The sequence below is a fragment of the Oncorhynchus mykiss genome, chromosome 14 (assembly GCF_013265735.2).
Source record: "Oncorhynchus mykiss isolate Arlee chromosome 14, USDA_OmykA_1.1, whole genome shotgun sequence".
Classification (NCBI taxonomy): domain Eukaryota; kingdom Metazoa; phylum Chordata; class Actinopteri; order Salmoniformes; family Salmonidae; genus Oncorhynchus; species Oncorhynchus mykiss.
In genome coordinates, this window is record NC_048578.1 from 19,129,821 (window position 1) to 19,260,594 (window position 130,774).

Here is a 130,774-nt window from a genome sequence, read left to right on the forward strand (position 1 = left end):
ATTAAGTAATTACTATATTTATTAATGATTAATCAAAATAAACACAGTTACGTACCATTTGTCACCAGATAAATACCAATTTTGTTGAAAAGCAGAAGGTGGGTGCCACATGATTTCAAACAGCAGGCTCTCATCAGCTGCTCAGAGGATGGAAAAATGCTTAATATGCGTTAAAGGTTTTGGATCATTTCAGCCGGTAGTTTTGAAAGTATGAGCCAAAACAGGTCATTGAAAATGTTGCACAATTGTACAACGTCATCCATTTTGTATGATATGTTACGTCCTGCCCAAAAATGTAGTTTTCCTGCAATTCGGATGATATGTTATGAATTTGTAAGTGCTTGAGATCCCATTCAATCTCTTTAAAGGAGATTCCTCAAGTGTGATTTCTTTATCACCGTGCTATTTGCAATATGATTCATCCATCTTGATAGTCAATTAAATCAATGTTAGTCTTTGCTTTGAAACCACCTTACCTCATTTGCACTCTACTGTATTATTGACTGTATGTTTTGCTATGCTTTATCTTGGCCAGGTCGCAGTTGCAAATGAGAACTTGTTCTCAACTAGTCTACCTGGTTAAATAATGGTGAAATAAAAAAATAAAACCTTTAGGTTAGTGATTAACCAAACAAATAACGTTGTTTTACGATGAGACATAGTTTCCTTTTCAGGATTGCAGAAAAAAAATGTCACCGTGACATAGCGGAAATCAGATAAAAAAAATATATATGTGTGCCACAGTAATGTGGTAGAATATCACCAGTGCACCCAAGTGCCTTTGAATGTTGTCTGGTCTTGTAAAGTTTGTTTGACCTGTCAATGCTTTATAGAAAGAAAGACTGAGGAGGATGTTCCAGTGAATTCGATTTGATACGCACGATTGCATTGTGGCGTGACACAACACAGGAAGCACATTCCCTCAGTAGTTGAAACACAGCTGGCACACCTAACTGTAAGGCAGATCCGTGAGGATTATCCCTCGCTATGGATACAGATCAAATTGAATAGATTTGGATAGAAATCCTTCCCTGTGATCTCTCAGAGTCCCAAGCCGGTTCATTTACCGGGAGTCAACGTTAACTTTTTGTCATTGTTATGCCTCACAGGGCACCATAATGCATCTAGAAACTCAATAGCAGCCAGTGAACAATGTTTTCTGAGGAACAGAATGTTGTGAGACATGATGTGACCGCAATGCCATGCCTCCCATAGAGTCCATATCCCACCTGTTTCACAGTACACAAGTTAAGTAGACATTTACTTCATCCATGGCTTCACCTAACATTAACATCCCTTTCTCCTCTCCTCAGATCTATAGAGCTATACATGAATCCTTCCTCATGCCTTTGATCTACCGTAAGAACCTCACATGCCTGCTCTAACCACCAGAGCCATAGGCTATATACAAAATATATACATATGGATGCGGTACTACGACTGTCCCACCCAACTCTTTTATCCTGGCACATCTGTTTATTTACAGTGTCTGCTGCCTCAGTCATGCAGTGCTTTGATTCTGTACATTGTACAGTACATGTAGTTAGTCATCAAAACAATGTCTTGACAGGCTGTTCTAAAGCACGGATTAGAGATTCATGCATGTAGAGAAATCTCTACAGGTGGGTTCACATTCCTGGCTGTATGGTATATCACAGTGTATTCACATTTCTCTCATAACTGATAACATGAAAAGGTGACATTATTCACTGTCAATGCATGCTGCCATTGCTCAACAAATCATTTCACAGCCACTTCATTCAACAAGTGTTTGTGCAGGACTACTCGTTCTCTTTAAAATAAAGGAGATTAGTCCTATACCCAAACGGCATTGGCATATATTCACAGAATTATATATTTCTATATCGTTTATTTCATACTGAACTACCATGGACACATTTAAATACTTCCACATAATACAATTTACCAGAATGAGATTAAGAAACACTTTCCTTCCCTCCCTTTTAGTGTCGGTCCCACATCTTGAAATTATGGGAACATTACCCACCGCCTGCCAAATCTCACGTGCTGCCCACCAACCCAGGACATGTCCACTTCCTGCTGTGCTTGTTGGTGTGCTGGAGCATATTGTATTGTTCCTGTGTGGGATTATATACATAATTGGTTTGGACCGAGGTGGCCTGATTCCCCCTGGTCCCTGATTGGCTGAAAAATGAGGCCTCGAACAACCCCAAACATAAAGAACACACCCTAAGCAGGAGATTTGAAGCATGGTGTGTGTGCGTGCGTTTGCCAGCCAGGGGGTTGGTTGGTTAATAAATAGGTTTAGGGCTGGGGCCGCTGTACTCATGACTACCAGGAATTATTACAGCCTACAAACAATTCATTGTTGGTGTGTGAGGTGTACAATGCAATGTGTTCATACCAGAGTAGGGTAGTACAATACAATGTGGATTAGAGAGGGTATCTGTTGAAGGGCATTAGGCATGTGGTGACGTCTTGAATGATTGAATCAGTTGAACAAGTAAACAAATAATGAAACGTAAACTAATCATGCAATCCTAAATTGATCATTTCAATAATGACGATAGGCCTATCAATTACTCATAATACAATTCAAATGGCAACTACAAAATGCTAGCTCAAGGATGGTCTAAATGGAATACTTATTATTTTTCTAATCCGATGTGTTAGTGCAGGGCTGAAACAAAAGCCTGTACACAAGGCGGTCCTCCAGGACTAGGATTGACCACCACTGTGCTAAACCTATGAATCCCACATTGGTCATAAAGTCAGGCCAACCTTTCTCCAGTTGGACCTTTCTCCAGTTGGACCTTTCTCCAGTTGGACCTTTCTCCGGTTGGACCTTTCTCCAGTTGGACCTTTCTCCAGTTGGACCTTTCTCCAGTTGGACCTTTCTCCAGTTGGACCTTTCTCCAGTTGGACCTTTCTCCGGTTGGACTCCTGATCCGTTATCCAAGTCCCCTTCCCCAAGCCACTGCTAGGACCACTGACCCTAGTCTCTCCTACGTAATAATGGTGTCAGAAAAGGGGACAACTATCATCCGATCTCAAATGGCATTTGGTATATGGTTATAGATAGTGCTAATTTGTTGACAGAGCCGTATTCGTACATACAGAGCTATATGTAATACTGCAGATGTCGCTGGCCTCCCTCTCCCACTTGCTCAACCCATGACAAGAAACGACTGTATCAGACCCATTTTTGTTAAAACTACCACAAATAAATGCATGTAACAAAACTAAAACAAATCTGTGAAGGCTAACTTCGAAACGACAACAAATGGACAAACAGTACTTAAACACAGAACTATTGTATACTTATCTTTCAGAATAGCATGTATCAGAATGAGGGGTGAAAGAATGTTACCAGCCAGTTGCAGAAGCTACAAGAATTGCAAAAAATGACCAGTGAGATGGGAGCCTTGCAGCAAAACCCTGCCAAAACATGGAAGAATGTTCACAGCTTAAACCTTGCAGCAATAAGTGAATGATTGAGTGTGCTGGTGTCATACTATGAAAGTGTCTAGCAACCTGTAAAACACTTAAGTAATTTGACATGGTATAGGTATCTAGTAGCCTGGGAATGTTTTTTTATTCACCACAATGCATTTACCCCCAGGCTATAGACAACCAAACACTAGGAAACTGAGAATATTTTTGCTACCTGTGATGTGTATCTGTATTAGTACAATTAGTAGTTTTGTTATTAGCCATTTTTTTAAATGTATTTCTATTTATTTTATTTTAACTAGGCAAGTCAGTTTTTCTCCCCAATTTCATGGTATCCAATTGGTAGTTACAGTCTTGTGTCATCACTGCAACTTCCGTACGGACTCGAGAGAGGATGAGAGCCGTTCGTCCTCCGAAACACAACCCAACCAAGCCACACTGCTTCTTGACACAATGCCCACTTAACCCGGAAGCCAGCAGCACCAATGTGTCAGAGGAAACATCATACACCTGGTGACCGTGTCAGCGTGCACTGCGCCAGGAGCCACAGGAGTCTCTAGTGCGCGATGGGACAAGGCCATCCCTGCCTAACCCGGACAGTTCTGGGACAATTGTGCGCTGCCCATGGGTCTCCCGGTCAAGGCCGGCTGCGACAGAGCCTGGACTCGAACCCAGAATCTCTAGTGGCACAGCTAGCACTGCGATGCAGTGCCTTAGACCACTGCACCAGGCCAGAACAAATTCTTATTTACATTGACGGCCAAACCATAACAAGGACGATGCTGATGATAAAGGACCTAACTGCAGTAGGTTACAGCATAACTACAGTAAAGGTTACAACCTAACTACACGGTACAACCTAACCACAGTACATCTTAAAACCTAAGCACATGTTACAACCTATCTACATGTTACAACCTAACTATAGTACATGCAACAACCTAACTACAGTAAATTCTACAACCTTTTGTTTATTTATTTTTATTTATTTTTTATTTCACCTTTATTTAACCAGGTTGGCTAGTTGAGAACAAGTTCTCATTTGCAACTACGACCTGGCCAAGATAAAGCAAAGCAGTGTGACACAGAGAACACAGAGTTACACATGGAATAAACAATAAACAAGCCAATAACACAAACCAATCAATGACACAGTAGAGAAAAGAAAGTCTATATACAGTGTGTGCAAAAGGCATGAGGAGGTAGGCAATAAATAGGCCGTAGGAGCGAATAGTTACAATTTAGCAGACTAACAGTGGAGTGATAAATGAGCAGATGATGATGTGCAAGTAGAGATACTGGTGTTCAAAAGAGCAGAAAAGTAAATAAATAAAAACAGTATGGGGCTGAGGTAGATAGATTGGGTGGGCTATTTACAGATGGGCTATGTACAGCTGCAGCAATCCGTTAGATGCTCAGATAGATGTTTAAAGTTGGTGAGGGAAATAAAAGTCTCCAACTTCAGCGATTTTTGCAATTCGTTCCAGTCACTGGCAGCAGAGAACTGGAAGGAAAGGCGGCCAAATTAAGTGTTGGCTTTGGGGATGATCAGTGAGATATACCTGCTGGAACGTGTGCTACGGGTGGGTGTTGTTATCGTGACCAGTGAACTGAGATAAGGCAGAGCTTTACCTAGCATAGACTTATAGATGACCTGGAGCCAGTGGGTCTGGCGACGAATATGTAGCGAGGGCCAGCCAACTAGAGCATACAGGTCACAGTGGTGGGTGGTATAAGGTGATTTGGTAACAAAACGGATGGCACTGTGATAGACTGCATCCAGTTTGCTGAGTAGAGTGTTGGAAGCTATTTTGTAGATGACATCGATGAAGTCGAGGATCGGTAGGATAGTCAGTTTTACTAGGGTAAGTTTGGCGGCGTGAGTGAAGGTGGCTTCGTTGCGAAATAGAAAGCCGATTCTAGATTTGATTTTTGATTGGAGATGTTTAATATGAGTCTGGAAGGAGAGTTTACAGTCTAGCCAGACACCTAGGCATTTATAGTTGTCCACATATTCTTGGTCGGAACCGTCCAGGGTGGTGATGCTAGTCTGGCGGGCGGGTGTGGGCAGCGAACGGTTGAAAAGCATGCATTTGGTTTTACTAGCGTTTAAGAGCAGTTGGAGGCCACAGAAGGAGTGTTGTATGGCATTGAAGCTCGTTTGGAGGTTAGCACAGTGTCCAAGGAAGGGCTAGAAGTATACAGAATGGTGTCGTCTGCGTAGAGGTGGATCAGGGAATCGCCCGCAGCAAGAGCGATATCGTTGATATACAGTGCCTTGCGAAAGTATTCGCCCCCCTTGAACTTTGCGACCTTTTGCCACATTTCAGGCTTCAAACATAAAGATATAAAACTGTATTTTTTTGTGAAGAATCAACAACAAGTGGGACACAATCATGAAGTGGAACGACATTTATTGGATATTTCAAACTTTTTTAACAAATCAGAAACTGAAAAATTGGGCGTGCAAAATTATTCAGCCCCCTTAAGTTAATACTTTGTAGCGCCACCTTTTGCTGCGATTACAGCTGTAAGTCGCTTGGGGTATGTCTCTATCAGTTTTGCACATCGAGAGACTGACATTTTTTCCCATTCCTCCTTGCAAAACAGCTCGAGCTCAGTGAGGTTGGATGGAGAGCATTTGTGAACAGCAGTTTTCAGTTCTTTCCACAGATTCTCGATTGGATTCAGGTCTGGACTTTGACTTGGCCATTCTAACACCTGGATATGTTTATTTTTGAACCATTCCATTGTAGATTTTGCTTTATGTTTTGGATCATTGTCTTGTTGGAAGACAAATCTCCGTCCCAGTCTCAGGTCTTTTGCAGACTCCATCAGGTTTTCTTCCAGAATGGTCCTGTATTTGGCTCCATCCATCTTCCCATCAATTTTAACCATCTTCCCTGTCCCTGCTGAAGAAAAGCAGGCCCAAACCATGATGCTGCCACCACCATGTTTGACAGTGGGGATGGTGTGTTCAGAGTGATGAGCTGTGTTGCTTTTACGCCAAACATAACGTTTTGCATTGTTGCCAAAAAGTTCAATTTTGGTTTCATCTGACCAGAGCACCTTCTTCCACATGTGTGTCTCCCAGGTGGCTTGTGGCAAACTTTAAACAACACTTTTTATGGATATCTTTAAGAAATGGCTTTCTTCTTGCCACTCTTCCATAAAGGCCAGATTTGTGCAATATACGACTGATTGTTGTCCTATGGACAGAGTCTCCCACCTCAGCTGTAGATCTCTGCAGTTCATCCAGAGTGATCATGGGCCTCTTGGCTGCATCTCTGATCAGTCTTCTCCTTGTATGAGCTGAAAGTTTAGAGGGACGGCCAGGTCTTGATAGATTTGCAGAGGTCTGATACTCCTTCCATTTCAATATTATCGCTTGCACAGTGCTCCTTGGGATGTTTAAAGCTTGGGAAATCTTTTTGTATCCAAATCCGGCTTTAAACTTCTTCACAACAGTATCTCGGACCTGCCTGGTGTGTTCCTTGGTCTTCATGATGCTCTCTGCGCTTTTAACGGACCTCTGAGACTATCACAGTGCAGGTGCATTTATACGGAGACTTGATTACACACAGGTGGATTGTATTTATCATCATTAGTCATTTAGGTCAACATTGGATCATTCAGAGATCCTCACTGAACTTCTGGAGAGAGTTTGCTGCACTGAAAGTAAAGGGGCTGAATAATTTTGCACGCCCAATTTTTCAGTTTTTGATTTGTTAAAAAAGTTTGAAATATCCAATAAATGTCGTTCCACTTCATGATTGTGTCCCACTTGTTGTTGATTCTTCACAAAAAAATACAGTTTTATATCTTTATGTTTGAAGCCTGAAATGTGGCAAAAGGTCGCAAAGTTCAAGGGGGCCGAATACTTTCGCAAGGCACTGTATGTTGTAACATGTACTGTAGTTAGTTTATCGCCATCGTCATCGTCGTCCGGGTTACGGTTTGGCCAGGGTGAGGCTGTCATTGTAAATAAGAGGGGTGGGCCTGGAAACAGGATCTATCCGTCCCTCTTCCTCGCCCACTGGCGCAGGTTTCTTCTTCGTGGAGAAAAAGGACATGACCCTGCGCCCATGCATTGACTACCGTGGACTCAATGACATTACTGTGAAGAACTGTTACCCACTACCACTCATTTCCTCGGCCTTCGAGCTGCTCCAAGGGGCCACTGTTTTCTCCAAGCTAGATCTACTGAACGCCTACAACCTGGTGCGTATACAAGAGGCAGACAAGTGGAAGACCACCTTCAACACGGCCAGCAGCCACCACGAATATCTGGTCATGGCCTTTGTTCTCACCAACGCCCCAACCGTGTTCCAGGCATTGGTGAATGATGTTCTCCGCAACATGCTGAACCGGTTTGTCTTCGTCTACCTTGATGACATCCTCGTCTTCTCCCGCTCCCCCAAAGAACACGTGATCCACATCCAACAGCGCCTTCTGGATAACCAGGTGTTTGTTAAGCGGAAAAGTGCGAGTTCCATCGTACCACCATTCCCTTTCTGGGCAACATCATTTTTACTGGGAGTTTCCAGATGGATCCAGAGAAGGTGAGAGCGGTGGTGGATTGGCCTCAGCCTACGTCCAAGGTGCAGCTGCAACGCTTCCTGGGGTTCGCCAACTTTTATCACCGCTTTATCCTGGGTTACAGCACCCTGGCCTCCCCCCTGTCTGAACTCACCTCTACCAAGGTTCCGTTCACGTGGTCCTCTGCCGCTGAGTGGGCGTTCCAGGACCTTAAACACAGCTTCACCACTGCTCCTATCCTGGTTCATCCTGACCCTTCCCGTCAGTTCGTGGTGGAGGCTGATGCTTCGGATGTCGGAGTGGGGGCTGTCCTGTCCCAATGTTCTGCCCTGGATATTAAGCTGCATCCCTGCGCCACCTTCTCCCATCGCCTCAACACCATGGAGAAGAACTACGATGTGGGGAATCAGGAGCTTCTCGCAGTTAAGACTTTAGCCCGGCACGTGCGGGGAGACCGCACTGGGTTCTCCTGGCGAACTGGGGAAACCGTGCGTAGAGCCGGGCTGTTGAGGTGCACTGGAGGTCTGGAGCGCAGATCCGCCACAAGGCGTGCAGGGCTGGGGAGGCGCACAGGAGGACTGGTGCTTGGGGCTGGCACAGTCTTCGCCAGACGGCTAGCACGCACCTCAGGACGAGTATGGAGAACTAACTCAGGTGACATCAAACCGAGGACACGCTCCGTAGGGCGAATGTCGTGCCTCATGCACCAACACAGCAGCTCTCTCATACAGTGCATTGCGAAAGTATTCGGCCCCCTTGAACTTTGCAACCTTTTGCCACATTTCAGGCTTCAAACAAAAAGATATAAAACTGTATTTTTTTGTGAAGAATCGACAACAAGTGGGACACAATCATGAAGTGGAACGACATTTATTGGATATTTCAAACTTTTTTAACAAATCAAAAACTGAAAAATTGGGCGTGCAAAATTATTCAGCCCCCTTAAGTTAATACTTTGTAGCGCCACCTTTTGCTGCGATTACAGCTGTAAGTCGCTTGGGGTATGTCTCTATCAGTTTTGCACATCGAGAGACTTACATTTTTTCCCATTCCTCCTTGCAAAACAGCTCGAGCTCAGTGAGGTTGGATGGAGAGCAGTTGTGAACAGCAGTTTTCAGTTCTTTCCACAGATTCTCGATTGGATTCAGGTCTTGACTTTGACTTGGCCATTCTAACACCTGGATATGTTTATTTTTGAACCATTCCATTGTAGATTTTGCTTTATGTTTTGGATCATTGTCTTGTTGGAAGACAAATCTCCGTCCCAGTCTCAGGTCTTTTGCAGACTCCATCAGGTTTTCTTCCAGAATGGTCCTGTATTTGGCTCCATCCATCTTCCCATCAATTTTAACCATCTTCCCTGTCCCTGCTGAAGAAAAGCAGTCCCAAACCATGATGCTGCCACCACCATGTTTGACAGTGGGGATGGTGTGTTCAGGGTGATGAGCTGTGTTGCTTTTACGCCAAACATAACGTCTTGCATTGTTGCCAAAAAGTTCAATTTTCGTTTCATCTGACCAGAGCACCTTCTTCCACATGTTTGGTGTGTCTCCCAGGTGGCTTGTGGCAAACTTTAAACAACACTTTTTATGGATATCTTTAAGAAATGGCTTTCTTCTTGCCACTCTTCCATAAAGGCCAGATTTGTGCAATATACGACTGATTGTTGTCCTATGGACAGAGTCTCCCACCTCAGCTGTAGATCTCTGCAGTTCATCCAGAGTGATCATGGGCCTCTTGGCTGCATCTCTGATCAGTCTTCTTCTTGTATGAGCTGAAAGTTTAGAGGGACGGCCAGGTCTTGGTAGATTTGCAGTGGTCTGATACTCCTTCCATTTCAATATTATCGCTTGCACAGTGCTCCTTGGGATGTTTAAAGCTTGGGAAATCTTTTTGTATCCAAATCCGGCTTTAAACTTCTTCACAACAGTATCTCGGACCTGCCTGGTGTGTTCCTTATTCTTCATGATGCTCTCTGCACTTTTAACGGACCTCTGAGACTATCACAGTGCAGGTGCATTTATACAGAGACTTGATTACACACAGGTGGATTGTATTTATCATCATTAGTAATTTAGGTCAACATTGAATCATTCAGAGATCCTCACTGAACTTCTGGAGAGAGTTTGCTGCACTGAAAGTAAAGGGGCTGAATAATTTTGCACGCCCAATTTTTCAGTTTTTGATTTGTTAAAAAAGTTTGAAATATCCAATAAATGTCGTTCCACTTCATGATTGTGTCCCACTTGTTGTTGATTCTTCACAAAAAAATACAGTTTTATATCTTTATGTTTGAAGCCTGAAATGTGGCAAAAGGTCGCAAAGTTCAAGGGGGCCGAATACTTTCGCAATGCACTGTAGCTCTCTCCTCCAATCTCCCCATCAACTCCTTCACTGTCTCTGCTTCAATCCCTTCGCTCCCCTCCAAGTTCACACCGACTGGCTCTGTTTCCATCCTCTGCTCTGCCGACCGTCCCGTGTGCTCCCTCCCCAAAAATTATTTTGGGGCTGCCTCTCCTGGCCACGCTGCTTGGTCCTTTGGTGGTGGGAAGTTCTGTCATGGCCGTCGTTGGAAGGAGACCAAGGTGCAACGTGGTGAGCGTACATTTTCTTTTATTATTGTAAATGTCGCCAACAAAACAAGAAACGAAGAAACAACCGTGAAGCTTAACAGGGCTATAGTGCCACTAAAAAAGATAACTACCCACACGGAGGGAAAAAGGGCTACCTAAGTATATTTCCCAATCAGAGACAACGATAGACAGCTGTCCCTGATTGAGAACCATACCCGGCCAAAACAAAATAATTATAAAAAAATATAAAGAAACATAGACGACAAAACATAAAATGCCCACCCCACATCTCACCCTGACCTAACCAAATAGAGAAATAAAACGGCTCTCTAAGGTCAGGCCATGACACTCACAGCCCTTTGTCTTCTGTTTCCAGGCCCACCCCTCCGCCCCATGTCATTGATGGCCATCCGGCGTACACACCTCCTGAGTGTTCGACCATAGGGCAGGGGTTTCCAGTACCTGATTGACTGGGATCCAGCCCTCGTTGCCGACTTCCACCGCCAACACCCCAGTCAACCAGGTATGCGCCCAGGTAGGACGCCAGGTGGGGGTGGGGTGGGGGTGGGGGGTACTGTCACACCCTGATCTGTTTCACCTGTCTTTGTTATTGTCTCCACCCCCCTCCAGGTGTTGTCCATCTCCCCCATTATCCCCTGTGCATTTATACCCGTGTTCTCTGTTTGTCTGTTGCCAGTTCGTCTTGTTTTTCAAGTCAACCAGTGTTTTTGTGTCTCAGCTCCTGCTTTTCCCAGTCTCTCTTTTTCTCGCTCTCCTGGTTTTGACTGTTGCCTGTCCTGACTCTGAGCCCGCCTGTCCTGACTCTGAGCCCGCCTGCCTGACCACTCTGCCTACACCTGACCCTGAGCCTGCTTTCCGTCCGGTACCGTTGCCCCACCTCTGGTTTACTGACCCCTGCCTGCCTTGACCTGTCTATTCCCTGCCCCTGTTAGATTATTAAACCATTGTTAAATCGACGTTGTCTGCATCTGGGTCTTACCTTCATACATGATATAACTACACAGTACAACCTAACTACAGTACACTCTACAACCTAACTACAGTACACGCTACAACCTAACTACATGTTACAACCTAACTACAGTACATGTTAAAACCTAACCTCAGTACATGTTACAACCAAACTACAGAACAGGGCAGCACGGCTTGCCATTGGGTGTACATAGAGAGCTAACATTAATAATATGCATTTAGAGCTGTCATGGCTTAAAGTGGAGGAGAGATTGACTTCATCACTACTTGTTTTTGTAAGAAGTGTTGACATGCTGAATGCACCAAGCTGTCTGTTTAATTTACTAGCACATAGCTCGGACACCCATGCATACCCCACAAGACATACCAACAAAGGTCTCTTCACAATCCCCAAGTCAAGAACAGACTATGGAAGGCCACATGGAACTCTACTCCACATCAGGTAACTGATGCAAGCAATTGAATCAGATTTAAAAACAGATACAAATACACCTTATGGAACAGCAGGGACCATGAAAAAAAACACACACACACACACACAGATTTTGTATTGTAAATGTCATAGTAGAGTAGTGGCCTGAGAGCACACACTTAATGTGTTGTGAAAAGTGTCATTAAATATAATGGCATGTAATATTTTAAATTGTATATAACTGCCTTAATGTTGCTGGACCCCAGGAAGAGTAGCTGGCAAATTGGACCCTTAATAAATACAAATACCACACGACATGTTGCAACCTAACTACATTACATGTTACAACCTAACAATTAGATATTACAACCTAACTATAGTATACGTTGCAACCTAAGTACAGTATGTGTTGCAACCTGTCTACATGACATGTTACAACCTAACAATTAGATGTTACAACCTAACTACAGTATGTGTTGCAACCTAACTACATTACGTTACAACCTAACAATTAGATGTTACAACCTAACTATAGTATGTGTTGCAACCTAACTACATTACGTTACAACCTAACAATTAGATGTTACAACCTAACTACAGTATGTGTTGCAACCTAACTACATTACGTTACAACCTAACAATTAGATGTTACAACCTAACTATAGTATGTGTTGCAACCTAACTGCATTACATGTTACAACCTAACAATTAGATGTTACAACCTAACTATAGTATGTATTGCAACCTGACTACAGAATGTGTTGCAACCTAACTACAGCATGTGTTGCAACCTAACTACATTACATGTTACAACCTAACAATTAGATGTTCCAACCTAACTATAGTATGTATTGCAACCTGACTACAGAATGTGTTGCAACCTAACTACAGCATGTGTTGCAACCTAACTACAGTATTTGCTACAACCTAACTACAGTATGTGTTACAACCTAACTACATGTTACAGCCCCAGTACATGTTACAATCTAACTAAATGTTACAACATAACTAAATTACATGTTACAACGTAACTACAGTGCATGTTACAATGTAACTACATTTTAAAACCTAACTACAGAATATGTTACAACCTCAGTACATGTTACAACCATAACAACATGTTACAATGTAACTACAGTAATGCTACAACGTAACTACATGGTACTAACTACAGTACATGCTACAATGTTACAACCTAACAACATGATACAACCTAACTACAGTACATGTTAGAACCTAACTACAGTATACATTACAACCTAACTTCATGTTACAACCTAACTACAGTATACATTACAACCTAACTTCATGTTACAAGCTAACTACAGTATACATTACAACCTAACTTCATGTTACAACCTAACTACAGTATACATTACAACCTAACTTCATGTTACAACCTAACTACAGTATACATTACAACCTAACTTCATGTTACAACCTAACTACAGTATACATTACAACCTAACTTCATGTTACAACCTAACTACAGTATACATTACAACCTAACTTCATGTTACAACCTAACTACAGTATACATTACAACCTAACTTCATGTTACAACCTAACTACAGTATACATTACAACCTAACTTCATGTTACAACCTAACTACAGTATACATTACAACCTAACTTCATGTTACAACCTAACTACAGTATACATTACAACCTCAGTACATGTTACAACCTAACTACAGTATACATTACAACCTAACTTCATGTTACAACCTAACTACAGTATTCATTACAACCTCAGTACATGTTACAACCTAGCTACATGTTATAATATAAGTACAGTACACTTTACAACAGACCTACGCGTTACAACCTGACTACAGTACATGTTACAACCTAACTACAGTACATGTTACAACAACATAACTACAATAGATGTTACAACCTAACTGCATGTTACAAACTAACTACAGTAAATGTTACAACCTAACTACATGTTACAATATAAGTACAGTACATTTTACAACAGACCTAAATGTTACAACCTACCTACAGTACATGTTACAACCTAACTTCAGTACATGTTACAACCTAACAACAGTTCATGCTACAACTACTGTGGTGTCAATAGGGAAGTCCACTAGATATGAACTCCCTGCTTGTTTTGGCTGTTTCTCCCATCTAGTGGTAGAATATCAACATCACTAAAGACTCCACGGCCATTCGATTGGATGACCTGTAAACTACAGACTAAACTTGGCCTATTAGATATGACATGAGTTACTATGTCATGTAGATCTACTCATATTAGAGGTGACTGATACCTTTATCAGCCCACTCCTATTGCAATTCACAACTTCATATGTTATTAATGAGTGAAACATAATAGTAGACATGAACCTTTTAATAAATGAACAGTAACTTTATACTTCGAACTCACAGACACATAAAGGCATTAATCAAGATAGAATAAGATAGCGTGTTGATTTAGGTAACAAAGGAAATAACAAAAACAAATGGATATAGCAATATTACTCACATTATTCCTTGAAATTAGACATGTTTACCAAAACAAAACATAGTTTGCTTCACATGACCATAAGAGTCAAATAAAGGAATATTTGAACAATATGGGAGAAAAGAGGGCACACAGTGTTGAGTTCAGTATGTGTTGAATGTGGACAATCAAGATACATAGCCAGTACAATGAAGTGGTAACTTAAGCCAATCGTCGAACAGAAGATCAAATCTAACATTAATTAATTATAATTGACGGACAGAGTATCAGGTGTAGCTCATTGTGGCGCCATCACGCATCATCATACAGTACCACATCATCAAAAAGTCCTCAGTCATTTCCTCCACAAAGATAGAGCAAGGCCTTTCCGTAGTCCCCAGTGGTGTCCTCCTGGGAATAAGTAAAAAAATAAACACAAACTGGCATTAAAGGTGTTGTCAGCACTACCAAGCAGATAATCAGCCTATGAATTACGTAGGTCTTGTATACTCAGGTTGTACAGCTGATGTACAACACATCTGACAGATATTTGTGTGATACAACAGAGAGTTAGTCTGCAAAAAAAAAGGGTTACAAAACCATTGCGCAGTGTCTTCACAATGGCGGTGTAAACAAATATCTACATCAGTTGTAGAAATGGACCGTCATACCGCACAATGTCAACCTGACGCAAGTCAGAGAGGAAGGCTGCTCATTACTACCAAGTCAGAGAGGAAGGCTGCTCATTACTACCAAGTCAGAGAGGAAGGCTGCTCATTACTACCAAGTCAGAGAGGAAGGCTGCTCATTACTACCAAGTCAGAGAGGAAGGCTGCTCATTACTACCAAGTCAGAGAGGAAGGCTGCTCATTACTACCAAGTCAGAGAGGAAGGCTGCTCATTACTACCAAGTCAGAGAGGAAGGCTGCTCATTACTACCAAGTCAGAGAGGAAGGCTGCTCATTACTACCAAGTCAGAGAGAAAGGCTGCTCATTACTTCCAAGTCAGACAGCATGTTATGCTGAGTCATGAATAATACAGTGTTAGTAATGGATGATGTATGCTGTAGATGGCGGGGTTGGAAATAAGGATGCATGACAGGAGGTTGCATGTTTGTACTGGTCCTATCCATTTGGCACTACACCAGTCTCTAGTACGCCCTCATCATTCTGCCTATAGTGCGGTATCGTCATCTCCCATGTTAACAGGGCTGAAACCAGGTATTTTATTCTTCCTATCCAGATACTGATGAGCTAAAAACCTAGTAGGAGACTCAGGAGAGTAACAGCTTGTCACAATGGCCCACTTGCTAGAATATGTAGGGAGCAGCTGGAATAATTGAGGAATATTGGAATATTGAGGCAGCTGGAATAATAGACTTGTCACTCAGGTGATTTCCCAGTGTATTGGCTGCAACACAAATCTATCTAATGACTCTCTATCAGTGGAGGCTGCTGAGGGGAGGACGGCTCATGTGGTTGATCCCACTCCATTGACTCCACTTCAGCAATTATTATGAGCGTAGTCCCTTCAGAAGCCTCCACTACTCTCTAGTGTCATTTGATAGGTGGTAGCTGAGTATAGAAGTAGATTATTAGGGTTAGTTGTTAGGTGGTGAAGATGAGACTAGTGCACTGTACCTGGTTAGAGGAAAGACTAGTCCACTGTACCTGAAAACTAATCTATATGCAAACAGTTAGGGGAGAGACTAGACCATTGTGCCTGAATAGTTAAAAGGGAGACTAGCCTATTGTACCAGACTGGATAGAGGAGAGACTAGCCCACTGTACCTGGATGGTAGTGTAAAGAGAGGCCCCATACATCTTCTTAAAGCAGGCTCTGATGTCCAGCATGTCTGTCTCACCCCTGGACACCATGATTCTCATTAGAGTCTGGTCATCAGTGCCAGCACGCTAACAAAGAAACAATGGACATCACAATTACAAATACCTAAACCAAACCTCTGAAAGCCTTTTTGGAGACATGCGTTGGTAATTGAAACTTTCTGGTAAATCCTCCATGGAATGATAGATGACAACACAAAGACCATACCCTCATAGACCTGTAGAGGGACTCTGCAAAGTAGGCTGGGACACTCTTAGCACACTTCACTATGGAAAGGAAAGATGACATTCCCAAATGATTAATTCATGTTTCAAAATAAAGCATTTATGGAATACGTACAAGATGTATTGACTGATAGGTGGTTTAGGTTTGATTTGTCAAAATGCAATACAGAAATGTCATTCTTTAATTGTGTTACATTTTAGTTTTGTACATTTTTTTCTAATCTTTTTTTTTACTTTACTGCTGTTACTTGTCATCATTGTAGAGTCTTACCAACTGCCAGCATTAAGTTCTCCAGGTTTCCAGTAGTCGCGCCCTCAATGCTGTCCTCAATATCATTGCCAGACACCTTCTTGTAGGCGTCAAACACTTGCAATGAAAAACAAGATACATATGAGAATTTGATGTTATTTGATGTTATAATAAAAGTGCAGAATGCAATTCTGTTTTAATGATTGAACGAAATGGCACACACACACCTAGTCGAAGGTGTTCATGGCTCCTATTGCCCAGGATGTTGATGAATTTCTCTTCGTCTGTGCCAACCTTCCCCTTGCCAGCAGCAATCAGTTCCTGAAACACACACTCAAATACAAGTACCCCACTGATAACAGTTTATTATAGCACACTGAGCAATGTTATTACAATTGTGGCATGCAGGTGTTTGCCTCAAATCCTGTCTTTGGTGTTCAGAATGTCTTATACTATCAACTGTTTAACACAACCTTCACTAGTTGCAGTATAACATAGCTTGATCAATGATCTATGAAGAAATGCAAATATTCTAGTTTAGTCACTGGTTTCACTGAATATGATAAGGCCATGCTCAATGAAGTGGATGTCAAAGGCAAGGGACCCTTCAGTGGACCTGTATTATATATGCATGTGTATAATCATTAAATGTACTATAGCCTACAATGTTGATCCAAGTATGAAAAGAAAAAAAAACAACAACATTTTTTTAGCTTTAAAATCCATGGGATTTTCCATTCCAGGAAGAAAATGTACTAAATCCATTTTTAATATCGATCATTTATCAGCGAGCACTATGATACACTTGAAGCTTGCTTTGTCCTTTAGGCCTACTGTATGGTAATGGTTTGGAGCCATATCCTGAGCATGTTAACATTTGAGCACTGAAGACAAAATGTAATTTCTTGCCCTATAGCACTTAGCGATCATCCCCCCACTCATTGGGTTCTGTTACCATTGCATCTTTCTCAATCCTGTTGTCATCCACCCCTTCATCATTACTCCTCTACACAAAAGAACAGAGGAGCAAAGGGGAAGAAAAAATAACAGAGGGGAAAAGGTTAGTGCATCATGGGAGTAGAGTGATGTCTACCCTTCATGACCTAATCTTTGCTGAGTCCCTCTCAACCTGGCAACCTGGTGGGTTAGGTTACCAAGACCCAGAGGACAATGATATTCTTACTGTACGTACCCTTCCCTCCTCATTCCTTCTCACTCCATCCTCACCTTTCGTGAACCACCCATGACTTTATAAGGATATCACCAAAGCACTCCCATTATCAGACAGGGAATACTGTATCTCTCTTATCCCTCCTTCTCTCTTCGTTTACCTGCAGAAGCATTATTAGAAGCTTTTGGAAGTTGCCCGAGGTGTCACCGGTGATATCTTTCTCCAGCTTCCCACCGCACTCTGAGAAAGACGAGAAGAGGGAGAAGGGAAAGACAGAAAATTGTTTACACTTATATCTGACAATGGTTGCTAATGGCAGCAATCGACCCAGATTGGACGTGCTCTGTTTAGCTGAAGGTCTCCGCCAGGGAGATTTGATTAGCAGGGTAACGGATGGATCCGCCTTCTCCGGTGTCCATCTCAGATGGCCAGGGTGGCTCTAATCCTTGGCCTATTGTGCCATTAGCCTGGTTCAAATCTGTTTGTGCTGTGACAATGGCGTGACAATGACCATAGGAGGCAGCACAAACAGATCTGGGACCAGGCTGTTGTGCTAGACCGTTGCTGTGTCTATTGGCTGAAGATGCAGGACTAGGAACGTACTCTTGAAAATAGACTGGATACTTGATGCAGTTGATATAGTGTTTATTTTAAGTTCTAGGGGTTGATCAGCAGTGAGGTGAACACATTTTGACGGGATGCCCTGCAGGAAGATTGTTTGATTGTACAGCTCTAAATTAAGAGGCATAGTTCAGAGTGAACAAATGTATGAAACTAGTCAGGGGTGAGCACAGACCTACCATTGGTTTACATTGGTGGTCAACAATGCATGGTAATCCTGTCTATCCTAGACCAAGGCCATATAACTTTCCTTCATCCTTCAATGCTATTGGTTTGAAGCAAGGTGTCAGACTGCTCTCATAGCCCAGCGAGAGAAACATCTAGAATACGAATGAGTGCAACAAACAGACATTCAGATTCAAAGCAAGGTTCCGCAATATGTGGAACCGGTGGCCATATTGCATTCAAATCAAAATCACATTTTATTGGTCACATACACATGGTTAGCAGATGCCATTGCGAGTGTAGCGAAATGCTTATGCTTCTAGATCCGACAGTGTCTAACAGGTAATATCTAACAATTCCACAACAAAACCTATTATCTAACGAATTCCACAACTACACTGTTTGTATTCGACCATGTTTCCAGTCGCCTTGCCATGATTAAATGCGGTGGTATGTGCATTCAGTTTTGCGTGCATGCTGGCATCAGTCCTCGGTTTTCTGGTTAGGGAAAGTTTTAATTGTCACAGTGGGTACAACATATCCGATACTCTTCCTTATAAACTCGCTCACCGAGTCAGTGTATACGTCAATTGTTATTGTCTGAGGCTACCCGGAACATATCCCAGTCCACGTGATCGAAGCAATCGTGACGCGTGGAATCCGATTGGTCAGACCAGTGTTGGATAGACCTAAGCACGGGCACTTCCTGTTTTAGTTTCTGCCTATAGAAGGGGAGCAACAAGATGGAGTCACGGTCAGATTTTCCAAAAGGAAGGCGGGGGAGGGCCTTGTATCCATTGCGGATGTTAGAGTAGCAGTGATTGAGCCTATTACTCGCTCGTGTACTACAAACAGTATGCTGATAGAATTTAGGTAGCCTTGTTCTCAAATTAGCTTTGTTAAAATCCCCAGCTACAATAAATGCAGCCTCGGGATATATGGTTTCCAATTTGAATAAAGTCCAGTGAAGTTCCTTGATGGCTGTCTTGGTATCCGCTTGCGGAGGAATATACAAGGCTGTGACGATATCTGAAGAGAGTTCTCTTGGAAGATAATACGGTTGGCATTTGATTGTACGGAATTCTAGGTCAGGTGAACAAAAGGATTTGAGTTATTGTATGTTGTTACAATTACACTTTGAGTTGTTAATCATGAAACATACACCCCCGCCTCTGGAATCAGTTCAAATGCCCTGGGAGGTGTAGACAAAGGATCCGCTTTGGGAAAGTCGTATTCCTGGTCATAGTGCTGTTTGTGCTCGTAAGTTGACGTCTCTCTGATATCCAATAGTTCTTCCCGGCTGTATGTAATAACACTTAAGGTTTTCTGGGATAACAATATAAGAAATAATACATAAAAAAACAAATACTGCACAGTTTCCTAAGGACTAGAAGCAAAGCTGCCATCTCCATCTGCGTAATCTTGCTATTCACCGAGCCAATCTGCATTCTGAGAGTCTACCTGTCACCGCTTTAGCTCTAGGGAAGGCACCGATCCAGCATTTGAAAGTAGAAGCAGGAGGGTATCCAGGTTATGGAGATTGGATGTAACATGTGGAATGTGGAATTTTATTTGATGGACTGTGAAAAAAAGGGAATGCAGGAGTGAGAGGTCTGGTCTCGGGCACACTCGTTCATCCGCTCTGGCTCGCTCATCTTCAAAAGAATCCGTAAGTTCCCGAAGGCAGTTTTTCCGAGCGGATCCGAAGCCACCCGTGCTCCATCGTGAATCATCAACGACAGGTGAGTTGGATAATCCTGAGCCTATGCAATTGGGAAGAGCTAGGTTATCGGTAGGGGAAAGCTCACGGAGGCTGAGTTCAAACTGTTGTCTGTACTGTGGAGGGGTAGGACATTATATAGCTATCTGCCCTGTTAGGAAACCCTTGTCTCTAGTGGGTACAAGTACTCTGGTGAGCCAGACTGGGAGTTGCTTAATTCCCATCACCCACACACCTTTTTTTTTTGTGCTTTTGCTGTGGGGAGACCAATCTAAGTCTTTCCGAGTGCTCATTGACTCTGGGCCTGATGAACGTTTTATGGATGCTACTATTGTTTCTGAGCTTGGTATTCCCACTCAGCCTCTCACGGTTCCCATGGATGCTAGGGTACTGGACGGCTGCTCAATAGGTAGAGTCACCCATAGTACTGTGCCCGTTCATATACGGGTTTCAGGTAACCACAGTGAGACCACACAGTTCCTCCTCATTGCATCTCCCCATGTTCTGGTTGTCTTGGGATTTTCATGGCTCCAAAAACACAACCCTCTTATTGACTGGACCACAAGCTCCATCCTGGGTTGGAGCCCATTTTGCCATTCCCACTGTCTTCAACTGCACAGCCTTGCCCGAGATGTCTTCCTCAGGACGTTAGCAAGGCTTTGGATGTTTCTGCCATTACTACTGAATACCATGACCTCCTTGAAATGTTCAGTAAGGCACGTGCTACTTCCCTTCCCCCGCCCCGTCATTATGATTGTGCCATTGATCTCCCAGGCACCACACCACACCACACCACAACCCACCTTGGGGTCAGCTATGTTCTCTATCTGGGCCAGAGACCAAGGCTATGGAGGAGTACATAGAGTACATGTTCTTCATGTCAGTCTCTGGCTACTGGGGCCGTCCGTCCGTATGCAACTCCTGCCGGCGCAGGGTTTTTCTTGGTGCATTGACTACTGGGGACTGAATGACATTACGGTTAAAAATTGGTACCCCCTACCACTCCTCTCCTCTCTTTTCAACCTCTCCACGGGGCCACCATTTTTTCCAGGCTGGACCTTCAGAATGCCAACCACCTGGTTCGGATACGCGAAGGGGATGAGTGGAAAACAGCCTTCAACACAGGCAGCGGACATTATGAGTACCAGGTCATGCTGTTTGGTCTCACCTGTCTCAAGCTGTCTTCCAGGCTTTGGTAAATGATGTGCTCCGGGACATGCTCAACCGTTTTGTGTTCGTCTACCTTGACGACATCCTGTTTTTTTCCCAGTCGGCCCAAGAACATGTTCTTCATGTCAGGCAGATCCTTCAGCGCCTCCTGGAGGACCAATTGTTCCAGAAAGCCGAGAAGTGTGAGTTCCACCGCTCTACAATCCCCTTTCTGGGATATGTCATCACTGAGGGTAATGTCCAGATGGATCCTGGAAAGGTGAAAGCAGTGGTGGGGGGTGGGGGGGTACTGTCACACCCTGATCAGTTTCACCTGTCCTTGTTATTGTCTCCATCCATTTCAGGTGTCGCTTGTTAATCCTGGTGTATTTATCCCTGTGTTTCCTGTCTCTCTGTGCCAGTTCGTCTTGTATGTTTCAAGTCAACCAGCGTGTTTTCCCGTGCTCCTGCCTTTTCTATTCTCTTTACCCTCCCGCATGACCATTCTGCCTGCCCTGACCTTGACCCTGCCTGCCACACTGTACCTCCTGGACTCTGAACTGGTTTTGACCTTTTGCCTGTCCACGACCATTCTCTTGCCTACTCCTTTTGGATGTAATAAATATCAAAGACTCAAACCATCTGCCTTCCATGTCAGTATCTGGGTCTCACCTTGTGCTCTTATATGAGGAAACTAAGCTCTTTCCTGTAGAGGTTGAATGAATCCCACTGGACACATACTTCAGTTGAACGTTTAGTTTTGATTTAAATTCAACGTGAAATCAACAAAAAATATTGCCCAGGTTAAAAATACGAAATTCCCTTGACTTTTAAAACCCAGTTTTCCACGTAGATTTTTCTGTTGAAATTACATGGAAACAATGTTGATTCAACCAGTTTTTGCCCAGTGGGATATGTTATGAATGTGTCATGACACACTTAACCTCTTACCTTTCTTGTAGACTTTGACAATGTCTTTAATCTGAGCGCAGGTCCTAGACGCCAGGATCTCAATCAGCACGTCGTCATCCGTCCCCACCCCCTAGGGAACAACAATCAGAGACTCTCAGACAAGCCCACTCAATACCTGGCTGGCCATTCTGTAACAACCAGTGAGTATACGTGGACATGAAACAGTCTGAATGATTCAAAAAGACAAGCCTGTACATGATATATGCTGCTTCACCTTCTCAATTAGTGCACTATTCACACTATATACACTACCTTTCAAAAGTTTGGGGTCACTTACACATTTCCTTGTTTTTGAAAGAAAATAAAACATTCTGTCCATTAATAAAAGAACATCAAATTGATCAGAAATACAGTTTAGATGTTGTTAATGTTGTAAATGACTATTGTAGCTGGAAACTGACAATTTTTTTAAATGGAATATCTACACGCAGGGTACAGAGGTCCATTACCAGCAACCATCACTCCTGTGTTCTAATGGCACGTTGTGTTAGCTAATCCAAGTTTCTCATTTTAAAAAGCTGAAAACCATTGTACTGATTAAAGAAGCTGTAAAACTGGCCTTCTTTAGACTAGTTGTGTATCTGGAGCATCAGCAGTTGTGGGTTCGATTACAGGCTCAAAATGGCCAGAAACAAAGTACTTTCTTCTGAAACTCGTCAGTCTATTCTTGTTCCGAGAAGTGAAGGCTATTACATGTGAGAAATTGACAAGAAATCATTCAATCTCGTACAATGCTGTGCACTGCTCACTTCACAGAACAGCGCAAACTGGCAAACCGGGATGCTGGCCATCTAGGCAGAGGGTCAAAGAAAAACCATATCTCAGACTGGCCAATAAAAAGAAAAGATTAAGATGGGCAAAATAACACCGACTGAACAGAAGAACTCTGCCTAGAAGGCCAGCATCCCGGAGACATCTCTTCACTGTTGACGTTGAGACTGGTGTTTTGCGGGTACTATTTAAAGAAGCTGCCAGTTGAGGACTTGTGTCTGTTTCTCAAACTAGACACTCTTATGTACTTGTCCTCTTGCTCAGTTGTGCACCTTGGTCTCCCACTCCTCTTTCTATTCTGGTTAGAGCCAGTATGCGCTGTTCTGTGAAGGGAGTAGTACACAGTGTTGTACAAGATCTTCAGTTTCTTGGCAATTTCTCGCATGGAATAGCCTTCATTTCTCAGAACAAGAATAATCTGACGAGTTTCAGAAGAAAGTTATTTGTTTCTGACCATTTTGAGCCCATAATCGAACCCACAAATGTTTATGCTTCAGATACTCAACTAGTCAAAAGAAGGCCAGTTTTATTTCTTCATTAATCAGCACAACAGTTTTCACCTGTGCTAATATAATTGCAAAAAGGGTTTTCTAATGATCAATTAGCCTTTTAAAATTATAAACTTTGATTAGCTAACACAACATGCCATTGGAACACAGGGTTGATGGTTGCTGATAATGGGCCTCTATATGCTTATGTAAATATTCCATTAAAAATCAGCCGTTTCCAGCTATAATAGTCATTTACAACCTTAAGAATGTCTACACTGTATTTCTGATCAATTTGATGTTATTTTAATGGACAAAAAATTTGATTTTCTTTTAAAAACAAGGACATTTCTAAGTGACCTCAAACTTTTGAGTGGTAGTGAATGTATGTGTGTGGGTTTTTAAAACGATCAGTCTTTTCTGGCCCAGCACCAGTGGAGAAATGTTGTGAATTCCATATCACCTACACACTCTCCATGCAGGATCCAAATCCACGTTTCTGGTGTAGCAAGGGCCGTGCTCCTATCAACTGAGCCATCAGAGCCACCGCTAATGTGAGAAACACTGAGCTGATGCAGGACAGTGTAACCAGAATGAACAAAGAAGGATAGTGACCTTACAAAAACAGCCCTTATGTAGCTGTGAGAAAGCCACTAACATGCACATACATGCTTTTGCCCTACACTGAAACAAATGAAGGTTCTTAAATGGTTCTCCCTCAGCTCTTAAGGTTCCTTGGAGAACTCTTGCCCGATAAAGAACCTTTGAGTTCTTGTGGGGTTCTTGATGTGGCATCTACGGTTCTTAAGAATTCTAAAAGGTTCTTGAAACATATGGAAGCCTGCAGATGTGTCCTTTTCATAGCACACAGCAAATTGGTCAGTGTTAAATAGTGTTGATTGTTAAGTGTAACATTTCTAGTGTTGATTCAATAGTTAACCCTCCTGCTGTGTCCCGGTCGAATTGGAACGATTTACAAGTTTTCTCTCTGAAAAATGTAGTTAATTTAATCTGATTGTCATAAGGTTCCATGACTTTGTCCACAGAGGGCATCTGAACACACAAAATACATTTTGATGATTTTCATGACATTTTGGGTGTTTTATTTAACTTTTGTACACCTGTGGTGTTCCCGGTCAAAAATGACCGGTCATTAGAAATGAATGGGTGAGACAACAATTAGTGTATACAATTGTGTTCAGGCACATGCCCATTCATCAGATGGACACACATCCTCTCCCAGACCCCACATGAATGTGTGTTTGAGCACACACACACACACCTCACTCCCCTTCTTGGCATCCATGGAAACGCCCATGGGAACCTTTCCCCAATAGAATCTTTCCCCCACGGGAACCACACCTGTTGGCATTCTCACAGACAATCGCAACATTGTTTCAATAATATATAGATCTTTTCTCGCAGCTCTAGTATATAAAACCTTTTTAAGGCCTTGCTCACAATTCATTCTGTGGCAGCACCATGACCAAACGATATACTGTTTGTGAGGCTCTTGATCATATCTTTGATCATGACACTGGTGAGGAGGAGAGAGTTAAGCTTTAACGCAAAGTAGTCTGTGATAAATAGCACAACATGTTTCATCTGAGCTTTTGTTTTTTGATTCAATATAATCCATACATCATGCTTCTTTTTTTAAACCCAAAAACGAGTTGTATGAGCTCAGGTCAATGAGGCCTACGGACCATAAATAGCAATTGTAATGTTCACAAGAACTTAAGTTGATTAAAACATCTTACACAACATTAGGTGATAATATATGTATTATTATGGATTTAAAATCAGCTATAACTGGGCGGTCATTTTGCAGCTCCTCTCACGGCCCTAACCCGCTTGTCCCAGACCTGTTTTGGCTGGACCCCTGAGGCTGACAGGGCATTCATGGAGCTCAAGGGACATTTCACCTCCAGACTCATCCTCGTTCCTCCTGATCCTACTCGTCCCTTCGTTGTAGAGGTGGACACCTCGTACACCGGAGCAGGGGCGGTCCTTTCATAGCGGAACGAGGGGGACAAGATAACGCACCCATGTGCCTTTCTTTCCAAGCGGTTCTCGCCAGCAGAACGCAACTACGATGTAGGCAACTGGGAGCTCTTGGCAGTCAAGTGGGTCGTTGAGGGGTGGAGACGCTGGTTAGATAGGGCATATCATCCTTTCGTGATATGGATGGACCATAAGAACTTGGTCTCCATTCAAGAAACCAGGAGGTTGAACACTTGCCAGGCTAGGTGGACTCTGTTTTTTAACTCTAGCCTATCACCCAAGATCCAAGAATCAGAAAGCAGATGCCCTGTCCGGCCAACACGATGTATCTAATGAGGAGAGGGACTCCAAGCCCATCATCCCCAGCTCCCGCATTGTGGCTCCCATGTTATGGAGTATAGAGACCACGGTATGACAAGCCCAGACCCGAGAACCTGAGCCCGGCGGGGGTCCCACCAACAGACTTTATGTTCTGTGATCAGCCCGTTCTCAAGCGCTACAATGGGGACACTCCTCTAAATTAACTGGGCATCCAGGGGTTAATCGGACACTAGAGTTCCTGAGGCAGAGATTCTGGTGGCTCAACATGATTGAGGATGTGAGATCCTTTGTTGCGGCCTGTTCCACCTGTGCCCAATGCAAGTCCTCACGACAGCGACCTGCTGGGCTGCTCCAACCTCTGCCCATACACAGTCAGCCCTGATCCCACCTGTCCGTAGACTTTATCACAGGGTTACCTCCATCCCAAGGGCTTACCACTATCCTGGTGGTCATGATCGGTTCACCAAGGCAGCCCATTTCATTGTCTACCCAAGTTGCCTGAAGGAGACAGCTGATCTCATGATTACACGTCTTTCGACTACACAGACTTCCCCAGGACATTGTCTTGGATTGTGGGCCCAGTTCGTTGCACAGTAGTGGAAAGCCTTTTGCTCCCTGTTGGGGGTGTCGGTGAATCTCTCCTTGAGGTTCCACCCACAGTCAAATGGGCAAATGTAGAGGGCCAACCAGGAGCTGTTTCGTCCACCAAGGCTAGCAACTGGAGCAAGTTTCTCGCCTGGGCAGAGTATGCTCACAACACAGTGCCAAACTCATCCACTTGACTGTCAATTTTTATGTAAAATGCATCACACCAGCTTTATTTCTGTATTTTGAATGTTATATATCTTGAAAACTTGACCACTGATATGCAAAACATTTTGGGACTATATCAACAATGGACTAATGAAAGAAATACCAAAAGATTGTTTTGGGGTGGAGTTTTCCTTTAACCCCTGACCCTGCCAAAGCCTAGCAGTACCATAGTACTCAATCAGTTTTGGACAAACCTAACAGGGCTCAATGGAAGATGAAAAACATGGCCACACATATTACACTTCATTAGTGTAGCCTATAATGGACTGGCTTTCTGCAGGGAAAGAAGAACATATTTCAGGAGAGCTAGGTTTAAGACCATTATCTGATGGAGCATGTTAATGTTCACCTGAAATAATCTAGACACATGACCAATATCCTGCACATACTGTACCTCATGGTAAAAATACCATACGATTCCTAATTCCACATACCTTAAACTGTACTTTACCTTCATTCTATGTAGACTCACGTTTGGCTGCACAATACATGGCTTATTATTGGAGCCATAACCAAACATAGACTATACATTGCTGTACTTTACCTTGAGTGCTTTATGGAGTTGAGAGGCGTCATAGGAAATGGGAGGCGTCATCAACGCCACAACGAGCGTCTCGAACAAGCCTCCCAGCTCCGACTTTAAAGCACTCACAAGATCCTGTGGAAAAATAAAGTCAATATTAAGATAACTTAGACAATGGAAGAAGTGCTTGCTTTAGACAAATAGAGCCAAAATCTCTTACTCAATTAATACATTTGAATTATTCACAAGACCCTGAGGATATAATAGTCTATAATTCTTTAACTTTGAAAAATGGAATAAGTGTTTGATTTGGATCTTTAAAAAAACAAACCAAAAAATATTTAAGGTGAATTCCTTACCTCAATCAATTTATAAAAATTCTTACAATTTTGCATGATTAATATTCTGATAACTTTGACAATGGAAGAAGTGTTTGTTTAAAGTAAAATTAAAACACAAAGAATAACAGAGCATAAATCCTTACCTCAATCAATGCATTTGAATGATTAACGGGTGTTTTGATAACATGCACATAGAAGTGTAAAACGCTTGGTTTATGAGCGAGAGTTCATTTATTAGTATTGACAATAAAAAACATGAGTTTAGTCGTTCCTAATACATACAGTATACTGGAGAGAGAGCGAGAGTTATCAGACACCCTGAAAACTACATTTATTGTTGGCTTTTCTCTTATGCTAAACCACCAGACAATTATACACATTACTCACAGAAGTGTACATCGGAATGGATTTTTATCGGCCATTTATCATAGATTTGGGTATTTTTGAAGTGCCGATCTGAACAGGCAGAGGCCAGAGAAAGAGAGTGCGAGAGACACGGTTGGATGAATAAAGAACCATTTGAAAGTGAGACTGACAAGGAGAAAGAGGGGGAGGAGGGATATGTGTGGATGGAGAGATTGTGGTTGGGTAGGTAGGTGGGTTGCAGGTAAAGCAACTTATGGCATGTGTGGGTGGATAATATTTCAGAACTCTCATGAGGGCCTATACTGTAGGTATTGGACAGATGCTATTCATTACGGATAAGTCACAAACCTCTCCCAGTCCCAGTGCTGCTAGCTACGTGACATCTGCGCAATGGCAATACCGTCATGCCAGTCTGCCCCTACGAATAAACCCCATATCTGAGAATAACAGTAAAGCATTTTGGCAGTATGTGGATGGATTCTTCTCATTGAAATTCATACTTGGATACCCTGCACAAGGCAATTGGGTGTGCATATGCTCTACTCTTATTCAGTAACAGTAGAAAAAATGGCATACTGTTTTCCCTTAGGTGACCCTTGTTTTGGCTGATGAGTGATGGGGTTGGTGACATGACCTATAGGCTTCAATCAGACCTGTAAGCTTCCTGTCTCACCTTTCCGTGGGCCTTCTTGTACTCCACCTTAATTTCCTGCCGTTGATTGTTGCTGCGCGATGCCAAGAGCATGAGAATGGTGTCCTCATAAGTGCCTGTCAAACATGATGACAAACTTACAGTAATTAATCTTAAATCAGTGACTTGAGAACATGTCTTGATCATGAATTGCAGAACTCATTAAAACAAAGCCACCCCTACCAGTTTGGAATAACTAGTTAGTTTACACATTGTTTATGTAGTGAACCAAGTAAAGAAATTCCGTTTGTGTTTACAACAATAAAGGGATGAATCACCCCAAAATCTACATTTATCAGTGATTTCCATGCCCTATGTTGAGCTGAGTCTATATTCCATAAAGATAGTTTGGTCATTGTGGTTTGAAAGGCAACAACAAACATGGACAAACTATGTTGGCCTGGACCACGCTATATGTATTCAAGGAAATCTACAGGCCTCAATTAGATTAGCACCATGTAATTTCATCTGGAGGATGAACCGTCCCTTTAATAAGCACTAGATCAACATTTAGACCTATTCTCACCAGGGAAATGATGAGACAAATGGACCAACACACAAACAATCAATACCAATACTTTTAAAAGGCATCAATACCTCTGGGATACAGCAAAATAATATCAGGGCTGAGACAATTCACGGCAGATCCTGGGCAACGTTGAAATAGATTTGTTATCCAGACTTAATTATGCCATAAAGCAAGTCACCGCTTATAATGTTATCTGGTTAAAAGATCAGAGTTCAGATTGATTTTGCGCTCCAACTATAAGTCAAGCTATAATTCACAGACATGCCTCCATTTTACGATCATCTTCCAGTTTACTTCCTCTGTACAACATTGTGTCTTTTGGGTTCAAGGCCATCGAATGAATCACAACACTGGGACAATTGGTTTAAACCAATGACATATGGAGGAAATTGTCGTTATGGTGGTCATTACAGATGTAAGATCTTAATTTGATTACTATTTTGTTGAGATTTGTCCTGCAAGGCAGAACATTAAAACTTGTAGTGTATTTTTTTATTTTTAATGTTCTAAAGTCTAATGTCCAGACTTGATTTGCCCTAAATAAAAATATATTGACCCCTAAAAAAAGGGCCATTAATTATAATCCACATAATAATTCAAATTTCCTGTTGCTGCAGGATTATTAACCTGCTGTAGCAAACGGGCTCAAATTAAGATCCTACAATATATCTATATGTACTGCTGTGATGAATTCCAGGTCATTTGAGAGGGAAACAAAGTTGAAAGGGAGAGTAAGAAGTTCCATAAAAACATACCATTACAGTGGCATTATGCCTGGGGAAATAAAGTATTGTACAATATATTTAAGTACAGGTCGTTATAGTAGCAGCCTGACACTTTGCACAGCTAATTACATTTTTCTAAGCAAAAAAGGTGTAATTAAGGAATAAATACTCTGTAAATACAGCTTAATACAAAAAATGTTTACAGTATAAATACATATTCCACTGCAGTTTCTCTGGTAGAGTTTATATCTGTGGCTCAGTTGGAAAGAGCGTGGAGATAGAAACCCCAGGTTTATGAGTTCAATTCCCTTTGGGGCCACATACTAATATGTTTACTCTCACTGTACTGTAAAAGGCTTTAAAAAGTGTCTGCTTTTTAGGCTTATGCTGTATTTTTATATTTATAACTTTAAGTGCATCTAACTTACCTATGCCTTTCATGGCCTTGTGTAAGAGCTCAGCATCCTGCTTGGCATTGCAGTTGACAAAGTCTTTCACACTGCCTCTGTAGGAAGCCTGTGGGAAATGAAAAACAAATGATGGACAGTGGGAACAGAATAGATTGCCTGCATTTCCTAAAAATGTGTCATTATGGGACAGACATGGGAGAAAATGTTTTGCACAATCAAATTATAATCTAGCTAGCAAGTTTGGTTGCAGAGGTGAAATCTTGGCATCAGAAGGGCGATTCTATTGGGATGTTATGCAGCTCTGTCTCCATGCTATCCTCTTCTGTGAAACTGAAACTTTTTCAGAAGGTTCTTCTCAAGATGAGAAGTTCTTCATAGACACTCTGTACTTTAATCAGTCCCTCCCAGATGGTTAGGCTACTGTAATGCAATCTGTGTTCATACATGTTAGCAATCAATGCTTCGCAGAAGTAAACACATACAAACTCACTTTGATAGCACTAGCCTGTGTCATGGCGAGTCATAGTTCTCTAAATTCTCCTTGGTTTCATCTTTGAGGAAAATATAATTTGAGGAGAAAAGCAATATAACATCTCTTTCAACCTTTGACTCAGTCGGATGTCAGCACAGGTGTGAGATTTGAGAAAATTATTCTTCCCCTCTCTTCAGCAAAGCTCTGTCCTCACAATTTGCTTTGTTGTGCATTCCTTTGTCTAAGTACCAAGAGTATACTGGTATGTGCTGATCAAAAAAAAGACACCATTTGAATCAACTGAACGTTCAATTCTGATACATAGACCCTGGTTCGATTCCAGGCTGCATCACAACCTGTCGTGATTGGGAGTCCCATAGGGTGGTGTACAATTGGCCCAGCATCGTCCGGATTAGGGTTTGGCCGGAGTAGGCCATCATTATAAATAATAATTTGTTCTTAACAGACTTGCCTAGTTAAAGAAAACATTTTGAGAATGCAATTGTCCTTTGCTGTAGCATTACAGGTCAAATGAAAGGCTATTAGCACAAGGTGTTCAATTCTTCTACTATGTTTAATCATTAAAGATGTTGATATAAGGGAGCAACTGGATTTACAAGTCCGTGGGTGAATAGATAGAGGGGGGTGAAGACTACTTTAGTGGCAGTTGGTGACTTCAAATTTGAGGAGGATGATGGATTCATATTATTTTGAAGAAATGAAAGCTAATGGGAAGACAATCTTCATTTGATTATGATCTGAGACAATGTCCCATAGATGCGGTAAAGAGGTCAATGGAACTCGACCAAAACAATGGAAATGCCATGGAAACACGTGAGGGAAAGATTCCGTGGGGGAAAGATCCCGAATATCCTCATTGCCTCCCAGCAACATTAGCCTAGATTTAGGCTATTGTTTATTTGTATATTTCACACGATGTTGAGGTAAAAATTGGAGTGTAACGCTTGTATGGATGTCAACCAATACATGTTAATTTCGTCATCACCAATCAACTGCATTACAGTTAAAAACAACTTTTACTACCACCACCGATTTCTCTATGCTAGCTATGCTACCATCTTATATGAATGGGAGTTAGCATTTAGAAGTCACTTCTTCTAAACCTGAAAAGGGACTACTTCTAAATGTTATGAGCCAAATGTATCCAAATCGGACTTTAGTAACCACACTGGGCCTGTTATAATACATCAATCATGACGGATTTGACGAATATCCACTTTGTTAGATCAGATTTGTTGAATGTGCACCAATCCTGCATCCTTCTTCTATTCCCCACGGTCTGCATTCTAGTGACCTCTTTACTGCATCTATGCATCTACACTCAAGTTCACATGGGTCATAATGACCTCAAAGGTTTGAGAAAGGATGCATTAAATTACATTTGTAGAATTGCCAGAAGAAGAGAAACGTTGACTGACTACTGTCCTAAGTATTAAAAAAAGATCTCCCTTAACATCATTCTGGTGAATAATACAAATAATCAGTGATTCATGTATAACTCAATGCATCTGCTATTTGTATTTACAGCTGACCCCTCCTGTTCCTTGATTAAGAGGTGATGACTACTCCACTCTACTACCAGTGTCAACTGTCTTCTGACTTGAGAGGCAATCTGCACAAACAGTAATCAACCAATGCAAATAGGCCTATGGGACAATCCACTGCTTGATTGATTGCATTTGGCTGTATTTACTCAACGGCTGAAACCCATTACGAGTCACACCAACCAAAAGAGACCATGTCTGTCTGTCTGATTTATTTCAAGTTTCCGACACAATGTTTACATTTACATTTATGTATAGGGATTGGACTGAGGGTGGACATTAATATTCTGAGCTAGAGCCCCATCAGTTACATAGTCTACCTGACTACTTAGGGGTTTTCAAGTTAGGTCTCCCCTGATGAAACCCTGTTCTAGGTGGGTGGTGTTAGACCCACCCTATCCATGTTACCATGCTTATGGTATTACAACACTATGCAAATTAACCACTATTATATGTAAGTGGACCTCTGTCTTTTTAATCATCTAATCAAATAGTTAGAAATATTCATAACGAGCTGAAGAAGACCTCTACAAACAAATCAAAGAAGTGAACTGGATGAACAAGTTAATACTTGATGCCACAGCAGGGAAGCTGTTTGCTGTCATATTGCCCTTTTAATGAAGAACCCTGGCCAGTACATTATGTAGCTAGCTACTGAAGAGCTACTGAAGACCCCTTGCCAGTACTGTCACTAGCTACTGAAGAACCCTGGCCAGTACATTACGTAGCTAGCTACTGAAGAACCCTGTCCAAAAGTGGCCTTCGTGTAGCTACTGAAGAACCCTGGCCAGTACATGATGTAGCTAGCTACTGAAGAACCCTGGCCAGTACATTATGTAGCTAGTTACTGAAGAGCTACTGAAGACCCCTTGCCAGTACTGTCATTCGCTACTGAAGAACCCTGGCCAGTACATTACGTAGCTAGCTACTGAAGAACCCTGTCCAAAAGTGGCCTTCATGTAGCTACTGAAGAACCCTGGCCAGTACATTATGTAGCTAGCTACTGGAGAACCCTGGCCAGTACATTATGTAGCAAGCTACTGAAGAACCCTGGCCAGTACATTATGTAGCTAGCTACTGAAGATCCCTGGCCAGTACATTACGTAGCTAGCTACTGAAGAACCCTGTCCAAAAGTGGCCTACATGTAGCTACTGAGGAACCCTGGCCAAAAGTGGCCATCAGTACATTATCTAGCTACTGGAGAACCCTGGCCAAAAGTAGCCATCGTTGCCACAAGAGGTTGGTGTTCCTTAATTGTGGAGGACGGGCTCGTGGTAATGGTATCAAATACATTAAACACATGGTTTGATGCCATTCTATTTGCTCCGTTCCAGTTATTATTATGAGCCGTCCTCCCCTCAGCAGCCTCCACTGATCGATACATTATGTAGCTACTGGAGAAACCTGGCCAATTATGTAGCTAATGACGAACGCTGGCCAAAAGTGGCCATTGGTACATTAGGTAGCTACTGAAGAACCCTGGCCAAAAGTGGCCATCATTGGATAATGATCCCAAGTCAACCTGAACTTGTGTGGTCCATTTTACTGATGTATTTGCAATACTTTGAACTAACACAACAGTAAGCAAACAAAAACACTTACCATGAGATATAACTTGTTGATGAGACTAAGTAGAATTGGTAAAATCTGAAAAAGCAATCGTGTAAGCATAACAGGTTGTTAAATCATCATGGTCACAAATGTCCACCTACAGATGTTCTTCAAATTTTGTAGAAAAATATGGTAATTCATAAGTAAAATTAATTGAGCATAGGATATCAAATACACATTTTTTTATATTAAATATACTCATGATTTTCTGTCTTGTCTCATATAATTCACAAAAACATTGCAATATGAATAGAAAAAAACTAAAAGGTATCTTACCAAAGATGTCTTGTTTTCTGACCTCTAAGAATGGACAGTGCTGTAAAGATACCGTGGGCTATGAAGATGTTATGGGCATTGACACTTCTCTACCCCACCCCTCAACAACAGCAGTGTAGTGTGTGGGGATGGCCTAATTGTACTACACGGCTGTCCAAATAAAGTGTCCTATTTCAGCAGCAGTCAACCAAATGGGGGATCATGACCTAATGCATTCTGGTGTTTTTACAACGTAGTATACGGATGATACATTACAACACTAACACATGGACAAGAGAGACAGAAAGAGAGACTGTTGTGACAATGAGGGATCCAATAGAGATCTTTTACCACCCGTTTGAATTTCAGCCTAGAATTTCCCTAAATAGGCTATAATTGGGGGTTTCAGACATCAGAGACTTTATTTCACCCACGGCCCCACAATCCCATTCCAACCTTAAGTTCCATTTACTGGAAGAACCTGTCAGGTGGATTGAGACTGCATCTACAGTAACTCACAAGGACTAAACCACTTCTCAACCACCTCACCAGACCTGGATCTGATACACATCAAATACTTTGTCATTTAGGTTTCCCGGTACAATAGAGTAGCAATACAACAATGCACATATAGAATAGTCCCAAAAGTGCAAACTCTAAACTAAATCAAGAGCTGCACACCTCAAAATATTTTCTGGGATTTTAAAGTGACATGTCGGTATGTACTTGACTGAGCAAACATGGGTTATCTACAGCATGTTTATATTTCAGAGTTGGAGGAATGTTAAATAAGTCAATGTTAATGGAAAATCATTTCCCCCAGCTTTCCCCTGCATCTGTTCTGCTTGTGTTTGAGATACTGTAGAAATATCTGGGTACTTGCATTGGATGTGTTATTATTCATTGTGTTTATTGAGATAATGACAGTCAGGCCCAATTCATGGTTCAGGAAAACAGAAGTGTGTTTAAAAAAGCAAGTATTCTGCCTCCCGAGTGGCGCAGCGGTCTAAGGCAGTGCATCGCAGTGTTGCGGCGTCACTACAGCCTCTCTCGAGCCCTTTGGGGAGTTGCAGCCATGAGACAAGATCGTAATCACGAAATGGGGGGTAAAACATTTGAAAATAAAGTATTCATTAATAAAACTAACATGTTCTGGTATGCCTTCATCAGCTAATTTTATTCCTTTACCAACAGACTTCTTTGTAACTAATGCTACCTTATATAATGTTACTTACCCTACATTATTCATCTCATATGCATACGTATATACTGTACTCCATATCATCGACTGTATCCTTATGTAATACATGTATCACTAGCCACTTTAACTATGCCACTTTGTTTACATACTCATCTCATATGTATATACTGTACTCGATACCATCTACTGTATCTTGCCTATGCTGCTCTGTACCATCACTCATTCATATATCCTTATGTACATATTCTTTATCCCCTCACACTGTGTACAAGACAGTAGTTTTGGAATTGTTAGTTAGATTACTTGTTGGTTATTACTGCATTGTCGGAACTAGAAGCACAAGCATTTCGCTACACTCGCATTAACATCTGCTAACCATGTGTATGTGACAAATAAAATTTGATTTGATTTGATTTGATTTGATTTGAAAGCAGGAGAATTGATATGTGGCAGTGTAACGATCATTCAGAGAATTGATATCTGACAATCATTCAACAATCAGAATATCTTTAATATACTGTAGTATTTGCAAAGAACGGAAACTGAGTCAAATATAAAATCTCAGAAATAACATTGTTTACATGTACATTTATGCAAAATATGCCATGGTGTATCAACAATATGGTCGTAGCAAGGGTGTTGTAGACTCAACATGGATCTTCAACATTTTCATTAAAGAAAGACAAAATATTTAATGACAATTGTTTATAAAACAAACTGGTATCCAATAACAATTAGTCCATTAACTTTAGATGGATAAAAGATCATCAAAACAGCACATAAAAGATGAAATATGTTTTTACTCAAAGTAAACACTTGAATCAATGTAACACTGTTCCAGTGTCTGTCCAGGTCTACACTTTTCAGTACTAAATGAATACTGTGCTTAGTGCGGACCAGGGGAGAACGACTGCACCCTCTCATTGAAGCTATGCAGTTCAAGGCTGACCTTAGTACTGCAGGCATTATTTTCAGAAAACAGGATCCCCATTATAGTGAATGGGAAAATGGCAATCTTCGTGAAAATAAACACATTTTTCGAAGACAATCATTGCTTCTATTACACCAGTTTTATGTCCTTGAACCAAATATTTTTAAATGGCACACAGAATAAGTTATAAGAATAATTTTGTTGTTAATGTACCCCGGTCAGCCTTAAATTTGAGATACTCAATGAGTGGGGGCAGTACTAAGCTACAGTAGCCTGCAACGTCACTTCCTGGAGTAGCTCAAACTGTGTAAGATATGTCTTCATGAAACACCATCTTAACCAACTTCCTTGGCTTCAAATGCACCATTGAGTCTTGACATAGGAATGAATGGGGTCAAGTGATCGATGGCTTTGTCCATTAATATACAGTCATTGGTGCTGATGCTGTTACACCTTCTCAGTGTTAGGAAATTAACACCAGTACTTTTACAGTAACTCGTTTTTAGGCGTTGTTTTAACACTGTATGGTGTAAAGTCTAATTTGAATATTCCTAGCGTGCCTTGCTTTTTCAAGTGAATTGTAGAGTTGACTGTATTTGCTGGTGACAGAGAGATGGTTGTTGAATTCATTCATTTTCACTCCTGTGGCATTCACTAGGTGAATGTTGTCATTAAACTTTTTATGACAATAAATTACATACAGTACCAGTCAAAAGTTTGGACACACCTACTCAGGTTTTTCTTTCTTTGACTATTTTCTACATTGTTGAATAATAGGGAAGACATCAAAACTATGAAATAACACATGGAATCATGTAGTAACCAAATAATTGTGGAGGCCAGGTCATCTGATGCAGCACTCAATCACTCTGCTTCTTGGTCAAATAGCCCTTACACAGCCTGGAGGTGTGTTGGGTCATTGTCCAGTTGAAAAACAAATGATCGTCCCACAAACCAGATTGGAATGGCGTATCGCTGCTGAATGCTGGGGTTGCCATGCTGGTTAATTGTGCCTTGAATTCGAAATAAATGTGTCACCAGCAAAGCACCCCCACACCTCCTCCTCCATGCTTCACGGTGGGAACCACACATGTGGAGATCATCCGTTCACCTACTCTGCGTCTCACAAAGACACAGTGGTTGGAACCAAAAATCTCACATTTGGATTCATCAGACCAAAGAACAGATTCCCACCGGTCTAATGTCCATTGCTCGTGTTTCTTGGCCGAGCAACTCTCTTCTTATTATTGGTGTTCTTTAGTAGCGGTTTCTTTGCAGCAAGTCGACCATGAAGGAATGATTCACTCTGGCTCATCTGAACAGTTGATGTTGAGATGTGTCTGTTTCTTGAACTCTGTGATACATTTATTTTGGCTTCAATTTCTGAGGCTGGTAACTCTAATGAGCTTTTGCTTTGTAGCAGAGGTAACTCTGGGTCTTCCTTTGCTGTGGCGGTCCTCATGAGAGCCAGTTTCATCATAGCGCTTGATTGTTTTTGCAACTGCACTTGAAGAAACTTTAAAAGTTCCTGGCATTTTCCGTATTGACTGACCATGTCTAATGGACTTATCCTCTGTAGCAGAGGTAACGCTGGGTCTTCCTTTGCTGTGGCGGTCCTCATGAGAGCCAGTTTCATCATAGCGCTTGATTGTTTTTGCAACTGCACTTGAAGAAACTTTAAAAGTTCCTGGCATTTTCCATATTGACTGACCTTCATGAGATCAAAGTAATGATGGACTGTTGTTTCTCTTTGCTTATTTGAGCTGTTCTTGACATAATATGGACTTGGTTTTTACCAAATGGGGCTATCTTCTGTATACCACCCCTACCTTGTCACAACCCAACTGATTGGCTCAAACGCATTAAGAAGGAAATAAATTCCACAAATTAACTTTTAACCAGGCACACCTGTTATTTGAAATGCATTCCAGGTGACTACTACATGAAGCTGGTTTAGTGAATGCTAAGAGTGTGCAAAGCTGTCACCAGGGCAAAGGGTGGCTACTTTGAAGAATCTCAAATATAAAATATATTTTGATTTGTTTAACACTTTTTTGCTTACTACATGATTCCATATGTTTTATTTCGTAGATTTGATGTCTTCACTACATTTTATTCTACAATACAATTCTTTAAAATCTTTAGTGTTGAGTCATCTGCATACATAGACCCACTGGCTTTACTCGAAGCCAATGGCATGTCGTTAGTTAAGATTTAAAAAAAGTAAGAGGCCTAAACAACTGCCCTGGGGAAATCCTGATTCTACCTGGATAATGTTGGAGAGGCTTCCATTAAAGAACACCCTATGTGTTGTGTTATACAGGTATTTCTATATACACAATATAGCATGGGGTGTAAAGTTATAACACATAAGTCTTTCCAGCTGTAGACTATGATCTAACAAAACAGCCCACACAATCTTTTTATTATCCATTTCTCTCAGCCAATCATCAGTCATTTGTGTCACTGCTGTGTTTGTTGATTGTACCTCCCTATAAAATAATTGTAAAATAGCATTGTATCTGGGCAAACACAATGGGTGTGTGTACAGTAAGTATAAATGTATGTGCATGTTGTGTGAGTGAGCAGATGATTGTGTGTGTGTGTGTGTGTGTGTGTGTGTGTGTGTGTGTGTGTGTGTGTGTGTGTGTGTGTGTGTGTGTGTGTGTGTGTGTGTGTGTGTGTGTGTGTGTGTGTGTGTGTGTGTAAGGCCCTGTGAGTGTGCATAGAGACAAAAATAAAAAGGTAATTGAGGATACAAGGTTAACTCAGATAGTCCGTGTAGCTATTTTGTTGGCTATTTATGTCTTATTTATTTTGGGGTTGAAGCTGTTCAAGAGACTGTTGGTGCCAGACTTGCAAAGGTACCGGTTGCCGTACGGAAGCAGAGAAAATAGTCTATGACTTGGTTGGCTGGCTGGAGTCTTTAACGATTTTACGGGTCCTCTGACACCGCCTGATATAGAGGCCCTGGATGGCTGGGAGCTTGGCCTCTGTGATGTACTGGACTGTCTGCACCACACTCTGTAGCGCTATGTGATCGAGCTATTGCCATACCAGGCAGTGATGCAGCCAGTCAAAATGATCTCAATGGTACAGCTGTATACGTTTTTGAGGATTTGACGGCCCATGACAAAAAAAAAATCAACCTCTTGAGGGGGAAGAGGCGCTGTCGCACCTGTTTTGAACCATTTAAGTCTTTAGTGATTTGGACACCGAGGAACTTGAAGCTCTCGACCTGCTCTGCTGCGGTCCTGTTGATGTCGATGAAGGTGTGCTCACTTCCCCCTCCATAGTCCACGATCTGCTCCTTGGTCTTACTGACGTTGATGGAGAGGTTGTTCTGGCACCACACTGCCAGGTCACTGACCTTCTCCCTGAAGGCTGACTCATCGTTGCCAGTGATCAGACCTACCACCGTCGTGTCGTCAGCAAACTTGATGATGATGATGGTGGAGTCGTTCGTGGCTATGCAGTCATGGGTGAACAGGGAGTACAGTAGGGGACTAAGCACACACCCCTATGGAGACCCTGTGTTGAGGGTCAGCAAGGCAGAGGTGATGTTGCTTACCCTCCCCACCTTGGGTCGGCCCGTCAGGAAGTTCTGGATCCAGTTGCAGAGGGCGGTGTTCAGACCCAGAGTCCTAATCGTCGTAGCGAGCTTTGAGGGGACAATGGTGTTGAACCCTGAGCTGTAGTCAATGAACAGCATTCTTACATAGGTATTCCTTTTATTTTGGTGTGTGAGGGCAGTGTGTCGAGCAGTTGAGATTGCGTCATCTATGGATCTGTTGGTGCTGTATGCAAATTGGAGTGGGTCTAGGGTGTATGGGATGATGGAGTTTATGTGTGCCATAACCAGCCTCGCAAAGCATAGCTATTGTGGTATGAAGCCTTAGAGTTCTTGGGGACAGCAATGATGATGGTCATCTTAAAACATGTGGGGATTACAGACTGATGAAAATTACCGTGAGTATACCTGCCAGCTGTTCTGTGCATGCTCTGAGAACACACCTTGGAATACCGTCGGGCTACACGGCCTTGCGGGTGTTGTCCTGATTAAAGACCTTTTTCATGTCGGCCTCAGAGAGTGAGGTCACCTAATCCTCTAGGTCGGTGTTGTTGTCAAAGCGCGCATAAAAAGCATTGAGTTTGTCTGGTAGACTGGTCACTCTTCATGGACACACAGCTGGGTACAGGTGAGTCTGGTCTCGCCTGATGGATTTTGCTTTAATACAACATATAATAGAAACATATTTAATCACTGGTGATGAAGGAGAATATCTCTCCTCAGGAATTCAGTAAGTATAATTTTTTGTGGACAGATGCACGTGTAACATAGGATGGTATCGTAGTATCTGTCAACAGACTGCGGGATGCGACGACTACAAGGAACTTTAGGTCCCGCCTTAAATGACATGCAGCTAAAGCCTTCATAAACACTACATAAATGTGTTACAAATCATCTATATCCGTATGTCATGCTTTATAAAGAGTTCATAAATATGGCATTACTGTGTGATATCACCACCAATGTCAAACGTGACAAACCTATGCTTTATAAAGGACTTGTATAAATCATATTAAATTGAGGCTTCACAAAGCATTTATAACCCAATCATGCATCTTGATAAAGCACTGCATCGCCAGGATTTCGGGTTCGACCAACCATACATAAAATGTATTCACGCTGTAACTCGCTTTGGATAAAAGTGTCTGCTAAATGTTAGATTTATTATATTTGACTAAAACATTTCTAAGATGGCCCAACCTCTATCCCTCTTGGGTGCATAGTCAATATTGGACATGACCTCAACTTCCCCCAAAATGCTATGCTGCAGTTTGACAAACACAATAAAGTGCAGTAAGTTTTCTTGGTTTAGTTTATCCAGGTTTTGGATTTCCTAAATATTTTCTGGTTTACCCCAGTTTTTTTCCACAGTTGAATTATTATGAATTATTATTATTTGATTTGTCTGTGTTCATAACAATGCTTAAACCACACCAGTGGATTACTATTTAGGTATGGGAAAAATCTAAGATACTTAGGTTTTTGAGTGTAGTTGCCCTTTAATTCAGTGTGCGTGACCTGCACTGTTGTTTTGTTAGCAGGTTTTCTGTAGAGTAGTAAGCGCACATGTGATGTGATTCGGCTGCCAATGGAATGGGTGAAGGCCAGCAAACATTGTTAATGTTTGGACAATTTTTTTCATATCATGAATGGTTATTGACACCTCTACTATTATGTGGGGGAATTTTATTTGTGACTTGGAAGTACTTTTTTAGTGTTACGGACGAGACGCTGATAATGTAATGAGTTCGCAAATCAAATGCCCACTGTGCTGCCTGTCATGGCCGTCGTTGGAAGGAGACCAAGGTTCAGCGTGGTGCGCGTACACTTTCCTTTTTATTTCAAATGTCTCCAACAAAACCACAAACGCAAGAAACAACCGTGAAGCCACAAACAAAGTTAACTACCCACACTGAAGGTGGGAAAAAGGGCTACCTAAGTATGATTCCTAATCAGAGACAACGATAGACAGCTGTCCCTGATTAAGAACGGCCAAAACATAGAAATAAAGAAACTTAGAAAACAAAATATAGAATGCCCACCCCACATCACACCCTGACCTAAACAAATAGAGAAATAAAACATCTCTCCAAGGTCAGGGCGTGACACTGCCACTTGACAGCGAAAAACAAGTAAGCTAACCTTTATTTATTGAAATGTAAATTAGTTTGTAGTAGTTAAGTGTTGAGTTAGATTACATACTATAGCTATCTCAATCGTTATTTCAAATAATTTCAGTGACTTCAAAGCAACTGCTAGCTAGCTGAATTTTACTGTAGCTAGTTAAAGTTAGTAGGCTCAGCTAAATCCCCCTAGATACAGCCATGTATCATAGTCACGTCAATAGATTTGTAAATTAAAGAGCAATATAATATGAATTGAATGGAGTTTCCCCTCTTCCCATTTAGAGTTTCTGGAGCAGCACAGAAATGCCCTTATCCAGATGGTGTGACAAAGGCATTTCCTAACAGACATGCTAACTTTCAATGTTGCTACTTTTAAGGTTGGACTCAACATGAGGTACCTTCAGCAGGAAGAGAGGCAGGAATCATTTGTCCACCAGCTCAGGGACAAGCTACACTATTCACAACCCTGTGTAATATTCAATGTAATTGCATTAGTGGACTTTTTTAAACTTAATGTATTTGTATTGTTTTAAAAATTGACAAATAAAAGGAAATATGTGGTTTAAACATGTCTTTAATGTCTATTTGTGTTAGTTGTTGGTGATAATTCCCTAAGTGTTAATACATTTGTGTTTACATCATTAAGCCTTTATGTATGTGTTATGAATGATCAAAGGTGTCTGACTTTATAGTAAGTACAGTGTCATATGATACAATGCATTTATGTATGGGATATAAAATACCAAAAGGGGTCTGACTTTAAATGAGGTACAGCGTCATGCAATATATAGTCTTTATGGATGTGTTATGAATGACCGAAGGTGTCTCACTTTAATTAAGCCAAGTATTACAGGACAAGTGTCAACAAATAGGATATTAACGTTCTGCTGATTTCTGAAGGTTCTCTCACAATCCACAGGTTACTGTAGCGTGTGAGAGGTATTTAAATAGGTTGATTGATCTGCAAAGCTTGCATTTGTGTGTGTCAGGACTAGGGTTGCACATTTTGGGGAATATTCAGAGGTGGAAACTTTCTGTGGGAATTAGCGTGAATATATGGGAATGAACTGGAATATATGGGAATTAACGTTCATATATGCAAATTAATGCCATTTAAATGAAGATGTTTTGTTTGCATTGGATATATTTACCATATCATATGGAGACAAAAACATTAACCTTTCTACTTATCATATGTAGACATAATTGCAAATGAAAAAATCATTCCAATAGAAATAAAAAAAACTATTTCATGTCTTCTCCATGGACCTCCTCAATGTCCACCTCTCGACTCTGAGGCCTCATCTTGACTTTCACTTTCCAACCTTGTTGAGGGTGGCTCGTTTTCAGGCTCAAAAACCCCGGATGGCCACCAACCCCAAATTTGCCAGGATGGCCACCAACCCTTGTATTGGTCAGCCGGTTGCGTGCTTTGGTGTGTGTGTGTTCCAAAACAAGGAGCAGTTGCCACCTCAGAGCGCTGATGTTGGTGGTATTTGGAGGATGATGGAGGCAACAGGGGAAAGAGCCTCAGATCCAATAAGTCCCTTCCACCAGGTGGCTGATGAGATGTGTTGGCACAACTGCCATATTGCATCTCCATCCCAAAGCCCTTGCTTGGAAGTGTACTTTGCCAGACTGCCAAGAACCTTGCCCTCATCCAGGCCAAGGTGGCGAGACACGGCATCGATGACACCATAGGCCTTGTTGATCTCTGCACCAGACAGGATGCTCTTGCCAGCATACTTGGGGTCCAACATGTACGCTGCAGCGTGTATGGGCTTCAGGCAGAAGTCTTCATGCTTTTTGATGTATTTCATATCTGCAGTTTCCTCTGCTTGGAGCAACAGTGAAGTGGGCAGGGTAGTACGGATTTATTCTATTACATCTGCAAGCAGTCTGAACATCAGTCAGGATGGCATTGTCTCCCTCAATCTGTGCAATGGCTACTGCTATAGGTTTCAAGCTGCTTACCACTCTCTCCCAAAATACATCATCCAGGAGGATCTCTTTGATGGGGCTGTCCATATCAGCAGACTATGATATGGCCGTTTCTTGGAGAGACACCTTCCCCTCCAGGAGACTGTTAAACATGATGACAACAACACCCCAACGGGTGTTGCTGGGCAACTTCAATGTGGTGCTCTTATTCTTCTCACTTTGCTTGGTGAGGTAGATTGCTGCTATAACTTGATGACCCTTCACATACCTAACCAATTCCTTGGCTCTCTTGTAGAGTGTATCCATTGTTTTAAGTGCCATGATGTCCTTGAGGAGCAGATTAAATGCATAAGCAGGACAGCCAATGGGTGTGATGTGAGGGTAGGACTCCTCCACTTTAGACCAAGCAGCCTTCATGTTTGCAGCATTGTCTGTCACCAATGCAAATACCTTCTGTGGTTCAAGGTCATTGATGACTGCCTTCAGCTCATCTGCAATGTAGAGACTGATGTGTCTGTTGTCCCTTGTGTCTGTGCTCTTGTAGAATACTGGTTGAGGGGCGGAAATTATGTAGTTAATTATTCCTTGCCCACGAACATTCGACCACCCATCAGAGATAATTGCAATACAGTCTGCTTTCTCTATGATTTGCTTGACCTTCCCATGAACTCTGTTGAACTCTGCATCCAGCAAATGAGTAGATAAATCATGTCTGCTTGGAGGGGTGCATGCTGGGTGAAGAACATTCAGAAATCTCTTCCAATACACATTGCCTGTGAGCATCAGAGGTGAACCAGTTGCATACACTTCTCGAGCAAGACATTCATCTGACTACGTTCCTCAATTGAGTCAAAAAAGCCTTCTAATTCAAGGAGGACCATGAGCTGCTGCTATCGATAAGGTGTCTGATTCATAATTTTCACATCGAATAGAAGTAGAGGGACATTTCTCAGAGGTTGCTTATTGTGAGCGCTGAGGGAACTTTATGCACTTGGCCAGATGATTTTGCCTCTTTGTGACAAAGCATGTTTGGGGCGGCAGGGTAGCCTAGTGGTTAGATCGTTGGACTAGTAACCGGAAGGTTGCAAGTTCAAATCCCTGAGCTAACAAGGTACAAATCTGTCGTTCTGCCCCTTAACAGGCAGTTTCACAGCCTGTTCCAAGACTGTGAAAATAAGAATTTGTTCTTAACTGACTTGCCTAGTTAAATAAAGGTAAAAAATGTATCCTATCTCTCCCATATCGCATTCCTGTCCTGCACACACATTAAGTCCTGCACACACATTAAGTGACCACTTTCAAGATACAGCTCTTAGTTTCAATAAAGGGGTTTTGAAGTCGAGTCAAAGCTAAAGAAGCAAATATACCAACACATTCCAACAACATATTGAGAATCTTAAACCACTGTAAACCGCCAGCCTGACTGTATGGTAACTAACTAGCTTGAATTACTTTAACATTTATAAAGTAGTTACAGATAGTGTCTCCTCCACTATTAATACATATTTAATTATTTGTAAAGCATTATTAAATAATACAATTATGAAGCATGTATAATTGCTTATTCTTTTTTAGGTTATTAGTTATGATTTGTTACTTATGTTCTCCTGTTGCAAGTGGAAACATTATAGGGTACTGTAGGCCTACCAGTGCAGCGGTGTGTATACCCCTGCCACCTGTTGGAGTTCAGACAGAGTTTACCCCTCCATAGCAGTCGTTTTTCAGAATCAACAGCTAGTCGATATGGAAGGATTATTATTTACAATCTCAACCTCAGTTGGGACAGAATGATATACATTCCATTGGACAGCTCACTTTCCGAGTGCTGATAGAGGGACAATAAATACAATTCATATATCGAGGTGTCTGTCTCGGTTTCCACCCGCTGCTTATTTGGTCCCATAATACTATACTCTGAGGAGGTGGCTGATGAAATGGAGCAGTATACATTTCCATGGATATTGACAGCTCTTTGAGATATTGAGAGAACTGTCTGGGAGCACTTCTCAAATCAGATCATGAGATTTGGTTGGGTTGAAGTGACTTCCTTAAGGGAATGGAAACACTTTAGGAAGTAAAGATAAGAAAAGAGATGTATTCAGTCCACTAATACTAAACATGTGCAATTTACATAGAAACAACGTATTCTGGGGATTTTGATCTTGAACGTTTATTTGGGTTGTCTCTAGTTACCACAGCCACAAAGTCAAAATTGTTTGGAAAACAACCGTGAGGTTAGGTTTAAATTGTAGAAATAGGCGGAGTTTAGCCATAATTATGACTTTGTGCCTGTAGTAACTAGTGATGACCGTTTATTAGTGGTATGGGTAGTGCCATCTTGGAATACCACAGTAAAGACTGACACCAACGCGTCATTGGAAGGATAGATGCGGTAAAGGATTCAATAGAACACAAACCGTGCCATTAACCAGATAGGCACACAATGAACTAATCTGATCTTACAAAGTGTATATTCATCATGATTTATGAGTTGTAACAGGCTCACAATGTGGTTAGTTGAGTCCGATTTTAATATATTTGGCTGTTTTAGCTGCGCAACATTTAGAAGTTGTCCCTTTTCAGGTTTAGAAAAAGAGACTGCTAAATGCTAACTCCCGTTCGTATAAACTGGTTAGCATAGATAGCATACAGAAATCAGTGGTGGTAGTCAGTCGTTTGCAGTTGATTGGTGATGACATGAACGTGTTGGTGTTGGCATCCATACAAGAATTAAACTCAGAATTTTACTTCAACATGGTGTGAAATACACAAACAATAGCGGTGTAACTGTTAACCAAACCCACGGTTTGTGAAATTCCAACTGTTACAGTTTTTGTTTGTTTGACAAGATATTCTAAATGAAAAAGCACCCTATTTGTGGTACAAGTACAGTTTCATTCACAATGATCCTGGCAGGGATTGTTATGTTGGGTCTCAAATAGAGGTCTAAAAAGTTGGGCCCGTTCCAAAATGGCCCTGAGGCTTTCTTTTTTTTTTTTTTTTTTTGCATTTTTTACCCCTTTTTCTCCCCAATTTCATAGTATCCAATTGTTGTAGTAGCTACTATCTTGTCTCATCGCTACAACTCCCGTACGGGCTCGGGAGAGACGAAGGTTGAAAGTCATGCGTCCTCCGATACACAACCAACCAAGCCGCTGCTTCTTTAACACAGCGCACATCCAACCCGGAAGCCAGCCGCACCAATGCGCCGGAGGAAACACCGTGCACCTGGCCACCTTGGCTAGCGTACACTGCGCCCAGCCCGCCACAGGAGTCGCTGGTGCGCGATGAGACAAGGACACCCCTAGTATCCCGCTCCAGCCATTACCATGAGCGTGTCCTCCCAATTAAGGTGCAACCAACCAAGTGTGATTTATGCCTATTTGTCAGGGTGAGAAAGCCTCAGGGCCGGGCCTCCCGGGTGGCGCAGTGGTTAAGGGAGCTGTACTGCAGCGCCAGCTGTGCCATCAGAGTCCTCCCTAACCCGGGCGACGCTAGGCCAATTGTGCGTCGCCCCACGGACCTCCCGGTCGCGGCCGGTTACGACAGAGCCTGGGCGCGAACCCAGGACTCTGATGGCACAGCTGGCGCTGCAGTACAGCTCCCTTAACCACTGCGCCACCCGGGAGGCCCGGCCCTGAGGCTTTCTCACCCTGACAAATAGGCATAAATCACACTTGGTTGGTTGCACCTTAATTGGGAGGACACGCTCATGGTAATGGCTGGAGCGGGATATGTGGAATGGTATCAAATACACCAAACACATGGTTTCTATGTGTTTGATGCCATTCCATTGGCTCCATTCCAGCCATTATTATGAGCCATCCTCCACTCAGCAACCTCCATTGGCATAAATAAATGTGGAGACAACAACTCCCGCACAATACCATGATGTATTAATCTCATAATTCCACTGTCCCGCAGCCCAGGCAGAAAATTCATAAATATTATCTCCCTCGGGGGAAAAAAGTGACTACACGTTATTTTTACATGCTACTATTTGGTTTGCAGCAGTTGGGGGTTGTATAAACCTACCTGTCTGCCTCTAAGACCTGTGCAAGAATGTATCATTTTACAAATGCGATCTCTCCCGTGCCAGTGGAGTAGCTATCCCAAGAACGAACGCGAAACTAATAATTTAGCATGGAAACCGTCAACACTCAGAACCCATAGTCAAAACAAGCATTTGGATTGGTTGAGATGCGTTCTAAATCATACTAAAACTAATCATACTAAAACCCCCCAGAGGCTTACCCGTTTCGTACGGGTAAGCCTCTGACACAAAAATGGGAATCTTATTTTCTGTTCCATCTGAGACATCCCTGCTCATCCACTCTTCTACCAGCCAATTCATTAACTTGATCTTGATGTAAAAGGCATCTAGATATTATTTCCGCTTGCTTCTAGCCTAACATTTGCTTTGCAACAACGGGGGCTTCTACAAATGTTGCTGACTTCTCGACATTTGCAACATTGTTTCAATATTGAAATTCGATCTTCAACGTCCTATTGAGAATTAATTCGTCAGGAGAAGGACATCTATTCTCAGCCAGTCGAAATCATGAATCAGCATAATTTTTATGGTTATACAAATTTCAATAGAAAAACAGGTCAAACGAAATGAAATGCAGTTACTTTGCTGTTATTCTAGCTGCACAGTTTGACGTGACTGTGTTAGCCGTAGTTGGCTAGCCAGCAAGTGATAAGAGCGTTGGCAGCGCTGGGTCAAGTCCAAAGATATAGAACATAAAGACTTCACGACTAGGTTGCGTCTCTGGCAACCTAACCAGGATGAACGGCCAGCCGGCTAGCTGTGTCGGGACTAGACCCATATTTTCGTTGAGGGATGTATAGCTTATGAATACATTTATCAAAATAACATTTTATATTTAATTGGTAACCCGTTGTAGAAAAGCAAGTGTACACAAGAGGACGTGCTAAACGTTATTTTTTAGCACGGCGGTGCTGCGGTCATAGCTTATTTCCCTATAATGCATGGTAGAATTGCAAGGTAGAATTCAATGGCTATAGTTCGAGCTGCTTTCGAAAGGAAAAGTCTAGTCTAACTAATCCCCCCATATCTAGTCTGTTGTCACTAAGACCATCAGACCATCTCCCTGACTAAGGCAATACCTTGGCCGCAAATTGGCGTTGGCCAGAGGGAAATATGGGCAGTCCCATGATAACCTAAATATCTATGAGGGTGCTTTTTAAGAGAACTAAGCAAATAACATGCAAAACAGTCGTAAAAAAATAAGTAGTAACAATAATAGATCATATTAATAGAAATAATAACAGCACAATCTTTTAAATGCATGCTCATTTTAGAAAGTCCTAGCAAGGCTATAAGTGTTGGTCAGCCCAGCCTGCTCAGTTTATTGGATTAAATTGTTAGAAGAAAAAAAAAATTAAATGAAGAAAAAACAACCTATATACATATATATATATATATCACAATACCAGTTCTACATGTTCTATATGTCCATTACAAATATGCAAAACATATTTCATGTAGTCAGTGGCGATTTTAGCATGTAAATCTTGGTGGGGCCAAAATAATATATATGTGTGTTGCATGCCAGCAAAGCCACTACACAACACTATACATTAATTGAACTATAAAGATGTCCCAACAACAGTCACAAAACCTTACCGCTGTTACACCTGGCTATCAGCAGAGCCTTGTCTGGCAGCGAAACAGTTCATTCAGCCTCATTTATTGCCATTTAAAAAAACATAGCTGATATGGCTGACTTGTTTAAACAAATGTGGTTTCTACTGACAATTGAGATGTACAAACTATGGCATAAGGGGACGACAAGCGCATAAGAGGTCATCCATAATTTCGATTAAGACATTAATGAGTGAGCTAGGACGGACGTAGTCAATTTAACTATTTGTTCAGCACTTCTGAAATCTACAGCGACAGAATTCAGAACACGGGCTGTTCTTACAGTGTTCTCCCTGTACACCAAGTCAGATCCGTAGGATAAATACAGGGGGCATATAAGCAGACATTGAAGGCTCTTACAATATTAGATTATTACATTTCTCAAAAACATGTTATAGGCTAACGTTACATGTGCACTACCGATATTTGGCGAAATTAAGATGTGAAAATAGACCAAATTATTAGGGTAAGGAACATGGGCTACTAAGATCTTACTGCACAACATACACTTACTATAACTTTCTTAGCTACAGTATACATGTCTCCTTGGCATATTACATAATTCATGCAGCAGCATATAAGACATTTGTTGGACTAAAAAAAATAGCTAATTTGAACAGGAAGATGGCGCAGCGGTCCTTTTGTGGGAAAATTCCACAATCAAGAAAGAGAAAGAGACCGGATATATAATACTGTGTTGGATGACCATTCAAAACGTATTTTCCCAGTCGAAGCTCATTTGACAAGGATTTAAAAGGATTTGCCAGTAGATTGTCGACTTGATTCATGATGATGACTGCTATCTAAGATTTTAAAAATAAGATGTTGACATGATCAGTACAATCAAAGCTACTGTACATATAACATGATTTTATCTGTGGCCAATGACCTAAAGCCTTTGTGGAAGGGCACTACTAATGTAACTCTATGGCAGGACCCAAAGAGCTTGTATTTTTTATGTCTACCCTTACAAAATACTTACACTTGGCGGTGACGTAGTGTCCCCATGAATGACACAACACTGAGCCAAACACGGCGCAATGCTCCTATTTTATGCTGACTTGCCCAAACACCACAGAAAGAACTGAGCTAGGCTGAAACACCTGCATTTTGGAGCTGCCTTACTCAAGAAAACAAAAAAGAGGTAATGTTTGTATGCGACTTTATTAACTCATTGATATACACTGCTCAACAAAAAAGGAACACTAAAATAACACATCCTAGATCTGAATGAATGAAATATTCTTATTAAATACTCACACAAAAATGATCAATGGAAATCAAATTTATCAACCCATGCAGGTCTGGATTTGGAGTCACACTCAACATTAAAGTGGAAAACCACACTACAAGCTGATCCAACTTTGATGTAATGTCCTTAAAACAAGTCAAAATGAGGCTCAGTAGTGTGTGTGGCCTCCACGTGCCTGTATGACCTCCCTACAACACCTGGGCATGCTCCTGATGAGGTGGCGGATGGTCTCCTGTGGGATCTCCTCCCAGACCTGGACTAAAGCATCCGCCAACTCCTGGACAGTCTGTGGTGCAGCGTGGCGTTGGTGGATGGAGCGAGACATGATGTCCCAGATGTGCTCAATTGGATTCAGGTCTGGGGAACGGGCGGGCCAGTCCATAGCATAAATGCCTTCCTCTTGCAGGAACTGCTGACACACGCCAGCCACATGAGGTCTAGCATTGTCTTGCATTAGGAGGAACCCAGGGCCAACCGCACCAGCATATGGTCTCACAAGGGGTCTGAGGATCTCATCTCGGTACCTAATGGCAGTCAGGCTACCTCTGGCGAGCACATGGAGGGCTGTGTGGCCCCCCAAAGAAATGCCACCCCACACCATGACTGACCCACCGCCAAACCGGTCATGCTGGAGGATGTTGCAGGCAGCAGAACGTTCTCCACGGTGTCTCCAGACTCTGTCACATGTGCTCAGTGTGAACCTGCTTTCATCTGTGAAGAGCACAGGGCGCCAGTGGCGAATTTGCCAATCTTGGTGTTCTCTGGCAAATGCCAAACATCCTGCACTGTGTTGGGCTGTAAGCACAACCCCCACCTGTGGACGTCGGGCCCTCATACCACCCTCATGTAGTCTGTTTCTGACCGTTTGAGCAGACACATGCACATTTGTGGCCTGCTGGAGGTCAATTTGCAGGGCTCTGGCAGTGCTCCTCCTGCTCCTCCTTGCACAAAGGCGGAGGTAGCGGTCCTGCTGCTGGGTTGTTGCCCTCCTACGGCCTCCTCCACGTCTCCTGATGTACTGGCCTGTCTCCTGGTAGCGCCTCCATGCTCTGGACACTACACTCTGGACACTGTGACAGACACAGCAAACCTTCTTGCCACAGCTTGCATTGATGTTCCATCCTGGATGAGCTGCACTACTTGAGCCACTTGTGTGGGTTGTAGACTCCGTCTCATGCTATCACTAGAGTGAAAGCACCGCCAGCATTCAAAAGTGACCAAAACTTCAGCCAGGAAGCATAGGAACTGAGAAGTGGTCTGTGGTCACCACCTGCAGAACCACTCCTTTATTGGGGGTGTCTTGCTAATTGCCTATAATTTCCACCTGTTGTCTATACCATTTGCACAACAGCATGTGAAATGTATTGTCAATGTTGCTTCCTAAGTGGACAGTTTGATTTCATAGAAGTGTGATTGACTTGGAGTTACATTGTGTTGTTTAAGTGTTCCCTTTATTTTTTTGAGCAGTGTATATTCTTTTTTACGTTGTTTGTAAACTGATATGTAACTTGTATTAATGCCAAAATAACATGCAAAACAGGCAAGCCCTGAATGACGGGTCGCCACTGCATGTAGTCCTCATTACATCCTGTTCTATTCTGACAAAAAAAGGAAGATAGATTCTGACGGCCGCTAATGGGTCTTAGGCATCACACTACCCATAAAGGAATACCCAGGTTTAACTTACAATCGACACTGACAGCCATGGCACGATAGCCAAGAATACATGCAGTACTGACAATCCAGAGCGAGTAAACCTGTAAAACCAACCCTCTCTCAACCCATACACATTTTGTTTTCTATTCCAGAGTCGTTGCTCTATCACCTCGGCTGTTTTACACCTTGGTCTATATCATTAGGATCAAGAATTTAAAAGGTAGCATGAATAGAAATGTATAATATACCTCTCGCTTAGAGAAGTGCTTCCATGAGCCAGTTATTGTGTTAGTTCTACTGTTACCTTTAATCAGTTTAATCAGTGTATGTTTTGGTGCATAGAGTGTGTGTTTAAGAGGAAAGTGTCTGATCACAGAGCATTCCATAGAATTCTAGAAAAATACCACTGGTCACTAAACCGGCTGTAACTCATTCACAGTAAAGGTTATTACTATACTGAATACAGATGATCAATCCTTACAAACTAATGAAGACTCAATAAGCTCTAATTTTATCTCCGTCTTTATTAGGAAGTAGTGTAAATGGCAGTTGTTTGGGAAAAAAGCATAGATTTTTGTATAAGATACACATTTTCATAGGTCTATTTTTCTTGACCGATTACCATTTGATTGATGCGCTGCTATTGTATGGCATATCATTTGAAAGGCCTGTTTCTCAGCTTTCAAAATATGCATGTTTTCATATGTGGTTTGGCACCAGCAAATTTTTCTCATTAATGCACACAGAGGTTATGGTCTTAGCTGGTGTTCTAAAGCCTAGCGGTTCCATTCCCATTTAAATACTGCTTTGTCAGTATTTTTTGTCACCTTGGGATCTGTGCAGTGTGAGGTTCTAGACGTGGGTGAAAAAACAGCAAGCCTGTTTCTCCGGTTCTGAACTCACAGTAAAAACCAAGTGTTTCTACTATAACCTTAGAATCAATAAAAAAATCAAAAGGAGCTAACATGTTTGCTATTATTTTAATTTGGTATGAATTTAATTATTTTAATTGAAGGAAAATATCTTAAATATATCACTCACAACACTGCTCCATTTTATATAGCTGTCCAGTCATCACATTACAGATGGTATAAAGCTTATTATAAACCCGGGTGGTTCGAGCCCTGAATGCTGATTGGTTGAAAGCCATGATATATCCAAGTGTTAATGCCTGAGAAGTCAGTGCTTGGAGGATATATTGGCATAGTGTTGTTAGGCTTTGTCTCGGGCCAGCAAACCATGCCAATATATCTTCCAAGCACCAGCTTCGAGGGCATTATCACTTTTATACAACAGGTTACCAGCATATTCAAATAATGATTAACATTTTCACTAACTTTATTTTGATGAATTAATTCATACTACTTCATCCTTTCACAAGATATAGTCCCGACACAAATCTAACGTTGCTACCCAAGCTGGCTGGTCCTCTTTCTATCGGTTTGGTTGCTAGAGGCTCGACACAGTCATTCAGTCTTTTTTTTTTCTGTATCTATGGACGTCGTTCGCTCTAAATGTTCCATTGCCAGACTGGCTGGCAAATGTTCTAATCCCTTGCTTGCTAGCTAGCCAACTACGGCTAATTTACAGTTACGTCAAAAAGTGCAGCCAGAATAACACCAAAGTAGCCGCATTTGCAATTGTTTAAGTTGTTTTCTAGTGACATTTATTTGGATACATCCATAACAATGAATTTATGATTTGCGATTTCGACTGGCATAGAAAATGTGCTCACTCGTCAGGAAAATATTGTTCAGAGGAGCTAGCCAACAACACAGCTAACACAATCACTTCAAACTGAAGCTGGAAAGACTGCAAACTAGCTGCACTTCCTTTCGTTTGACCTCTTTTCAATTTACATTTCTTTGTATATATCCATAAAAATGATGCCAGCTGATTCATTATTTTGACTGGCTGAGACTGTCTCATTCCAACTCCCAACATGTTCATTACTATTGGACAGCTGGAGATCAAATTTTAAATTTGAAACAATGTTGCAAATGTCAGAAAGACAGACAGACATGTTTTTACAAATCTCCGCTGTTAAAAACTAGGTAGTCTAAAATAAAAGTTAGATGCTTTTTATAGTGGAGATCAAGTTTATAAAGTGCTGATGAGACAGTGGGTTGCACAGTCAGATGAAACAGAGTAAATAGGCATTTTAAAGTCATAGATTTAGCCAGCGGGAACTTGTGGAATAGACACTGTCTGGAATGTGGTTTTAAGTAATCAGCAGTCAGGATTATACCTACCTGTTGTATAACAGACCGTATACCACGGGTATGACGAAACATTTATTTTTACTCTTCTAATTACATTGTTAAAACAGTTTATAATAGCAATAAGGCACCTTGGGGGGTTTGTGGTATATATCCAATATACCACGGCTAAGGTCCCTTAGCCGTGGTATATTAGTAATATACCACACCCCTTCGGACCATATTGATTAATTTGTTCATTCAGTTGCTCATCCATCCATCAACTTCAATATCAAATTAATTAATTGTTGGAGTGTTTACTTCAATCACCCCCTCAGATATGTGTTGACTGGTGCAGAATCTGTTACCGTTACTATAGCGAAGGTTAAAACCATGGAGAGAGAAGAGAGGTGTATTTTGGTTTATTAAGCCCTGCAGATGACCAAGTGGTGACAGACGACATGAGTCAACCACTGAACGCCTGCACCCAGAAAAATAGAAAGATGCTTTGTGACGCCGCCTCCAGTGTTGGCTCACACACCATCAGCCGTGACATTGATGAATCATGATTGTACAGAACATAGTACCCAACAGGTCACATACTGAATTCTCATCATAGCCATATGTGTCCCTATGCCCAGTTTGAGTCCTTATCTACAGTTTTATGTGGCTTTAGTTAGTGAAGTGGATGGACCCACTGTTACCAAGGAATTTGAACTGTTCAAATTCCTTGACTGTTATGATGTTTGACGTCTAGAGGTTTGGGGCCTCTGTGGTTAGTTTAGGCACATGATAGTTAAAGTAATCCCACTTAGGTTGTGTATGTGATGGGCAAAGGAATATAAAACATACGTTTCTTGTCAAGGTTGTTGCTAAATCTCAGCGCAACAAATAAGCAGTGCAGCACAAAATAACTCATCCTTGCCCATATTAAATAAAGCTTTGTTGGTGAAAACAAGAAGATTTTGTCATTATTTATCTACAACTTCCTGCCATTGTAATTGTTTTATTCAGAGAATAATGTTTTGTATATTGATGCCACGTGAGTATTTTTGCTGAGGTACAATGTTGATCATTCAATGGAGCCTAAGGCCATTTGTGACAGTGTATTTATATTCAAATATACAATGACACAAATGGGACTACAACGGAGCTAAGTCAAGGATGCATTTTGTTGTTGTGAGCTTCATTAACCCTTGAGCTGAGGACATCATTGATTAGCTGTAGTCTTTCATTGAAAAAAAAATCTTCCCATTCATTACAACATAGTAAACACACACACCTGGCACCCCCATGGGCATGTACATGGATGAACTCAAGAGCTACTGAATGACATGTTCTGGGGAAACACAGAAATGCTTACATTGTCAATCAAGCACATTCCGAAGTACCGACGTAACGGTGAACAATCTAATAGAAACAAAATGTTCATGGATTAAAAATGTAGTGTCATACACAAACATACCTGCGGGCGCATGCACACACACAGCTTCCTATAGAGGCAAAACACAGAGCATCCAAACAGCATGGGTTGGAAGAGGTAGACCAATGATGTGTATAAACCCTGGATGACTGACATGGGGCTCTGTATTGAAGCCAAAGACATTTTGGAAGGGGTAAAAATGCTTGTATTAATGTCTACGTTAGTTTCTGACACCTTTATTTTATTACAGACACTTTAATGCATACTTTTAAATTATATTATGTGATCTAAACATACAAATTTCAAAATATCTAAAAACATTTTCCTTAAAGTATTTAGAGTGCTGCTTTCCCCACTACAACAAAAATACTTAAATAGATGTAATTTTGTCCTTGAAACATTTAAATGAAATACTGTTGAATTCCATTCATTTCTATGGAGGACTGCTCCTACTAGGGAGAGCCAATATGGCCGACCGGTGGCTTAAAAGCCTCTCAATGGCCAATACACAGCGTCAGCAATCCAGGGTTTATATAGACCATTGGGTTAGACCCTTAGTTACATATATCCATGCCCAAGGCAGTACAACATTAAATATATTACCCTTTTCTTAAAGGGACTCATTCAGTAATTGGTTTGACATGGCTGTGGGGTAGATCTACCTAAACAAATGGCCAAGCTCACTTCAAGCTCAGATATTTCATTGGAGACATTTCCTCAATACTCTCCAACCAAATCACCATTGAGATGAGAGGAGTGCAAATTGCCATCCTGAATGTATTGCTTTAATCAGCATATATCAAAATGCAGATTGGATCTTGCGTGTTTTCTCTTGGTAATGTTGATTTTTGAAAGTGACTGTGAAAATGCATTTAATAAAAGATGAATAGAAGTAGGTCAATATGTGTGGTATGTTTATGTGCAGTACAAATTGCATGAAGATATCAATAACTAATGGTGATAGAGTCCTTGTACCAATATTAGCATTTTTGGGCATCATGTCCAAATCATCCAAAAGTATCTACATTTTTTTTGTGAATCTCAACAGTCACTTAGATGATTTGAACATGATGTGCGAAAAATGCTAATAACCGTATCAAGACATGAATGGGTTTCGTGCCACAAATGCTAAAACATTAGCATTAGGAAACAGTGCCAGGGAAATAAAACCAAAGCATGGATTGCTGCCATACCTTAGATTGCTTACAGGGTAAGGAAATCAATGTGCAATTTGGGTGAACTATCCGTTTAATATCAGAGTATATTCTCAGAAATTCGACATTGTAGGCTATCTTACACTGTATGCACTCTTCAGAAAATATATACTGATATAATGGTGAATACATTATGTACAATACATACATAGAAATAAGATAAAACACATACACTGATGATGAAACAAGGATTGCTGAGTCACCGTCTCTGTTAGACACAACTAAGCAGTCTGAAGCACTTCTCTGGTTTCTACGATCCATTGTTCAACAGACTGAAGAATAAGCAATTTATATCAGGTTATAAGCTCCGTAGTGTGTAGCTCGTCAGTCAACAAGCTGTGAGGCACAGTCAAACACACTTCTGTGGAAGGTTTTATGTAAGTGTTCTACAAACCATTAGATACATTCAATCAGATTTCAAGAGAAAACAGTATTTTCTTTCCACAAGCTGTGAGGGATAGTCCAACACCCTTTCAGAAAATACTATTGTTCCTTATGACAGGTCTACAGCAAAGTCTGACACCGCTTAAGAAAGCATTTTCTTATGACAAGATCTTTAGCCCTTTCAGAAAAGACAGCCTTTCCTTCCAACCAAGTCTCTGGCACAGTCCAATAGACTGAGACACAGTTCAACAAAGCCAGCACACACTTCTTCCCTCATACGACATAGTTTCCTCTCTGACCATGGCGAGGGTCCCTCAGAGAGCGTCCGGGCTGCAGACTAGACCCCACCGAGTTCCTCAGCTGCTTGAGGAGCATCCAGAGCAGTAGCAGCATGAGCAGAAGCAGCAGGAGCAACAGCCCCAAGTACACGCTCAGGTTCCATCCCCAGCCCAGGGCTATGGGCAGCGAGGTGGACGCCACCAAGAACCTCCTCGGTGAGGGCATGGGTCAGCTCTGGAGTCCCCCCTGAACACGTTCAGGATCCTTTAGCGTTTGGAGTGGTGCCGAGGCGTGGTCATGGTTCTTATTTTAGAATGTTAGATCATTGCGGCTGGTTGCTTTGGGAATTTTCTTTCCCTCCATGGTTTTATTTTTCCTTAGATATTCCTGTTGAGTTGTCTCATATCGTTATCTAGAGGAGAAGTGGTCCATAGTGTAGACGTGTGCACCCGTAAAGATAGACTGGGTAAATGGGTGGTAAGCATTCTGTTGCTGGGCTCTGTACTCAGCGCTCGCCGTACAGAGCCAGAACAATGTATCACCACCGGTGCATACACACACGTAGGAACACACACACAGAGCAAGAAGCCCCCCTCACTGCCATTGGCTACCTGTTCACTTGCAGGCAAAGAATCAAATCACAGGCCAGCTTGGAATAGAAAACATGTTTAATCGTCATGTGGTCATTGAAGTAGCAGTTCGACTGAAACATTGTGTAGTTAAATTGTCATAAGACATTTGACATGATCAGACTGCTCGTTTTATATCACATCTTCAGAATGGAAACAATTGTTGCCTTTGTGAAGAACTGCCATTCCTTTCTTTAGGACTAGGAGTTCTGATGGCTAAATCTTGCGTGAAATTTTCAAATAGCATTTTTTGAAACAATCATATCTCCCTTAAATGTATCTGTTACGCAGCTTTCATCAAATTTAAATGGGAGCCCAGGCTTTGAATGGTGGCTTTAAAATAGAGCCAGATGCCAACCATAATACATTTATGGCACAGGTGTCTAGATCTATTTTTCAAACGCCAGGACATGAATTCAAGCATTCATATACACCTTCTCTTGCATGATGCCTGTATCATTGAAACACGCACCCCCCCCCCCCCCCCAAAAAACACCCATTCAATTTGAAAATGACATCCACAATCTGCCTGTCTTTGTTTAAATGTGTATTCAGCTGCATTTCATGGCTTTAATAGATGACTAAGTCATGATTTTCAACCAGAGCTTGGTGGCTGAGGACTTTCAGTTAAGTTACAATATTTGATTATTTTGTCGTCTCCTAGCAGATGACATGCTACATACAGCATCATTTGTAACTTAAGTAAAATAACTCAAACGGGATAGTGGCGAGGAAGTGTGATTACCACTGAAACCAGGTGTGTAATCACTAAGCCAAGTGTTTATTGGACAGATTCAGGTAAGTCCCTCCCAGCTCCATTTAAGAATAATTTTGCAACAGAATCAGCCACAGGAGTTCGTTTTTGAACCTGTCTAAATAGGCCATTGAACTTCCATTCTATCACCATGACATGTAACTAAAAGCATTCCTCTCCAAGTTGAGGGAATAATGGGTACACAGACAAACTATTCACAACAGTAACCTATTCATAATACAGAACAAATTATATCTACAGATGGTAAGACATTTTGAAAAGCTAACTTTAAAAAGGACAAAGCGACTAGTTGGAAACACCATGTTACTTTAACCAGACTATTTGCGCTATAACAAAATCAGTGTTGTTACTCAAATTTCTCTGCAAGGAGGTGAACATTTTTTGGGGGGTGAAAATGTATTCACAAAGGCAGCATTTCCCCAACTCAGTCCTTGTTTTTGGTTTAACACTACATAGCTAATTCATATAAATGAACTCCAGCTTTGATTATTTGAATCAGTGGTGTAGTGCCTTGGGGTCCAAAGGACTGCGTTTGGGAAATGCTGCACTAAGGCAAGGGAGCAGTAGTGTTCTGCTGCCCCCAAGAGGCCACAACAAGACATGCAATACTGACATTTCACTGAAGCCACCCACAAATTGTGATTTGAAACTTTCCTTTCAAATTAGAAAGCCATCTTACATGGTGCTACTACCCTGAACCTCTTCCAGAATAGTATGAAGTACAATACATTTTAAACAGGAAGGATTAATAACCAAGGGTCTGTGGGAATGGAATTTATTTACAAGAGACATTATACAGAGCGGATGAGTCATTAATTGTTAACCAATGAATGTCAAGACATGAGACAAGTGATTTAAGATAAAGAAAAGAGGCAGACAAACTTTCGCAGTATGTCGAGTCAAATTAGCTAGATTTAAACTTCCAAATTATACTAGAATATCATTACCCAGAATTAACTTGTGTAATAAAAATAACAAATCAACCACACCCAGACAACCCATATAAAGTAAAGTTGTCATAGAAAACCAAACCATGGTTAGCCAGATTTGTCAGGAAATATTCAAAAGTATCTATTAGTTGCAGAGGGGAAAATAAGCTACAGGTTTATTACAAAGATACAGAAAGTGAGACTAATCTTTACAGCTTTTAAGCAGTTAAAAAACACTGCAAACATTTGTCTAGTAAGAAGAGAAACATGACATTGCTTGATTAACGACATTAAAGCCCAGGGCTGCATCAAGCATAAAATAACCATCCTACAGGAATGTACATATAAAATGCACATTTTTTAAAAATCTAAAAATGTTGTCCACATCCAAGACTGCAGCCATGAGTTCAGTTATTGAAATTCTGGCATTATGAGACGTGTATTAAAAAATAAATATGCACAAAAAAAATCATTCCAAAGACAGTTTCACCGGGGGCTCGATGAGAGAGACCTCTTGGTACCTAGAGAGAGAAACACTATGGTAGAAACAACCAACATGCAACATTCATTCAGACCAACCATTATGTTCAAGCTAATAGAAATCTAGAAAATTACCATATGAACAAGTAGTATCCATTCTATACGGTGTACTTACTTGGCACACTTGTACTTCTCCCTCACCGACTGCTGTGCATGCGTAGCAGCATTGCGGTACATTTGGTGCAGATCCTCTATGCATGGCATCAGGTCTTCTAAAGAGTTGCCAGTCACCTCTGCCAGAGACTTGGACTGAAATAAAACAAACTGTCAGAAAAATTCTAACATTCTAATTTAGGGCTAAGATTTCAGTTGACAAAAGATCCGAATTTAGGAAAAAAATTGGATAAATAAAATACTGCAATTGAACAGGCAGTCAACCCGTCTTTTCAGGGTATGACAATCTCATGCTACGGTTGTTTAAGGAGAATGTTAAGCTTAAACTTCAGTGTGGAAAATAAAGATCAAACAATCAAGAGACTGCGTGTCAGGGTGGAGCCTGGGAATTGAAAAGCATGGCAACATTGAGGGAAGAGAGTCTGTATTCCCATGTGGTCAGTAAGCAAACCTGTCAACAGGGGAATAGAGTACTTTTCAAATATAAATCTTACAAAAGCATACTTAATACAGCACTAACTTTAGCAAGGTGGAAATAATAGTTTGTGCCAAGTTTAGGTGCAGAATTAAATGTTACACGGCCACTTGACCATCAGTGACTAATTGGTTGATGCACCAAGAACATTATTATATAACATTATAACATTATAACCAAGAAATCTTGGTTATACAAAGTTCACTCAGTTGTGATGAAGTGAATTAACATAAATGTTATGGCCCATCAATAGGAAAGTTTAGGCAGCAAGTGAGACTAAAAAAAGCCACTATTACTAAAGCCTTCCATATTAACATGAGGTTCAAAAGGCCAAAAAAAGTTGAATGTTGGACTACTCAGGGAGCTAGACAGTGTGAGCCAGTGGCATATATACTCACAGGGAGAGAATTCCTGTTAGCGGCAGCTACCAAAACCGGGCTTACTGCACTGAGGCAAAGACCTGTTTAAGATTCTACATTTATGCTTTATTTTGAGTTGGGCTTCACGGCCGAACCGGAGGGCAATGAAATTCCTACCCTGCTAGAACACTTAGCGCAGCAATGCAAACTTACCCATGAGCTTCCTGTTATAGTGTGGTTTGCCAAAACAAAGGCGGCAGCAGCAGTCTGAGAGGGGAGGTACTTCAGGAATGGGTCCGAGTCTACTAGACTGAGCTCCCCTAGGAACTAAGGAAACAAAGACAACATTTAAGACAAAAAATAATAATATATATAGAACAATTTCAACCTTGACAAGCTCTATGGATTTTTTTTGTTCACTGTTGAAGTGATATCCAAAGAATAAATTGATTGTAGTACACACTAAAGGGTAAATAAATAAAAAAGTTAGGCAAAATAGTGTTTAGACAACTGCAAACATCAGGGAGTAGGGCACTCAAGGAGTTGGTCTGATAAGGACTGATGAGATCAGCCCCCCCCACCCCGTTTGAGATAGAGAACAAAAGAGTGAAGGCCCACCCTCCCACTTGTGCCATGTTGTGATACCTGGACCACCTATTGAGATGTGCCCTTTTTAAGTAAATCAAGTATTAAATGAAGTGAAACAGATTAGAGTAGGACTTTAAATTACAAGCTGTGAACACCACTACAATGTGTAGTCTACTCACCCTTGACAAGCTCTCCACCTTGTTGCTGACAGGCTGGGTGAGAAAGTACTGGGTGAGAAACTGGTTGATGGTGGGAGAGGCCAAATCAAAGGAGAGCACTTTAAGCACCAGATGCTCCATTCGCAACACTTGCTTTTTTGTGTAGGTGTCGTCCGTGATATAAACGAACTCTGCCACCTCTGGGGGGTAGATCTCTTCAAACTTCCTGCATTTGAATGAAAACCAGTGAGTGATCAAAGCAAACATTGCTTAGCTTGACACAATCAAGTAAAGGAGTACTTCATCTCTAGGTTTGAATTTCATTTGAAGGAACAGTTCCAACCAAGTTTAATTAGTCAGATGTTGGTGCCAACCTTTTCTATTAATTTGGGAGAAAGGCCTAATACAGTGGGTTCTATACAACAATAGAAAAAAACTTGGTTTACACGGCACACAAAAAGGTGAACAATCCCTTTATAAGGATGCTGTGGGGTTGACAACACTTACGAGGCCAACAGCATGGCGGCGGTTCCGACCAACTGCAGCTTCCCCCGCAGGACTGACATGGAAGACAGGAAACGGTCAATGTAGTTCACAGCAAGGTATAGAGTCTCGTTCTGGAGCTTGTACTCCTCACCAACCTCCACCAGCCAGTCAACAAGGATAGCCCGCATGCTGTAGGTTATGTCTGGCTGCTTTTTCATGTAGCCTGCTTTTGGTCTGGACTTAACCTAGGGACAAGAGCACAAAAGGACAACTCTGTAGTCATGGTTCAGTGATTTGTGTGACAACTGAACAATGAATGGGTTTGCTCACCTCCATTTCCCTGAGATGCGCATGTATTTCTGAAGCATACTCTGTTGCCGCAGTCATGTGAACTGGCTTCTCTTCCCCTTCAATAACTGACATATCCATGGGACAATCTATATAGAGAATTGGAAAATGTTGTGACTTTCTAATCCATAGACACATTAAACATTAACATGAGCACCTCCGTGTTATAAAGGGTAAAGGGACATTTTCAATCATTTGGCCAGGTGTATTACAAATACTCACCACCAAAACTAAGATCCATGTTAGACACACATGTGGCAGGTATGTCAAGAGAAGCCAGAGGCTGCCTGAGACAGGTAACTGTAGGGTTCAGTTTCAGGGGGTACATCTCTATGGAAGGGTTGGCTTTGAAGGACACCATTTTCCTGGAGAAAGCCGAATCTGGCTCATCCAGGTGAATCTGAAAAGCTGGCGGCTTGGTACTCAGCTTCTCTGCATAACTTCTAGGTACTTCACTTTCATTTTTGCAGGACAGCAACTGAAATGAAAGGTTAAATATTTCAGTGCCCATGGTTTCAACATTGAGTCAGTTCCACCTAGCCATGTCATGCTAATTAATAAATTATTTGATGAAATGGGAAGAATGCCATGAGAAAGCAAGACGTTTAACAAGACGTTGACCGCATAAAATGGCGGACTACTTAGGAGGGTACCTAGCTAGTTAGCGGACATTAACAATACACACTTTGAATACCGTAAGGTGAATATGAAATAAATAATCAGATGTAAATTAAACACTACTCTTGGCCGTGAAAATATGACTTAAAATTATGAGTGTTGTCCTAAGGTGATCATTTTTGGTAGGTAACAACCTAGCTCAATCTACATGCCAATTATGATAGCTAGGCAACAAGTGTTTGTGTAGTGTTCGCTGGCTTGTGGCTAGCTAGAAATCACTAACCTGTGTTGTGTTTTGAGGATTGCTGCATTGATTGTTTTGCAAACCTCCCAGAACTGTTCTCTGTGAGGCTTTGGGGACAATGTTCTCCTGGTTGTCTGCCCGGTTTTTGATTGGACCCCTCAGTCTGGACAGCATATTCTCTTGGTTTTGGTATTCTGGCAGCGGAACGTCAACCGCGCTTCCTTGTCCTTGGTTTGTTTCTGACATGTTGTTATTCTCAGTTTCTGGCTCAAACAAGTCACTGCAGAAACGTCCACTTTGCTACAAAGAAAATAAAAACTTGGTAAAGAAATACTGCAATGAATATAAAAACGAATTTACAAATTGTACAAGATAGCACAAAGAGGCTACCTGTGTTAGCAAGCTAGCTACAGTAGCATAAGATATCGCACAGACAAGTCTGGGGTGTTGAGATGGCAACAACGTAATTCTGAGCTGCAAATTTAAAACACTACTTAACGTTGAGACAAAATCATCTTCTGCATGAAAACCGGCATTAGCTCGCCATGCTCTTTGACTAAATCCAATAAATGTAGCTAACCACCGCGCAACCTTTACCTAGATACAGTCCCTTGTCCTCTGAAAATATATATTAATGCAGAAAAGTTGCTTGTTCTGAGTTCAAGTAGCCCGCGACTATTGAAACGGCCAATCACAACCGAAGTCGAAAATTACGTCACGAATCTACGGCGGCTGATATAACTCAGATTTAATGTGTCCGAGAATACGCAGGCCGTTGCGATTTCGGCATGTATGGACAATGAAAGAGTCAAAGGTACATTTTTCATAATTTGAATTAATATAATATCGTACAAACAATTATGATCTCTCTGAGAGCATCGCAAAGTCTTGTTACACTAATTTATGCTATACACAGAGATAACCTCACCTCATGACAAATAAACCACACATGATTTAAATACTCTAGTTAGTCTAAATACTTCAATAGAAATATAACTGCCAAACATGAAGGATGGTACGTTCATGTGCCAACCTATAAAACAAAAAACATAACTGAATATACAGTGCATTCAGAAAGTATTCAGACTCCTTGACTCTTACACATTCTATTCTAAAATGGATTCAAATGTTTGTTTTTCCCCCTCGTCAATCTACATACAATATCCCATAATGACAAAGCAAAAAATGTTTTGGGGAATTTTTTCAAATGAAATACTTAGTACTTAGTACTTTGTTGAAGCACAGGGGTTAGGCTACCTGGGGCGGCAAACTGAAAGGTTGCAAGATTGAAGAGATGACAAGATAAAAATCTGTTGTTCTGAACAAGGCAGTTAACTCACTATTCCTAGGCCGTCATTGAAAATAGGAATGTGTTCTTAACTGACTTGCCTAGTTAAATAAAACACTTTTTTTTAAAGCACCTTTGGCAGCAATTACAGCCTTGATAATGCCACTACAAGCTTGGCACATCTTCTCTGCAGATCCTCTCAAACTCAGGCCAGGTTGGATGGGGAGTGTCACTGCACAGCTATCTTCAGGTCACTCCAGAAATGTTTGATTCGGTTCAAGGCACAAGTCTCTGGTCTCTCAAGGACATTCAAAGACTTGTCCCGAAGCCTAGGGTCATTGTCCTGTTAGAAGGTGAACCGTCGCCCCAGTCTGAGGTCAAATCAAATCAAATCAAATGTATTTATATAGCCCTTCGTACATCAGCTGATATCTCAAAGTGCTGTACAGAAACCCAGCCTAAAACCCCAAACAGCAAGCAATGCAGGTGTAGAAGCACGGTGGCTAGGAAAAACTCCCTAGAAAGGCCAAAACCTAGGAATAAACCTAGAGACGAACCAGGCTATGTGGGGTGGCCAGTCCTCTTCTGGCTGTGCCGGGTGGAGATTATAACAGAACATGGCCAAGATGTTCAAATGTTCATAAATGATCGATGGTCGAATAATAATAAGGCAGAACAGTTGAAACTGGAGCAGCAGCACGGTCAGGTGGACTGGGGACAGCAAGGAGTCATCATGTCAGGTATTCCTGGGGCATGGTCCTAGGGCTCAGGTCCTCCGAGAGAGAGAAAGAAAGAGAGAATTAGAGAGAGCATATGTGGGATGGCCAGTCCTCTTCTGGCTGTGCCGGGTGGAGATTATAACAGAACATGGCCAAGATGTTCAAATGTTCATAAATGACCAGCATGGTCAAATAATAATAAGGCAGAACAGTTGAAACTGGAGCAGTAGCACGGCCAGGTGGACTGGGGACAGCAAGGAGTCATCATGTCAGGTAGTCCTGGGGCATGGTCCTAGGGCTCAGGTCCTCCGAGAGAGAGAAAGAAAGAGAGGTCCTGAGCGCTCTGGAGCAGCTTTTCATCAAGGATCTCTCAGTACTTTGCTCTGTACATCATTCCCTCGATCTCCCTGCCGCTAAAAAACATCCCCATAGCATGATGCTGCCACCACCATGCTTCACCGTAGGGATGGTGCCAGGTTTCCTCCTGACGTGACACTTGGCATTCAAGCCAAATAGTTCAATCTTGGTTTCATCTGATCAGAGAATCTTGTTTCTCATGGTCTGAGTCTTAAGGTGCCTTTTGGCAAACTCCAAGTGGGCTGTCATGTGCCTTTTACTGACGAGTGGCTTCCATCTGGCCACTCTACCATAAAAGCCTGATTGGTGGAGTGCTGCAAAGATAATTGTCCTTCTGAAAGGTTCTCCCATCTCCACAGAGGATCTCTGGAGCTCTGTCAAGAGTTATTGGTTACCTCCCTGACTAAGGTCCTTCTCCCCCGATTGCTCAGTTTGAGTGTGCGGCCAGCTCTAGGAAGAGTCTTAGTGGTTCCAAACTTCTTCCATTTAAGAATGATGGAGGCCACTGTGTTCTTGGGGACCATCAATGTTCCAGACATTTTTTGGTACACCTCCCCAGATCTCTGCCTCAACACAATCCTGTCTGGGAGCATTATGGACAATTCCTTTGACCTTATGGCTTGGTGTTTGCTCTGACATGCTCTGTCAACTGTGGGATCTTATATAGACAGATGTGTGCCTTTCCAAGTCATGTCCAATCAATTGAATTTACGACAGGTGGACTCCATTCAAGTTGTAGAAACATCTCAAGGATGATCAATGGAAACAGGATGCACCTGAGATCAAATTTGAGTCTCATAGCAAAGGGTCTGAATACTTACATAATTAAGGTATTTATTTATTTTTCATACATTTGCAAACATTTCTAAAAACCTGTTTCGCTTTGTCATTATGGGGTAGTGTGTAGATTGATGAGGGAAAAAACTATTTTAATCCATTTTAGAATAAGGCTATAATAACATAACAAAATGTGGAAAAAGGAAAGGGGTCTGAATATTTTCCAATGCACTGTATATAGCTAGGCCAACAGAATATGGCTTTAGACATAAAGAATTCAGATTATGTAACATAATTCTAGTATCTTACACAAAAAAAAGACACAGCTGGAAAGTAAACGCTGTACTCTAAACAAAACAAAAGCTATCACAAATAAAGTGTAAAAGTTTGCATCCTCTTTGCTCAAGTTTGATATTATGCCTCATTGAAGAAATTCATCAAAGAATCCAAATCGTAGTTATCCAAAACTTCCAGCAGCAATGACACCTTTGTCTTCACATTCTGTCCTTTGAATTTGAATTTGTCGATGAAGAGGTCCGTTATCATACCTGGGGAAACAGAAGAACACACGTTACTGTCATGGTAGTTTTGCATAACCATACTGTCAAATTAGTTTTGCACCCAGGATATAAGGATCATTGGCAAGCTAGGCTACTGTGATAGCTGAAAATGTTATTTCTTTTTAATTCTACTGAAACAAGAATTTTAGAGCAATATTTATATACCATAAAGTCTTTCCAGGTGAGCTGGTTGTTTCTTGTATTCCTCTAGCAGATAGGCAGATTCGTCTAGAATGTTACGATATTCAGGAATGAGGAAGTCCGCATTCCCCTCGTGAACCTGAAGCTCCTACAAAACACACACACACACAGTGAAATTTGAGCAAGAGTTGCAATATTAAAGTAGTTTCAATTATTATTATTTTTTGCAACACTGGCACTTACTTTTAATGCGTCAATCAGCTGAACCTTTTTGGCCAATAGCAGCTGATACTCAAGCTTCGGATGAATCATCTTGAGTGTGTGGCCCACTGAATCGTCATTGATATCTGGAATTTAGAGCCGCAAATAAAATTGTGAGATAATATAATATATGTTTTATTTCATGAACAGACATAACCATTTCACTCCATCGTCGATAACTAACTAGTAGCCTAAAAACAGATCAAATGTAACTAGCTAAAGACCTACCATAAGAAATATCGAGATTGTTTTTTCTTTTGGTGGCTTCTTTGGAGAGGACATCCTTCAGTATGGAGATGGTGGAAATGTTGTCAGACTTGAAGTGGCCTTCCCCTTTACTAAAATGACAAAGGGGTTACATTGGATACATTTACTTGGAAAATTAAACCAAGAACTCTGATTGATGCATATCCCAAAGGGGATAAATGAAGTTGTATTGAATTGAATTCCTAACCAGTACGTGGCTTCCAGCTGCGTTCCAAGGAAAGTGTTCTGGAAGTAGAAGGTGATATTCTCCCCTGCTGGAGTCTTCTCTGGGACCTCTGGCAAGCAGAAGAGGACCCAGGAGTGGATCTCTGCAAAGCTGAATTGGCCAACTAGACTCAAAGTGTTCATGGGTCTGTTTGGGGGGATGGAGAGAAAAAGGGAGAGAATACAAGGAGACAAAATGGGAAATTGAACAGTCTTTCTTTCAGTATCCTTATCCTTACCTGTCCTGTTCAATGGTGTGAGTTCTCTGGTGAAGGGACAGAGGTTTGATGAGGTACTGGCGTACCTGACAGGTCTTGGGCTGCAGGCGTGGGGTGATGTAGGCCTGTAGGGTGCCATATTGGCCCTCAATAGACCTCACCTGGAGAAGGGAGAAGATGCTGTTACACAAGTCATGAGAACACACAGCAGTGTTGCCCATAGCATTGCAGAGGCAGGTGAGACTGGGTGGGAACTGGAGACTTAGAGTGGTACTTCTATTGGTTGCAATTGACAATTTATTATGAATGGCCAGGAGTACAATTCTAAATAAATTGTTATTGGGCTAAAATCAGTAAGAACTGACTAAAACATACTCTTAAAAAAATCTCTCACCTTCAGCTCAAGCCGTGTAGTATTTGCTTGGCATCTGTACGTAACGAGGAGAAAATTGCCTTTTGGCTGCTGGAACAGAAGACAAAATTAGTGCCTTGAGGAATCTAAAGCATTCACTTGTATTATTTGTATGTTCTCTGTACTAGGACATCTCACCTCTGAATCACATTCGCTGAAACTCACGACAGCAGAGTTCTTGTCGACATCCAGCAGATCAATTGGTACATCACTCTGTAAAGAAAACAATATTAATGTTACAAATATGCAATGACTTGTGGATATTTCTGTCATGGATTGTATAATTAGCAGATCTCTCTCATGCAAAAAAAACATACACATTTCTCTTTCGTGTTCAATACAGATCATAAATACAGAGTCAAGTTAATTTGTTTCACCTGCAGCAGCAGATTGTCGATGGCTGTCTGCACTTCCAGGGTCAGGCTGTAGCTGGCATCATCCTGACACAGGGTGAACTTGTCATTGATGCTGAACACGGGCATGGCAGAGACCGCCGTACTAGACTGCGCGGTTTGCTGGTACTTCTCACGGCCCTGAACGACCTTCATCTGCAGTTGGTCTAGCTCTGCCCTGAGGGGGACAAGTGCTGTGGGTTCATACTGGGAAAATTACAACAGACAGCATCTTTCCTCATATTTAAGTTAGCTAACTCAAATGTTTTCTAAACACAGGACTTTACTTTGGCTGTTGAATTAACCTTGCCAACACTGAGTTTTGCTTACAAAGTTCCATTGATATATATTGCAATTGCAGGTGACAACAACAACTGTCCACAAGTATACCTGAGAGCTGCCACTTTGCTCTGGGTCTCCCGACTCATCTTGACTTCATCTCCAGGGCCTGCCTCTGCCTGCTGGGGCTCTGTAGTCAGCCCTGTCACCCATCCTGGACACACATATTATTTCAAGTCGCTCACAACTTTGTATCTGTATCTCCTATAGAGCACTTATTGGGAGCAGCAAACAGTCAGCGGACATTAGTTTTTCTCGCTAGTGTTTTTTTTTGTATAGCTCTTGTGCATAAAACCCTCTCCTTTTGTTGATAGCTCACCTGTGTACGTGGCTGTCAGAACCTCGTCATAAGACTCCTTCCCAACACAGCCACCCTGGATAGAGGTGACGCTCTCCAATAACACCTGGTGGACAAGTTAGTATCCCAAAACATGGATTTCTACAATATTCTCTCAACTTTGGGACAGAAAGTTTGTTATTTATTTTACAACAAAAATACATTTCTATCACCCTTGAATTAAAATAAATGTATTTTTTTCCCCTGAATTTCAGATGATATGTACAACGCCAGTAGAATGTGGCATAAAATAATGAAAAATATTATTTGTGGACTTACATGCTCAAAGCGCAATGTGGGCTCATTGGAGCTGTCAAACCCATAGACCTCCACTGTCCCATCATCCCTGCCAACAAGGATGTCTTTCACCCCGTCACCCAGGATATCATACGTGTCGATGCACAAAACACCTAGTAGAAACAGCCATAGAAGAAGAAAATGTGGAATAAGCTCAATGAATGGAATGATGCTATTTGATTGAATGATGTCTAACATGGTAAGTCAATCTTAATAACATTCTTACAATATACAATGATAATACATGTGCTAATTGTGTTTCAGTGCATAGGTACTCTGAGTCTCTGACAGATGAAACATATACTAGTTTTCATCTTCATTAACAGTATTTTACCTCCTTTCTTTTTCTCATTATCAATCTCCCATTTAGAAGAGGAAGAGGAATCAGTTATCCTAATCAGTCCCAGTTTGCCATCCACAGTTCCATAGAGAATGTCTTCGCCATTAGTCCCTAAAGCAGACGGTGGGGTAGAAGTAGACCAGTTTGCTGTAAGTACAGGGATGTGTGAAATTTACATTTGAGTTCAGTATAAGGATTTTATACTCGCCTCCATCTCGATTGTACAGCTCCAAAACTGAGGGAGGACCAGGGACTTCAATATCATACACAAGCTCAGATCCCTATGGGCAAGAAAACACAAACTCACTGAAGTACTCGTTGAAGTACTTATATACTCATACTGCAGTACTCACAAACAATTTCTATTCACCTGCAACACTCTGAGAACTCGGTCTTGACATGCCAACACAGGGACAATGCGGCCCAAGTTCTCAGCAGGCAAGCACACAATGTCATTAATTTTGTCTCCAGACAGGTAGTAGTCTTGATCCTTGCAGTCACAGTAGTGGTTGTAGATGTAACTCGCACACACAAAAAGGTCTGCTCCTGAAACGTGCCTGAAAAACACATTGTAGGCATGAAAAAAAACACACATTGTAATATAAAGCAGCACAAAAACACACCCACAATTCCCCTTATTTATAAACAGATTAAAGAATGCTCCAAGTCTCTTTAAAAATTAAAGCTAGACTATACTCTCTCAAAACCGTACTCCCAAGTCTCGTTCGTCACTGTTGACAAACATGTGTAGAAGGCTTGGAACCAAGGCCAGGTAACCTATAATTCACATCAAAAAGTTAAATCTCACATGGCATTGATGCTTTCTGTAAGGTTGGCCTCAAAGGACAGGAACTGTTTGCCTTTCTTGGTATATCCCTTCACTTCCGAGCCAGCACACACAAAGATCTTCTCCTGTGGGGTTCCAAGAGCCCCACCAAGGTCCAGCCTTGTTATCTTCTGCCCTGGCAAAGTCTTGAACACAGGCTGGAAAAGATAGGTACAATCAACGTTCATGGAATGAAACTTTATTTATTCATTACACAATGACAAGGGAAACTTGTCTATTAGAGGGCACAGTACCCATGCCATCGAACCGCACAGGGTCAGCTGCAGAGAAGCTTTCCTGGTGCAGATAGGGATTAAGCTAAGTGCCTTGTTCCTGTGCACAACGGCAGTAGGTATTTATATGAAGTCCATGAAAGCGGCTGTATTCTGCTAGCCTTGGTGCCAGTCTGGCTCTGATTTAGCCAACAGTGATTAATGAGTAGGCTCCAAAAAAAAAGACTGGCACCCAGGAGAGTATTTCAGTGTTGTTAAATATGTAAGACTCAATACTTACTACAGCTTCTCCTTTTTTCATCCCAAAACAAGTTATCACACCATCATGATCAGCAACAGCAACCTGAGACACACAAAACGACATTTCTAACTCAAGAGTACTTGGGACATTGTTCAAATATCATATTCCAACACACAATGTCTATTTATGGGTCCCCTCTAATAATGCACATTCACATTACAGTACCTTTTGGGTTGCTTTGCGTCCCAAGGCAGGGAGGAGCCTCATGGTTTTCTGAGATATCACACCAACCTGTGTCGATGAATGTGACAGCCAGAGTCAGTCAGTATCACGAGTCATCCAGTTACTTAAGGTAAAATTGGCAGAGTACAACAACAAAAAAATCAAGCTGTTCAACTCTTTCCATTCAGGCTACTATTTAGCCATAACATTAGTGACATGATCAGGGGTCGAAATATAGGAAAAATCTACCCCGTTGAATTATCTAGCAAAACATGCAATCCAGTTACCTGTAGATAATCAATTCGGTTGAGGTTTATCTCCATGATGTTCTTGGCTTGATGTGAGTGTTTGGTCAGCAAAAACTAGTATGCAATTCAATTGATTAGCTCGCTATCTAATAACGTTCGCTTAATTATCCAAAAGGTGTCTGTCCAGTAACGTTAACCGTTTACAATCAATACAATCAACAACAACAAAAATCAGACCGGCGTTACAGGTATCTAAATCAACGTTAGCTAGCTAATAAAGATAGCTGGCTAACATGCGAGGTGAACAAAGAGCATTTTGTCAGATTGGGATTATTCTGTAATAGGGATTAGCCTCGTTGGCTAATTTAGCTGTCTCGCTAAAACTGTAGTCAGAATGCACGTTGCATACTCTGACGTATTAGTATATTCTATATAGCCGCCACATCGTTGTTTGATTTAGTTCAACCATAACGTTAGCTAGTTTATCGACATTATAGGAGTTAGAAAATTAAGGTTGTCGAAATAACTAGCATCTGATTCTTCTGCGCGCACACTGGACCCGTTACCATGGACAACGTTGTTCGTTTGAAGAAGCTTCAATATCATTGGGTGATGGTGATTGTGGTGTGATTCAAGCTAGATTCTGAATGGTTTAGCAGTTCCAGTATTTTTGTCTTCCTGGATAGTAGAAAGTGGCCATCCTCTAAGAACCAAACCAATAAAATCACCAATGCTTCAAAAATGAGTCAAAGAATACTAATTGATACGAATCATGTTTATATTAGTGAATATGGAGGTTATAAATCTCATTCAACAAGGTAATTTCTTTCATTTTTTGATTGAATAGAATGGAGAAATTTATTCCAGCTATACAAACATATTTTCTCTACAAGTTAAATAAAGACATTTAACATGGGTGTGCACTGAATCGGAAAACTATAGGGATATTAGCCACAAATCAGTTCAATTGAACCTGAATTTAAATAGATTTTCAATTAGAAAACCTATTAAAAATGCAAATCTAAACTTGAATTTGAAACCAGCCTAGTCCTTCCTTCCCATTTACTGCATAGCATGTGCTTTGTGCAGACTGAGGAAATGCTGGTATAGTGAAACTGATTAATTTCAGCCATAAATCCTACAACTACATGTTCTTGTACCATTTAAGTCTTCAAAATAGAGCAGATATGTTGCCTTCTCATTTCAGGGCCCTTTTGACACTGCCTCAACTGCCAACACATTTTTTTTATATAGTGAATTACATGGCATAGATCACTTTTCAAATTCATAAGAGTAGAAATGTGTTAAGACAAAATCATAACCAATGCTTTTCGTGTAAGAAAAAGAACACATAAAATGGAATTAGTGGATGTAAAAAATAAAATACAGAGCAACCGACATCGCCTTTGAAAAGCACAATATTTGGCTATTAAAAAAAATAAAATGACTGCAACGATGTATAGTACAATTTAACTATCTAATCTCAGAAGTTAGTATTTTATTTAAAGATAACAAGTATTTTCCATGACAAAGACATTTAACCATCACAAGGTCAATCCTTAGAAGTAGAACACATCAAATAGTCAGCTGGTGTTTATTCCCAAAGAGAGCGAGAGAGAAAAGGGGGAGTGAGTGTTCGGCTGTTCCATAAAGCCATATTGAAAACAATCAGTTTTCAGTGCGTCGCAGTCCGAGCCTCAGCCTCCGCTGTAGCGTATGAACAGAGCAGCAGGAAGACAGACCAGACTAACATTCAAAAGGTTTTTTCCCTTGCTCTCAAAGTTGTTGTTCGTCCATCCCGCTCGAGTTGAAATGCTGCCACGCCCCTTACAGTACAAACTATGGTTGTGTGGGAACAGGAAGTAAGGTCACACTGCGGTGGGGGCCAGGCGGCTCATAAAGGAGATACTGTTGAGGCACATCTTTCTGAAGAAGGCGGGGCAGGCGGGCTTCATGACGAAATGTTCCAGCAGAATCCGCAGCTCTGAGAATAGGGTGCTGGGAGGGGTGGACAGGGAGATTAGGGAATAGGGGGAAATGATGGTTTGAGAAATGATTTAATCAACATCATATACCTAGAAACACACAATTTGCCATATTTGATATTGTACAATTATCCTACATATTAACATTTCTGCACAAAATTCAAAATGTGGCTACTTGCCGGCAATATGGGTTTCTCCTTGATGTATAGCGGAGAGTTAGAAACCTGTAGTAAATGAAAGGCTGCAGCAAGCTTCCCTGGCCACTGTAAACACAAAGACCAAGAGTTAATCAAGTGACTGGAGTAACCAAGAGTTAATCAAGTGACTAATCATCTCAGTTCATAGTGGTATTGCAAGACATCAAGAAGGAAAAACCCTAATCTGACTTCAGTCTTAAGGTACCATACAAATGTGCTGACAAATTTACCAAGAAATAGAAACATACCTGAAGAGCATGAATATGGTGGCTGGCATGAGGAAGATCTCATTGCAGGCGATGAACTTCAGGATGTTCTGCTGGTTGGCCGAGAGCTTGTTGAGGAAGTTCCTCATGAAGAGAAGGCTATTGGGGCCCATTGCCTAAAAGGGGAATTATACACATCAGGATCACCACATGACTAAACTAGCAGTTATACAGCACTTTACACACTGTACATTTTCCATTAATGCCCTAAAATAGGAAATGTCTAATGAGGAGAAATGTGCAAAATTACTATTTTACCTAACCAAAACAGGTAGAAGGGTATTTGATAAAATACCATTTTTCAAGTGTTGGTTATGCTTTACCCAAATGACTTTTTAATGGCTTCACGAACATTGAAATGTTTTGGAATCAAGAGGATACTTACGTCAAGAACCTTCTTTGTGTAGGTGGTTGCATGAAGCAATGAGAAGAGGAAGACTGAGAATATGCTCACTGTAGACTGCGGTTAAGTGGCAAACAGCATTAAAAATGTACAATGCAAAATAAACACATTTAAGGTCAGCATCAAATAGTGCTGTCAAGCAATGCCTTTTTGTTAATAGGTTTTATAGGTTTGCATAACTGAAACCACAACCCCCAAGCATTGCAAAACCTTCCTGCAACACAATTGGCCTTCTCCCCAAACCAGTTTGTTGGTGATATACCAAACTCTAGCTTTATCAGAGACCATTATGACAACAACCAAGGCATGGTGATACTATGGTGATAAGGCCTTTATCTATGGTTGAGAGGATACTTGTAATGGGGTAAGAGTTGACCAGGATGAGGGAGTACAGCAGGTAGTGACAGCTGTCCTCTTGGAGTGCCTGGGCTAGGAAGGCTCTGCTGAGCTGGAAGTGAGGAAGCCGCTGGTGTAGCCGCAGAGCACTGGTGAGTGCGTTGGCCAGCAGCGCACGCTGATAGAAATTGGCAGCCGCCTGAGGTCTGGAATATGTCAAAAAGAAAGAGAAATGGATTACTCTGAGGGAACTCAGACTGGTTAACTATCTCTACTTGCACATTCATCTTCTGCACATCAATCACTCCAGTGTTTAATTGGTATATTGTAATTACTTCGCCACCATGGCCTATTTATTGCCTTACCTCATTTGCACACACTGTATATAGATTTTTTTCTACTGTATTATTGACTGTATGTTTGTTTATTCCATGTGTAACTGTGTTGTTGTATGTGTCGAACTGCTTTGCTTTATTCTTGACCAGGTCGCAGTTGTAAATGAGAACTTGTTCTCAACTAGCCTGGTTAAATAAAGGTGAAATAAATTCAATTTTAAAACTATACTGAACAAAAATATATTTTTTAAATTCAACAATTTCACTGAGTTACAGTTCATAAGGAAATCAGTCAATTTAAATAAATACACTGCTCAAAAAAATAAAGGGAACACTTAAACAACACAAATGTAACTCCAAATCAATCACACTTCTGGGAAATCAAACTGTCCACTTAGGAAGCAACACTGATTGACAATACATTTCACATGCTGTTGTGCAAATGGAATAGACAACAGGTGGAAATTATAGGCAATTAGCAAGACACCCCCAATAAAGGAGTGGTTCTGCAGGTGGTGACCACAGACCACTTCTCAGTTCCTATGCTTCCTGGCTGATGTTTTGGTCACTTTTGAATGCTGGCGGTGCTTTCACTCTAGTGGTAACATGAAACGGAGTCTACAACTCCCACAAGTGGCTCAGGTAGTGCAGCTCATCCAGAATGGCACATCAATGCAAGCTGTGGCAAGAAGGTTTGCTGTGTCTGTCAGCGTAGTGTCCAGAGCATGGAGGCGCTACCAGGAGACAGGCCAGTACATCAGGAGACGTGGAGGAGGCCGTAGGAGGGCAACAACCCAGCAGCAGGACCGCTACCTCCGCCTTTGTGCAAGGAGGAACAGGAGGAGCACTGCCAGAGCCCTGCAAAATGACCTCCAGCAGGCTACAAATGTGCATGTGTCTGCTCAAATGGTCAGAAACAGACTCCATGAGGGTGGTATGAGGGCCCGACGTCCACAGGTGGGGGTTGTGCTTACAGCCCAACACCGTGCAGGACGTTTGCCAGAGAACACCAAGATTGGCAAATTCGCCACTGGCACCCTGTGCTCTTCACAGATGAAAGCAGGTTCACACTGAGCACATGTGACAGAAGTGACAGCGTCTGGAGACGACGTGGAGAACATTCTGCTGCCTGCAACATCCTCCAGCATGACCGGTTTGGTGGTGGGTCAATCATGGTGTGGGGTGGCATTTCTTTGGGAGGCCGCACAGCCCTCCATGTGCTTGCCAGAGGTAGCCTGACTGCCATTAGGTACCGAGATGAGATCCTCAGACCCCTTGTGAGACCATATGCTGGTGCGGTTGGCCCTGGGTTCCTCCTAATGCAAGACAACGCTAGACCTCATGTGGCTGGAGTGTCAGCAGTTCCTGCAAGAGGAAGGCATTGATGCTATGGACTGGCCCGCCCGTTCCCCAGACCTGAATCCAATTGAGCACATCTGGGACATCATGTCTCGCTCCATCCACCAACGCCACGTTGCACCACAGACTGTCCAGGAGTTGGCGGATGCTTTAGTCCAGGTCCAGGAGGAGATCCCTCAGGAGACCATCCGCCACCTCAGCAGGAGCATGCTGAGCCTAATTTTGACTTGTTTTAAGGACATTACATCAAAGGTGGATCAGCCTGTAGTGTGGACTCCAAATCCAGACCTCCATGGGTTGATAAATTTGATTTCCATTGATAATTTGTGTGATTTTGTTGTCAGCACATTCAACTATGTAAAGAAAAAAGTATTTAATAAGAATATTTCATTAATTCAGATCTAGGATGTGTTATTTTAGTGTTCCCTTTATTTTTTTGAGCAGTGTATATTAGGTTGTAATCTATGGATTTCACGACTGGGTAGGGTGGGCTTGGGAAGGCATAGGCCCACCCACTGGGGAGCCAGCCCCAGGCAATCAGAATTAGTTTTCCCCCCAAAACAGGGCTTTATTACAGACATAAATACTCCTCAGATTCATCAGCTGTCCAGGTGGTTGGTCTGAGATGATCCCAAAGGTGAAGAAAATAGATGTGGAGGTCCTGTGCTGGTGTGGTTACACGTGGTCTGCGGTTGTCAGGCCGGTTGGACGTACTGACAAATTCTCTAAAACAACTTTGGAGGCGGCTTATGGTATGGAAATGAACATCAATTCTCTGGCAACAGCCCTGGTGGATATTCCTGCAGTTAACATGCCAAATACAAGCTTCCTCAAAACTTGACATCTGTGGCATTGTGTTGTGACAAAACAGAACATTTTATTGTCCCCCAGAACAAGGTGCACCTGTGTAATGCTAATGAGGTGAGGTAATGCTCATGAGCCACACCTGTCAGGTGTATGGATTATCTTGGCAAAGGAGAAATGCTCACTAACAGTGATGTAAACAAATGTGGGGGGAAATTGAGAGAAATAAGCTTTTTGGGCATCTGGAACCTTTCTGGGATCTTTTATTTCAGCTCATGAAACCCAGGACCAACACTTTACATGTTGGATTCATATTTTCATTCAGTATACATTTTGGAGTACATCAAAATGGTGGAACAGTTTTGATCACAAAATGCTACAAAAGTGAATATGTGGTGGGATCGGGTGATCATTCCAGATATTAGATAATCCCATTAGTAATACATCTGTTCATTTATCAGTTATGCATTGGTTGTCTCTGTCAGGTATTGTTGCTATATTGCTATGTGCACACAAAGAAAAATATTATCCCTGGAACTGAGTAAATATTAACAATAATGCAAAATCCAAACTGCAGTAGAAAACCAAACCCAATGACCAGTCCCTGTCATACAGTATTACTTTCTAAATAGACAAAGCAAACAATTGGAGCATTGACCCTTACCCTAAGAGAGGTAGAATGAACATTACTGAGCAATAGACGGTGAAGAGCCGCGAGAGCCACATTGCCGTCTCTAGTTTGTTAGCCAACATGAATTGCTGTGAAAAAAAAGAGTACATTCAAGTTCATAAGATTTAAAAAACTAGACTAAATCATCCACTGTAAAATCACCATCCACTGTAGGATCACAATCATAGGCCTATACAGTATCAGTATGAGAACTAGGGTTGCTGTAATCCAGATTTTCATACAGTTTTTGTACCATACCGGGGTATACAGCATTACCGAATGTGCACACAAGGGGTGCAAAAACAATTTAGGCAACAGTGATCTTGATTGTCTCTGCTGTAACCAAGAAGCTTGACATCTAGCCACTTTGCTAGCAAGTTATTAAACCAAATACATTGCTGGAGCACTGAGCTGCATATAATTTATTTGACATATCTTAGATCTCTTATAGTTATGAGCAGTGGCGTAGCACGTACCCTGTCTGTATTTCAAAGTAAGCCAAAATGTGAGAGCAAAAAAAAAGAATGTCTACCTCACTGCAATGACGCAATGTAGGGATGCAACTGAATACATAAAAATGGTTTCCCTTGCGTTGCACTACAAATCTGGGGCTGCACACATTTGCATGTTTTTGCAATTCAACTAAATTAGGCTTCAGGCTGGATTTATCCTCCACCAAACATTCACGGTAACAAAATGTCACGAGAGCGTGCGTAAAGTTACAACCTATGACATGCAGTGAAATGTGTGTGGAGTGGAGGTTCTACACTACAGAGTATGTCTAGTGGACTATAAATCCAGCCTAACAAATACAATCTGATGAAGTAGAAGTTCATGATTACTCACCACTGTCCCTAATTGAGGGGGAGGAGGAGCACTTGTTTGCTCTGTGTCAGCCATCTTCTTGACTCTGGTTTATCCCTGAAAAGAAAAACACAAAGACACCGTTTAATGAATATCTTCTGGCACCCTGACATTGCGAGCCCACTTGAAATGGCAAGAATGATACAATGCTGCTTAGTTCTCGCTCTTTCAGGTTTAGGCCAACTTGATCTGTGCCTCTTGAAAAAATGGTTTCATAATGATAGATTTAGTGAAACCTTGGATGCTAAGGCTAGTGATCTGAGAATATGTTCACAGATTAACAGGCAGAAGAAGACAGTCACTTTGCTTGCAAGCAAAGCGTGACATGTTCGTGAGCTGTTTTGATATGTGCAGTGAAGACGTTAACATTAAAACTAGTTAGCAAGCTAAAACGTTTAAATTGAATCAAGCACATTTTAGTTATCAGACTTAAGGTTAGCTAGTTAACGTTAATTAGGTTAGTTAGATGACAATTCTTCTAATTTGTTCAGTTGTAAATAAGCATTGACGGAACACTGGCGCTGTCCAGCTAGCTGATCTGAAGGTAACAATTATTAGCCAGAAGTGAGACAGATCCAGGAAATGATAAATAGCAAACAAATGTGTTGGCTTTATTTAATTGTGAAAACGTTAGCAAGCTGGCTAATGTCAGTTAATAAACGAGCTAGCCTAATGTACGCTAGCTAATATAGGACTGCCTCCACTAGAATGCTCGGCACTTGCTTGTTAGCAAGTTAGCTAGTAACGGTAGCTCAGTATTTGTCTAGATAGCTAGCTCAAAAAGCATTGTGTAGCTAACGTTAGCGATTATCTGCGTGGACTGTCTGCAATGTAATTCGATTTAGACTATTTTCCGAAAATTACCTGAAACTGTCGAGATCAACGTTAGGTGTCACTTGTACCAGTGATTGTGTTATTTTGTTGGCTAATTTTGCTACTGTAGCTAGCTACTCAGCCATCTGCGTCGTTCCTACCAAAGACAGTATGAAGATATGCAGTAACTGCTTCTTCCTGATCAAGTTGTAGGCGATGTCATTGCGACGTTGGTTAGCTAGGCGCGTGCGCAGAAACACGTTCACCGGGTCTAAAGGTCGTCTCGCCGAAATGTGCTTGTGCATGCCTCAAAAAGACACTCCTTCGATATAGTTGTTTTTGACGAAAATTAAAACGTGTCACTTTTATTAGGCTGGAGTAATAACATGTTCCGCTACTTAAGACATTGCCTCGAATCTAGGTAGTGTCTTCTGATTTCGAGAAAAAATTGTTTCAATTCTCTCATTGGGCGTGTTTAAGTTGTAAGGCTAACAGGCGGACTACACCGCCGCTGAGCGAGCTTGCACCCACACTGCTCACAAGCCTCTGCATTGCCAAGGGCTAAAATAAAAGTCAGTTCTATTTGTGACACAGATAACTGCCTCTCACATCTCCTCATTGGTTTATAGAAGCAGGCACCCATGTGCCATCTCCTCATTGGTTATACCCACATGGGTGACTGAAAGACGATAATGCACCTAATTTATGAAAGTTGCCAATCGCAATATAAAGTCAAGAGAAGAAAAAGCCTAGGAGAAGAGATGACTAGAAACGATTCGGTGTACCGGTTTATGTGTGGATTAATTGTCGGAGTAGAGGACCTTGTGCATTTCAGGTAAATTAACAACTCAATGTTTATATCCCAGGACAAATTAGCTAGCAACAGCAAGCTAGCTAAATAGAAAAAAATAGCTAACAAGTGCTAGTTAGCTAAATGTTTAACAAGTCTTAGCTAGCTAGCTGTCATAAATGTTTAATGCTTTTCAACCTGTCCCCAAATTAATGTAATGGGTTAGAGTTTGTTTTGATATTTTAACCTGCGTGTCATGATCGTGTTTGGTGTGGGGGAACAAAAAACATTTATGCAAGATGGAGCACGTGTGCAGCTGGTTTGGGTTCCGTGTAAAGCAACTGACTGTAGATGAAAGTCGTGAAAGTGTGTCAGTGACACTAATGTGGGTTTCCAACAGCAAGGCTCAGATCAACATGGCAGTGTTGAATGGCAACACCAACACCGTTTATAAAAGGTTTAATTTATAATGTTGAAATAAACATGTCTCCAACACCCATATCACACACTCACAAACTGAAATCATATGTGTGCACATTATACAATCAATTAGTGAGAGAGAGAGAGCCTCAAACATCACGTTTTAAATATTTACTGTACACATGAATTGTGGCAAATTGTTGGAGCTAGAAACACAAGCATTTTGCTACACCCTCAATAACATCTGCTAAACATGTGAATGTGACTGATTTCAAATTGGTTCCCTTTTTATGTCTTCGGTCACATTCACCTTGGTCAAAGAAAAACACCCTAATAAAAATAGAGCCTCACACAATGAAGTTGGTGAAGAGCAAATGCCGAAACTTGTAGTCTACTGCAGTCAACTTCATGACTTGATCACATGATTTTTGTAAAGTTCATGCAGTCAACATGTAAACTCAAGTCTTAGTCTTTTGCCCTAGAATGCAACACACTTTGGAAGGTGGCGACCAATGACCGTCAACAACTTGACAAAAGTGATCGACTCGAACGCGCCCATTGACTTCTCAAACCCAGGCCTGGTCTCCCAAGTTTGCGTTCCCGGGAAGTCTCTCGACGTTGCGTCTCTGGGTTTAGAAACTCTGTGGTTTCCACTGTGAATTAAAATTGATCAGCTGACCTTGCACCAGAAAGGGAAAAATATATCGCGATGTTTGTAGACGTGACCAAATTCTCTGTTTTATTGTATTGTAATGAAACCGGCAGGGAGCAGGTCTCGAACCCTCGACCTTCGAGCCTGAGGTCCGGCGCGCTATCGACTGTGCCGCAAAAAGCATGCTCGTGCTGCTGAGTCGATTTCCGCGCTTATAAATGGTATTATCTAATTAAGGCTTCTATTATGTTGTCTTAGCAATATTTCTGAGTCAAACATTCATCTTACTGGAACTATTTTACTGTAAATATACAGAAGCATATAGATCTAGGCCTACTTTAGTCAGGATTCTATGTTTAAACTTAATTTTACCTGTGTAAATACATTGGAAATACTCCCAATAAAATATATTGCAAATAATGAGTCTCACATAAGTTCTCAAATGTGCTGTAGGCAAGGAAAAGGCTACAGGGGGAATGTGCAAGAAGGGTTCTTGCATGATCATGTCAATAGGGGGAGGATAGTAACGCAATTCTTACATTGGATCTTACATGGCTTTGATGTTTTAAAATAGAGTTGTGGTACATTACATATTTAATATTTTTTTTCATCAGAATCCACTTTTAATAGATGTGTCAAACTAGCCAACATTAATACTCTTCTATAGCATGCACGAGCACACACACACAGGGAAGGTTAGGGCAAAGGCTGCGTTGAACTTAAGGCTATGGTTATGCCAAGATTACACTGGGTGAAAAGGGTTGCTATCAGAGGATATCTTTACATTACACATTTTTTATATTCTAGAGAATACAGGCCATTTCAAATGCCTATTTTAATTTCATGCTAACAAATACTGACTGTATACATAGCAGATCTGTGTTTTTCTCAAAACATGTTTTGAGATCTTCATTGAATGTGAGAACATTGCTAATGCTCAATCACCTCAGCAGCTAGCCTGAACCTGGCTAGCACTGTGACTCTAGCTACCTAATAACTCACTGTACAGTTGCTGTGGAGGTCGTGTGTGGAAGATCACCTGGTGTCGAGGGAAGTGACCTCTGAGCGGGCTGCAGGGTGGGGCCAAATTCCTTTCCATCAGGTCCCATATCCTCTCACTCTTCTCATCCAGGTATGCAGGGAAGCCCAAAAGGGACGCACTCAACTTCAGATATGATTTTATTGGAAAGATTATTATTTTTTTTTTAAATATCCAGGAAAAATAAATAAAATCTGCACAAAAATGCAAAATAGGCCTGGCTTTGCCTCTGCTGCGCAGGGTCTTGTTCTCACTGTGCTAGCTGCCATTTGTTTGCCATAACAATGAGATCAGGGCATGCACAGTACACTTAGCTGATTGGCTAGCAACTGAATCTACCTAACAAGCTAGCTAGCAATGTCTCGATCAGTGAGAATGCCCCAAAACACACAAACATCTGAAAGTCCACAGAAAAGATTGCATGGCTCACAAAAATAACACAAATTTCAGTAAATAAAAAAATTGACAACACTTGACACCAGTGTTGTCATTTGAGATCTTCACTGAGTGTGAGCTAATGCTAATTCTCAATCACCTTAGCAGCTAACCTTAACATGACTAGCACTGTGAATTGACACAGTTTATATATACAGTATACAGTTGAAGTTGGAAGTTTATCATACACTTAGGTTGGAGTCATTAAAACTCGTTTTTCAATCACTCAACAAATTGCTTGTTAACAAACTATAGTTTTGTTATCTACTTTGTGCATGACGCAAGTAACTTTTCCAACAATTGTTTACAGACAGATTATATCACTGTATCACAATTCCAGTGGGTCAGAAGTTTACATACACTAAGTTGAATGTGCCTTTAAACAGCTTGGAAGACTCCAGAAAATGATGTCATGGCTTTAGAAGCTTCTGATAGGCTAATTGACATAATTTGAGTAAATTGGAGGTGTACCTGTGGATGTATTTCAAGACCTACGTTCAAACTCAGTGCCTTTTTGCTTGACATCATGGGAAAATCAAAAGAAATCAGCAAAGACCTCAGAAATAAAATTGTAGACCTCCACAAGTCTGATTCATCATTGGGAGCAATTTCCGAATGCCTGGAGGTACCACGTTCATCTGTACAAACAATAGTACGGAAGTATAATCACCATGGGACCACGCAGCCGTCATACCGCTCAGGAAGGAGACGCGTTCTGTCTCCTAGAGATGAACGTACTTTGGTGAGAAAAGTGCAAATCAATCTCAGAACAACAGCAAAGGACCTTGTGAAGATGCTGGAGGAAACAGGTACAAAAGTCTCTATATCCACAGTAAAACGAGTCCTATATCGACATAATCTGAAAGGCCGCTCAGCAAGGAAGAAGCCACTGCTCCAAAACCGCCATAAAAAACCCAGACTACGATTTGCAACTGCACATGGGGAAAAATATCATACTTTTTGGAGATGTCCTCTGGTCTGATGAAACAAAAATAGAACTGTTTGGCCATAAGGAAAAAGGGGGAGGCTTGCAAGCCGAAGAACACCATCCCAACCATGAAGCACGGGGTGTGGCAGCATCATGTTGTGGGGGTGCTTTGCTGCAGGAGGGACTGGTGCACTTCACAAAATAGATGGCATCATGAATGAGGAAAATCATGTGGATATATTGAAGCAACATCTCAAGACATCAGTCAGGAAGTTAAAGCTTGGTCACAAATGGGTCTTCCAAATGGACAATGACCCCAAGCATACTTCCAAAGTTGTGGCAAAATGGCTTAAGGATAACAAAGTCAAGGTATTGGAGTGGCCATCACAACGCCCTGACCTTATCCTATAGAACATTTGTGGGCAGAACAGAAAAGCGTGTGGGAGCAAGGAGGTCTACAAACCTGACTCGGTTACACCAGCTCTGTCAGGAGGAATGGGCCAAAATTCACCCAACGTATTGTGGGAAGCTTGTGGAAGGCTACCCAACACGTTTAACCCAAGTTAAACAATTTAAAAACAATGCTGCCATATACTAATTGAGTGTCTGTAAACGTCTGACCCACTGGGAATGTGATGAAAGAAATAAAATATGAAATAAATAATTTTCTCTACTATTATTCTGACATTTCACATTCTTAAAATAAAGTGGTGATCCTAACTGACCTAAGACAAGGAATTCTTACTAGGATTAAATGTCAGGAATTGTGAAAAACTGAGTTTAAATGTATTTGGCTAAGGTGGATGTAAACTTCTGACATCAACTGTAAGTAGTTGTCATTAGTCTCATAGTCAAAATAGTTTAAAAGTTTAAGTATTCTGTGGTAGTTGTGGGTGTCCATGTGAAGTTCCTCCAAGTTTTAATTTGATGGGATGGGAAAAACCTCTCTCCAGGTGTTAGGCCTGTGCTGCTATAAGTGGAAAAGACTGACAAGTTCATGATGTTGGATAAGGAAGTGGGATCTTCTCCATCTGCTGGAGGATCTAAAGACGGAACTGGGGGAGGGAGGGTGGGGGGAAGTCAACGTGGTGCGGCTAGGGTGATTCAAAATGTGTGTACAACCTAATCTAAATGTGGATGACACTGATTCTTAAAAATGAGGCCTGTTGTGGTTGTTGTCCAATGTGTGAGGTCTGTTGTTGTGTGAAATGTGTCATGGGGGATCTCCAGGAGGAATGGGCCACGTGTGGCGATGTAACCATGAATAACTTACAAAACCTTTATCTGGTTTGGAGAAAGGAGGTGTGAGTGGTTAATAATGGGGAAAGTGGCTCTGGCTTCATTGTGCATGGATGCAATCTGCTTGAGTGTTATTTCTTACATTGGTACCCCAGGTCATCTTTGGTTTCATTACATACAGTCGAGAAGAACTACTGAACATAAGAGCAGCGTCAACTCACCATCAGTACGACCAAGAAAATGACTTTCGCGAAGCGGATCCTGTGTTCTGCCTTTCACCCAGGACAACGGAATGGATCCCAGCCGGCGACCCAAAAAACGACTTCGTAAAAGGGGAAACGAAGCGGTCTTCTGGTCAGACTCCGGAGACGGGCACATCGTGCACCACTCCCTAGCATTCTTCTCGCCATTGTCCAGTCTCTTGACAACAAGGTTGATGAAATCCGAGCAAGGGTAGCATTCCAGAGGGACATCAGAGACTGTAACCTTCTTTGCTTCATGGAAACATGGCTCACTGGAGAGACGCTATCTGAGTCGGTGCAGCCAGCTGGTTTCTCCACGCATCGCGCCGACAGAAACAAACATCTTTCTGGTAAGAAGAGGGGCGGGGGCGTATGCTTCATGGTTAACGTGACGTGGTGTGGCCACAACAACATACAGGAACTCAAGTCCTTCTGTTCACCTGATTTAGAATTTCTCACAATCAAATGTCGACCGCATTATCTACCAAGGGAATTCTCTTCGATTATAATCACAGCCGTATATATTCCCCCCCAAGCAGACACATCGATGGCTCTGAACAAACTTTATTTGACTCTTTGCAAACTGGAATCCATATATCCGGAGGCTGCATTCATTGTAGCTGGGGATTTTAACAAGGATGATCTGAAAACAAGACTCCCTAAATTGTATCAGCATATCGATTGCGCAACCAGGGCTGGAAAAACCTTGGATCATTGCTATTCTAACTTCCGCGACGCATATAAGGCCCTGCCCCGCTCTCCTTTCAGAAAAGCTGACCACGACTCCATTTTGTTGATCCCTGCCTACAGACAGAAACTAAAACAAGAAGCTCCCGTGCTGAGGTCTGTTCAACGCTGGTCCGACCAATCTGATTCCACACTCCAAGACTGCTTCCATCACATGGACTGGGATATGTTTCGTATTGCGTCAGACAACAACATTGACGAATACGCTGATTCGGTGAGCGAAGAAGAACGTGCGTTGAAGATGTCGTTCCCATAGCAACGATTAAAACATTCCCAAACCAGAAACTGTGGATTGATGGCAGCATTCGCGTGAAACTGAAAGCGCGAACCACTGCTTTTAATCAGGGCAAGGTGACCGGAAACATGACCGAATACAAACAGTAACTATTCCCTCCACAAGGCAATCAAACAAGCTAAGCGTCAGTATAGAGACAAAGTAGAATCTTAATTCAACGGCTCAGACACAAGAGGTATGTGGCAGGGTCTACAGTCAATCACGGATTACAAAAATAAAACCAGCCCCGTCACGGACCAGGATGTCTTGCTCCCTCCCAGGCAGCTTTGAGGACAATACAGTGCCACTGACACGGCCCGCAACTAAAACATGCAGACTCTCCTTCACTGCAGCCGACGTGAGGAAAACATTTAAACGTGTCAACCCTCGCAAGGCTGCAGGCCCAGACGGCATCCCCAGCCGCGCCCTCTGAGCATGCGCAGACCAGCTGGCTGGTGTGTTTACGGACATATACAATCAATCCCTATCCCGGTCTGTTGTTCCCACATGCTTCAAGAGGGCCACCATTGTTCCTGTTCTCAAGAAAGCTAAGGTAACTGAGCTAAACGACTACCGCCCCATAGCACTCACTTCCGTCATCATGAAGTGCTTTGAGAGACTAGTCAAGGACCATATCACCTCCATCCTACCTGACACCCTAGACCCACTCCAATTTGCTTACCGCCCAAATAGGTCTACAGACGATGCAATCTCAACCACACTGCACACTGCCCTAACCCATCTGGACAAGAGGAATACCTATGTGAGAATGCTGTTCATCGACTACAGCTCGGCATTTAACACCATAGTGCCCTCCAAGCTCGTCATCACCCTGGGTCTCGACCCCGCCCTGTGCAACTGGGTACTGGACTTCCTGACGGGCCGCCCCCAGGTGGTGAGGGTAGGCAACAACATCTCCACCCCGCTGATCCTCAACACTGGGGCCCCACAAGGGTGCGTTCTGAGCCCTTTCCTGTACTCCCTGTTCACCCACGACTGCGTGGCCACGCACGCCTCCAACTCAATCATCAAGTTTGCGGACGACACAACAGTTGTAGGCTTGATTACCAACAACGACGAGACGGCCTACAGGGAGGAGGTGAGGGCCCTCGGAGTGTGGTGTCAGGAAAATAACCTCACACTCAACGTCAACAAAACTAAGGAGATGATTGTGGACTTCACAAACAGCAGAGGGAACACCCCCCTATCCACATCGATGGAACAGTAGTGGTGAGGGTAGTAAGTTTTAAGTTCCTCGGCGTACACATCACAGACAAACTGAATTGGTCCACCCACACAGACAGCATCGTGAAGAAGGCGCAGCAGCGCCTCTTCAACCTCAGGAGGCTGAAGAAATTTGGCTTGTCACCAAAAGCACTCACAAACTTCTACAGAAGCACAATCGAGAGCATCCTGTCGGGCTGTATCACCGCCTGGTACGGCAACTGCTCCGCCCACAACCGTAAGGCTCTCCAGAGGGTAGTGAGGTCTGCACAACGCATCACCGGGGGAAAACTACCTGCCCTCCAGGACACCTACACCACCCGATGTCACAGGAAGGCCATAAAGATCATCAAGGACAACAACCACCCGAGCCACTGCCTGTTCACCCCGCTATCATCCAGAAGGCGACGGTGCATCAAAGCTGGGACCGAGAGACTGAAAAACAGCTTCTATCTCAAGGCCATCAGACTGTTAAACAGCCACCACTAACATTGAGTGGTTGCTGCCAACACACTGACTCAACTCCAGCCACTTTAATAATGGGAATTGATGGGAAATGATGTAAAATATATCACTAGCCACTTTAAACAATGCTACCTAATATAATGTTTACATACCCTACATGATTCATCTCATATGTATACGTATATACTGTACTCTATATCATCTACTGCATCTTTATGTAATACATGTACAGTGCCTTGCGAAAGTATTCGGCCCCCTTGAACTTTGCGACCTTTTGCCACATTTCAGGCTTCAAACATAAAGATATAAAACTGTATTTTTTTTGTGAAGAATCAACAACAAGTGGGACACAATCATGAAGTGGAACGACATTTATTGGATATTTCAAACTTTTTTAACAAATCAAAAACTGAAAAATTGGGCGTGCAAAATTATTCAGCCCCTTTACTTTCAGTGCAGCAAACTCTCTCCAGAAGTTCAGTGAGGATCTCTGAATGATCCAATGTTGACCTAAATGACTAATGATGATAAATACAATCCACCTGTGTGTAATCAAGTCTCCGTATAAATGCACCTGCACTGTGATAGTCTCAGAGGTCCGTTAAAAGCGCAGAGAGCATCATGAAGAACAAGGAACACACCAGGCAGGTCCGAGATACTGTTGTGAAGAAGTTTAAAGCCGGATTTGGATACAAAAAGATTTCCCAAGCTTTAAACATCCCAAGGAGCACTGTGCAAGCGATAATATTGAAATGGAAGGAGTATCAGACCACTGCAAATCTACCAAGACCTGGCCGTCCCTCTAAACTTTCAGCTCATACAAGGAGAAGACTGATCAGAGATGCAGCCACGAGGCCCATGATCACTCTGGATGAACTGCAGAACTCTACAGCTGAGGTGGGAGACTCTGTCCATAGGACAACAATCAGTCATATATTGCACAAATTTGGCCTTTATGGAAGAGTGGCAAGAAGAAAGCCATTTCTTAAAGATATCCATAAAAAGTGTTGTTTAAAGTTTGCCACAAGCCACCTGGGAGACACACCAAACATGTGGAAGAAGGTGCTCTGGTCAGATGAAACCAAAATTGAACTTTTTGGCAACAATGCAAAACGTTATGTTTGGCGTAAAAGCAACACAGCTCATCACCCTGAACACACCATCCCCACTGTCAAACATGGTGGTGGCAGCATCATGGTTTGGGCCTGCTTTTCTTCAGCAGGGACAGGGAAGATGGTTAAAATTGATGGGAAGATGGATGGAGCCAAATACAGGACCGTTCTGGAAGAAAACCTGATGGAGTCTGCAAAAGACCTGAGACTGGGACGGAGATTTGTCTTCCAACAAGACAATGATCCAAAACATAAAGCAAAATCTACAATGGAATGGTTCAAAAATAAACATATCCAGGTGTTAGAATGGCCAAGTCAAAGTCCAGACCTGAATCCAATCGAGAATCTGTGGAAAGAACTGAAAACTGCTGTTCACAAATGCTCTCCATCCAACCTCACTGAGCTCGAGCTGTTTTGCAAGGAGGAATGGGAAAAAATGTCAGTCTCTCGATGTGCAAAACTGACAGAGACATACCCCAAGCGACTTACAGCTATAATCGCAGTAAAAGGTGGCGCTACAAAGTATTAACTTAAGGGGGCTGAATAATTTTGCATGCCCAATTTTTCAGTTTTTGATTTGTTAAAAAAGTTTGAAATATCCAATAAATGTCGTTCCACTTCATGATTGTGTCCCACTTGTTGTTGATTCTTCACAAAAAAAAATACAGTTTTATATCTTTATGTTTGAAGCCTGAAATGTGGCAAAAGGTCGCAAAGTTCAAGGGGGCCGAATACTTTCGCAAGGCACTGTATCACTAGCCACTTTAACTATGCCACTTTGTTTACATACTCATCTCATATGTATATACTGCACTCAATACCATCTACTGTATCTTGCCTATGCCGCTCTGTACCATCCCTCATTCATATATCTTTATGTACATATTCTTTATCCCCTTACACTTGTGTCTATAAGGTAGTAGTTTTGGAATTGTTAGCTAGATTACTTGTTGGTTATTACTGCATTGTCGGAACTAGAAGCACAAGCATTTCGCTACACTCGCATTAACATCTGCTAACCATGTGTATGTGACAAATAACATTTTATTTGATTTGAAGTTTTGTATGCCCACTGAGAGAACCACTGTTCTGGTGCTTTCTCCAGGACCTTGGTGAAATTGTAAAAAGTGGCACCGGGGTAGGTTTCAACTTGTATCTTTGTGTTGTGGAATGTGGAGATTCTGTTCACATTGGAGCCTCCCAACACCTGTGTTTGTTTCCCTGGAAATTCCAATCCAGCACCTTGCATTTTGGTCTGGATTTATAATAAAATGGTTTCTGTGGGGGTTGGTGCTGGGGTTGGGACTGGGGTCGGTGTATTGAAGCTCCAGTTGTACAGGGGTCTCAGACGGGCAACGGCATGGAGACTTTTGGGAGGGCTCGGATGGGGTATTTTTGGGGTTTGGCCCATCATCGTCATTTTACCCTAGAGCTGCCGGTCCGAATCTTAACTCCTGATCTGGCTCCTCCTGTTGGTAAGAAAGATATAGGAATTCCTGTACAAGATTTTAACTGAAACATTGCTAAGTTTATACAACTTGGCAGTAGGTGTGCTGACTGGGCTGTTTGGGAGTACTGCCGTCACACCAAGGGTTTCTGGCTGACTGCAGGCCCAATGGAGGAACTCAACTAGGGTCTGGATTACATTAGAGGAGTCCAGGGGTAAGGGTTCAGAGTTGGAGTCTATGGTGGGGGAGGAGGGATCCATAATGCTAGGAATGCTGTGCTCTTGAGTGGTCAATGAGTTGTTTATTGTCTGTGGGCCGTTTGGGGAAGTGGAGATGGGGGTTATCGTTATGAAATACCATCCACCAAATGGAGAAAGGATTGACATACTGGATCAAATCATAAACTATGAAGAAAAAATAATACACTAATAGTTTATTCATGTATTTTTTTTATAGACACTTTAGCTACTAATAGTTTTCTCAGGGTGTTATTGAATTTATAAACATGAAACCATTTAAGCCTAATTGAATAATAAAGTTAATTAGAAAGAGAGTGGAATGTAAAGGTTGGAGGCAATTTGGTTAAACCAGTTAAATAATATAAAAGGCAACACTGAGGCATTGTGACTTGTCCAAAATGGCAAATCTTGCATTGCTGGAGGATCTGGCACAAGCTGCATTACGCAGGGAGAGTGTTTTCAATGAGCGTGCAGATATTTTTGCTGAGAGCGACTCTTGGCTTATTAGTAAATTGTGTTTTCCAAAGCATATTTTATTGCATCTCTGCCACCAACTCTCTCCAGTATTAGAAAGGGAGCTGAAACGCACCAATGCCATCCCAGTGCATACCCAAGTCCTCTCCACCCTGGGATTTTTGACCACTGAAACATTCCAATGGGAGGTCTGGCATTTCACAACCAACCATGAGCCAAATATTGCCTGCAGTCCTTCATGGCATTATTTCATTGACCCCGCAATACATACAGTTTCTGTACACTGCTGTGCAACAGGCCAGAGTGAAAAGGAATTTCCATACCATAGCTGGATTTCCTAATGTCATTGGAGCTATTGACTGCACCCACATCGCAGTAAAAGCACAATCATTGAACAAATTCAACTTTGCCAACAGAAAAGGTTTCCATTCTGTCATGGTGCAGGTCATCTGTGATTCACATTTGGCTTTGTTAAATGTAGTGGCCAGGTGGGACACATGATTCATTCATTGTGCAGAACAGTTCAGTTGGCCTGAACTTCCAGGAAGGAGATGTTGAGGATGGATGGCTTATTGGTAAGTGACTTTTGTGTTTTATTTACTAGGTTTTATTTGCCATGATGGACTACTGAGAAATAATATCTGAATGTTAATTTCATAATTGCAGGAAACCGGGGCTACCCATTTAAAAACATGGCTGATGACTCCCCTCACAAACCCCTCAAACCAACAAGATGCAAGGTACAACCAAGCCCACGCATGCACAAGAACAACAGTGGAGCGCACCATAGGCCTGCTGAAAGGGCATTGGCTGTGCTTGTCTGGGACAGCAGGCACATGCAATACCAGCCTTGCATCCTAGGTTTGCCTCTAAAATGACATTCCTTCAAATTCCATAATGTGAATGGAATAAAATGTGCAAATTCCTTTTTAGGTTAGCTACATTGTCAAGGCTTGCAGTGTGCTCCACAACATTGCAATCAAAAATGGCATTCCACTGAATGATGTACCCAGACCCGGTGATCCCATGCCTGACAGGGAGTGTTTCCCACCACCCATAGCCCTGGCACAGAGGACCAGAGTCAATATCATACAAAGGTTTTAAGTATCTGTTCTTCCAAATATTGTAATCAAATCGACAAGGCAAACACATTTACATTGCACCAGAATTTGTCTCGCATGTTTGACACAATCAACAAGTTATTTCAATAATTCATTTCTCTCTCAGGCCGTTGCATACATCCTCCAGCTGCTGTTTGAGTCCAATAATTGATGTGTTGATCTCTTGTTGTTGTTTCAGGACTGCGTCAGTCAAAACAGGCGGCGCAGCTGAAGCGCTCGCCAAAGAGGACACCCTTCTGGTAGGCCTGGGGATGAGGAGTCAGGAAAATCACCCACATCTGTCAAGATTTCATGTTTTGTTATTTTTGTTATGTTAATTTTGTTATATATTTGTTATATTTATTGTCAAGAAAAAATATTTAGATGTGGTCCATGTCTGAATATGGTTGCGAAAAATAAAGCTTGACTTACCATCAGTTGGTGTCTCTGGTATTGCTTCAGGGTCTGGGAGAGGGTCCTCAGTATCACCATCACAAATGATGCCAGACACTGAGGTCTCTCCAATTAAGCTGGCAATGTGCTGGTCCATAGCAGACAGGGAAGAGTCACTCTGCCCTCCTCCTGCTGCACTTTTATATCCCTTTTGTAAAAAATGTTTTCAAATCAAACCATTTCTTTTTAATTTCATGAAATGTTCTGCACTCAGATTAGGCTAAATTTACCACAGCTCTAACCTGCTCCCAAGCAATATTTTTCCTCTACTTGTTAAGCCATTGCTAAGGGCTTGTTTTGCTTCCACTTCGGTGATCAAAAGTTTCTTTTTCTTTGATTCCTCCAAGTTGGCAGACATAAATTAGTGACATTTCTTGCAGCTTTAAAGGGAAGATTTGTGACCATACATGGTAATTTAGGGTGGTTCTTTATGTAAATGAGACTTCACGTGCACTAGCACAGTGTTTTAGAACATGTCTGATTTATCAAGTTTGGTATCCCAGGAGGTCTACCCCGGGGGATGGTAATAGAGGGGAGGTACGTGAGGCGACGTCGACTCCCTCTGCTGGGAATACGGGAGCCGGGCACCCCGACACCAAGCAAAAGTAGAAAAGAAGGACCGAGCGAAACCTTAGTCATTTTCTTTGTTATATTTATTTTCTGTCTTATTAAAGTTGTTTTTGCGGAATAAAGCCTCCCTGTCTCTGTGTCAATCTCTGCACGCTCAACCCAACACCCCACAGTTTACCCCATATGGTGGAGAATGAGGGTATCTCAGTAGCTTTGGGTGCCGTGTGGTCGAAGCGTACAGAGATTACCATGGAGGAGCTGGTGGCTCAATTAATCCTCAGCCAGCAGAAGCAACAAGCTCTCCAGGAGTAAGCACTGGAGGAGCAGCACCATCAAAACCACAGACTGGTAGCGGAGGTAGCCCAGTTGAAAGTTGGGAGGGCTCAGGAGTCAGGCCCGAATCAGTTCCAGGTTCAGTTAAGGGAGGAAGATGACGTGGAGTCGTATTTGTGCACCTTCGAGAGGACGGCACAGCGGGAAGGATGGCCCAAGCCCAAGTGGGCCAGCCTGTTGGCACCCTACCTCTCTGTAAAGGCCCAGAAGGCCTACTTTGATTTGAACACTGACCAGGCCGTGAATTATGAGGGACTCAAATGGGAGATACTGAGCCGTTATGGGTTCAATCTCACACGTCGTACACAACTGGTCCACGACTGGCCCTTTTGACCCCACCCTTTCCCCCCGGGCTCAGATGAGCGACCTGGTGCGACTGACCAAGGGCTGGCTACTGACGGAAGTACCGTACCTCCCGATGCTCGACAAGCTCGTCCTGGATAAATACCTTTGGGCCCTGCCATACGAGATGAAGAAGACGGTGAGCATGCAGAACCCTCAGAGCCTGGAGGAATTGCTGACCGCGGTGGAAATTCACCAGAACACCCAGGAAATGCTGAGAGGGGCCCGAGCGGGGAGAGGAGACGTGGCGAGTGGGACGAACCTCCTGTGAAGCTGTCCCGGCCAGTAGGAGGCCATGCCCTCCGCATCCTCCAACTCTGGGGTAACCCGGATGGCGAGTTACATCACCTCCTGTTGGGCGCACATCGAGACGGCCCCTCCGATGGTTCCAGTGCGAATCGATGGCTTTGACACTAGTGCTCTGCTGGACTCCGGCAGCATGGTGACTCTGGCCCACCCGCAGTGGCTCACACGAGAGGGGAAGGAGGAACCGGGGGACGAGGAGGTGACAGTGTCCTGTGTACACAGAGGTGCCCAACGGTGCCAGTGAGGATAACCACCCCAAGGGGGGAGTGCCAGATGCACGTGGGAGCTGTTCCTAACCTACCCATGTCCATTCTCCTTGGTCAAGACTAACCTCTCTTCCAGGCACTTTGGAGGAGGGACCTGGGGAGGCGAGAATGGGAGCTAGGAAGAAAAGGAAAAAGGACTGTGGCCTGAGCAAACCAACCCCCGCCACGAGAGGTGTCCACTGGGCCCGGGTCGGACCCGGAGGAGGGAGACGACCCCGCTCCGGCAAGCAAGCCATCGGGCGAGGAAGACCTCAGGCTCCCCTTTTATGGGGGGTGGAGGCCCTAGACAGACCTCCCGACACGGGGCCAGGTGAATGCGGTGGATGGCGCACTGTTACCTGGGGTAAGTGATTGGCGCTACCCCCACTTCACAATCAAGCATAATGTATTGTATCAGGTAGTAAAGCATAATGGGGGAGACAAAAGACTTGTTACTCATACCCAGCCAGTATGTTAGGACTGTGTTGCAGCTTGCCCACACCCACCTGCTTGAGGCACACCTGGGGATGGAGAAAACCAGGGAGTGGATCGGGAATCGGTTCCACTGCCCCGGAGTCAAGCGCACCATGGAGGACTACTGTCGTAGTTGCCCGGAGTGCCAGATGACAGCTTCGAGGGTGCATTATCGAAACCCTTTGGTTTCCTTGCCCATTATCGGAGCGCCGTTTGAGCGGGTGGCAATGGATCTGGTGGGTCCGTTGGTGAAGACCGCGAGGGGACACTAATACATCCTGATAATCGTGGATTACGCCACCCGGTATCCTAAGTCAATCCCGGCGGCAGCAAAAGCAAAAGGTATCGCACGGGAGCTCTTCCATTTATTAAGCCAGGTGGGTATTCCGCGGGAAATCCTCATGGACCAGGGCACCGCGTTCATGTCTCGTGTGATGAAAGATGTTTGTAATCTGTTACTAATCAAACAGGTGAGGACCAGTGTGGACCACCCACAAATGGATGGGCTGGTCGAACGCTTCAATAAGACCCTAAAACAGATGCTGAAGAAGGTCATCGAGAGAGACTGGGGGAACTGGGACCAGCTGCTGCCCCACCTGATATTTTCAGTGCACGAGGTACCCCAAGCATCCATGGGGTTCTCCCCCTTTGAGCTCCTGTATGGCCATCGGCCCCGCGGGCTGCTGGACAGAGCCAAGGAGGTCTGGGAAGAGCAGCCGACCCCCCCCCCCCCCATTTGCAGCATAGTAGAACATGTGGAGGAGATTAGGGAGAGGATGATCGCGATTTGGCCAGTGGTGAGAGAACACATGGCCCAGCCGCAACATGTCAAGTAGCGTGTCTACAACCGGGGGGTCCAACTACGAGAGTTCCAACCCGGTGAGAAGGTCTTGGTGCTGATCCCTACAACAGAGAGTAAATTCCTGGCTACGTGGCATGGGCCCTACGACATCGTTGAGCGGGTAGGCGACGACAACTATAAGGTCTGCCAACGGGGGCTGAGAAATCCAGCTTTACTATGTGAGCTTACTGAAGAAATGGCACGCACGCGAGGCGCTGTGCATAATGTGGATCCAGCCACAGCAGGGCCCGCCCTCGGTCGAAGTTGCAATGGGGGAAGATCTCAGCCCGACCCAACGACAAGACCTCAGAATTGGTCCAGCGGAATACGGCCGTGTTCTCCCAGGTGCCGAGGCACACGGATCTTGTGGAACATCAGATCCACACCCATCCGGGAGAAAAAGTGCGTAAACGGCCAAACCGAATACCAGAAGCCCGGAGGGTGGCGGTCCAGCGGGAAGTGACGACAATGTTAGAAATGGGGGTACTGGAAGAGTCACACAGTGAGTGGTTTAGCCCCACAGTGCTGGTTCCGAAACCGGATAGAACCGTCTGCTTCTGTAATGACTTCCGGGGCCTGAACGAGGTCAGTAAGTTCGTTGCCTACCCCATGCCCCGGGTGGACGAACTGATCAATCGCTTGGGGATGGCGAGGTACATCAGCACCTTGGACCAGATGAAGGGGTACTGGCAGGTGCCACAAGCAGCGGCCTCCCGGGAGAAGGCTGCCTTCTCCACCCCGGGGGGGCTATACCACTACCAGGTTCTGCCTTTCGGGCTTCACGGGGCACCAACGATCTTTCAGTGACTCATGGACCGCGTCCTGCGGCCGCACAGTGAGTACGCAGTTGCTTATCTGGGTGACATCATTGTGCACAGTGACAGTTGGGAGTCACATCTTTGTAAGTTACAGGCCGTTGTTGATGCGCTAAGGGATGCAGCCCTGACCGCGAACCCCCACAAGTGCAAGTTGGGCCACGCCGAGGTGGAGTACCTGGGATGTCATATCGGGAGGGGAAATGTGAAACCCCAAGAAAAAAAATCGCTGCCATTAGGGGATGGCCAGTCCCCCGAACTAAGAGGCAGGTGAAGTCATTCCTGGGGTTAGCAGGGTACTACAGTGGATTTGTACCCAACTTTTCCGCAATAGCTTCTCCCCTCACAGACTTAACAAAGGCACGACTACCCCAGACGGTACAATGGACGGAGGACACAGAGGCGGCGTTCCAGGCCCTGAAGGATGCGCTATGTTCGCACCCGGTACTCGTCACCCCGGACTTGTCAAAAAACCTCCTGGTCCAGACAGACGCGTCTGACAAAGGGGTAGGGTCCGTTTTGTTCCAGGAGCAGGAAGGTGAGGAGCACCCCATCATGTATGTCAGCAGGAAGCTCCTCCCAAGGGAGAAGACATACTTGATTGTTGAGGAGTGCCTCGTCGTGAAGTGGGCACTGGACACCCTCAAGTATTACCTCCTCGGGAGGAAGTTCACCCTAATCACTGACCATGCCCCCTTGTGTGGATGGCAAGAGGTAATGATTGTGTCACCTGCTGGTTCCTGTCCAGCGATTCTCTTTCTGTCATCCACAGGTCGGGGGCCCATCACGGCAATGCGGACGCCCTATCCAGGAGGTATGCAAACCTAGCCCTGAGCATGCCTCCCTCCCAGTCAGGGCTAAGGGGGGGTAAACCCCGAGGGGTAAACCCCACAGTTTACCACACAAGGCAAAATACTTACAGGTGTGTGTAAATCAAGCATACGAGCAATTGATAAATACAAACTTTTTGTACTTGCAAACATTCTACATTTTCTTCGTACAAGTTCATTTAGAAGCTTTTCTAAGAAACATTGATAAATGAGGGCCCTGGGGCTTGCCAGAAGAGGGAGCTTGGGTAGAGGAGGGAAATCCTCTATCGAGGATGAAGAAGGAGCTGTTCAGAAGGTGGGCAGAGAAATCAACTGTAGTTGTACCTGGGCTTTAGCTTAGCCTGTATGCCAGGGGGTCTATTGTGGGTCCGGTGGACCGGGAGCCAATGTGGTTGTTAGCTGAGGGGAGGCCGAGGATGAGGGGAAGGGGGATCTGGGGTGGGGTGAGAGGGTAGTTCTGGGGGTGGTCTGTGGTAAGCAGCTGGGGGAGGTTAAAAAAATGTTTCAACTGTAGTGATGGTGGTGTGTATGAGTTTGTATATTTTCTGGGCCCCACCCACAGCTATGTGCAGTGCAAGAGTGTTGAATGTGTTGTGTTAGTGATTGGATGATAGTGTATTTGTTCTACAGTACTTGGGCTGCGAAGTGATCTATGGGTGAAGATGGCTTGATAAAGGTGGTGAGTCTGTTCACCTGTCTCATCATGCCACTAGGGAACCTTTGTGATGAAATGGCTTTATCAATGATTTCCTTATGATGGATGGCCTGTATCAACTTGAAATATAGTTTTGTGGCCTGCCTGGTAGCCTCATCGGGGGGTTGATTGAGGCGTGGCTCTCTGTTGGAAAGGGGTTGTGGGTCTCTATTGGGAGAGGGTTGTGGGACTCTATTGGGAGAGGGTTGTGGGACTCTATTGGGAGAGGGTTGTGGGGCTCTATTGGTAGTGGGTTGTGGGACTTAATTGGTAGGAGGCTGTGGGACTAAGTTGGTGAGGGGTTGTTGGGCTCTATTGCTGTGTTACTATGCTCATAAGGGACTGCATGGCTGCCTATACATCTCCTGGCTTCCACACATAGCCCACAAGCCACTGATGCAGACCTTTGGAACATCTACATTTTCAAAAGTCTAATAAATCCATTCAATATAGCCTACACCTTCACAATAAATCCATTATTTATTTTAGACAGGTCTAAAGAAGCATGATATGGAGAAAATGTAGTCTATTTCAGAAGAACAGAATAGCATACAGAATCCTTATGTTAGGTCCTGATCTGGCTACGGCAAATGGCTGTGGGCTACACTAGTTCATTTAGCAGACAAGATTTGCTTGGAATTCCATGGCATTATTTTGTATTATTTTATAGTATTAAGAATACAATTGAACAAAGCTGAATAAAATTTGAATTTATTTCAGGGAGTGCGCACATGCGGCTATTCTATGTTGAGAGGATAACAAAGAGATTGTAAGGAACTATGCTGGAGAAGAGAAGCAGGTACGGGGAGTTGACATTTAATTTGGAACAGACATGCAACAGGACAGGAACAGCATCAGAACTGGGTAACACAAAGACAGACGACAATCAATGCAGCAGCAGGGAACAGAGCTGGGGAACTGGCAAATATAGGGGAGGTGATAAACAGGTGATTGAGTCCAGATGAGTACAATAATTGCTGATGTGCGTGGCGAGGGAAGGCAGGTGTGCGTAATGATGGTGAATAGGTACTCCTATATGCTTCATTTAGAGTTATTATTGTACCTTTAGTTGTAATACAAATGTTGGGCTATATGTTTAGATTTTTAATAGATTGTAAGGCTGTATGATGCAACTCTAATGATGATTTGAAAAAAGTCGCTTGAAAGGCATGAGCTCTGCTTTATTTTTTGCGCAGGATGTACACACTTCATTAGTATCTCATTCACAATTTGACAAGCACTTGATAATGCCTCAAATTTCATGCCGGCATCCCCTTTGTTGCCGTAATGCCACCTAAAAAAAGCCATGCCTTTTGCTGCCAGTGGCTGTTGTGCCCTTGGCCCGGAGTTCTTTGTTGTGCCCTTGGCCCAGAGTACTGCGTTGTGCCCTTCTCCCTGAGTACTGCGTGCTCCTAAGCACCTCTCACTCACATGGCTCTCCAACATGTGATCGGGTCTTTCTCATAGGCTACAAGTGAAGACCGACACATCGGGGACACAACTACGTGTGATATTGGCAGAACTGTCCACATTTACTTTTCATCATCCAAGAAGATGGGTTGGCCTAAAGAACAGCAAAAGCACTAACCTATGTCAATCTACTATCCCCCATAGTACAAAAGTTGACCTACTCAGTGCGAGAAATAAATATTCCTAATATAGTCTTGGCCAGTTGTAGGATGCAATAGATCCCAAATTAATAAAACCACTAGCACCAAAAAAAAAACGCAATGTGGCTGATGCAACAGATCAGAATTTTTAGCTTAAAATGTTGATAAACTATTAGGCAATTTCTTCACATTATAAGCGCAGCAATGTGCACATGGCCGTAGGCAATAAGCCCCAATGTTCCATTAGCAGGAAAACACCATTATCAAAAGTAACTACAAATGCAATTATGCATGTAATGCTTTTATTACAAAGGTGCATTTTTATGGTGAAAATTATCTTCCCCAAACTTGAAAATCACGTGCTGCATAGGTATGCCAGTTATGCTCTAAAACCCCTTGCAAAGCAGATTAATGTGCTTCATTTTAAGTAGTTATTTGGCCACTTTAGTTGCGATACAAACATCAAAACATATAAGCCTATGGGCTAGGCGACATGATGTGTGCAATTATGAATTGAGAAAGTGAAAAAAATGCAGTTTCTTATGCTGGGCATCATTCACAAGTGATGTTATAATTCACAAGTGATAGGCTAATATTGTTACCCATCAGACTGTTCTTGATTTAATATTGTCTTTACATGTACTAAATAATATATGTGTGAAATTTGTGTTGATTTAGAATGGACCATTATCATGCACCTGTCTCAAAACAGGGTCAGGGGAAAAATACATGTCATCTACGCACTTAAATAGAGAACGGAGGACGCTTTTCCTGTGGTTCATTTTCATGCCAGCCAGGTAGACTATATACTCCTGTTGTAAAGATAAACAATGTGCTTAATATTAGGAAAGTTGAGAAATAATTATAGTAGGCCTAGCCTATAGAAAGCTGATGGGTTCCTCCTTTTTTTTAGTAGAGGCCATCACTCTGTTTTCTCTCGCAGTTGCATAGCCTTTAGAAATGTTGCGCAAAATGAACTCATAGGCTCTCATGAAGTGAGAGTTTGATTACATTTTCAAACACATTTCCATTGATGTAAGAGTATTTGGAGGGAAAATAGAGTGCTGAGTACCAGGCAGTTAGCAAGTTTGGTAGGCTACTAATGACCATCAGCAGCATCAGAGCTTGGGGAAGCCTAATTATCGTGACTAAACGGTCACGTGGAATTTGACTGCATTCATGACTGATGACCGTCGGTGTGGTGGTAATATGGTCAACGCAACAGCCCTAGTTGCAGTTGGATTGTAGATTCTCCAGTTGGGGTGTTTTTCTCCCAGTTATTCTAAAACCTTCCACATCTTCAAGTAAAATGTAGCTTTTATTACTCAATAGTTAAAAAACAGATCAAATAATATTATCAAAACCTGTGTCCATTGTCATACCCACTGTGTTATCCCGTTTAAAAATCCCTGACATTTCGTAGTATTCCTGCTTCTTCAGGGGCCATTTTTTCGAGTGGAAAATACCCCAGTGCTTAAAAAGATCCAGTTGGAGAGAGGAAAACCTTCCCATTCTTCTTCTATGATATAACGGCGGTCCACAAACCAACGTTAAAGGTACATGCCACCACCTACTGTGCTTAAGTGTGTTCAATCCCGGTTTACAACATTTCTAAATCCTCCTACCTAACCCAGTACTTCTGAGAAAATAAAAGAGCCCTACTAACTTCCCCATCCCCCAAATCCCTTCCAAACCTGTCCAACCTCAATGACCCTACACTTCAATCTTTCCCTCTCTTCAACATACTTACAGCAATATAACACATGCTCCACAATTTCATCTACCATACACTCCAGACACATTTTACATGCTTGCCAACCAGATGTAATGATGAGTTCAATTGAGTAAACACCACCTCTTCCTTCCTAAACTGACCTCTGAATCGTGGTCATGGAATATTTCTGTTTCAAAGGAGATACTTTTTTATTTATTCAAACAATCCTTCTTTAATATCAATTTCATTTTTGAAATAATGAAGCTGGTCTATCCCACACTCTAAAGTGTGATGCAGAGAGCTCACCAAGCAGATTTGAGCCACAGCATGTTATAGAAAAGTACACCCTCCTGAATGTTCATGACAAACAACAGATGTATGGAATAATACAAAGGTCCATTGTGCTATCAAGCAACAGACATCATGATTTACATTGCGGAAATTCAAATGATCCATAAAGGGACCAACTCTGAATACTTTTTTCAACCTTTACATGCACTACCGTTCAAAAGTTTGTAGTCACTTAGAAATGTCTTTGTTTTTTAAAAAAAAGCACATTTGTTGTCCATTAAAATAACATCAAATTGGTCAGAAATACAGTGTAGACATTGTTAATGTTGTAAATGACTATTGTAGCTGGAAACGGCAGATTTTTTTAAATGGAATATCTATATAGGCGTACAGAGGCCAATTATCAGCAACCATCACTCTTGTGTTCCAATGGCACATTGTGTTAGCTAATCCTAGTTTATCATTTTAAAAGGCTAATTGATCATTAGAAAACACTTTTGCAATTATGTTAGTACAGCTGAAAACTGTTGTTCTGATTTAAAGAAGCTATACAACTGGTACATTGTACTTGGTGTTGGATAACTGCCTGTTTGCCTCATGTGTATTGATGCTTGTCTAGAATCACTGTTTTGGAGCCCTTGTCTGCTGGTTTCAATATTATGTGAGGGTTGTTTATAAGTTATTGTATGGCTTGTCTTTCTATGTGAGTGAGGTTGTCCTGTCTATCTGCCTGGGTGTGGTTCTGATTAGATGGAATGTATGTTTGGGTTGTGGAATGGGGAAATTAAATTGGAGTCTCCCAACACCCGTGTTGGTTGTTTCCTTGGAAATTCCAATCCAGCTCCTTGCATTTTGGTCTGGACTTATAAGAATAAAACGGTTTCTGTTTGGTAGCTGGGGTTGGGACTGGGGAAAGTGTATTGAGATGGCAGTTGTACAGGGGTCCCGGACGGGCAGCGGCATGGTGTCAATTTGGGAGGGCTCAGATGGGGTGATGCCCATTGTTTGGCCTATCAATCGTTATTTTCCCCTGGGGCTGCCCGGTCCCAGTGTTAAGACAGACTATATACAGTAGTGAGGCTATAAAAGTAGCGAGGTTACATACATACCGGTTAGTCAGGCTGATTGAGGTAGTATGTACATGTAGATATGGTTAAAGTGACTATGCACATATGATGAACAGAGAGTGGCAGTAGCGTAAAACAGGGGTTGGCGGGTGGTGGGTGTGACACAATGCAGATAGTTTGGTTAGCCAATGTGCGGGAGGACTGGTTGGTAGGCCCAATTAAGGTAGTATGTACATGAATGTATAGTTAAAGTGACTATGCATATATGATAAACCGAGAGTAGCAGCAGCGTAAAAAGAGGGGTTGGGGGGTCACCCAATGCAAATAGTCCAGGTAGCCATTTGATTACCTGTTCAGGAGTCTTATAGCTTGGGGGTAAAAACTGTTGAGAAGCCTTTTTGTCCTAGACTTGGCACTCTGGTACCGCTTGCCATGCGGTAGTAGAGAGAACAGTCTATGACTGGGGTGGCTGGGGTCTTTGACCATTTTTAGGGCCTTCCTCTGACACCGCCTGGTCTAGAGGTCCTGGATGGCAGGCAGCTTAGCCCCAGTGATGCCGTACGCACTATCCTCTGTAGTGCCTTGCGGTCAGAGGCCAAGCAATTGCCGTACCAGGCAGTGATGCAACCACTGTAGAACCTTTTGAGGATCTGAGGACCCATGCCAAATCTTTTTAGTTTCCTGAGGGGGAATAGGCTTTGTCGTGCCCTCTTCACGATTGTCTTGGTGTGGTTGGACCATTCTCGTTTGTTGTTGATGTGGACAGCAAGGAACTTGAAGCTCTCAACCTGCTCCACTACAGCCCCGTCAATGAGAATGGCGGCGTGCTCGGTCCTCCTTTTCCTGTAGTCCACAATCATCTCCTTAGTCTTGATTACGTTGAGGGATAGGTTGTTATTCTGGCACCACCCGGCCAGGTCTCTGACCTCCTTCCTATAGGCTGTCTCGTCATTGTCGGTGATCAGTCCTACTACTGTTGTGTCGTCTGCAAACTTAATGATGGTGTTGGAGTCGTGCCTGGCCATGCAGTCGTGGGTGAACAGGGAGTACAGGAGGGGACTGAGCACGCACCCCTGGGGAGCTGGCTTATTATTGGAAATGCTTTGGCACTTGCTTTGGCAATGTAAACATATGTTTCCCATGCCATTGAATTTAATTGGCAGAGAGAGACAGAGAGAGAGAGAGGGAAACAGGGAGAGACAGTATTTTATTTACTGATTTTGTCATTTCTACTACATCCCCATCCCCCCACCCTTGATTATTGTTATTACTGATTGTCAACAGAACAATCAGATTTTTTTATGATGTTAATATTTTCCAATTTTAAAGTGCAAGTTGGCAATATGTGCGCCTATATCTTACGTCATACCAATGAAGCAATTTGAAATTGAAATTGAAATATGTAGACAGCTGGGTTGAGCCTATGTGGGAATGGAGGAGTTTGACATCTGTTGTTATAGCAAACAGGAGCTGGAAAGAGATGCATAGTGACTTTACCCTTACCTACATGTACATATTACCTAAATTACCTCGACTAACCTGTACCCCCGTACATTGACTCGGTACCGGAACACTGTATATAGCCTCGTTATTGTTATTTTTTTGTTGCTCTTTTATTTGTTACTTTAGTTAATTTAGTAAATATTTTTCTTAACTGCATTGTTGGTTACGAGCTTGTAAGTGAGCATTTCACATAAGGTCTACTACACCTGTTGTATTCGGCGCGTGTGACAAATAAAATTTGATTAGATTTGAGATTTGTGACATCAAGAGAGAGTAAGCTGGATGAAAAGACAGATATTGAATATGTACTATAAGTGGATATTTGTGATAATGAGAATCTGAATGGGTTTTAGATGCAAGAAGCACTTGGAAAGCATCCATGTTGAAAACAATCATCAAACAACTGTGGCCTGGTCAATAGCTGGAGATTGGTTTCAGCACCATGGACAGCACTGCACCCTTTGCTGCATGCTTTTGGATCAGCTTGTTGTACACTCACCGGCCTGTTTACGAAAATGGATTTGCTCCTACAGACAATGAGTCACGTGGCCGTGGCTCGCTATATTTGGGGCGGCAGGGTAGCCTAGTGGTTAGAGTGTTAAACTAGTAACCGGAAGGTTGCAAGTTCAAACCCTCGAGCTGACAAGGTACAAATCTGTCGTTCTGCCCCTGAACAGGCAGTTAACCCACTGTTCCTAGGCCGTCATTGAAAATAAGAATTTGTTCTTAACTGACTTGCCTGGTTAAATAAAAGTAAAATAAAAAAATAAAAAAATATATATATAAAGCAGACAGGCATCGAGGCATTCAGTTACTGTTCGATTGAACATTAGAATAGGAGAAAAAAAGTGACCTAAGCGACAGAGTGGTGGGATCGTCGGTGCCAAGTACGCCGCATCCAGTATCTCATAAACGGCCGCCCTCCTAGGCTTTTCATGCATGACAGCATCTAGGGGTTTCTCGAGAATGGCGCTTCAAACACAAAACATCAGTCCTGGCAGTCCTGTGGGCGAAAATGGCTCATTGATGAGAGGTCGAAGGAGAATGGCAAGAATCATGGTACAACAGTGGTGTGCAGACAGCATCTCGGAACGCACAACTCTCCTATCCTTGTCATGGATGGGCTATTGCAGCGACCACAGCGGGTTCCACTCCTATCAGCTAAAAACCAGAAGAAGCGTCTCCAGTGGGAATTCAATCACCAGCACTGGACAAATAAGGAGTGAAAAAACATTGCCTGGCCCGACGAATCCCGGTTGCTGTTGCAGAGTCAGGATTTGGCATAAGCAGCAAGAGTTCTTGGACCCATCCTGCCTGGTGGCGGTGGTGCAACTGCGTGATGCCATCTCGTCAGCATGGACCAGCGTTTCCGACTTTTAGAATCCATGTCCCGAATAATTCAGTCTGTTCTGGAGGCAAAGGGGGGTCCGACCTTTGTTACTGGATGAAGCCATGTTAGGCATATATATACAGAAAACGAAATTATAATGGAAATTGTGTTTTATTGTAGTTTCACTAGATGGCGCACTCAGCCCTTCTGTGGCGTCCATTGCCCCTCTACTGTGTGGCGTTGACTTTCACTGTGTGTATGCTAATTAGTTTAGCTATGTATAATGCTGAATTTGATCCCAACATGTTTTAAAATAATCTACTGTACTCTGACACTAAATAAATGTTTGAAGATTATTGACAAGAGGGTTATTTAATGATGAGATTGTTTTATATATCATTTGAAAATATAGGCAGTGTAAGCAATGCTGAATCTAATTATTTCTTTGCAAAACCTAATTAGGCATTAAAAAGGTTAACCCCAGCGCCTGAAACCGTTTTTGTTTAATAATCCCATTACTGACGGCTCATCATGTATAAAATGGTGCTGAAAGGACACTAAGTTTCCACTGGTTAAAGTGAATCTCGTAGAAATAGTCGACACAAAACACACCACTTTTGACAAGATCTGAGATGAGAATGCAGGAGGACATCGTCACAGTAAGTTGGCTATAGCGTGTGCATTTTTACCATGTTGTTCCTATAACCCATGTTCGTAGGCTATTTCTGTTATTTAAACTGAATTACACGAGTCATCTTTTTTATTTTATTTTTTTTACAGTTGAGCCTAAGAGTGTGTTTTATTGCTCGAATCACGGCATTAACCTACCTATGGGCTACACATAGAACTATGAAATTTATGTAGCCTAATCGTTTTCCTTACAAGACTAGATTTAAAAATATATATTATTCTCGGAGGACTCGCAATATATGGCAACGTCAATGTGAGCACTGCTCCTGCGTCAGGTCCTCTAGGACCATTTATCAAACCACTGTCATTATAGGATATAACTTAAGCGTGTTTATGCATTGCAATTTTGGAGTTATGGAGTATTTTGCACCTTAGAAACCGGCCTTGTATTCTGTGAACAAACGCATTATTTCTGCGTTTAATGTGCAGTTTACTGATTATTTAAGCAAGATAGTATATTGTATGTAGCGTTAAATGTGAGATCATAATTTAGATTTTTTTTAAAAAATCGATTCAGTCCAATGCAAATGTGCAGGAGAAGAAATTATACATAATTCCATAAAAGCGCGAGCGTTTTGACACACCTGTCTGCACCAACAAGTTCCAATATTCTAAAATCTGGACGGAGGAAATGTTAGGCTTAATATTTGTGTGGTACTCCTATCCCAATAAAACACATTTTAGGATATTGAACTTTAAAAGTATCTCCTATTTCTATTTTATGTATTTAGACGACAATAGACTATTTTCAATAACAACTATCCTATATGCAACAATTTGTTCAGCAACCCATTTTTTCTGAAGTCGAATCGCTACCATCGATGACCAAAAATAACAGCATTTTCGCAAAAACAAAGCCTTTGCTAGGAAAACCTTTCAACCCGCACTTTCACTTTCCCACCCTTAACCTTTTCCCATTTCAAAACCAATCCATCAATGAGGGACATACGTTTTCTGTTGAAGCTGCATCGAGAAATAGAACAAAACATGCGCGATTGACAGGCTATAGTTAAAAATATATATATTTAAAGACTGCTAAAGGGGAAGAAAGGTTACCTTCAAAAGGAATGCGGTTGTAATCGGAAAAAGAAGGCTGTATTCTTTCCACAGCTGTATCGGACAAAAACAAACAGGGTGTGGAATGGACTGAAACCAACGAAAATTGGGGCAGACGAAGAAGACGTGTCAAAAGGATTGGTTTGGCGGAAGGAGGAAAAGAGGGACACGGTTGAAACTAGTCCCTTCAGAACTCTCTCACACTAAAACAGTTCAAAGAAACACTGTGTAACCTGGTTATCAACAGTATTTTAAAGATCTTAAATTGTGTATGTGTTAATGACGGAACAAACAGTCTATTCAATTCATGTTATTAATTTAGAATATCAGACTTTCAGAATTGCACGATAGGAAAATGACATAACAGATATACAATAATTCAATAAATGCATTATTTTCTGTAGACAATTTCTGATTGCAGCTTTTAAAGAATTGACCGCTCTGGTAACGGCAGCCAATGTGATGTGTTTGCATGGTCAAGCAGACCAAAGGTCAAAAACAAGTAATAATAACATGTAGAAAACATAAGGGTGCAAACCGGCTGAACAGGCTATAAATTATGGGTATTATAATCTCTTGTACTTTACGCATGACTTGATAGCCAAACAATGTCCATTGAATAAATGTCTTATTTATAAAATAAAGCCTTTTTCTTTTGGGGAGGTGTGTTTGTTTCTTAGCTGAGTGGGCATAATGGAATTTATCGGATCAGGACTGTCACCACAAATTGTCTTGGCGTATTGCACAGGGTTGCTTGACATAGCCTATTATGTCGGTAGTCACGTCCCCCTATTTTATAGGCTTTCTTATAGTTTAATACGATAGTATAAATTAAATGGTTGGAGGCAGATTATCCAACTTAATGCTTGTTTGATTTATTCGCTTTACAGTGGCCAAGGCCTGCTGCTGGGCCACTTGTGTTTGTGATGGTAGCCGGTACCGTAATCCCCATAGTTCACGAAAATACGTTTTGATGGTTTTCACTGAAATTTAACAGTAGAGTGTCTTAGAGTGTGACGTTCTTTAAAAACGCTCATCCTTCATTTGGATCAGATCACCCGCCAATCAATTGGTAAGGCCTAGAAAAGGGGGCCCTATCGGTAAACCTATTTTGGTGGTGACATTTGAGGCTACCAGAAATGGCGTAATAACATCGAATTAATACATTAATAATTTATCATATTTAAACAACTGCCTAGGCCTGCATAGTATTTTCTCCCTAAAATGGAATCGGTCTAACTACCCAGCGGAGAGCACAATGTCAAGATCAAAGCGCTATCGTTATTGCTTTATCAAACACAATCAGAAAATGAATTAATCAAGCGCAACGCGATAGAGCAAGCACATCGTTGGTGTATAATGGATGACTTTAAAATTTGACGTTATTATTTCCCGTCATTTCAGGGGAAAAAAATCGAACATTTATTGCATATATATTAAAAATTATATAGTCGTCGCTCGAGACTGATATATATTTTATTGAGGCACACTAAAAGGTGAGGTCTCAGCGGATCAATTTCTCTGTCTTGTTACTACTCCCGCAAGAGAATGTTTGGAAAATGATTTGGAACCGCAAAATTGATTCAGAAAATAATTCATAACTTGTGGCTAGGCTATAAGGATAGTCATTTTTTGGCACCCTCCCTCCATATCCCCCCCTGCTTTCTCCATCATGTTTTCTTTGCTTTTACGCACTTCAATTATAGCTATGTTTGTGAATTGGAAAATGAAGTTGTGAAGTTAGAAGTTGTGAATTCTGTGGGTTAGGCAACATTTCTAATTCGTAGCAAAGATCTACTTAATACACTGGGTTTGGTTTCACAAACATAACCATTAAGCAGTGACAATGCTTTTATTGTGCACTTGATTCCAAAATAGAGCCATGTCTTAGCTGCAGGATCCAGACTCAACATGCAAAGAGGCCTCCGTCTTTGTCTCTCTTTGACGAGATGAATGGCCCGTGTCACGCAGATGATTAGTTTGCACTATTAAATTGTCAAAAAAGGAAGGATTTCTCTAATAATGTCTTTTCGTTTAAGAATTATGGAATTCAGGGCTGTTGGCGACTGCATGGGTTAGGAAGGTTGAGAGTGGCCAACCACTGAGAAACGCGCAAGGTCAGACGAAGTTCTCAGCAGTAACCGTCACTGTGTTAAGTGTGTGGCATCGTGGCTGGAGAGCGGAGGCAGAAATGGCGCCACTTGTTATAGCCTGCGACTCGATTGGGACATTGTTTTGTCTGCAACATGTAAACGTAATCAGATTTTTATCATTCACCCCATCATGTTTACAGTTGTTATGGACCGTTTTTCCCAAATATGCTCCTTGGGAGGCATAGTTTAATAGATTACTTACTCTCTAGTCAGAAAAAAAGTATATCTCTGCCTAAATAAATGAAGAGTGACCACTGTATTTCTCAATGTATTGACTAGGTTGATTATGCATTTCAGTGCACCACACTATTCTTCATAAAGGCCTGACAAATCATTGGTCATTAACTCAAACAGACGAAACAACTGAATTGTGTGAGTAAGTTTTGCTTTCTCTTTGCATCTTATTGAATTGCATACCATTTTGTAAATCAGCCAGTGCACTTTTGGGCATGCCCAACTTTTATGCGCTTCAAAAATGGCCACCCTCAGATCAGTTGGTTGTCTCCAATTGGCCTCGAGGTAAAAATGTAAAGCTGTCTTTCTCGACAACACAACCGCCCTGGCCACTATATATTTCACCCACATTCTATTTTAGTGCCAACTTTTTGTGTTAAATGTTAACAACTTGGCCTAATCCATTTTTATCGCCAACAACATCTATGTTGACTCAAACACTCGCCCCCTTTGTGCCCATTGTGCGCCTGCCCTCATTTGAAGATTTATGTATTTTTTTATATTAAATTCCTATTGTCATCAAGACGGCTCTTTTGTTGACTTTTCTTGACCCGCCGACCCGTTCCCTAAACTTTCCCATATTCAACATGGGATATTTCCTCCCTCGCTCTCTATTTTGGCGTCCTTGGAACTTATTTGTCTCAACAGTTAAATGCTGTGTGTACCCCCATTTTTGGAATGTGCTGTTTGCACTGTTCATGAACTTCAATGTGCCACACCAGGCGACGCTGCCCTGTCCCCATCCTGTACTTTGAACTCTGTATCTTCCTCAAAATTAATGCCCTGTCGGCTACAAGCCTCCCTCTGACTGCCCAGCTTGCTAATTAGTTAAACAAACGCTCGTACTAATGATTCTCCAGGCCTGGCGAGCTTTTGCGGTTTTGTTCGAACTCAGCTGCCGCTGCCGAGGACTTTGCACGTCCTGCTGGAAACTTGGCCCCTCTGACCCCACCTATCACGGCGCTGTTGAAACGGCTGGACCGCCCTGTCCGAAGTCCATCCCCCCACGGGCCAAAGGGCACCTTCAGAGGCTCGGAATGCCACCACCAGCTGCTAGCGGTGACAACAGCCACAAAGGCGCGCGGTGAGCAATCGTTCTATGGGATGTCAGTATGGTGACAGTGCTGGCCTGAAATTCATTTAATTGTCTCTAATGGAACCAAACAAACACAGTTTCATTTTTGAATTTGAGCCTCAAAAAACGCCGCCTTTTTCTTGCTATTCCAGCATTTCCATCTAGTGCGGCAAACATGTCCCATTACGCATTGTAATTTGTGGCCTTTCCAGTTGTTTCTGCAATGTTTGGCCATTTGACCGGCCTGTGTCTGTGTGCTCCAAGGAGGTCCCGACATAAATTGATACTAATTGCAGGGACTGTACACTGCTGGCTGGTGGAGCGCCTCAGGCAACCAGAGAACCTGCTTGTCACCGGCTAATTGACAAGAGCTTGTCTGTCTTTAGGAGCAGCTGGTCCTAAGCACTGGCACACAAACGCAATCTTGACACGGCCTCCTTTCGCCTGAAGGAGTTTTGAGGGAAAACGCAGTTAAAGGGAGATTTATTGAAACTCCCTTTGGGTGTCGCGGCATTAAGTAAGATATTTCCGCGGTGGATAAGGATGCCACGCGCTCCTGGTATTAATAATAGAACACGGAAATTAGGCAGGTGTCATTTCTAGTGACATTATGTATCCCACTAAACAAGACAGGCAGAACGGAAAGCAAGCAATCAAGTAGGCCTATATCAAAAATGAATTTCTATGGTACTTTATTTTGTTTATTTTTATTATATGCCAAGGAAACAAATCCATGTGTCACAAATCTGCAGCACATGATAGTAAAATAATAATGGTTTTAGGGCCCATGCAACCTACATTTTTTATTATTGGATCAATTGGAGACATAAGGGCATTCATTCATGCAAACAAACGACTTCCATATTCAGTCAAATCATCTATTCTTTATACCCTATTCCTATATATATGCAAGCCTATATGTTTGAATGAGTCAAGAGAAAACCAAAGCTAGCATTGTTTTCGAGTGAAGTGGAAAAGGGTTTCTGTAACTTTCCCACTGCCTGTAAAGAAATGCTGCTTTTCTTTTCCTTTTGAACAGAAATCGCGATTTTTTTTCTCGCGTATTCTCCCAACGGTCCCCTTTATTTCTGAGGAACAATGACAACAGTGGAGCACCCCTTCGACGCGCCACAGTTGGGGATCTCTCGGATTGTTTTAGATATCTTTAGATTTCATCAATCAAAATGACTGCAGTTTTCCATAAAAATGCAGAATTTGGGCCTGGGCTTGAGAGAACTAGATAGAAAATACGAAGCTGTCCCTCTTGATGATAAATGTCCATCCTTTGGTTGAACAAATAGAGAAGTCTTTATGCCTACTAAGAAAAAGCGAAATATTGGGGACATTCGTTTTGTTGAACTTTAAGTTTATTAGCCTACTGAAGCAAATAGACCATTTCGTTTTATGTTATGTATTTTAATCTAAAATGCATATGTTCTTACTTATATGTGGTCAAATAGTGAATGAAATCAATCTGAATATGTTTAAAATCGAATTGACTATTGATTCCTTTACAATTCTCTGTATTTCATAAGTCTAACAGTGAACATGTTCAAGGATAACCACCATCAATCTGAGTGGAAAGTGAGTGGCATATTATTGCCAGTATAGCTGTATTGCCCAAATGGTGGGTATATGTAAAATAAGGCTACAGGTAGGCCTACATTGATGATGACAACTATATGTTACACCTTATAACAATGCACAGATATGCAATGCCTATATGCTTGCTCTTGCAATAATGATTTAGTCTCTGTTGTAGACTGTCACAAGCATATCACTAGACTGGAGAATCGTGTCATGGAGGTTTATGAATGGATCTACATGCAGAACACAAACACTATAGCCTACATCATGGCGATGTATTTCTGGCATGGTAATGGTAACGCTGCACAATACAGTGCTACAGCTCCTCTCTCAACTATGGAACTATTCCAATGCTTATCATACTCTTATAATGATCTCTTGACGTCATTGATATCTCTTTGGATTGACTTTCTAATGCTGCATTCATTTTGATATTTTAGTTTTTTGACCTATGCAGGAAATTGTGAATGATTGCCACTGCTAACTCCTGTGAAAGGGTTGCAAAATTCCCGTAACTTTCCCCAAATTCCAGGAATATTCCAACCGGACCAAGCTGCATGTCCTTTTCATGCTCTTTATCAATGGAGAATGAGCAGAGCATACTCATATGCAATAGCACTCTTTCCTATGACTTGTTGGGTATAACAACAATCACATTTTTATGAAGCCGATCCTTTGTTCAGACCTCCATCCTGGACATTGGATCTAATCCCAGAGGTCGACCCAAAACAATGTTGTCACCGCAGGAGAGGCAGATGGAGCGGCCTCCTGGTCAGACTTTTACATTTTTTTAATTGAACCTTTATTTATACAGGTTGTTCTCATTGAGATAACATCTCTTACCCAAGAGAGACCTGGTCCAATAGCAGCAGGGGGAACAACGTTTCAGACAAAACAACTTACATACACTAATACAACATTAAACAAAACTATAAACACACATACAGTACAACAAAAACATGTTATGTAAAAAACATAAATTCTTGACTAAAAACAGCAGGCCTAAAAACAATTACACTCTTCTATGATATATACATCAATCAAGTGTTTAAACTCCACCAACAAAACTAGATCATCAAATTTTATAATGTTCAGGAGAGAATTCCAGGACCACGGAGCTAAGTAACTAAAACAATTTCTACCATGACCTGTTCTAATTTTTGGTACTGTTAGAAGCAAATGAGAATGGGACCGTAATTGATATTTATTTACCGACCTGACTAAAAAAGAACAGAGATAAAATGGCATTTTACCCAATATGGCCTTATAAATCAGTGTATACCAGTGTTTAAGCCTACGCAAGGTCAATGACGACCAGCCAACAGCGCTGTAGAGATCACAATGATGTGTTAGACATTTTTGAGTTGTAATGAACCTGAGGGCTGCATTATACACTGAATCACGTGCTCTCAGGGTAGTGGTTGAGGCCTGCAAATATACTTATAAGGCGAGCACACCACCCACCGCTTCCGAGCATATTAGTTGCCAATGTCCAGTCTCTAGACAACAAGATTGTTTTGATCACTTGGACTGGAAAATGTTACGGGAAGCCTCAGACAATAACATCGATCTATACGCTGACTTGGTGAGTGAGTTTATTAGAAGTGCATTGGAGATGTTGTACAATCTGTGACTATTAAAACCTACCCCAACCAGAAACCGTGGATAAACGGCAGCATTTGAACAAAACTGAAAGCGCAAACCACCACATTCAACCATGGAAAGAGGTCGGGGAATGTGGCCGAATATAAACAGTGTAGTTATTCCCTCCACAAGGCAATGAAGCAAGCAAAATGTTGGTATAGGCACAAAATGAAGTCGCAATTCAACGGCCCAGACATGAGACGTATGTGGCAGGGTCCACAGGAAATTACGGACTACAAAAAGAAAACCAGCCACGTCATGCTTCCAGACAAGCTAAACACCTTCTTCGCCAACTTTGAGGACAATACAGTGCCCCCAACACAGCCCGCTACCAAGGACTGTGGGCCCCCACTATCCTTCTTCATTGGCTGATGCGAGTAAGACATTTAAACGTGTTAATCCTCGCAAGGCTGCTGGCCCAGATGACATCCAGAGCCGCGTCCTCAGAACATGTGCAGACCAGCTGGCTGGTGTGTTTATGGACATATTAAATCGCTCCCTACCCCAGTCTGCTGTCCCCACATGCTTCAAGATGGCCAACATTGTCCCTGTACCAAAGAAGGCAAAGATAACTGAACTAAATGACTATCGCCCCATAGTACTCACTTCTGTCATCATGAAGTGCTTTGAGAGACTAGTCAAGGATCATATCACCTCCACCCTAGACCGACTTCATTTTGCATACCACGCCAACAGATCCACACACGATGCAGTCTCCATCACACTGCACACTAACCTATGTAAGAAAGTTATTCATTGACTACACCTCAGCATTCAACACCATAGTACCCTCCAAGCTCATCATTAATCTTAAGGCCCTGGGTCTCAACCCTGCCCTGTGCAATTGGGTCCTGGACTTTCTGACGGGCCGCCCCCTAGTTGTGAAGGTAGAAACATCTCCAATTCGCTGATCCTCAACCCTGGGGCCCTACAAGGGTGCGTGCTCAGCCCCTCCTGTACTCCCTGTTCACCCATGATTGCGTGGCCATGCACACCTCCAACTCAATCATCAAGTTTGCAGACGACACAACAGTAGTGGGCCTGATTACCAACAACGACGAGACATATCACAATTCCAGTTGGTCAGAAGTTTACCAACACTAAGTTGATTGGGTCTTTAAACAGCTTGGAAAATTCCAGTAAATTATGTCATGGCTTTAGAAGCTTCTGATAGGCTAATTGACATAATTTGAGTCAATTGGAGGTGTACCTGTGGATGTATTTCAAGGCCTACCTTCAAACTCAGTGCCTCTTTGCTTGACATCATGGGAAAATCAAAAGAAATCAGCCAAGTCCTCAGAAAAAAAATTGTAGACCTCCACAAGTCTGGTTCATCCTTGGGAGCAATTTCAAAATGCCTGAAAGTACCACGTTTATCTGTACAAACAAGAGTACACAAATACAAACACCATGGGACCAAGTAGCCGTCATACCGCTCAGGAAGGAGATGCGTTCTGTCTCCTAGAGATGAACGTACTTTGGTGTGAAAAGTGCAAATCAATCCCAGAACAGCAGCAAAGGACCATGTGAAGATGCTGGAGGAAACAGGTACACATGTAACTATATCCACAGTAAAACGAGTCCTATATCGACATAACCTGAAAGGCCGCTCAGCAAGGAAGAAGCCACTGCTCCAAAACCGCCATAAAAAGCCAGACTACGGTGTGCAACTGGACATGGGGACAAAGATCGTACTTTTTGGAGAAATGTCCTCTGGTCTGATGAAACAAAAATAGAACTGTTTGGCCATAATAACCATTGTTACGTTTGGAGGAAAAAGGGGGAGGCTTGCACGCCGAAGAACACCCATCCCAACCGTGAAGCACGGGGGTAGCAGCATCATGTTGTGGGGGTGCTTTCCTACAGGAGGGACTGGTGCACTTCACAAAATAGATGACATCATGAGGGAGGAAAATCATGTGGATATATTGAAGCAACATCTCAAGACATCAGTCAGGAAGTTAAAGCTTGGTCGCAAATGGGTCTTCCAAATGGACAATGACCCCAAGCATACTTCCAAAGTTGTGGCAAAATGGCTTACGGGACAACAAAGTCAAGGTATTGGAGTGGCCATTACAAAGCCCTGACCTCAATACCATTGAAAATTTGTGGGCAGAACTGAAAAAGCGTGTGCGTGCAAGGAGGGCTACAAACCTGACTCAGTTACACCAGCTCTGTCAGGAGGAATGGGACAAAATTCACCCAACTTATTGTGGGAAGCTTGTGATAGGCTAGCCGAAACGTTTGACCCAAGTTAGACTCAAGTAGTATTTGGTAGCATTGTTTATGTAAACTTCTGACCCACTGAGTTTTTCACAATGTATTTGGCTAAGGTGTATGTAAACTGTAGAAGCACAAGCGTTTCGCTACACTCGCATTAACATCTGCTAACCATGTGTATGTGACCAATAACATTTGATTTGACATTCCCATCACTACTGTGCTGCTAAAGAAAACAGAAACATCTCTTTTTGCAATTACGAATTAATCTCAGACACGTCTTTCAAAGGTATCCCCAAATTATTTTCTTTATAGTTGTCGCTAAGTATATCATATTGATATGTTAGATCCAACTCGGGGCACAAGGTCAACGCTTTCCCATAAGTGGATACAACATAGTATCGTTCTGGCAAAACAAATTGCCCAAAACATTGGACTCTTGACTCAAGCGTGTCGAGGGGCTTGAAGAATTGTTTAATTTCAGAGCTTGGCTGAGGCAGGGCGTCCTCTGTATTTCCTGCGGTGAGGTCTTCGTTGGCTGCTAATAGAGATCTAATTGATGGCTGAAGTCCCGTTTCCGTGCTCCCCTCCTTTTATTGCGCCCTGGCGTCTGCTGTAAAATATAACTATAATCGAATTGTGCTATTCCACCAGGGAGGAGAGAGTGAGAGTTTACGGCTGAAGGGAAGGGGAAAAAATCGTTATTAAAAAAGTTAAGTGCAGAGTACAATTCGACACAGTGTTGAGGCTTGATGAAAAAGGGGAAACATGATACCACTGACAGACCTTAGCCTATATGAGACATATTCTCCATAAATAAACTTTCTTGATGTAGCTTTTCACAATATCCTATAACTTTTAGACCATTGACAGATAGCATATATGGCTTCTATCTATTAAAACAAACAAAAAATCCTTATTTTCAAACAGAAGTGATCATTTTTCATATAACTACTATCACTATTATCAGGAAAACATATATAGGGGCCTACAGTATATGACAGATATAGTCACAACATCATGATTAAACTAAATGCAATAGCCCAACCCTTGTTAATCACTGCATTGTCATGCACTCTATGGTACGTCTGTCAAACCATCAAACCCATCAGAAACGAGAGTGTCAGCCTGAGAATCACACCAACAGACTGATGCCCCCCCCCCCCCCCCCCCATTTCAATTTCAATATAAGGGCTTTATTGGCATGGGAAACATATGTTTACATTGCCAAAGCAAGTGGAATAGATAATAAACAAAAGTGAAATTAACAATAAAAATGAACAGTAAACATTACACTTCCAAAAGTTCCAAAAGAATAAAGACATTTCAAATGTCATATTATGTATATATACAGTGTTGTAATGATGTGCAAATAGTTAGTCTCTCTCTCTCTCCCCTATAGAGTTTCCTGGAAGGGTGCTGCAGTCCATTGGAGGCCTGTCTCCGCTCTGATAGCAGCCCTGGAGCCCAGATGATTGATGAAGGCGAGGGCAAGGCCGAGCGCTGGCAGCATAAAGCCCCATAGACGCATCAATAAAGCCTGGCTAGTGGAGGGCCTGGGCCTGCTCAATAGCCACCGCCTACGAGGATTCAGGCAAGCAAGCGGAGAGGGGAAGGTGCTCTGTTGTTCCCTAATCCGTTTAGCCATTGAGCCACCAGCCGTCTGAGGCTGGATAAGTGCAGCGACGGATGTGTGCGGGGGTGAAAATAGCAGGGAGTGGAGGGCTGGAGAGGACCCGCGGGGGGAGATATAGTGGGACGCATACAGTTCACACACAACTGATTGAAGGATAGAGGGAGAGGGAGATGGAGAAAGAGGCTGATGATTACCCAGCTTCCTCCAGGGTAGAAGGGAAGGGAAGAGCCAGCCATCATGGGTTGGTGGGTGAGGGAATAATGGTTGGTTAGTGTGCATTTATTTCATTGATTGCATACCGGACAGTACAGGTGTTTGTAGTTGCTTGAGTATGTAACGCATATTATTTATCTTAACATGTTATGACAAAGTTCAGTTCTAATCTAACTAAAAAGGCACATACTCCTCAGGCAATATACTGGAGAAAACACAGAGGCAAAACAAGAGAACATCTTGGACAATAGTTCAAGAGTTGTTTCCCTTCTTGCACATCTATAAGCAAGAATTCCAAATAGGCACCAGCTAATCAAAAGGCCTTTTTAAAAGTATTACACTTGCACCAAGCAACAGGAGTCCAATTGGTCAGCCATTGACCCCTGCTCCACAGACCCCTACCCCACTGAAGCTTGGGGAATCCCTGTCATCCTAAAAATGCATTTGTCCAGTGTGTCCACCATAGTGGCCAGCCAGACCTCATGCAGGCCATAGTAACTCCAGCGTACCACATTCCTCAATGGCACAATTAGGCTACAATCATCTCCTACCAAGCCAGCTTTTCACTGACCCCAGGCCCATTGCAGCTACACGGTACCCTGTAGCACGGCCTGGTTGGAGATGGAGGGAGGGAGGAGGGAGAGTGATGGGGTCTGTGCCCTGTGGCTCCAGTCTGCCCTATGACACTCACTCCCAGAAGGCCTCAGATGTTAGTAGAATGGACATTCCCAATCAAAGCAATGTCCCATGATAGCGGGACTATCTGGACATTCTATTTTTATGTCTCAGCTGAGCTCTCCACTGATCCCTCTACCTCAACCATTCTCCGACCCATGCGATTTCATAAAAAGGGGCAATTCAACCCGAAATCCAAGTTTCTAAGATGATGATCTTTCCAGTCATTTGTGGTTGATGTCTACAGATTTGTCCTAATTGATGTTTGATGTAGAAGGATACATCTGGTATGTTTAAAATGTTTTCATTTGTTTATATCTTAGAGAGGATGACAGTTTTGAAGATATGTTTTCTCAAAAAAAATTCTAAAAACAAATTTGTTGTGTCTGCAATAACTACAAGTATATGTAGCCTAATAAAAATTATTTTCATATAAACTGTGTAGTTATTTTGTCATCATCAGCACCCTAGCTAACAAAAAATGGCACACCAAACCATGTCAAAGCAGTCATTCAAGATTCATGTTAACATTTCAACAGGTTGATGAAACCATAAAAGTCAAGTGTGTCTCTGTTCATTTGTGATTAGTGAAGAAAGGGTGGATTCATGGGGTCCCTGTAACTCAATTCCGCCTCGGGTTGTAATTGTTTAATTGGAGGGATTATTTAGCAATGGGAAACAATTCCACCTGTTCTATCAGAAGGGTGAATCTGTCAGCCTCTTGTTCAAATTGCCAATCAATTGATAAGATTATGGATTTAAATGTGGATTTGGTTCTCGGTGACCAAATTAAATAATCAATAATCACATTTATCTCGGATGAGTAAGAGTATAATGATAGAGTAGGTATTTATCATGGTTGAATAAGAGTATAATGATAAAGTAGGTATGTATCATGGTTGAATAGGAGGATTATGGCAGTAAAATCAGTAAATTGAGTGTAAACTGAATATACAGCATATATATACTCCTGTGTCTTAGTATTAAAACATCAAATCCAATTCTATATCTCACATGCGCCAAACACAACAGGTGTAGACAGTACAGTGAAATGCTGACTTACAAGTCCTTAACCAACAATGCAGTATAAAGAAAAAACAAGTGTTAAGCAAAAAATAAAAATAACAAATAGTTAAAGAGCAGCAGTAGAATAACAGCAGCAAAACTATATGCAGGGGGTACCGGTACAGAGTTAATGTGCGGGGGCACAGCTTGGTCGAGGTAATTGAGGTAATATGTACATGTAGGTGGAGTTAAAGTGACTATGCATAGATAATAAACAGAGAGTAGCAGCAGCGTAAAAGAGGGGTTGGGGGACGACGACAATGCAAATAGTCTGGTTAGCATTTTAATTAGCTGTTCAGGAGTCTTATGGCCTGGGGGAAGAAGCTGTTAAGAAGCCTTTTGTACCTAGACTTGGCGCTCCGGTACCACTTGCCGTGCGGTAGCAGAGAGAACAGTCTATGACTAGGGTGGCTGGAGTCTTTGACAATTTTTAGGGCCTTCCTCTGACGCCGTCTGGTATAGAGGTCCTGGATGGCAGGAAGCTTGGCCCCAGTGATGTACTGGGCCGTACTCATTACCCTATGTAGTGCCATGCGGTCGGAGGCCAAGCAGTTGCCATACCAGGCAGTGAAGCAACCGTCAGGATGCTCTCGATGGTGCAGCTGTATAACTTTTTGAGGATTTGAGGACCCATGCCAAATCTTTTCAGTCTCCTGAGGGGGAATAGGCTTTGTCATGCCCTCTTAACAACTGTCTTGGTGTGTTTGGACAAAGAAAGTTTGTTGGTGATATGGACACCAAGGAACTAGAAGCTCTCAACCTGCTCCACTACAACCCTGTCGATGAGAATGGTAGTCCACAATCATCTCCTTTGTCTTGATCACTTGGGGGCGAGGTTGTTATCCTGGCACCACACTGCCAGGTCGCTGACCACCTCCCTATAGGCTGTCTCATCGTTGTTGGTGTTCAGGCCTAACACCGTTGTGTTGTCGGCATACTTACAGTGCCTTGCGAAAGTATTCGGCCCCCTTGAACTTTGCGACCTTTTGCCACATTTCAGGCTTCAAACATAAAGATATAAAACTGTATTTTTTTGTGAAGAATCAACAACAAGTGGGACACAATCATGAAGTGGAACAACATTTATTGGATATTTCAAACTTTTTTAACAAATCAAAAACTGAAAAATTGGGCGTGCAAAATGATTCAGCCCTATAAAGTTAATACTTTGTAGCGCCACCTTTTGCTGCGATTACAGCTGTAAGTCGCTTGGGGTATGTCTCTATCAGTTTTGCACATCGAGAGACTGAATTTTTTTCCCATTCCTCCTTGCAAAACAGCTCGAGCTCAGTGAGGTTGGATGGAGAGCATTTGTGAACAGCAGTTTTCAGTTCTTTCCACAGATTCTCGATTGGATTCAGGTCTGGACTTTGACTTGGCCATTCTAACACCTGGATATGTTTATTTTTGAACCATTCCATTGTAGATTTTGCTTTATGTTTTGTATCATTGTCTTGTTGGAAGACAAATCTCCGTCCCAGTCTCAGGTCTTTTGCAGACTCCATCAGGTTTTCTTCCAGAATGGTCCTGTATTTGGCTCCATCCATCTTCCCATCAATTTTAACCATCTTCCCTGTCCCTGCGGAAGAAAAGCAGGCCCAAACCATGATGCTGCCACCACCATGTTTGACAGTGGGGATGGTGTGTTCAGGGTGATGAGCATTTACGCCAAACATAACGTTTTGCATTGTTGCCAAAAAGTTCAATTTTGGTTTCATCTGACCAGAGCACCTTCTTCCACATGTTTGGTGTGTCTCCCAGGTGGCTTGTGGCAAACTTTAAACAACACTTTTTATGGATATCTTTAAGAAATGGCTTTCTTCTTGCCACTCTTCCATAAAGGCCAAATTTGTGCAATATATGACTGATTGTTGTCCTATGGACAGAGTCTCCCACCTCAGCTGTAGATTTCTGCAGTTCATCCAGAATGACCATGGGCCTCGTGGCTGCATCTCTGATCAGTCTTCTCCTTGTATGAGCTGAAAGTTTAGAGGGACGGCCAGGTCTTGGTAGATTTGCAGTGGTCTGATACTCCTTCCATTTCAATATTATCGCTTGCACAGTGCTCTTTGGGATGTTTAAAGCTTGGGAAATCTTTTTGTATCCAAATCCGGCTTTAAACTTCTTCACAACAGTATCTCGGACCTGCCTGGTGTGTTCCTTGTTCTTCATGATGCTCTCTGCGCTTTTAACGGACCTCTGAGACTATCACAGTGCAGGTGCATTTATACGGAGACTTGATTACACACAGGTGGATTGTATTTATCATCATTAGTCATTTAGGTCAACATTGGATCATTCAGAGATCCTCACTGAACTTCTGGAGAGAGTTTGCTGCACTGAAAGTAAAGGGGCTGAATAATTTTGCACGCCCAATTTTTCAGTTTTTGATTTGTTAAAAAAGTTTGAAATATCCAATAAATGTCGTTCCACTTCATGATTGTGTCCCACTTGTTGTTGATTCTTCACAAAAAAAATACAGTTTTATATCTTTATGTTTGAAGCCTGAAATGTGGCAAAATGTCGCAAAGTTCAAGGGGCCGAATACTTTCGCAAGGCACTGTAATGATGGTGTTGGAGTCGTGCCTGGCCATGCAATCATGGGTGAACAGGGAGCACAGGAGGGGACACAGCATGCACCCCTGAGGGGCCCCCGTGTTGAGGATCAGTGTGGCAGGTGTGTTGTTACCTACCTGTACCACATGGGGGCAGCCCGTCAGGAAATATAGGATCCAGTTGCAGAAGGAGGTGTTTAGTCCCATGGTCTTTAGCTTAGTGATGAGCTTTGAGGGCACTATGGTGTTGAACGCTGAGCTGTAGTCAATGAATAGCATTCTCTAGTATGTGTTCCTTTTGTCCAGGTGGGAGAGGGTAGTGTAGAGTGCAATAGAGATTGCATCATCTGTGGATCGGTTGGGGTGGTATGCAAATTGGAGTGGGTCTAGGGTTTCTGGGATAATAGTGTTGATGTGAGCCATGACCAGCCTTTCAAAGCACTTCATGGCTACATGCCTGAGTGCTACGGGTCGGTAGTCATTTAGGCAGGTTACCTTAGTGTTCTTGGGCACAGTAACTATGGTGGTCTGTTTAAAACATGTAGGTATTACAGACTCAGTCAGGGACAGGTTGAAAATGTCAGTGAAGACACTTGCCAGTTGGTCAGAGCATGCTCAGAGTACACATCCTGGTAATCCATCTGGTCCTGCGGCCTTGTGAATGTTGACCTGTTTAAAGGTCTTACTCATATCGGCTACGGAGAGCGTGATCACACAGTCATCCGGAACAGTTGATGCTCACATGCATGCTTCAGTGTTATTTGCCTCAGAGAGCATAGAAGTAATTTAGCTTGTCTGGTAGGCTCGTGTCACTGGGCAGCTCGCTGCTTTGCATCCCTTTGCATCCCTGTAGTTTATAATAGTTTGAAGGCCCTGCCACATCTGCCGAGTGTTGGAGCAGGTGTAGTACGATTCAACCTTAGTCCTGTATTGACGCTTTGCCTGGTTGAAGGGTCGTGGGAGGACATAGCGGGATTTCTTATAAGCTTCCACGTTAGAGTCCCACTCCTTGAAAGCGGCAGCTCTAGCCTTTAGCTCAGTGCAGATGTTGCCTGTAATCCATGACTTCTGGTTGGGGTATGTACGTACGGTCACTGTGGGGACGACGTCTTCGATGCACTTATTGATGAAGCCAGTGACTGATGTGGTGTACTCCTCAGTGCCATCGGAAGAATCCCAGAACATATTCCAGTCTGTGCTAGCAAAACAGTCCTGTTGCTTAGCATCTGCGTCATCTGACCACTTCTTTATTGACTGAGTCATTGGTTTTTGCTTGTAAGCAGGAATCATGAAGATAGAATTATGGTCATTTGCCAAATGGAGGACGAGGGAAAGCTTTGTATGCGTCTCTGTTTGTGGAGTATTGGTGGTCGAGAGTTTTTTTCCTCTGGTTGCACATTTAACATGCTGATAGAAATGAGGTAAAACGGATTTTAAGTTTCCCTGCATTAAAGTCCCCAGCCATTAGGAGCGCCGCCTCTGGATGAGAGTTTACCTGTTTTCTTACAGCCTTATACAGCTCATTGAGTGCGGACTTAGTGCCATCTTCAGTTTGTGATGGTAAATAGACATCTATGAAAATGGATGAAAACTCTCTTGGTAAATAGTGTGGTCTATAGCTTATCATGAAATACTCTAACCCAGGCGAGCAAAACCTTAAGACCTCATTAATATTAGATTTTGTGCACCAGCTGTTGTTTACAAATATACACAGACCTCTTACAATATACACAGTATACACAGACCTCTTACAGGAGGCCGCTGTTCTATCTTGCTGGGTTCTAAAACCCTCTAGCTGTATTTTATCGTTGTTCAGCCACGACTCGGTGAAACATAAGATATTACAGTTTTTAATGTCCTGTTGGTAGGATATTCGTGATCGTAGCTTGTCCATTTTGTTATCCAATGATTTTACGTTGGCTAATAGGACTGATGATAGAGGCTGATTACCCACTTGCCATTGGATCCTTACAAGGCACCTCAACCTATGTCCCCGATATCTCCATATCTTTCTCCTGCAAATAACAGGGATGTTGGCCTTGTTTGGGTGTCTGAAGTAAATCCTTTGCGTCTGATTTGTTAAAGAAAAAATCTTCATCCTGTACAAGGTGAATAATCGCTGTCCTGATATCCAGAAGCTCTTTTCAGTCATAAGAGACGGTGGCAGAAACATTATGTACAAAATAAATTACAAATAACATGGAAAAACACATACAATAGCACAACTGCTTAAGAGCCCGTAAAACGGCAGCCATCTCCTCCATTCATATCCTTATAACATAGAGGAACTAACTATACACACAACTATACACAAATGTTTGACAATACTATTTTCAAACAAACAAAACAAACAATGTAAATATCACATCATTCCACAGTATAGCATATAACATAACAAACAGGTATTAGATCACAGTGGTGGACATTGGTCAAAGCATTACTTATATCATAATAGCGTATGTGTTTTGGTTTGTGTGTGTTGGCGACCAGTGGGTGGTGGGTGGGGGTGACTAAAAGGCCATGAAGATTCCAGCCACATGAGGAAACATTGGCACGAGAGGCGGGGAATAATAAAGAGCTAATCGGATTCCCAGAATTGATAATGGAGGCTGGCCGGGCTAAATCTGAAGAATTCCAGACAAATTTGTAGGAATGAAAAAGGACTCCCCCTGACATAATGGCACGGTGCTAGGCTGCCTCTAATGAGGTGTAATTTATCTAAGAGCCTCTCTCTTTCTTTTTCTATGCCCCTCTCTTGCCTCCCTCGTTCCACTCAAGGCTCAGGTTCACCTCAGAGAATACCCATTATTCCTCCAGCTCTCTCGTTCTCTCCATCTCTTGCTCTCATCAGCTCCTTCTCTCTTTTCTTGAGGAGGGGGGGTGGGTGTGTGTGTGTGTGTTTCATAAGTGTGTGGCTGTGTTGTTACTTGAGAGAGAATGGAAGATGAAGAGATACGGATATATAGCAAAGTTGAGATGTGCGTGTTTATGAGAGAGCTTTGGAAGTCATTGTTATTATGCTAATTCAGCTTTAATCCGTTGTATCATGTAAATGTGTACACTTTCATCTGTTAACGATATAGCAAGTAACATAAAGGCCATGCACCACTAGACGCTATGAGATCCAAGAACCACCAGTCAGATACTTCTATTTGTCTCTATGGGTGGAATAAAGCCCCCTCCCTCCTCCTCCTCTCCCCACCACCTCCAACTCCTCCTCTTCCCACCTCTCACCTCCCTCCTCCTCTTCTACCCTCTACCTCCACCCCCCTCCACCCCCTCCTCCTCTCTCCACCACCTCCCCACTCCTCCTCTCCCCACCTCCTCCCACCACCATCCTCCCAACCGAGACACTAGTGACTGCCATGGCCCCCGGCATTCCTGACTTCCATAAATTATTGGATATTTTCATATTTCAAATTTCATCTGCATTCATGTGTTGCGGCCGAGGGGAGCGTTGGTCAGGCTGCCGGTGGAGGAGAAGAGGTCCCCTTCAGTAGCATAGAGGCTCTGCTCTGCCACCGGCTGCCTGGCTCAGTCGCCCCAGAGACCCCAGCTAATTGAATTGCATCCCCTGATTAGATTATCCTTGCGGCAGCTTGCTGCCAATCTGAAGTATGGGTGCCTTCTATCCTACTTAACCCTTCTGCCCCCCACCTGCTGCTGACACACACACACACACACACACACACACACACACACACACACACACACACACACACACACACACACACACACACACACACACACACACACACACACACACACACACACACACACACACACACACACACACACACACACACACACACACACACACACACACACACACACACACACACCATCATAGGCAGAGTGCCCAATATATGCAGGGGCCATCAAAGTTTGGCAGTGTTGTTATTTTTCTTTTGTATTGTCTTCCCTTGTAAAAGCGTCCATCACTCACCGCATGGTCCCTACAGTTCGTTTCCCTCCCTCGTGCTACTCCCAGCACACTGGAATCAAAAAAATGATATATGTTTTCGGTCCCCCTTTTTGGGATGGTTAATGTGTTGCCTGCTATTTTGGGAATTGGCTCATGAGTGGTGTAGTTCTAAGATGTGGTGTCATATCGCCCTGTGAGGCTAATGTGGCTACCAGCTCTCACAGTCTCGCGTCAGAATTAGACATTAATCCATCTTTCTCAAACTTCAAATTTTGTGTTTAAGGGTAAGTTTAGTGCCCAGTGACACGAGCCTAGCAGACAAGCTAAATGCCTTTTATTCTCGCTTCGAGGCAAGCAACACTGAAGCATACATGAGAGCACCAGCTGTTCCGGATGACTGTGTGATGTGAGACTGAGCCGATGTGAGCAAGACCGATGTGAGCAAGACCTTTAAACAGGTCAACATTCACAAAGCCAAAGGGTCAGATGGATTACCAGGACCTGTACTCAAAGCATGTGCAGACCAACTGGCAAGTGTCTTCACTGACATTTTCAACCTCTCCCTGACTGAGTCTGTAATACCTACATGTTTCAAACAGATCACCATAGTCCCTGTGCCAAAGAAAGCAAAAGTGACCTGCCTAAATGATCACCGCTCGTAGCACTCACGTCGGGAGCCATGAAGTGCTTTGAAAGGCTGGTCATGGCTCACATCAACACCATCATTCCGTAAACCTTAGACCCAATACAATTTGCATACCACCCCAACAGATCCACAGATGACACAATCTCAATCAAACTTCAGACTGCCCTTTTCCACCTGGACAAAATGAATACCAGTGTGAGAATGCTGTTCATTGACTACAGCTCAGAAATCAACACCATAGTACCCACAAAGCTCATCACTAAGCTAAGGACCGTGGGACTAAACACCTCCCTTCGCAACTGGATCCTGGACTTCCTGACGGGCCACCCCCACATGATAAGGGTAGGCAACAACACATCTGACATGCTGATCCTCAACACTGGGGCCCCTCAGGGGTGCGTGCTTAATCCCCTCTTGTTCTCCCTTTTCACCAACGACCTCATGGTCAAGTACGACTCCAAAAGCATCATTAATTTTGCTGACGACACAACAGTGGTAGGCCTGATCACTGACAACAATAAGACAGGTTATAGGGAGGAGGTCAGAGACCTGGCAGTATGGTACCAGGACAACAATCTCTCCCTCAATGTGAGCAAGACAAAGGAGCTGATCGTGGACAATACGAAAAGGAGGGCCGAACAGACCCCATTAACATTGACGGGGTAGGGCCTCCCAGGTGGCGCAGTGGTCTAGGGCACTGCATCACAGTGCTAGCTGTGCCACCAGAGACTCTGGATTCGCGCCCAGGTTCTGTCGTAGCCGGCCGCAACCGGGAGGTCCATGGGGCGACGCACAATTGGCCTCGCATTATCCGGGTTAGGGAGGGTTTGGCCGGTAGGGATATCCTTGTCTCATCGCTCACTAGCGACTCCTGTGGCGGGCCAGGCGCAGTGCGCACTAACCATGTTGCCAGGTGCACGGTGTTTCCTCTGACACATTGGTGCGGCTGGCTTCCGGGTTGGATGCGCGCTGTGTTAAGAAGCAGTGCGGCTTGGTTGGGTTGTGTTTCGGAGGACGCATGGCTTTCGACCTTCGTCTCTCCCGAGCCCGTACAGGAGTTGTAGCGATGAGACAAGGTGGTAACTACTAACAATTGGATACCATGAAATTGGGGAGAAATGTAAAATATATAAATAAATAAACATTGACGGGGCTGAAGTGGAGCATGTCAAGAGTTTCAAGTTCCTTGGTGTCCACATCACCAATGAACTATCATGGTCCAAACAAACCAAGACATATGTGAAGAGTGCACAACAACATATTTTCCACCTCAGGAGACTGAAAAGATTTTGCATGGGTCCCCAGATCCTCAAAAAGTTATACAGCTGCACCATCGAGAGCATCCTGACCAGTTGCATCACTGCCTGGTATGGCAACTGCTCGGCATCTGACCATAAGTCACTACAGAGGGTAGTGCATACGGCGCAGTACATCACTGAGGCCAAGCTTCCTGACATCCATACCTCTATACCAGACGGTGTCAGAGGAAGGCCCTAAAAATTGTCAAAGACTCCAGTCACCCTAGTCATAGACTGTTCTCTCTGCTACCGCATGGCAAGCGGTACCGGAGCGCCAAGTCTAGGACCAAAAGGCTCCTTAACAGCTTCTACCCCCAAGCCATAAGAGTACTGAACAATTAATCAAATGGCCACCCAGACTATTTACATTGACAAACCCCCCAACTTCATTTTTTTCACTGCTGCTTCTCGCTGTTTATTATCTATGCATAGTCACTTTACAAATTACCTTGACTAACCTATACCTCCGCACATTGACTCAGTACCAGTACCCCTTGTATATAGCCTTGTTATTGTTATGTAATTTTCTTGTGCTAACTTTAGTTTGTTAAGTAAATATTTTCTTAACTCTATGTATTTCTTGAACGGCATTGTTAGTTAAGGGCTTGTAAGTAAGCATTTCACGGT

At 42.5% G+C, this 130,774-nt stretch overlaps 4 protein-coding genes and 2 long non-coding RNA genes across 10 annotated transcripts; 1 reads left to right on the forward strand and 5 right to left on the reverse strand.

The window, feature by feature from the left end:
- Positions 1–14,309: 14,309 nt before the first annotated feature.
- On the reverse strand, positions 14,310–34,524 carry LOC110487747 (annexin A5-like). Its single transcript, XM_036943659.1, has 13 exons — positions 34,430–34,524; positions 34,145–34,189; positions 30,523–30,610; positions 28,823–28,917; positions 27,464–27,577; positions 22,502–22,592; positions 18,056–18,135; positions 17,680–17,730; positions 16,952–17,045; positions 16,746–16,841; positions 16,458–16,516; positions 16,196–16,318; positions 14,310–14,815 (listed from the first exon to the last, which is right to left on the reverse strand). Exons 2-13 carry the CDS (start codon positions 34,145–34,147, stop codon positions 14,756–14,758), a joined length of 954 nt encoding a protein of 317 aa, XP_036799554.1. The 5' UTR covers positions 34,148–34,189; positions 34,430–34,524; the 3' UTR covers positions 14,310–14,755.
- Positions 34,525–60,420: 25,896 nt separating this feature from the next.
- On the reverse strand, positions 60,421–65,261 carry LOC110488948 (cyclin-A2). Of its 2 annotated transcripts, none has more exons than XM_036943106.1 (9): positions 65,116–65,261; positions 64,558–64,818; positions 63,879–64,134; positions 63,639–63,745; positions 63,330–63,553; positions 62,844–63,048; positions 62,290–62,403; positions 61,244–61,377; positions 60,421–61,109 (listed from the first exon to the last, which is right to left on the reverse strand). In XM_036943106.1, exons 2-9 carry the CDS (start codon positions 64,762–64,764, stop codon positions 61,058–61,060), a joined length of 1,299 nt encoding a protein of 432 aa, XP_036799001.1. In that variant the 5' UTR covers positions 64,765–64,818; positions 65,116–65,261; the 3' UTR covers positions 60,421–61,057. The 2 variants fall into 2 exon arrangements, with proteins under 2 accessions (XP_036799001.1, XP_036799000.1); XM_036943105.1 differs by having other exon boundaries at positions 64,909–65,225.
- A 2,442-nt stretch (positions 65,262–67,703) lies between these two features.
- On the reverse strand, positions 67,704–73,802 carry bbs7 (Bardet-Biedl syndrome 7). Of its 2 annotated transcripts, none has more exons than XM_021561442.2 (19): positions 73,237–73,802; positions 72,953–73,018; positions 72,767–72,829; positions 72,236–72,411; positions 71,798–71,984; positions 71,636–71,708; positions 71,422–71,538; positions 71,070–71,200; positions 70,773–70,857; positions 70,505–70,607; positions 70,100–70,292; positions 69,861–69,935; positions 69,705–69,770; positions 69,332–69,471; positions 69,076–69,240; positions 68,850–68,959; positions 68,604–68,707; positions 68,385–68,508; positions 67,704–68,207 (listed from the first exon to the last, which is right to left on the reverse strand). In XM_021561442.2, the coding sequence occupies exons 1-19, from the start codon at positions 73,270–73,272 to the stop codon at positions 68,074–68,076; spliced, it is 2,148 nt and encodes a 715-aa protein (XP_021417117.1). In that variant the 5' UTR covers positions 73,273–73,802; the 3' UTR covers positions 67,704–68,073. The 2 variants fall into 2 exon arrangements, with proteins under 2 accessions (XP_021417117.1, XP_021417116.1); XM_021561441.2 differs by having other exon boundaries at positions 69,705–69,773; positions 73,237–73,801.
- Positions 73,803–73,957: 155 nt separating this feature from the next.
- Positions 73,958–81,748, reverse strand: tmem33 (transmembrane protein 33). 2 transcript variants are annotated; one of them, XM_036943108.1, is made up of 8 exons: positions 81,391–81,748; positions 80,399–80,473; positions 79,547–79,641; positions 76,403–76,590; positions 76,031–76,098; positions 75,628–75,761; positions 75,362–75,445; positions 73,958–75,195 (listed from the first exon to the last, which is right to left on the reverse strand). In XM_036943108.1, exons 2-8 carry the CDS (start codon positions 80,450–80,452, stop codon positions 75,066–75,068), a joined length of 753 nt encoding a protein of 250 aa, XP_036799003.1. In that variant the 5' UTR covers positions 80,453–80,473; positions 81,391–81,748; the 3' UTR covers positions 73,958–75,065. The 2 variants fall into 2 exon arrangements, with proteins under 2 accessions (XP_036799003.1, XP_021417118.2); XM_021561443.2 differs by having other exon boundaries at positions 81,281–81,744.
- A 12,205-nt stretch (positions 81,749–93,953) lies between these two features.
- Positions 93,954–109,331, reverse strand: LOC118938702. Of its 2 annotated transcripts, none has more exons than XR_005035951.1 (3): positions 109,222–109,331; positions 94,490–94,658; positions 93,954–94,323 (listed from the first exon to the last, which is right to left on the reverse strand). It is a non-coding gene; the product is annotated as an uncharacterized LOC118938702 (long non-coding RNA). The 2 variants fall into 2 exon arrangements; XR_005035950.1 differs by having other exon boundaries at positions 94,004–94,356.
- On the forward strand, positions 107,996–121,095 carry LOC118938703. Its single transcript, XR_005035952.1, has 2 exons — positions 107,996–108,134; positions 119,537–121,095. It is a non-coding gene; the product is annotated as an uncharacterized LOC118938703 (long non-coding RNA).
- Positions 121,096–130,774: the final 9,679 nt, after the last annotated feature.

What these genes read in the sequence shown, in the direction of transcription:
- LOC110487747 (XM_036943659.1), bottom strand. An exon ending in TTCTAATAATGCTTCTGCAG is followed by an intron (nt 17,731 to 18,055) that starts GTAAACGAAGAG and finishes TCTTTTGTGTAG; the next exon opens with AGGAGTAATGATGAAGGGGT. An exon ending in GGATTGAGAAAGATGCAATG is followed by an intron (nt 17,046 to 17,679) that starts GTAACAGAACCC and finishes TGTGTGTTTCAG; the next exon opens with GAACTGATTGCTGCTGGCAA.
- LOC110488948 (XM_036943106.1), bottom strand. Translation starts at nt 64,764, where the DNA reads ATGTCAGAAACAAACCAAGGACAAGGAAGCGCGGTTGACGTTCCGCTG. An exon ending in ATCCTCAAAACACAACACAG is followed by an intron (nt 64,135 to 64,557) that starts GTTAGTGATTTC and finishes CTTTCATTTCAG; the next exon opens with TTGCTGTCCTGCAAAAATGA. An exon ending in CATGGATCTTAGTTTTGGTG is followed by an intron (nt 63,746 to 63,878) that starts GTGAGTATTTGT and finishes TTCTCTATATAG; the next exon opens with ATTGTCCCATGGATATGTCA.
- bbs7 (XM_021561441.2), bottom strand. Translation starts at nt 73,272, where the DNA reads ATGGAGATAAACCTCAACCGAATTGATTATCTACAG. An exon ending in TAATGAGAAAAAGAAAGGAG is followed by an intron (nt 71,201 to 71,421) that starts GTAAAATACTGT and finishes TGTTTCTACTAG; the next exon opens with GTGTTTTGTGCATCGACACG. An exon ending in TCTGACAGCCACGTACACAG is followed by an intron (nt 70,608 to 70,772) that starts GTGAGCTATCAA and finishes ATGTGTGTCCAG; the next exon opens with GATGGGTGACAGGGCTGACT.
- tmem33 (XM_036943108.1), bottom strand. Translation starts at nt 80,452, where the DNA reads ATGGCTGACACAGAGCAAACAAGTGCTCCTCCTCCCCCTCAATTAGGG. An exon ending in CCCCTCAATTAGGGACAGTG is followed by an intron (nt 79,642 to 80,398) that starts GTGAGTAATCAT and finishes TTTTTTTCACAG; the next exon opens with CAATTCATGTTGGCTAACAA. An exon ending in AGGAGAAACCCATATTGCCG is followed by an intron (nt 75,196 to 75,361) that starts GCAAGTAGCCAC and finishes CACCCCTCCCAG; the next exon opens with CACCCTATTCTCAGAGCTGC.